This window comes from Orcinus orca, chromosome 15, assembly GCF_937001465.1.
Source record: "Orcinus orca chromosome 15, mOrcOrc1.1, whole genome shotgun sequence".
Taxonomy (NCBI): Eukaryota; Metazoa; Chordata; class Mammalia; order Artiodactyla; family Delphinidae; genus Orcinus; species Orcinus orca.
In genome coordinates this window covers 7,407,929-7,522,699 of record NC_064573.1, presented here as the reverse complement: position 1 = coordinate 7,522,699, position 114,771 = coordinate 7,407,929, and the positions used below count along the sequence as shown (strand labels likewise).

General features: G+C 40.3%; 1 protein-coding gene across 3 annotated transcripts; it reads right to left on the bottom strand.

Annotated features, from left to right (window-relative positions):
* Positions 1 to 491: 491 nt before the first annotated feature.
* On the bottom strand, positions 492 to 104,725 carry CD226 (CD226 molecule). Of its 3 annotated transcripts, none has more exons than XM_033406086.2 (7): positions 104,286 to 104,725; positions 90,582 to 90,746; positions 89,950 to 90,288; positions 28,638 to 28,985; positions 12,863 to 12,965; positions 8,184 to 8,241; positions 492 to 5,387 (listed from the first exon to the last, which is right to left on the bottom strand). In XM_033406086.2, the coding sequence occupies exons 2-7, from the start codon at positions 90,625 to 90,627 to the stop codon at positions 5,274 to 5,276; spliced, it is 1,008 nt and encodes a 335-aa protein (XP_033261977.1). In that variant the 5' UTR covers positions 90,628 to 90,746; positions 104,286 to 104,725; the 3' UTR covers positions 492 to 5,273. The 3 variants fall into 3 exon arrangements, with proteins under 3 accessions (XP_033261977.1, XP_004280048.1, XP_033261976.1); XM_004280000.3 differs by lacking the exon at positions 104,286 to 104,725 and adding an exon at positions 98,523 to 98,892; XM_033406085.2 differs by lacking the exon at positions 104,286 to 104,725 and adding an exon at positions 94,927 to 95,649.
* Between the last annotated feature and the right edge of the window lie 10,046 nt (positions 104,726 to 114,771).

Here is a 114,771-nt window from a genome sequence, read left to right as displayed (position 1 = left end):
AACTAAGAAGAGTATTGGCAAGATCATTAAAAATAAATACCAAATATTGAAATAATCAAAATTTTAATATAAATATTTTGGAAGGATGGGTACATGGGAAAGGTATACATGTGTGGTGAGTTCGTGGAGAGCAAGACAACTAAATCAATAAAGAATGTCTAAAATTTTAAAAAATCTAGTAATGATATATGTATACTATTCAGAAAAGTAGAAAAAATAATCAGAAGTGAAATTTGTTGTCTCAATGGAGGGAAAATGCGAAGGACAGGGTATTATTTTTTTGCAAAAAAGAAACAAACAAAAAACCCTTGAACAGCACACTTTGACTCTTTGAACTACATGCACTTATAAAATGAACTGAATGTTGCATTGAGATAGAAGCTACAAAGTATCACTGGTTTGATTTTTTCTGCATTTAACTCTTCGTGTTAATATTATTCTGTAGGAATTTTCCCCTAATATTCTTTGATAACAAGTGAAACTAACAATCGTGGAGCTCTACATTTTATTCATTCAAACAACAGAATACAGTATATCAAGGTAAACATTTGCATGCCTTACAAAACCCAAGTCTGAAATTACATATAAAGCCGGAAATAAATGTTCTAAAGAGGGTGACTATGTTACTTATCATTCCAACAGGGACAATAGGCAATAAATGGGGATTATTCCAGACATTTATCACCCATACCCCCAAATTAGATCTTTTCTTACAACACCTTACAACATAGTGCTTTAAATCTCGAAAAACATAATATGTAATCCAACCTTAAAGACTTGTAAAATTTTTTAAGAAAGCATTGCAGTTAATTCTAGAAGCCATAGTTCTACCTATCGGATCACTAGCAATAGAAAAGTTTAAAAAAATGCTTATTTTTACTTCATAAATGTATAAGAGCCTAGAGACTTGACTTAGAATAATCCAATGAACAGACCAGAGGAAAAGTGTATTAATTTATGCAAAAACCTGCACGTGAAGGTCAATACTTTCTAGACACTACCTTCTAATAGTGGCCTAACTAATGATGAGAATAAAATAATGATATTACATGTTCCTATTGTTTTATATTTTTCAAAGATATTTTCTTAACTCTACTGTGGAAAGAAGCTAAACTTTGTACTCACTGTTTAGCACCTTCATTCTCACTATATAAGCATCTGTATTCTACATTATCTTCAATCTTGTTGACATTCACACCAGCAGTACAAAATACAGCATGTTATTAAAAATCAAGGAGAAGAAAAAAAAATCAAGGAGAAGCATTTTGATTACAGTGATTTCTAATTACGATGTGGACTCTACCAATTTGGAAAATTACTGTAATGTAGCTGTAGTTATTTTTTAACATAGTTCTATACAAACAAACATAACTTGTATGTTTACAATAAAAGTAAACCTATTTAAATTATTTTTATTTTACTTTATCTTGTAAATTGATAATCAAAGTATTTTAAATTTATATGTACAATATTTTAGTAATAAACTGTGAATAAATGTGAATATTTACTAACTGAAAACGCTAACCTCATCCACCTGCCTCCCACCCATATAAGCATGATTACAAGCTAATGAAATTCCTATGCGATTTTCTCAGCATGCATAAAGGCTTTTAAATAATGTTCCAAGGTCTCTCTGATGATAATATAATCAATACCCTAATCATTGTAGGTTAATAAGATGTATTCTTTCCCTGACAAAACTGTGGGCTCTATAATGACATTCAACAAACTTACCTACCTTGTCATCACACAGCAATTCCTTGTAACTGGTTACTTTAATGTAAATACTAAAATAAGGGCATTCAAAGGAAACACAGATTATTATTTAATGTATTATGTATCAGTATAAATTATATATGTAAAAAAGAATCTTAGGAAGCATCTTGTTTCCTAAATAACACCTTGCAAAAAAGATTTAAAACATAATTTAATTCAAGTCTGACCTTTCATTCCGTGGATCTGTTTTGATCTGTTTCCTTAGTAACAACTGGAATAGTAGGTACAACAGATTAGGGAAAAAATATATACATGTGTGTTTGTAGGTACATATATATATACACATATACTATATATATACCATATACCTACTATAGATACCATACATAGTGTGTGTGTATATATATATATATATATATATATATATATATATATATACACATAGAGAGAGAGAGAGAGAGAGAGAGAGAGAGAGCAAGCATAGTCTTTTATATATATTAGGTAGAGTTCATAACTCCAGCAAGTTAGGTATAATATTAAAGAGACTACAATGAAAGTGATTTGTTAAGTAGACTATCCAAAGAAAGAAAATGAATGAATGGAATTTCATCAGCATAACAGCTGACAGTGTAGCAGGATCAGTAGAGGAGATCAGAGAAATTTCAGCAGGACTTAGGAAGGTTCCAAATCCCTGAAAAAATTCTGAGCCCTGCAGAGGAAGAATTTATAGAAAAGAAGGGACAGAGTAAATAGTTCTCATAAGTATTTTGAGTGAGAGATTTTTATAAAAGGTTAAAACACCCATGGAAAAAGAGATGAGTTTCAAGTGTTCTGGAGGCTTTCTTTGCAACACGTAAGGAGTTTGCCACAAAAATCTTCCCTGAAACCATATTGTAATGGTAGAAATGTTTTACTTCTCACCTACATTAGTCATTGAGGATTTGGTTATCAGAATCTTCCAGAAAGTAATATTTTTATTAACTTTCAGGGAAAAGAAGTCATTTATCTTTTAAAGGATGTTAAGTTTGCTTCACCATGCAAATTGATAGATTCAGCCATGGAAACTTTCATTGATCTGATATAGTCAACAAAACAGTAGATGGTTTTCTTGTAAAACTGCCTTCCAACTTTGTTACAAATATATTTGTGGAAACACTTCTTGAATCCAGATGTAAAGGTCTATAAGCAAACAAAATAAAAATGAGAGCTAACTCTCATTGCATGTACGTAAGTACAACTGGGAGTGGTCGGTTTTACATTTTCCCTTCTGAAATAGGTAGGGGCATTCACAATTTCTGTAATTCACAGATAACTTCACTATGTGGCGTGCATGTATTTAAAGATAAAACCATAAAATATCCACAGGCCTGCTAAAACTGTCAATTACAGCTTAAGAATCTGTCTAGACAGTATGAGAATTTGGTTTGGGATTGCTTTAGATTATCATGAAAAGTCTGCAACTTTGAAACCTAAATGCAGCTATTGTGATGAACCTTTTAGAAATGAGGATCTTTTTTTTCTTTCTTTTTTTTTTTTTCGGCTGTGCCACACAGCTTGCAGGTTCTCAGTTCCCCAAGTAGGGGTTGAACCTGTGCTATGGCAGTGAAAGCCCAGAATCCTAACCACTAGGCCACCAGGGAACTGCCTAGAAATAAGAATCTTTTAAAGATGAGTATTAGAGACACGAACGATCATTATATTTGGTCATTACCAAACCATTGTGGTTTCAAGGTGACCATGACCGTTATTGAGTTTCACAAATACTTTTCATTGTTGCCTGCATCTAGAATTTGGACAATGGCAGGCATGGTCTCTAATTGCCCTGTTAGTCATAACATTAGGCCAAACTGTGTCTTTGGCCAAACTTCGAAGCAACAGAAGTTTCTTTGTACCTTCCTATTCTTTGATCCCTTTTCCTCCTTCCCTAACCCTCCCTCCCAGTGCTTTGCCCCCTCTTTTTTCTACCCTACCATCCTATACCACCACTTCCAACTATCATTTTTTTCCTCGTATTTAAATTTCACATAATTATTTTTTAAAAAACTAATACTGTCTAGGTACCTGACTCTTTTGAGAGAAATTATATATTAAAAATACTTCTCGGGCTTCCCTAGTGGCGCAGTGGTTGAGAGTCCGCCTGCTGATGCAGGGGACGTGGGTTCGTGCCCCGGTCCGGGAAGGTCCCACATGCCGCGGAGCGGCTGGGCCCGTGAGCCATGGCTGCTGAGCCTGTGCGTCCGGAGCCTGTGCTCCACAACGGGAAAGGCCACAACAGTGACAGGCCCGCGTACCGCAAAAAAATAAAAAAAATAAAATAATAATAATAATTCTCAAAAGTATAACAACTTCAATATAAAAAAATTAAGTTATTGTTGGATCATCTACTACTCTTGCTCATAAGGCTAAACCAGGGATAGTGAAATTCTATATGAATTCAGAAATGAATTTATTTGAGAGTAGCAAAGGAAGAGATTTCCCTGCCACATTTATCTTCCTCTTGACCATTTAGTCATTCTACTGCCAAGTACTCTTCTGGACCAAGCTGGCAGAGTAGGTTCTAGAAGTGGGAAGAGGGAGAGAGCTAATCTAGACCTGCCCTCCTACTCTTTTTAGCTGGCTAACAGAAGATGTCTTGGAAGGTCATTAGAGTCCGCATTTGTTGGCAACCAGCCCAGCTTCCAGGCTCCCCTTCACTTCTTCTAATAAAACTCTGAATTTCCCAGTAGTGTGCTTTGGTCCCCCTCCTACCTAGCTCTAGAGGTGAGCCCTTAACTGACTTAAGCCATTTCATCCTTTCTGGTCATAATGACCGTTTTATGATGGACAAGTAACCAAATGTGTTTGCTCTATCAGAGCAAACTCTTTACCAGACAGAAACAAGGATTATGAATTGCCAGGGGGCTTCCCTGGTGGCGCAGTGGTTGAGAATCCACCTGCCAATGCAGGGGACACGGGCTCGATCCCTGGTCCGGGAAGATCCCACATGCCACGGAGCAACTAAGCCTGTGCGCCACAACTACTGAGCCCGCGCACCTAGAGGCCGTGCACCGCAGCAAGAGAAGCCACTGCAATGAGAAGCCCGCATGCAGCAACGAAGACCCAACACAGCCAAAAATAAATAAATAAAATGAATTGCCAGGAGTTGTTGGCAGTCATCTTGGAAACACAAGGGAAAAGCCTGAATGAGAGTTAGGCTAACACCAAGGAAGTGGATCCAGCACTGTGAAAGGGCATGCAGAAACTGTCTCATATCCATACTTAATTCTAGACATAACATTTAAGCCCTGGTAAATAACCCTTGCCTGAAGCTTGATCTCCCCTTCATTGTTCCATTACAGGATTCAATAAGTTTCCTCTTATGTGTAAGCTAATTAGAGTCAGGTTTTCTAAAACATTTCTGTTAAGAATGCTCTCTAGTTAAGGCAGTATTTTTCCTGTCAAATGAAATAAATTTGGTCAACTAGTATCCAAGGTAGACACTAAATAGTGGGAAGAAATGGTATAAAGATCCATGTGCATAACAGTCATCATTAATATGTTCAGATTAAGGGAAAAGCTTAGACTCTAGTCTTTGGTCTACGAGAGAAGGTTGGGTAGTTGACATAAATATCCTCTCCTGCACCATCTGAAGGTTGATTGGCAGGGACAGGACTTCTGTAGTTGTTGGTTGCCTAGAAAGACAAACACAAAGGATGTTAATAATTCACTGCATTTCAGCACTTAATAAAGACACTCAAAACATAAATCTCTCCTTAGTTCAACCATGATATGGGTCGAATTTCTATTACAGTTAATTTCATAAAACATTCTCTTCACTGTATTGAACTGTGAGAAATCACATTCTTGATTTGTAGGGTGGTGAGCGAGATACAACAGAGACCTAGCCTTGATTATCACTTGATATATTGTGATATAAATTACCTGTTTAAATGTAAAACTCCCTCTCCTGATGTTAGGCTATTTCGAAGAGAACCGTTATTTGTATTTTTTATATGGAAAATCTAGTACAGTATTTTCCCATAGTGGATAATCATTAATTTCTGTTGAATGGAAAAATAAATATTTTTAAAGTACACAGTGTGCTGGCTTAAAAATAAGCAACTGAACACAATTAAAAAATTACAGGGACTCCCCTGGTGGCACAGTGGTTAAGAATCTACCTGCCAATGGAGGGGAAACGGGTTTGAGCCCTGGCCCGGGAAGATCCCACATGCCACGGAGCAACTAAGCCCATGAGCCACAACTACTGAGCCTGCGCTCTACAGCCCGTGAGCCACAACTAATGAGCCCGCATACCACAACTACTGAAGCCCACACGCCTAGAGCCCGTGCTCTGCAACAAGAGAAGCCACCGCAATGAGAAGCCCGTGCACAACAACAAAGAATCGCCCCCGCTCGCCGCAACTAGAGAAAGCCCACAATGAAGACCCAACACAGCCAAAAATAAATAATAAAATAAAATAAATAAATTTTTTTAAAATTACAAAAATAAATGCACATTCACTTTCAAGATGATGTTATACAATCATTAATCTTCTCTACCTTAATTGGGTCACTTTGACCACCTGTATGTATGTGTGTGACAGAAAATACGTAAGCATAAGTGACAGAGGAGGAGAGAGAGCGGGGGCGGGGCAGAATTGAAGGGAGGAGAAGAGAAGGAGAGAGAGGGGTCTTTCGGTGAGTAGTCTGAAAATTTAGTGTGGTTTCAGTGTTTGCGAGGAGAAAGTAAAAGGAAAATTCAAGTGCTATTGTTTTCTACGTAGTTTGTCTAAAAACATACCCCGCAGAATCAAGTAGGTCTAACTTCACAGACCAGCTTACTGTCTAACTTTCTAATCACCATTCAAATTATCATTATTCTGCAAAAGCCTGGAAGAGTTGAATACCTAGTGAGGAAGTTGCAAAGCGCCTTTCCTCCTCTGAAATTCACAGCAATAAATGTGGCTTTGGATTGGCTTGAATGGACAACAGCTAAGGACAGAGAAGGGATCCGGAAATTGCATGTGACAGAACATGGTTTCCTCGCGTGCAGGCATGGCAGGTCAGACAAGGCCAGACTTCTCCAGCCTTCGCACTTGGTGCCCAAAAGCAAACCATGAGATATTCAGAAAAAAAATTTTTTTTGTTTTGCAAAAAAGTAACTACCTAACAGAAAGAAGAAAGTTAGACTGATAGATTATTAAGAAGTTTGAAGCACACACATTGGATTGTCGGAAACTTTTTAGTACTTGAGGTTTGGGCCATGTAGCATTCAATGGCAAATAATTAAATTGAAGAGATATGGATGTAATTTTAGATAACACTCAGGGAAAGGTTTTATTGTAAAATTTTGTAAACACAATAGTATGTGTTAAAGAGACTATCTGACCTATAGTGGAGACAATGAGCACGAAAATAAGTGTCCCTCTTATCTTCACACCCAGAAGGGAATTTCTCCTCTGTCAATTAAACATTAAGGGGCAGGGGCACGTAGAATAAGGAGGACAATGTCAAGTTCACTCGATTCCTGCAGCCCAACAAAAAGGTCTTTAGCTTTATAATCTGAACGTCCGTTAATTAATAAATTAATCCAAACATCGTAACAATAACGAATATCCTGCATTGCATCTTTCTACGTGCTTGCTATGCTTTTAGTTACATTTAATTTAATCCTCACAATAACCTCACGACATAAAAATATTATCATGCCCTGTACTGGGTCAGATATCATCCCCCCTAAATTTTTGTCCTTCCCAGACCTTCATTAATGTGACCTTATTTGGAAATAGGGTTGCTGCAGATGTAATTAGTTAAAATGAGGTCATACTGAAGTAAGGTAGGCTCTTAGCCCAATATGACTGGTTCCCTTATAAAAGGAGAAGAGATACAGACACACACACACACACAGACACACAGACACACAGACACACACACACACACACACACACACACACAGAAGGACGCCATGTGAAGACAGAGGAACAGACTGGAGTGATGTGTCTACAAGCCAAGGAATGCCAACAACCACCGGAAGCCAGGAGAGAAGCACAGAACAGAGTCTCGTCCCAAGAGGGAACTGATCCTGCTGAGACCTTGATTTTGGACTCTAACCCTCCAGAACTGTGAGAGACTAGATTTCTGTTGTTTCTAGTCACCCTCTTTGTGGTAATTTTGTTGCTGCAGCCCTAGGAAACTAATACAGATTTTGGTAATGTGCAATGTTGATTATTATTATCTAGTGTAATTGCTCCTTTATTTATGTGAATGTAAAACAAACAGTTTCAAAAGGTATTAATAATAGGAGACTAGTTCAGAAAATAACCATTTCATCAAATAGCTGATACTGGAAAAACAGGCAACTGCACTGGTTAGGTTATTGAAAGGAGAATAAAAAAGAAGATTGCTAACTGCAAATGGACTGACTTTACATTTATGATGCACAAAACGGGGCGGGGGCGGGGAATGACAATTCTGAGAAAACTTACCCTATTCTGTGTGTCCCAGTACTCTTTAAATAGGCCTCTTTTCTGTCTCCTTCTCCTTCTGGGAAAACATGTACAAGAGAGGTAATAAGAATGACACTCCAGCACCAGCATTATTTCAGACGCTCTATAATACCTCACCTGTACCCGCAGCCCACATGCCCTTAGTGATTATGTTAAAGCAGCTGTCCACAGCGGTTTTATACATACTCACCCAAAATTCCACTGTCCTAAATTTTTTCATTTTTCGTACCTTCTCCAGTGTGCTCACAGATGGTGAAGGCAACTAAACGGATATGCAGCCAGTTACTTAGTAATTAATCTCAGTGAGTTTACTAAAGAATGGTGCAGAGTGGGTTATTATTGATACATAAATGACTTAGAGATTTCCCACAATTAAAACTTCCTTTTAAATGCTAACAGTGCAACTTCTTGGATGACAATGACAATATAACTAAGCTTTATGGAATCTTCCGGGTGTTTTACTAAACGACCTGTATGGATTACTTTATTCAGATTTCATCAAAAACTCTCTATTTAACGAACTGGGGAACTGAGGCACTGTGAGGAAGAGTAATTTCAAATCGGGATTTGAATTCACAGCCCTCCTTCCTGACTACCAGGCTCACTGCTTCTACAGTCACATTGCTGCAGCTGAAAACGGGCCATCCGAAACCATATATTCAATAAACTCTCCACAGTTTCAACAAAACTTATAAAAGCCTAACTTCAGGAGGAATCTTTGAAAAGAAAATACAAGAGAAGAGAGTAATGTAATTGAATGCAAAGATGAAATAACTATATCCAAGTGTATGGAAATTGTTATCATGGGGAGATGGTGACTATTTCTTTTCATCCCCCTACAGAAAAGATTCTTATTGAACCACAGAGGGGACGGGTCAAATACAAAAATGTAGAGTTTTTTTTTAAAGATGAGGTTATAATTACTTCACAGAAATTTTGAAAACCTGGCAAGATAGTCTCTCTCCAGGGAAAGGTTGTTCAGATAATCAATGTTGACTCTGATGGTCTCTTCTAGTTGCTATGAAATCCTCCTACCATGTCAACAGAATCACAGACTATGTGCATTTATGTATTTACTTATTAAGTAGTATTTAAACAAATTATTTACTTACTTTATGTGTAAATTTACTATGTGCAAGTCATATTTCTAAGATCTTTTATATAAATTATTTATTCCTCATAAGAAATCTATGATACAGACACTATTATTATCCTCTTTTCGCAAGTGAGGAAACAGACACAGATTTATGACTTTTGATCCTTTGTTAAATTATCCTTCACAATCATAATATAGAGTTAACTTTCCCAAGTAGGTCCAAATATATATATATATATACATGTGTGTTATATATATAAACAAATATATTTTTTAACATCTTTATTCGAGTATAATTGCTTTACAATGGTGTGTTAGTTTCTGCTTTATAACAAAGTGAATCAGCTATATGTATACATATAATCCCCATATCTCCTCCCTCTTGCGTCTCCCTCCCACCCTCCCTATCCCACCCCAACAAATATACTTTTAACATAAGCTTAGCATATACAATGTGATGAGGAAAAGAGAAGATGATTTTTTTCTCCAGTTTTATTGAGATACAATTGACACAATACAGCACTGTGTAAGTTTAAGGTGTACAGCATAATAATCTGACTTACATATATGATGAAACAATTTCCACAGTAAGTTTGGTGAACATCCACCATGTCATATAGACACAAAAGTAAAGAAATAGAAAAAACATTTTCCTTGTGACGAGAACCCTTAGAATTTGCTCTCTTAACAACAGGCATACATAATGTAGAGCCGTGTTAATGATATTTACCACGTCGTAGATTGCATCACTAGCACTTATTTATCATATAACGAGAACACGAAGTTTAGAGTGGGATGATCTGCGTCTAACTTGTGCTCTGCAATTGACTAGTGATTTGCATCTCTAAAGGTCAGTCCTCTCACCTGTAGAATAAAGACAGTAAACATATTCCCATTCTGGCTTGCTTGATTCTAAGGAGTTTCCCTGGGATGAGGAACGATCAGCGCGGAAACTGGGAAAGTCCCAGGCAAACCAAGACATCCCATTTGCTGTGAACCTCGAAGCTGACAACAGAGGTAAAAGTGCCTAACATTTGCTCGCTAAACATTAAATTTCTTCCTACAGACTCAGGTGTCAATCCCTAGACTGTATCTCGGCTCCTGTCACGCTTACTGGTGCTATGCCTTCCCCTAGCCATGCTCACTGAATATGGTCACTATTCTGGTCTCTAACTGGAAATGACACCAACTGTGCTCTAAAGGCCTCGTGCTCACAGGCTGCCCGGTGCTGGGCGTGAAGGAAGAATTCAGTCTCCTTCAGGCACCCTGTGATGTATTTTGGCTTCTCTCTAGGTCAGCACATCTGAAGCTGAAGCGGCAGGATTATTTTAAACAGTTGCTAAGACAGAGTTCAGAAGGTCATTGTTTAGTCCCTTGGGTCATTTTTCAAGACGTTTCCATTCTAAGTAACGACCACAAATCAATACCAATGACAAGGTAGAAAGAACAAGTGCTTTTTGCTGTGTGGTGTTTGGCCATGGTTATGCATTCAAGTCCACTGATCTTCTTTTTATCACATTTAACCAAGTGGGACAAGATATTCTACAGTTCAATTTAGCTATTCATGTAAAATTGATGCATTTTCATGAAGCTAAATCCTTTCTGTCCAATATCTGTGACCCTCTCGAGGTCTGACCTGTCACTCACTCTCTCCTAGCCATATTCCTTGTGTTCCCATGCGCTCCTGCTGTCGTATCTGCCCTCGGTGCATTTTTTAATCAACCAAGGTGAAGCAGTAGAGAGATCCTCAGTGTCACTAACATCCTTACCTCAATTTGCTAATTTCTGACCAGGGAAAGACTGGAGGGCAGCCCATGATGGACAGAAAGGAACGACGACAGTTTCATGTTTCAATTTAATTAGACAAATGCTTATGGACCATCCTTATTTGGAAAGATTAGCGCTAAACGCTATCAAACACTAAAAAATGAGTAAAACATAATCTCTGCCATTATGAATAAAGGGAAGCCAAGCATGGAAGTGATTAAACTACAAAGCAGGCTGCGAGGTGTGGTGGTTAGGAAGTGCAACACGATTCTGGATGGTGACATCATGTCTACTTGTAGGGAGGGAGAAGCAGGACAGCCCTCCCAGAGGGGACACGCACCCCACACCTTGAATGGTCTGCAGGACCAGATCATTCTAAGGCCAAATATGGGGGAAATCAGCATTTTGGTGTCATAACAAATGGGAAGAGTCAGGCGTGTTCACAGAATAAAAGCTGTAGTTTTAATACATTTTGTCAATATCAGGGGAGTAAGTAAAGTAGAAAATATGAATGAATATTGGGTTGGGGTCAGATTAATTGGGCTGGGGTCAGAACAAAGGGCACCTGTGCCACAAGGTTAATGAGCTTAGCGTTATCCTGGTGCCAGTGGAAAGACAATAAACAGGTCTTAAACAGGGAGACGACGTGGCCAGTCTAGCTTTTAGAAGGGGAACCAGGAAAATAACAGATGGGTTAGAAAGGGGGAGTACCGCTGAAGTCAGGCGAGCAGTGAGGGGAGCCTTCGAAGAGGATATGGCGACGAGATGGGGAAACCGATGGGAAACCCCGTCAATAAGCACGCAGGACTGTGTGTGTGTGTGTGTGCGTGTGTGTGCGTGTGTGTGTGTGTGCGCGCGCGCATGCGTCAGTGGTAACATTACTGGGGGAGAAGAGTGGAGATGGATGTATTCCTTCACTCAACAAACATACAGTAAGTGCCTACCATGTGTCGGACATTCAAAACGTAGACATCAAAAGTTTGGTTCCTTCTTTCCTTAAGAATTTAATACTTTAGTTGGATCACAAGTATAAGGAATGATTCCAACCCAATATGACTACAGCTAAGATTGCAACAAATACCTAGACTGGTGAGTTGATGAACATGGGGCAGCTAAGAAGGGAAGAGTTAACCAAGAACAGCCTAGAAAATTGCCAAGTATGCCACAGGTGGTAAAAGGTAGGAAACTTTAGAAGAGGCCAATGGCCACCTGCTCTCTCTAGGGCAGCCCCTCCCAACTCCTTTCTTCTCAATGGTTTGTAATAAAGGCACCTACACTGATTGTTTCAGAGAATATAGAACCATTTAAAATCACGTTGCTTGCTTATTAGAATATGCATGCCACTATATCTCAGTCACCACTGCCACAATAAATATTTAATGAATGAATGAATGAAGGCATTATTACTGTTCAACCCTGATCTTCTCTCAGAATCCATCTCTCTCTCTCTCTCTCTCTCTGTTACACACACATACCTCCCCCTCACCTGACAGCCGTTTTCCTTTGCAGGAGGAGAGGAGAGACGGGGTAGCAGACAGAGCAGAGGCACCAGGCGGCTGGCTTTGTTAGTGCAGGGGTGCACTGCCCACTCCTACTAATTCCGAAATGAGTCATTCTAGCCTCCTCCTCCAACTTTAACTCCTTCTCTGCTACGTACAAGAGCAGCGCTCAAAGTACATGGACTCAGTACCTGAGTCGTAAGACAGCTTGACCAACTACTGGGTTATTAATGGAGAAACTCCAGCATCAGAATTACTCAGGGAAAACTAGATCCAGGAGGAGCTGCGATACTCACCTCTTATAAGGAATGGCAATGACGGTGGTAATTAGGATAATCAACAGCAACAACAAAGCTGTCCCTGTGGCCATGAAGAGGATGGATTGGTTATTGGTTTTACCTAGGAGGAAACAAAGTTATAGGAGGAATTAGGAATTCAGCTAAAGCCAGAAAAGAAAGGGAAGTGGGAAAATTAGGAAAGGGTATATTAATCATCACAGGGTAACAATGTAAAACAAAGATTCCAATAAAAAATAGGCTGAGATAGGGGAAAAAGATTTTTCTTTCAGTCTCCTAAATACTTCTGACTCCTCACAGATTTTCACTAGTTCCTGGATCTAATGGTGGGTTTGACACCTTATTGAGACCAAGAATAGAAAGCATTCAAGACAGATATCACTTCATTCTAATGAGCTCCTGATCACATACACGAAATCTTTTGTAGGAAAAAAACACATCAAAATAGTATATAAATGAAGATTACTTCTTAGTTCTATTGCATTGAGTACATCCAAGACACAACAGTATGTAACTCTGATGTTTATAAGTGGAATTTTGTTCAAGAAATATTGTCTACTCAATTACGGTTAATGATAAAAATAATCAGGAAAAGCATGTTACTTTTCCAACTCAGCGATTAACTGGAAAGGGCTATGGCCAGGGAATCTGAAATTCTCATCCTGGTTCTTTCACTGTTTAGCTGTTTGACCTCCAGCAAATTCCTAACCTTCTCTGCCAGCCTTCCTTCAACTGTCAAGTGATGACAACACTTCTAATTACATCACAGAGCTGTGATAAGAGGCTAATAAGGCAATATTCAAATATTTGCTCACCTCTGGAGCCAGATCCCATGAGGCCAGAGACCATTTCCTCTTTCAAATGTCCTCCTGCCCACTGCACACCTCACCCACCGCCACCCACAGAGCTCCTTACAAGAAGAAGAAACTCATCAGTATGTGTTGTTGATGGAAACAGGATTGAATTGAAACCGAGGCGCCCTCTTTTTTTCTTCTTCTTCTTTTGCGGTACACGGGCCTCTCAGTGTTGCGGCCTCTCCCGTTGCGGAGCACAGGCTCCGGACGCGCAGGCTCAGCGGCCATGGCTCACGGGCCCAGCTGCTCCGCGGCATGTGGGATCTTCCCGTCCCGGGGCACGAACGCGTGTCCCCTGCATCGGCAGGCGGACTCTCAACCACTGCGCCACGAGGGAAGCCCCGAGGCGCCATCTTTATGGCCATCTCTATATCTTTAGGCAGCAAATTTCCCAGGAAATTTGTAGGAAAGGGGCAGCTATGGCAGAGAACAGCACAGCTTCCCTCTCTCTTGAAATAAAAGCTCGAACGCTTGTACCCCGACTCCCAGGCTACCTGGAATCCCACAGCAACCTGTAAACCATACTTTTCACAGCATTCTTCCCAATCCTTCACTCAGATGATTTCTTCCTTCCTGACCCACTATAGCTGAGATTTTTTTCATGACAAGAGCTCAAAGTCTATTCCACTCATTCTTTTGCAAGCTTTACTGCAAAAAGAAACTAAGTCAAAAAATAAACATTATTTTTATGTTTTAAATTTGTTAACCTGTAAGGTGAATAAAGATAGAAAAAATATATGAACACTTTTAAAGACCTTGTATGTAGTGTCTAAGATAGGGTTTTGTCCAAATACGATGGGGAGAAGGAAAGCGAAACTTATTCAGAAAAAAAAATACATTGAACAACAACAAAAAAATACATTGAACCACCACTGCAAATGGAACAAGGATATTTTTTCCCCGTCAAATATGAAATTAATGTTTTTAAGCTCTTGGCACATTATTAAAAGCAAACAAAATACCTGAAAGTATTTGCATTATAACACAGGCCTATAAAAGGACCGCAGTTGCTATGCTGACATAATTTGAATACAGTAGATGCTAAGGTTAAATTAAATAGGCATGGTGGAAAAAAATGAAAGTTATGATCAAAAAATTCATTGACAGTATTTTGGGAAAATTATTTACCTGTTTTTTGAAATTTAGATCTTAATTACAGTAAAAAATTACAGTAAAAAAAAGCCAATCTGGGTGGACTACAGAGATCTAAATGTTTAAATGTAAACATGAGAAGAAACTATAAGTGAGTATTATTTAATCTCTGTAATGAGAAACGACTTTCCAATTTATATAAATAAGCAAACACATAGGATTGACTGGGTCAAAATGAAAAATATCTGTAGGTCAAAAATCATCACAGGTAAAGGCAAAAAATTAGTATCTTTAACATACCTTTGCTGTCAAGAAAAACCTATGTTAAGACAATAAGTAAGATAAAAAACAACTTATTAACCAAAAGTGCTTAAAGACAAGTTTGCATGAAAGGAAGAAGGTGGCAAGATGGACAGCCTCGGGCTCCACTTGGGGAGAGAAATCTGCCGCAACCTGCCTCTGGGAAGAAATCACTCTCTGTGCGTCAGACCTTTTCACGAGCTTCTTGCACATTTGATTAATTACTTTTTTCCTAAAGAAATGCTCAGAAATGTGAACAAAGGGTTTTGTGGAACATTTATAAGAGCAAAAAGAAAATCCTTCTTTCCCAGCAGCACTCTAAAGTAAGACGACACAGCTGAGGGTCTCAAATGTAATTAGAATCACAGGGCAGGGGGATGGGGGGAGGCTCGTTAAACCACAGATGGCTGAGCTCCCCCCTCAGAATTTCTGACTCAGGAGGTTTGTGTGGGTCCCAGAATTTGCAGCTCCTGTGTGATGCTGGTCTGGGGCCACCTCCTAGAGAATCACAGCTATAGACATTAGGATCATGGGTGTAAAGAATCCCAATGAAATGGAAAACTGCTGACTCTAGATAGAAAGTTAAGTAAAATTTCAAAGCCAGAATTCACAGTTGTGCATGCTATGATATCTCAATCAAGTATAGAACTTAGGAGGAAAAAGCCTGCCAGGCAGCAACATGCCAAAATTTTAAAGTGATGATCTTCAGGGAATAGAATTAAAAGCAATTGTTTCTTTAAGCTTTTTGCTATTTTCCAGATGTACTAAATGATGTATTGTTTTAATAATCAGAAAAAAATAGTACAAAAATTTAAAGGTCTGCATGCTTAAAGCAGAATACTCTGCCAGTTTTTCGTGGTTATATTTAAAGTGCAGGATGTAGAGAGCATCTTTGCAGAAGTGTACTCAGAATCCTTAAGAATTAAGATGGCATTCTTTGCTAAGCTCTCAGTTATATGAATTAAGTAGAAACCACTGAAAAGTATCTTCATTTGTTTCACACTGCTCACTTATAAAATCTAAATTTCAGATGCATTCCTTAATGTGACATATGTTGCCTCTTTTTAACCTCTTCTAGCAATGGGTGACCTGCTGGACTCAGATCCATCTTCTTCACTCATCTTTTAACACATAGTGTTGAGGCAGACTGTGTACCTGGCATTAGAGATGAAATGGTGGGCACCGAAAAAAAGCATGGGAGTCTGGTAGAGATTCACTTACAATCCAGAGTATCCCAGCCTATAGCCAATCCTACTTGTTACCTCCTTCTCAGCTTCCCACCCCTCTGCTGCGTTATTGTGAACCAGCAGTACTTGGACCAGGCTGGTGTAAGCACCCAACTTGCTGGGCCCTGTACGGCTAAAACCAAAAAAAATGGAAAAGCAAATGGGTGTGGGTGCTTTAGGGAGTTAATCAATAGTTCCTAACCTTCACTTTTTCCTAAATTCTTTTAACAGATCTTAGCTTGAGTGACGTCAGCCCTCAAGCCCCTTTCTTAAAGAAAGAATTACTGTCTCTTCTCGGCAGCCATTTTTTTGCCGATTTTTTTTTTCAACCTTCATCCCAATGCGGTGTTGGTTCATAGGAGGACAAAAGTGTCGTGAACCATAAAGCCATTATTTTCCCTCCCATCAAGAAAGATAAATAGGACTCCCCTGGTGGCACAGTGGTTAAGAATCCACCTGCCAATGCAGGGGACATGGGTTCGAGTCCTGGTCCGGGAAGATCCCACATGCCATGAAGCAACAAAGCCCGTGCACAACTACTGAGCCCGTGCTCTAGAGCCTGCGAGCCACAACTACTGAGCCCACGTGCCACAACTCCTGGAGCCCGTGCGCCTAGAGCCCGTGCTCCGCAACAAGAGAAGCCACCGCAATAAGAAGCCCGCGCACCGCAAGGAAGAGTAGCCCCCGCTCGCTGCAACTAGAGAAAGCCTGTGTGCAGCAACGAAGACCAAATGCAGCCAAAAATAAATACATAAAATAAATAAATTTATTTTAAAAAAGGAAAGAAAGGTAAATACAGTTAAAACAATTTAAAGCACATCAATGAGATATATAAATGAGTAACTTACTCGAGGACTGCAAACCTCCAGGCTACGTTTCTGCCAATGACAAGTATTTACAGCTGAGTTATAAACGCTTAGAAAGGCTTGGGATATAAATGCTTCCAGGTCCTTGCCTCAGAGCCAGGCGGGTAAGAGCAGGCATTGATGTTTACTATTTATCTTTTATTAGAGTCTGGGGTGGGGTTAGGGACTGGGGAAACCAAGCAACTTAGAACCTACATATCTGGACCAAAAAACATGCTGAGAAAAACTCAGAGATCCTGACCCTCTACCCAGCCCTGGGCAGTCATGGTAGATACCAGTAAAAGTTATTCTTGCTGTCTTACCTCATTAAAAAGAAGAGAAATATTTGATTTCGCTCTATGTACAGATGGGATACACACTGTGTATGTTCCCACAGGATAGATGTGTGTTAGGTGACAGACTCAGCACTATCAGGTTGATTCCAATTTTTGACTCACTGTATAATGCAAATATCCAATCTTCGTCCCACATTAGACACTGATTTGCTGAAAAAAATAGATGGAGGAGGGAAGCCTTCAGTTCTAAGTCCTATCTTCTAATTCTTTTCCCTGGAAGACCCCGGCGTAAGATCACTTGATCTTCTGGACACTTTTTTGGCAACTGCAAAATGATATGCAATCAATCTAAGGGTGGCCATGGGAGTGGCTCTAGACAAAACATGTAGGGGGGCTTTATTTACATATTTAAGCACCACATAATGTAAGCTGTTAAGAGTGAACTTAGGTTTTGTCCGCACACATTCAAAATTAGAGTTAAATAACTAATTTCTATTCTTTTCACGTTGACATTCCACGTTGCACTAGTCATGTATAACAGAGGATGCTTGTTCCTGTAACTAGATTCACCTTTCTGGGGAAAGGTGGAAGTGCTGTTGATAAACATGTATAAAATGGTTGTAGCTTTGGAGGACCACTGGAAGAAATGGTAGTCTGAAGTCTGTTGAACGTTCCTGTATGCCTGAAATACAGGCATGGTAATATGATCCCAAGTTTTCAAAGGTCGACTTTCTTTGTGCAGACCGATTTTATATCCTTTGTAGTTCAGAAACCTTTCCCTGTTTTATAGCAAGAAGGTCCTAGGGAATAAATCATTTTCAGAGAATTAAAGGGCCATGACATCAACCTCTAATTTTTCTTCTGAGTGAATAGTAACTATTCCTACTCAAAATGAAAGTATTATCGTATATGTGGAGTCTAAAATATGACACAAATGAACTTATCTATGAAACAGAAACAGATTCACAGATATAGAGAACAGACTTCTGGTTGCCAAGGGGGAGGGGGGTGGGGGAGGTGTGGGTTGGGAGTTTGAGGTCAGCAGATGCAAGCTATTATGTACAGAATTGATAAACAACAAGGTCCTACTGTCTAGCACAGGGAACTCTATTCAATATTCTGTAATAAACCATAATGAAAGGAATATAAAAAAGTATATATATACATGTATAACTGAATCACTTTGCTGTACAGCAGAAACTAACACAATATTGTAAATCAACTATACTTCAATAAAATTAAAAAAATAAAAGTATTATTAGATTTTAACTGAGAAACATAAGGTGCAGAGAATCTAAATAATTGTCCTGTAATTACAGAGCAAGCCAATGAGGAAGCGAGTTTCTAATCTTATGTACACATTTTGCTGCAATGGTTTTGCCTCTCTTGATGGAAAATAGTTTCCCAAGTGACTTAAACACTTTAAAACTTTACATCAGTTGAGAAACACATAGTCTAAGATAGGCTGTAAAGTCTACTACTCAATAGGCTGACCGCAGTAGCTACATTTTCTGGTGTCACTATGTGCACTGGCTGTACTCTGGGCCATAGTGCTCTACAGCGACTGAAGTACGGTAAGGGTACCCATGTCAGCATATGTGGCACAAGGATGGTGAACGTTCTGATTTGGTAATTTGTTGAGAAAATTTTCAAGGCTGACTCCATCATATTAGATGTCTCACCTTTCTACCCAAGTATTCCTTAGTCTTACGTTCTGTTTCTTAAAATATTTCTCCATTTTCATAAAGAGATATTATTTATTAAAGGAGATTGTAATTTATGCATCACAAGTCAGAATGTCAAGGTCTGCACACTTCCTACTCACTTCTGTGGTGAATCAGTGTGCAGAAAAGAGTTAATGTAGCAGCCCGAAGACTGCTGGCCTTAGAAAGGCCTGCTTACAAGGTTGGCTCCTGGCTAGTGTGTGGGAACTTGGATTTGGAGAGTGTTCTCACCATTTCTTAACTGTTAGGGTGGTTTATTGAGTCTAAACTGTTGATACAAACAATGTGGTTTATGCTAAACACCTGCTTTCCTTCTGGGAATTAGTCCTTCTGACTTTGCCGCATGCATCTTTTCCCTTTGCTGATTTTGCTTTGTATCCTTTTGCTGTAATAAATCAAAGCCATATCTTTGGAATGTAATCATCAAAGAAGAGAGAGCCCGTGTCTTCCAATTCTGTGGGAAGGTAGAAGCCTAACTTCCAAAGGCACCTTGCTCCGAGGTGCAAAACTACCTCCTGGCGTAAAGATGTAAGAAGCTCATTTTTCCTTTGGATGAAGCCAATTAGCTAACATAGATGGTCATACCAGGTGAATTTAGGATGAGCTGTGTGTGACAAATGATGCTATCAAGTCCTCCTACTTGAGGACTAGTTACTGTTTACCTTGAGAACATGCATATAATGGGTTGTATCTGCCAGGCTTTACAAAAGGTTAAGATTTCCTTCTGTCTTTGCAGTGTCTTAGTGGACTGCCTGTGATGCGTATCACAATTCTGGTTTCATGCTTATTCAACAATAAAATTGTTTTCTTTCCCTTCTTCCTTGGTGGAGCAGTTTTCTGGGTAGGGAGGAGATTTTGTTTCCCATTCTAATTCCCCAACACATTGTTGTTATTACTGTTGTTTAACCAAGTGTAACTCTACATTACAGTGTCACTATCATGCTTATCCATGAGGATATAATGGGAAATTTTTCAAATGTTCCACTAAAATCAAGATGAACATTTTACCCATGCAATAAAACATAAGTAGGCCTAACATACCATTTAAATTATTTATTTATTTAGCTGTTCAAGATAAAGGTCCATAAATGGGAGAGAATATAACTCTTCAGGATATTTAATATAGAAAATAGACTTCTGTTTTTTCGTGGTAGATTGTGAAGGCCAAGTCCTTGCTGTCCTTACTCTGATGGCTAATAACTGCAGCTCTGTGTCCAATGGTCATTAGTCAACTACGAGAACTGGAGGCAGAGCCGGATTCGAGAGGAAGGAGGAGGGACTTAAGGCGGAAGGAGGGCGTGTTCGGGAACTCTGAGCCGGTTTCAGGGCAGTTGCTCAAGGGAGCAAGCTTACCCACAGGGAGATTCTGCTGGGCGGGTCTGGTGAAGACCTTGGGGGCAGGTGTTGGCAAAGCCAATGAGTCACGTGAGAGCTGAGCTCTCACCGGTTCTCTCCAGCAAGGACCTTAATTCGCCTTTGCCTGGAGGCTACTCCTAAGGTTGCCCTAGCCTGTGCCTGGTGTGGACATGACTTACCAGCAACCAGCACTCCCCTCCAGACCCTAACACCTACTACCTGATTTTGCTTGTGCCTCATGTGACTGTGTGAACATCCTCCTTCACGTGACTTCAGGATACCTGCAAACCCCAGAAAAGGGGACGAGTCAGTGGGGAACCCACAGACACAGCACCTGGGGCGACCTCAGCAGGTGGAGCTGGAAGAAACTAGCGGGTGATCAAACTCCCGCTCCTTTGCCTACAGATGCTCTGTGTGCTGGTTCGGTAGGTAACCCATTGCACCTATGAACCTCCTAAAAGGATGGACGCAAGGCTGTGGAACTCCACAGTAGCCAGCTTCCCTTGTGATGTTGCTGTTGACGGCAGTAATGATATTTTCCTTCCACTTGGAGAAGCAATATAGTGCCACAGTTAAGAAAAAGAACCCTGAAGCCAGTCTGCATGGCTTTGAATCCCAGCCCCTCTCCCTACTAGCTGTGAAGCCTTGGATAAGTCTTCATGCCTCACTTAACCTCTCCATGCCTCACTTTCCTCATCCATAAAATGTAGATAATAATAGAGCTGTTGTGACAACTGAGTAATTACCAGTAGATTCTTAGAGTGACTGGCACAAACATAAGCATAGTGTGTGAGTTTGTCATATAGTGGCCAAGACAAAGCCCTGTGACACTTAGTTCTTATAACTGCTATCTATAACTTTTCCCTTGGGTCCTTAGAAAACTTTAGACTGCAAACTATATGGCATTTATAAAGGCCTATATATAAATGTGCTATAAATGTCATACAGATATTTTCAGAATACGAAACAGACAGCAAGCTTTGGGCTGAATATTTACCTCCAAATAGTCTATCCAACTTAAGACATTTTAATTAAAAAAGTGTTTACTAAGTGCTCTACAAAACATGTGAAACCTAATGCCATGCCTGGCTATAAGAAATAAGCGCTCTGGTAATAATTGCAAAACCTGCAGCTTTATGCTCTAGAGTTTAATTATCCATCTGATCTCTCCACTTTTAAAATAGCCAGTGATTACAAAAAAGGAATTGCACGATTGGATTTCAAAGCTGATATCTTCACTTATTAGACCAGGAAGAGGAGACGGTAGCCAGCATAAAAGCAAAGCAACCTGTTTTGATTAAAGTGGGATTTGCGTGTTTCTTGTGAGTGTAAAATTGCCCACAAGCACATGTATTTACTGAATGTTTACCATATGGCAGATTGTCCCACCTAACAATATTCACAGTAATCTTAATTCACAAAATTTGTGTATATACACATACAAATTAAAAGAGTGAAGAATTTATCTCAGTGCTCTACCTATATAAAACATGAAAAAATCAGAATAATGGTTATACTTTGCAAGCCTGTATTTTTTTATATTTGTAAAGTCACCTCTTATGTGGCCCCAATTTGGGGGTCATTTGCACATCCATCATGTCCTTGAGCTTCTTTGATTTGAAGCCACAGAAAATATCCCATCCTTTGTTAACGTAGTTTCTCATCTCAATATTTACTCTTTACTTGCCCGTGTCTATCACTGTGTTGATAAGGATTTTTCATTTCACTCACTGTTCACCTTAGCTAAAGCCGTTTCTCCTCACCAGTACAGTGGAGAGCTTTAAACAGTTCAACCTTACATCCATGACAGGAAGAATCTCTTCCTGTGGGTTAATTAAATAAAACACTACTCTTATACTTAAAAGATTATGAACATCATAGTTATTTTTGAGTTTTAGGCAAAGTGAAATACATCAAATTAACTCTGGAAATGAAGTTTAGAGTGACCAATGAGAATTACAAAATATTTATTTTATTAAATTATCCAAGCATACTCCTCTGTTAAATAAATAATTCTTAAAAACCCCTGAATCATTTCAGTGTAAATAACTTTAAGATACAAATGGGGGTTCAAAGATGTATCTCTACAAATGACAGATCCGTGTTTATTCTTCATTTCTTGTTCTTTTAAATAACATAGCCCTCTGCAAACCTACTAGGTCACCTTTGAATATTTGTCAAGGGTCAGGTCAGTACCTGTTTGAAATACCTCAGTTGAAGTTGGAAGTAGTTGTCTGACTAATTGAATTGCAATACTTAAAGCTAGAATTGCTATTAAGAATGAAATGCCATTAATCTTATATGAAGAACTAATTTTTTTTTAAATTTTAAGTAATTTTCTACTTGCCTTTGGGGAAAACTTCACACAGTCATCTACGTTCAGTTTCTAATAAGGCTCTCAGAGACAAGTACAAGCTGTTAACAATTCCCAGATGCTTTAAAATAAAAAAGCACACACACGACAAAGGAGTCCAAAGGGCTATTTTGCCTTTGGAGTCATTAGGCAGGTCTCTCACACAAGTGTGGTCATGGATTTTAAGTGGGAAGAAAATCAGTACATTTTTCTGAATTTGAATTCCTACCTGTACTCTAAGTTCCTAAGGAGAGGAAAGTGTCATGAAAATTACTTGAAATTCGGGCTGAGGAGAAAGATCTACTTGAAGAAAAGTAGTTCCTTGGATTAGCTGCTTTCTAATACCACTAACGTACTTTGTTTATAGTAGTGATAGCAATACACATTCATCAATGTTCCTTATGTAAGAGCACCATCAAATCCACTTAACATTAGATTTTCAACATTTCCTTCTCTCTGTTAATAACTTGTCAATCCAATACCTTGTTTATCTACACAAATATGGTAACGTATAAACAATGACTGCAGGCAAACATTCCAGGATTGTGTGCCTTAGGAAAGATGAATAAATCAACATGTGGGCTCACAAAACAAACGGAATGACTGACTGCTTGCTTTTTTTTTTTTAATTAGATGTCTCATAAAAGAACTGATGTGGGCAGAGGCAACCGTAAAACTACAACGACATAATAGGCCCTGATTGAGCAATCAACTCACTTGTGATGTTGGAAACAGTATGTTTCATCTGGATACCCAGTTATCATCCAGAATTTTAATAACATAACTAAATTGGGCTAAAAATTGTACTTGATCCGTATCGGTAGAGGCTATTTGAGCCTCCAGGCAGTGACACCAGTGCTCTGGGATTCCGGTCCTACGGTTCTATCATATAAATTAACTGTCATGGACATTATTTTCTATGTAGGAAGAGATGATAAAAGGCTGAGGTTCATCACACCGGGTCATGGAAATGTACGTATCTGGCAGCCCAGCACATACCAGCTCAGAAAACTGCCATGCCTACAATAGTTGCATCTATTATAAATTCAGAGGAGTGGGACAGAAGGTTCTGGATTAATAAATCCCTAAAAATATACATTTTGTCAACAACTTCAAACTGTTTAGGAATCCAAATCACCTGGGAGAAAAATGAGTGAATTTTAGCAGAAACTAAGGCCAAAGAAAGAAATGAAGTTTATTTCTCCTCCATAATATTCTCATGGTCTAACTCAGGAGCACAGAGTCCAGAGGCAGTAATCTCTACCAAGCCAGCACAGGCAAGATTTAGAACCTATAGCATCTATTCCTCAATGTTACCCCTTGGTCGACCCCATACCTGACAGAAGAAAGATATGGGAAGATTCTCTTGGTTGTGGCCCCATGATTTCCTAGTGAAAACTTCTGCAATCTCCATTTATAATTTCCATCCTCCACGTCTACTGACTAGCAATTATACACCATTTATATAGAATATGCAAAACAAGAGAACTAAAAAAAGGAAATCACCTTTTCGAAAGATACATATGTGAACAAAGTTCATGAAAATTTTCTCCCCAAACACTGCGGTGGATTTTCTGAGAGTTCAGGTTTCTTTGATCAGCAATCACTAAACCTCAAATGTTGTGTTGATGAAGAAAATCTAGAAATAATCCAGCTAGAAAACTGGGAAATAAAATGGACACAGTCCCTACTAGAACATACAGAAATATGAACATACACAGAATCGGTCAAGAACACTTACTAAGCACATTCTGGAAAGATATATTGACAGCTCTAAGCAGAGATGTCATAATCCTTAATCTCAAGTAATTTCTAATATAAGAGTCAGGACCATTGCAAATAGGCGCAGTTATTAAATGACTCAAGGGTATCAGTTTCCTAGTTATAAAAATTTGAGAAATTCAAGATGCTTGATGGTTCGATGTCAGGGAAGCAGTTTGAGCTAATGTGAAAAGATCAGACTGAAACCCTAAAGGAAAGGAGGTAACTGTGGTGAAAATTAGTAAGTTGGTTGGGAATAGGAGAAAGTAGGAACGTGGCATTGGTGACAAGCACAAGCTGACATTCCAATCTGACCAACGACACCTACCCCTTCTCCAGGCCACCTGTGTGCCCAGCCAAGTGGGTAGGGGACCTGTGGCCCATCACAAGCCTGTGCATCCGCTTGGGTCTGCATCAGTGTGGAGGAAGGGGCACCTTTTTTCTAATTTATCTGCCACTTGTCATTTGTCTACCTGAAGTGGGCTCCTTTTTTGTGGCCCAAAGACCCAGTATGTGACAGTGGTAGCCTAGTTTGAGAGCTCAGTCATTCATGTACTGATTATTGCAACTGACTCTTAGCTAATTTCCTCTGCCTCAAATTTCTTTTTCTACTATTTGACTTACTTCCTTAAATACTACTTTGTGCCATCTTTGATCAAGAACTGATAGTGGCTTTCATTGCTCTTACATGAGATCTAGTATTTCACCAAGTTATCACTTAATTGAGCCTACCTCCTTCTATATTAATCCATAACTCAGAATCTCTGTACCAACCTAGTCATTTGAGTGCAATCACCCATGCACAACTCCCCTGCCCCACCCCGTGCTTACTGTTTACATCCCCGGACTCTGTTTTTTCCCTTTGCTCTGCTCTGATCATCAAAGCTGTATTTGAAACTTGATGGTTCAGATGAGTGGCCTCGTTGGTGGAAGATGATTGGGGAAAGACATGAGTAACTATACTTCTTTTTTTTTTTTTTTGCGGTACGCGGGCCTCTCACTGTTGTGGCCTCTCCCGTTGCGGAGCACAGGCTCTGGACGCGCAGGCTCAGCGGCCATGGCTCATGGGCCCAGCCGCTCCGCAGTATGTGGAATCTTCCCAGACTGGGGCATGAACCTGTGTCCCCTGCATCAGCAGGCGGACTCTCAACCACTGCGCCACCAGGGAAGCCCTATACTTCTTAATATAGTTAAAAACTAGTCTTCTCCAGAAACTTTCTGAGGGACTGATTTCATTTCTCTGATCCTCATTATTTTTATAATTAATAAACTCAGTTGAACAATTGTAGTTTGCACATCATTAAATTAATATTAAAAGACTTCACAAATTATTTTGGTAGAACTTAAAATACTTTTCTCATAAGTAATGAAAATCCAGAGGATATTAAGGGCCAAAAATAATTTTGGTCACTGTCAGTATGCATGCATTTTTTTCCCCTGTTCCTGGCCCCTGCGGTCTAGACAACCTTCAAATTCAGAAAACTCAGTCTGGAACCATTTTACACTACTTCCCAGGTCTTGAGTGCAAACAGGGGGAGTCAAGTATTTCTTTTCATTCAGCAAAGAAAGTCAATAGTAAATTTGTGTTCAACTCATGCTTCTGCCACTTTCTCCCTCTGTTCAAAATAAGTCAAGGCCTGGATATACGATGTATTGGTTGACATCGTATCATCTTTTCAGTGGCCTCTCAGTACCTGGTACTTGTCTGAAGATGAACACAGGCAGGCAAAATCAGGGGAAGAATGTGTGTGTGTGTGTGTGTGTGTGTGTGCGCACACGTGCGTGTGTGTAGAATACGATAGTCCTGAAAATCTTGCTTTTGGATCCCGTAAAAGAAGTTGATGGGAGCTAACAAAAGGATGCACAGCGGTTTATAAAATCTGTGTCACAATCACCTTTCCCTTGATAGTTGAAATAAATTAAATCAGCTCTACATCTTACACCTGTCTCTCTGCTTTAATCCCTACATTGATTTTTGACCAAACAGCTTCAGGACTTGAAATAATCGAATCACATCAGGGAAACACAAGTGATCTATTTTTGCTTTCCATCTGATTTTTTATCTTCAATCTTTACTTATAATTATTTTAAAAAAGAATTAAACCAAAACATACAGTAAACAGCTGTCATCTTCTATCAAATATAACTTTTTACTAATGGGCCGAGTTGATATTCTTTCAACCTGTCAGTTGAATGTCAAAAAGCCATTTTTCAAGAATTCAAAACACTTGAACACTAAGAATGCTGACCATTACACTGTCACCTTCATTTTGGATACTGTTTATAGCTTATGTACAAGGAAGAGAAACAGCTTTGCAAGGAACTTAGCCATGTTTGGGTAACTGAAAGACATTTTTATTAATTAGTAAGAGCTAAATAATTATACTTCCAAGAATCCATTTTCTCTATGATTTAAGGTGTTTTTAATAACTTTTTCAACATATAATGGACGGTTCTTTATGACATTTTCTGAATAGAACTTTTTCTTGCCTTGGTCTCTGAGAGAAGATTAGCGACTACCTTTATTCTCTCTTTTTTTCCTGCCAGGTTTTAAAAACACTTCTATAATGCAAGAGTATTTTTTTTTAAAGGTGAGAAATATTTTCTCGATGTGTCTGAAGGAATGGAGTCAACATGAAGAACCTCTTAATATTTCTCCCCCAATATTCCATCAACCCTCTTTTTCATCAAGTTCTAAGCTCCCTCTGTCATCAAGAGGAGTAGAGAAAGCTTTGATGCTGTGAGAGGTGACTATGTACAAAAGCTGCTAACCTCTGGCAAAGGGCCTCCTTAGCACACACAGCTGCTACAGTGGCAGCAGTGGAGGCTGCTCTGCATACAAAACCTCCTCTTCTTCCTTCCTGATGCAGGAGGGAATCTCAGCCTGCGGTATAAGCAGAGTCTATGAACGGGCAGCCACATCCTAGGAAGCCTTGGCTCTAAAAGTCTACACACAGGCCAAGGCACATGAGTTGGCTAGAAGCATATAGAAGAAAGGCAGAAGGAAAGATGGATGGATGGGTAGATGGATAGACGGAAGGATGGAAGGAAGGGAGGAAGGAAAAGAGGGAGGGAAGAAGAGGGTGAGAGTAAAGTGAAATAAAATTTCTGTCATCAGTAAATATAGATTATTTTCTCTGACAGGTCCCTCTGCAGTGAGAAAACTTGCCTGGAAGCAGAGCTAGCAGTCTGAGACAGGCTTCCTCCCACTCAGCTGGAATGCGGGTCTACACAGGCCTCTCTGTATCTGCCCATCAGTCGCTGAAATACCACTTTTCCTTACACTCACACAGGTTTTGTGGAGCCTGAAGCTTACACAATTTAGGGCTTCATCATGACACGGGAGACAAATAACTAATACAAAGTAAGAACCGGGCCTTGGAAGGAGCCAGCTCAGGTGAGAGGCCCTGAAGGTCAGTTTCAAAGCTTCAAGGCCCGTCTGTTCCTGCTCCCAGCTCTGGAGAAAACTGAGGGAACCAAAGCTCTGATCTGACAAAGTAGCAACCACACTATTAAACATTTATTACCCTTCACTCAACACTGATTCAGCAAATACCAATCTAACACCTTATTATTACTGAGGATACACGAGGATTATAAAACCTAGTTACCACCATCAAAAAGTTTTAAAGTAATTGGAAAACTAAAAATTATACAGCTGAAAAAAAAGAAATTATACAGCTGAAACTTATAGGCTGTTGATACCATGTAGTTTTCAGACTGACTGAATCTTTCTTTTTAATTTTAGGAAAGTGGCAGATCAAAAAAATGGGAAACATCTGTTATTGTTAAATCTGTGATTGATGGATTAGCAAGATAAACACTAATATTCGTTAACTGACAACTTACAAAATTCAATCATTAAAGATATTTTGAATAATAAAGTCATGAAAAGGACAAAATAAACCAATCCACAGTGGCTGGCTTTTTCCATTTTTGACACATTAAGGCATCTGTCACCTACTCACCATCAGTTACGATCAGTTTCGTCATGAAGGTTTCAGTTTCTCCTGTGCTGGCTTTGAAGCCACAGCGGTAGAGTCCTGAGTCAGAGGTCCTAATGTGGGGCATGGTGATGAAGGCCCTCCTCATTCCCTGGGTGCAGTTGCTCAGTATCTGTCTTGGGTACTTTGAAGTGTAACTTCTTCCTTGGGACAAGTTGCAGCTAGTTAAGAGGTCAATCTGATGGGGCTGGATCTTCTCCCATGTAACTTCTTGTAACAGCCATTTCGCTCGAGGCTGGCAGGTGAGTGTGACGTTTTTTCCAGGTTCTGAGACTGTCTGGCTATTTGATGGCACAGCTGTCTCAAAACCGTCTGAAAAGAAGAAGCAAATGATTATACTTCGGTCCTCGAATTCTTGGATGCTAAGGCGGAAGCCACCCAGAAAGTTCTATCAAAATGGTTGGTGATGGAGAGGAGACCTTCAAGATGGAGAAAGAGTAAGACGTGGAGATCACCTTCCTCCCAACAAATACATCAGAAATACGTCTACACGTGGAACAGCTCCTACAGAACACCTACTGAACGCTGGCAGAAGACCTCAGACCTCCCAAAAGGCAAGAAACTCCCTACGTACCTGGGTAGGGCAAAATAAGAAAGAAACAACAGAGACAAGAGAATAGGGACAGGACCTGCACCAGTGGGAGGGAGCCGTGAAGGAGGAAAGGAGGAAACGTTTCCACACACCAGAAGCCCCTTTGCCGGTGGAGACTGTGGGTGGCAGAGGGGGAAAGCTTCGGAGCCACAGAGGAGAGCACAGCCACAGGGGTGCAGAGGGCACAGCGGAGAGATTCCCGCACAGAGGATCAGTGCCGACCAGCACTCACCAGCCCGAGAGGCTTGTCTGCTCACCCGCCGGGGCGGGCGGGGTTGGGAGCTGAGGCTCGGGCTTCGGTTGGATCCCAGGGAGAGGACTGGGGTTGGCGGCGTGAACACAGCCTGAAGGGGGCTAGTGCACCATGGCTAGCCGGGAGAGAGTCCGGGAAAAGGTCTGGACCTGCCTAAGAGGTAGGAGACCATTGTTTCAGGGTGCGTGAGGAGACGGGATTCAGAGCACCGCCTAAATGAGCTCCAGAGACAGGCGCAAGCCACGGCTATCAGCGTGGACCCCAGAAACGGGCATGAGACGCTAAGGCTGCTGCTGCTGCCACCAAGAAGCCTGTGTGCCAGCCCAGGTCACTATCTATATCTCCCCTCCCGGAAGCCTGTGCAGCCCACCACCACCAGGGTCCCGTGATCCAGGGACAACTTCACCAGGAGAACACGCAGCGAGCCTCAGGCTGGTGCAACGTTACCTGGTCTGCATTCCATACCCCTCCCTCCCTCTGACCTGAGTGAGCCACAGCCCCCTAATCAGCTGCTACTTTAACCCCGTCCTGTCTGAGCAAAGAACAGATGCCCTCAGGTGACCTACATGCAGAGGCAGGGCCAAATCCAAAGCTGAACCCCAGGAGCTGTGAGAACAAAGAAGAGAAAGGGAAATATCTCCCAGCAGCCTCAGGAGCAGCAGATTAAATCTCCACAATCAACTTGATGTACCTGCATCTGTGGAATACCTGAATAGATAACGAATCATCCCAAAATTGAGGTGGTGGACTTTGGGAGCAACTGCAGACTTGGGGTTTTCTTTCTGCATCTAATTTGTTTCTGGTTTTATGTCTATGTTAGTTTAGTACTTAGAGCATATTATCATTGGTAGATTTGTTTATTGATTTGGTTGCTCTCTTCCTCCTTTTTTTTAATATATAGATATAATATTTATTTTCCTTCTCTTTTTGTGAGTGTGTATATGTATGCTTCTTTGTGCTTTTGTCGGTATAGCTTTGATTTTACCATTTGTCCTAGGATTCTGTCTGTCTATTTTTTGTTTGTTTGTTTGTTTAGTATAGTTTTTAGCACTTGTATCATTGGTGGATTTCATTTTTGGTTTCATTGCTCTCTTTTTACTTTCTTTTATTAATTACTTTTTAATAATGATTTTTTATTTTAATAACTTCATTTTATTTTATTTATTTATTTTCTTTCTTTCTTTCTTTTTTGCTCCCTTTTCTCTGAGTCCGGTGGCTGACAGGGTCTTGGTGCTCTGCCCAGGTGTCAGGCCTGTGCCTCTGAGGTGGGAGAACCGAGTTCAGGACATTGGTCCACCAGAAACCTCCTGACTCCATGTAACATCAAACAGCGAAAGCTCTCCCAGAGATCTCCGTCTCAATGCTAAGACCCAGCTCCACTCAACAACCAGCAAGCTACAGTGCTGGACACCCTAACCAAACAACCAGTAAGATAGGAACACAACCCCACCCATTAGCAGAGAGACTGCCTAAAATCATAACAAGGTCACAGACACTCCAAAACACACCACCAGACGTGGTCCTGCCCACCAGAAAGACAAGATCCAGCCTCATCCACCAGAACATAGGCACTAGTCCCCTCCACCAGGAAGCCTACACAACCCAAAGAACCAACCTTAGCCACTGGGGGAAGACACCAAAAACAATGGGAACTATGAACCTCCAGCCTGTGAAAAGGAGACCCCAAACACAGTAAGTTAAGCAAAATGAGAAGACAGAGAAACACACAGCAGCTGAAGAAGCAAGGTAAAAACCCACCAGAGCAAACAAATGAAGAGAAAATAGGCAGTCTGCCTGAGAAAGAATTCAGAGTAATGATAGTAAAGATGATCCAAAATCTTGGAAATAGAATGGAGAAAATACAAGAAAAGTTTAACAAGGACCTAGAAGAACTAAAGAGCAAACAGTGATGAACAACACAATAAATGAAATTAAAAATTCTCTAGAAGGGATCAATAGCAGAATAACTGACAGAGAAGAACAGATAAGTGACCTGGAAGATAAAATAGTGAAAATAACTACTGCAGAGCAGAATAAAGGAAAAAAAAATGAAAGAATTGAGGACAGTCTCAGAGACCTCAGGGACAACATTAAACCCATGAACATTCAATTTAAAGGGGTCGCAGAAGAAGAAGAGAAAAAGAAAGGGACTGAGAAAATATTTGAAGAGATTACAGTTGAAAACTTCCCTAATACGGGAAAGGAAATAGTTAATCAAGTCCAGGAAGCACAGGGAGTCCCAACAGGATAAATCCAAGGAGAAACATGCAAGACACATATTAACAAAACTGTCAAAAATTAAATACAAAGAAAAAATATTAAAAGCAGCAAGGGAAAAGCAACAAATAACATACAAGGGAATCCCCATAAGGTTAACAGCTGATCTTTCAGCAGAAACTCTACAGGCCAGAAGGGAGGGGCAGGACATATTTAAAGTGAAGAAGGGGAAAAAACTACAACCAAGATTACTCTACCCAGCAAGGATCTCATTCAGATATGACGGAAAAATTAAAACATTTACAGACAGGCAAAAATTAAGAGCATTCAGCACCACCAAACCAGCTTTACAACAAATACTAAAGGAACTTCTGAAGGTAGGAAACACAAGAGAAGGAAAAGATCTACAAAGATCTACAACAACAAACCCCAAACCACTAAGAAAATGGTAATAGGAACATACATATCGATAATTACCTTAAATGTAAATGGATTAAATGCTCCAACCAAAAGACACAGACTGGCTGAATGACCCATATATATGCTGTCTACAAGAGACCCACTTCAGACCTAGGGACACACACAGACTGAAAGTGATGGGATGGAAGAAGATATTCTACACAAATGGAAATCAAAAGAAAGCTGGAGTAGCAATACTCATATCAGATAAAATAGACTTTAAAATAAAGAATGTTACAAGAGACAAGGAAGGACACTATGTAATGATCAAGGGATCAATCCAAGAAGAAGATATAACAATTATAAATATACATGCATCCAACATCGGAGCACCTCAATACATAAGGCAACTGCTAACAGCTATACAAGAGGAAATCGACAGTAACACAATAATAGTGGGGGACTTTAACAATTCACTTACACCAATGGAGAGATCATCCAGACAGAAAATTAATAAGGAAATACAAGCTTTAAATGACACAATAGACCAGATATATTTAATTGATATTTATATGACATTTGATCCAAAAACAGCAGATTACACTTTCTTCTCAAGTGCGCATGGAACATTCTACAGGATTGATCACATCTTGGGTCACAAATCAAGCCTCAGTAAATTTAAGAAAAATGAAATCATATCAAGCATCTTTTCTAACCACAACGCTATGAGATTAGGAATCAATTACAGGGAAAAAAACGTAAAACACAGAAACACATGGAGGCCAAACAATACGTTACTAAATAACCAAGAGATCACTGAAGAAATCAAAGAGGAAGTCAAAAAACACCTAGAGAAAAATGACAATGAAAACACAATGATCCAAAACTTTTGAGATGCAACAAAAGCAGTTCTAAGAGAGAAGTTTATGGCTATACAAGCCTACCTCAAGAAAAAAGAAAAATCTCAAATAAACAATCTAAGGTTACATCTAAAGGAACTAGAGAAAGAAGAACAAACAAAACCCAAAGATAGCAGAAGGAAAGAAATCATAAAGATCAGAGCAGAAATAAATGAAATAGAAACAAAGAAAACAACAGCAAAGATCAATAAAACTTAAAGCTGGTTGTTTGAGAACATAAAAAATGTTGATAAACCATTAGCCAGACTCATCAAGAAAAAGAGGGACAGGACTCAAATCAATAAAATTACAAATTAAAAAGGAGAAGTTACAACAGACACCGCAGAAATACAAAGCATCTTAAGAGACTACTACAAGCAAGTCTATGGCAATAAAATGGACAACCTGGAAGAAATGGACAAGTTCTTAGAAAGGTATAACCCTCCAAGACTAAACCAGGAAGAAAGAGAAAATACGAACAGACCAATCACAAGTAATGAAATTGAAAATGTGATTAAAAATCGTCCAAGGAACAAAATCCAGGACCCAATGGTTTCACAGGTGAATTCTATCAAACATTTAGAGAAGAGTTAACACCCATCATTCCCAAACTCTTCCGAAACATTGCAGAGGAAGGAAAACTCCCAATTTCATTCTATGAGGCCCCCATCACCCTGATACCAAAACCAGACAAAGATACTACAAAAAAAAGAAAGTTACAGACCAATATCACTGATGAATATAGGTGCAAAATTCCTCAACAAAATAGTAGCAAACAGAATCCAACAACATATTAAACGGATCATACACCATGATCAAGTGGGATTTATCCCAGAGATGTAAGGTTTCTTCAATATATGCAAATCAATCAGTGTGATACACCATATTAACAAATTGAAAAATAAAAACCATACGATCATCTCAGTAGATGCAGAAAAAGCTTTTGACAAAATTCAACACCCATTTATGATAAAAACTCTCCAGAAAGTGGGCATAGAGGGAACCTATTTCAACATCATAAAGGCCATATACGACAAACCCACAGCAAACATCATTCTCAATGGTAAAAAACTTAAAGCATTGTTCTAAGTTCAGGAACAAGACAAGGATGTCCACTCTCACCACTCTTATTCAACATAGTTTTGAAAGTCCTAAGCATGGAAATCAGAGAAGAAAAAGAAATAAAAGGAATCCAAATAGGAAAAGAAGAAGTTAAGCTGTTGCTGTTTACAGATGACATGATGCTATATATAGAGAATCCTAAAGATGCTACCAGAAAACTATTAGAAGTAATCAATGAATTTGGCAAAGTAGCAGGATGCAAAATTAAGGCACAGAAGTCTCTTGCATTCCTATACACTAATGATGAAAAATCTGAAAGATAAGTTAAGGAAACACTCACATTTACCACTGCAACAAGGAGAATAAAATACCTAGGAATAAACCTACCTAAGGAGACAAAAGACCTGTATGCAGAAAACTATAAGACACTGATGAAAGAAAGTAAAGATGATACAGATGGAGAGATATACCATGTTCTTGGATTGGAAGAATCAACATTGTGAAAATGACTATACTACCATAAGCAATCTACAGATTCAATTCAATCCCTATCAAACTACCAATGGCTTTTTTCACAGAACTGGAACAAAAAATTTCACAATTTGTATGGAAACACAAAAGACCCCAAATAGTCAAAGCAATCTGGAGAAAGAAAAATGGAGCTGGAGGAATCAGGCTCCTGGACTTCACACTATACAACAAAGTTACAGTAATCAAGACAGTATGGTACTGGCACAAAAACAGAAATATAGATCAGTGGAACAGGATAGAAATCCCAGAGATAAACCAAACACATATGGTCACCTTATTTTTGATAAAGTAGGCAAGAATATACAATGGAGAAAAACAGCCTCTTCAATAAGTGGTGCTGGAAAACCTGGACAGCTACATGTAAAAGAATGAAATTAGAACACTCCCTAACACCATAGACAAAAATAAACTCAAAATGGATTAAAGACCTAAATGTAAGGCCAGACACTAGAAAAGTCTTAGCGGTAAACATAGGCAGAACACTCTATGACATAAATCACAGCAAGATCCTTTTTGACCCATCTCCTACAGAAATGGAAATAAAAACAAAAATAAACAAATGGGACCTAATGAAACTTAAAAGCTTTCACACAGCAAAGGAAAACATAAACAAGATGAAAAGACAACTTTCAGAATGGGAGAAAATATCTGCAAATGAAGCAACTGACAAAGGATTAATCTCCAAAATTTACAAGCAGCTCATACAGCTCAATATCAATAAAACAAACAACCCTATCCAAAAATGAGCAGAAGACCTAAATAGCCATTTCTCCAAAGAAGATATACAGATTGCCAACAACCACATGAAAGGATTCTGAACATCACTAATCATTAGAGAAATGCAAATCAAAACTACAATGAGGTATCACCTCACACCAGTCAGAATGGCCATCATCAAAAAATCTACAAACAATAAATGCTGGAGAGGGTGTGGAGAAAAGGGAACCCTCTTGCACTGTTGGTGGGAGTGTAAATTGATACAGCCACTATGGAGAACAGTATGGAGGTTCCTTAACAAACTAAAAATAGAACTACCCTACAACCCAGGAATACCACTCCTGGACATATACCCTGAGAAAACCATAATTTAAAAGAGTCATGTACCATAATGTACAATGCAGCTCTATTTACAATAGCCAGGACATGGAAGCAACCTAAGTGTCCATCGACAGATGAATGGATAAAGAAGATGTGGCACATATATATAATGGAATATTACTTAGCCATAAAAAGAAACGAAATTGAGTTATTTGTAGTGAAGTGGATGGACCTAGAGTCTGTCATACAGAGTGAAGTAAGTCAGAAAGACAAAAACAAATACCATATGCTAACACATATATATGGAATCTAAATACAAAAAACAAACCAAAAACAATGTTCTGAAGAACCTAGGGCAGGACAGGAATAAAGATGCAGACACAGAGAATGGACTTGAGGACACAGGGAGGGGGAAGGGTTAGCTGGGGCAAAGTGAGATAGTGGCAGGGACTTATATATACTACCAAATGCAAAATAGATAGCTAGTGGGAGGTAGCCGCATAGCACAGGGAGATCAACTCGGTGCTTTGTGACCACCTAGAGGGGTGGGATAGGGAGAGTGGGAGGGAGATGCAAGAGGGTGGAGATATGGGGATATATGTATATGTATAGCTGATTCACTTTGTTATAAAGCAGAAACTAACACACCATTGTAAAGCAATTATACTCCAATAAAGATGTTAAAAAAATTAATTAATTTAAAAAAATGATTGGTGATGTTATTTCACATAGTTTCACTAATTGTAAATATCTTTATATCACATTTTATGTAAGAAAAAGGCTTTTGAAAGAGGCTGGAACATAAATAGAGAAGAGGATATGACTGTTCACACATATTCCTTCAATTTTTACTCTGTTAACTGTATAATAAGAAACATAATTGAACCCCCTGGAGCTTTTCTTGGTAGTGATCAAATCAAGAGGCTGAATTTCACAGTACTGTTCTGTGGTAATGCTGGGCTGGTGACTCAAACACTGAGTGTTTAAGTATCAAATATCCAGCTTTTTATCATACCGGCTAAGATTTCAATGGTCGTAAAAGAGAGAGAAAATCATTTTCATTGAATATATACATAAACTTATTTTTCAGATATATGAGTTGTCTTATGCAGAGATAGGGTAGGGACCCACATGTGATATGAATTCCTGGATACTAAGAAGGTCATCCAGTATTTTCCTACCTTCCTACCACCACAGCTAGAATACCCAGCACAGAGCACTCAGTAAATATTCACTAGCTAAGTAAGTCAGTAGTTCATATAGTGTGGTCTGAAGACCCCAGGGAGTTTCTGTATCTCCCTCTGAGACCTGCAAAATCAAACTTACTTTAATAGTTATATTAAGATTTAATTTACCTTTTTAACTCTTATCATACAAGAATATATATATATATATTCTTAGAAATTCACTCATATAAGAAGATACTGATGTTTTCAGAGGCTCTGATGGCTAATGGGTATGTGCTTATAAATTCTAGTCTTTTCAGTTTTACTTAATTTTAATTTCTAATACAGTAAATATTGATAGTTATAACACACATAAACAAAAAACTCTTTGGGGTCCTCAATAACTTTAAGAGAGTAAAGGGAAAAAATAATTATAAAATTCATATGGAACCACAAAAGACCACAAATAGCCAAAACAATCTCAGAAAAGAACAAAGCTGGAGGCATCACACTTCATGATCTCAAACTATATTACAAAGCTCCAATAATTAAAACAGTGTGGTACTGGCATAAAGACATAAATACAGACCAATGAAAGAGACTAGAAAGCCCATAAGTAAATCCACACATGCATGGTCAACTGATCTTCAACAAGAGTATCAAGAATACACAATGGGAAAAGGATTGTCTCTTCAACAAATGTAGTTGGAAAAACTGGATATACACTTTGTGAAAGACTGAAATTGGACCATTATCTTACACCATACACAAAAATCAACTCAAAATGGATTAAAGACTTAAACGTAGTATCTGATACTCCAAAACTCCTGAAGAAAACATATTATGACTTAGGCCTTGGCAATGATCTCCTGGATATGACACCAAAAGCACAGGCAATAGAGCAAAAATAGGCCAGTGGGACTACATCAAACTAAAAGGCTTCTGAACTGCAAAGGAAAAAATCAACACAGAGAAAAAAAACACCTAAAGAACAAGAGAAATATTTGTAAACCTTATATCTGATAAGGGTTAATTTCCAAAATATATAAGGAATTCCTATAGCTCAACAGCAAAATAAACTAATTGCCCAATTTAAAAAATGGACTAAAGACTTGATTTACATAATAAGACATATAAATGGTCAACAGATACATGAAAAGATGCTCAATGTCACTAATCACTGGGGAAAGGCAAACCAAAACCACAATGAGATATCACCTTACATCTGTTAGGATGACTAATATAAAAGGAAGGAAGGAAGGAAGGAATGGAGGGAGAGAGGGGAGGGAGAGGAAGGAAGAAAGAAATTAGTTGTTGGTGAAGATGTGGAGAAATTGGAAATTTTGTATATTGTTTGTAGGAAGGTAAAATGGTACAGCCTCTATGGAAAACATTATGGAGGTTACTTTAAAAAATTAAAAATAGGACTACCATATGATTCAGCAATACCACTTATGGGTATTCATCCAGAAGCAGCACTCCTATATTTATTGCAGCACTATTCAAACAGCCAAGACATGGAAGCAACCTAAATGTCCATCGATGGATAAGTGGATAAAGAAAATGTGGAATATACATACAATGAGATATTATTCAGCCTTAAAGAGAAGAAAACTGTGCAATTTGAGACAACAGGGATGAACCTGGAGGACTCTATGCTAAGTGAAATAAGCCCATCACAGAAGGACAAATACTGCATGATTTCACTTATATGAAGTATCTAAAATAGTCAAGTCATAGAAGCAAAGAATAGAACAGTGGTTTCCAGGGTCTGGGAGAAGGAAGAAATGAGGAGTTGCTAATCAATGGGTATTAAATTTCAGTTATGCAAGATAAATAAGCTCTCAAGATGTGCTGTACAACATAGTGCATGTAGGTAACAATACTGCTTGTATACTAAAAAAACCTGTTAAGAATTTAGATCACATATTAAATGGTCTTACCACAATAAAAAAAATGTTAAGAGTATAAAGGGATCCTGAGAGCAAGCAGTTTAAGAACTTGATCTAGAGAATAAACTTCAGGAATTATTTTTCAAAATTACAATAGCCCAGAATGGTAACATGTCTATCTATATAGTAGTTATTAACACCTTTTTAATTTGATAGCTTCACAGTTGCCAACAAGGAATTCTGACCTACTGTCTAAGTAAAAAGAACAGTAACGGTGTCATAAAGCACAGAGACTCCAGATAAGAAATGCAGGAAGGTGAGAGCTTCTGTCACAGCCTCTACCTGTGTCACAAATTTCTTCAGGGCTTGTCTGGGAGCCACTTTCTTGTCTTCCAATTAAAAAAGCAAAGAAGGGCAACAAAAGCAAATATAAACAATGGGACCATATTAAACTAAAAAGCTTTTGCACAGCAAAGGGAGCCATCAACAAAACAAAAAGGCAACCACTGAATGGGAGAAGATATTTGCAAGTGACGTATCTGATAAGGGGTTGATATCCAAAATATTTAAAGAACTCACACAACTCAATTTCACAAAAGCAAATAACTCAATTTAAAAATGGGCAGAGGGCTTCCCTGGTGGTGCAGTGGTTGAGAGTCCGCCTGCCGATGCAGGGGACACGGGTTCGTGCCCCGGTCCGGGAAGATCCCACGTGCCGCGGAGCGGCTGGGCCCGTGAGCCATGGCCGCTAAGCCTGCACGTCCGGAGCCTGTGCTCCGCAACGGGAGAGGCCACAGCAGTGAGAGGCGTGTGTACCACAAAAAAAATAAATAAAAATGGGCAGAGGACCTGAATAGACATTTTTCTAAAGAAGACATATACAGATGGCCAACAGACACATGAAAAGATGCTCAACATCACTAATCATCAGGGAAATGCAAATCAAAACCACAATAAGATACCACCTCACACTTGTCAAAACGGCTATTATCAAAAAGACAAGACATAACAAGTACTGGCGAGGATGAGGAAAGAAGGGAACCCTTGTGCATTATTGGTGGGAACATAATAAATTGGTACAGCCACTGTGGAAAACAGTATGGATGTTCCTCAAAAAATTAAAAATGTAACTACAGTATGATCCAGCAATTTCACTTTTGGGTATTTATCCAAAGAAAATGAAAACACTAATTTGAAAAGATACATGCACCCCTATATTCACTGCAGCATTATTTACAATGGCCAAGGTATGGAAGCAACCTAAGTGTCCATCAACAGATGAATGGATAAAGAAGATGTGGTACATATATACACAATGGACTATTACTCAGCCATTAAAAGATAATGAAATCTTGCTCTTTGAAACATCATGGATGGACCTAGAGGGTATTTTGCTAAGTGAAATAAGTCATATAGAGAAAGAAATACCATATGATTTCATTTGTATGAGTAATCTAAAAAAAATAAAACAAATGAACAAACAAAACAGAACAGAAGCAGACTTATAGATACAGAGAACAAGCTGGCGGTTGCCAGTGGGGAAGGGAATGGGAGGTTAGGTGAAACAGGTGAAAGGGATTAAGAAATACAAATTTCCAGTTATAAAATAAATATCGGGGATGTAATGTACAGCATGGGGACTATAGTTAATAATACTGTACTGGGAATTCCCTGGTGGTCCAGGGGTTAGGACACAGCGCTTTCACTGCCGTGGGTCCAGGTTTAATCCCTGGTCGGGAACTAAGATCCCTGCAAGCCACGTGGTGCAGTCAAAAAAATAATAATAATATTGTATTAATTTTGTATGGTGACAGATGAACTAGACTCATCGTGGTGATCAATTCGTAATGAATATAAATGTGGAACAACTGTGTCGTACACCTGAAACTAATATAATGTTGCTTGTAAACTATACTTCAAAAAAAGAAAAAAAAAGAGTAGAGAAGAGAGGACAGGAGAGGAGAAGAGAAGGGAAACCATCCTTGAAAAAAATTTATTTTAAAATATGATAAGATGTGCTATCTGTGTTAAACTACAATATTGTGTCTATGAGTCTCATATCTACCAAAAACTAGCTTCCTTTCTTCAGCAAGTGGTTCCATGTGACAAAATGCTGGAAAGAGAAACCACAGCCCTCCAGTTTACAACCCGAAACCTTACAGCTATTTACCAAAGTTAACACTTCACCCACATAACAAGCACACAGAAAACATTTCATCTCTAAGTAAGGTGAGACAAGACCAGGGCAAAAGAAGAAGAAAAGGGAGAACACTCATAAGAAATGGAAAAAGTAAGAAAATAAAAGCTTAAAGGAAACGAATGAGAAATTAAAATTCATACAGGGAAAGGAAGGTATGAGAAAAGAGAAGGAAACTGTGGGACAATATAAATAAAAGGCGAAATCAGATATGGGACACTGTGTTGGGAAAATGAAAGAACATAAACAGAATTTTAACAAGAAGGAGAAACAAAATTTTCTGTGAGCCATGCTGGACCCTGGAAAATAAGAGGCAGGCTTGCCCTTGCCCCAGTTTTGCTGTCTGTCTTCAGGGCCAACGCACCTGTTTCGTTTTGTTTGGTTTGGTTTTCCTCTGTGGGTCTTGCTCGGGGGTCTCAGGTGGAGCTGTCCCTTGGGGAGCAGGTACGGGGAGGCTTTCACAGCACAGGCTCTGTGTAAGGACCCGAGCCACCTGTCAACAGACGAAGACTGGACCTGAAGGCCGCAGGCCCTGCCCCAGGAGCAGGTGGCTGAGAAGCACAGAGTAACCCCACTTAACCTCTCCTGATGAACAGAATAGCTGACTGGTGTCAGAGGAAAATCCAGACCCAGCTGAGGTCTGCAGTACCTGCCTCGCCTTGCATGCTCGTTGATGCTCAGGCCACCTGATCCCCCTGCTGGGCACGTGTAAAGTGACATGAAATGACCCCAAAAACAACAACCAGAGAGACCGCATGTCACAAGAAGACCCGGCATCTGGAGGTGCTTGGAATTGGAAAGGGAATCTACTTAAAATAGGGATCAAAATGTCATCGTTAATAGGGAAGGAAAAGTTTGATTAGGATTTAATTGTAAAAACAGAAACAAAAATAATAAAAAGCAGTTAATTTTATATTTCTATTTAGTTATATATTAATTCACAGCACACACATAGAATAGTCTGTGCTGTGTTTTGTTTGAAAGACTATTTTTTAGAACAGTTTCGGGTTTACAACAAAGCTGAGAGGAAGGTACAGAAATTTACTTAATACCTCCCTGCCCTTGCGCACACACACACGCACACATGCACGCACACACACACAGCCTCCCCCATTATCAACATCATACGCCAGAATGATACATTTTTTACCAAGGGTGAACTAACACATCATAACCACACAAAATTCATAATTTACCTTAGGGATTACTCTTGGTGTTGTACATTCTATGCGTTTGGACAGATGTACAATGACATGTATCCATCACTACAATGTCATACAGAGGAGTTTCCCTACCCTAAAATCCTCTGGGCCCTGCCTAATCATCCCTCCCTCCGCTCAATCCCTGGCAACCATTGATTTTTTTATTGCCTCCATAGTTTTACCTTTTCCAGAGTGTCATATAGTTGGAATCATACAGTACGTAGCCTTTTCATATTGTCTTCTTTCACTTAGTAATATAGATTTAAGATTCCCCTGTGTTTGCATGTTTGATAGCTTGTTTCTTTTTAGCATTAAATAATATTTCATCATCTGATGTAACACAGTACCATTCACCTACTGAAGGACATCTTAGTTGCTTCCAAGTTTGGGAACTTACGAATAAAGCTGCTATAAACACCCATGTGCAGGTTTTCGTGTATAAGTGTTCAATTCCTTTGGGCAAATGCCAAGAAGCATGATTGTTGGATTGAATGGCAAGAGGTTGTTTAGTTGTGTAAGGAACTGACAAACTGTCTTCCAAAGTGGCTGCACCACTTTGCATTCCCAGCAGCAATGAATGAGGGTTCCTGTCGCTCCCCTTTCTCACCAGCATTGGGTGTTGTCAGTGTTCTGGATTCTGGCCATTCTAATAGGTTTGTCTGTGTGTTGTCTTCACATGATATCTTGTTGTAGAATAACATGATGAAATCCTCTGTACTTTGAATGTGATTTTTCTGGCAAGATAATAGATCATTTTTGAAAATTATTTCAGTGCTTCATCACCTTTTCCAAGCACCATTCAGTCCCTGGTTACTACAAACATTCCTGGGTACCCTGTGCATCACGCCACTGCCCCAGCCCACCGTCACATCCCAGCTGCTCACACTTCCTCCTTCACAGTCCTCACTAGTCATTGGCTCTGCATGCAGTTTGAGCAGCTCTGCAACAAAAGTCATCAAATTCACAAAACCCTGAGATTTTTTTTACTATAAACTTCATAAACCCAGACCTTGGTATAGATGTTTATATATCATTCTATCCTTAGGACTTAGAACAGTGCTTGACATATAGTAAAACATCAATCACTATTTTTCTAATAAAAAATTAATTTGCAGTTTCACTTGGCAGACAATATGCAATGTGTATCCATTGATAATATTAAGAAATGTGTTTAGAATCACATTTGTAATGCCTAAACGAATTAATGTTTCCGGGCAACAATCATCAATGCCAGCAAATTCACAAAAAAAGGCACTCATGTCTCCACAGCACCACATTGGAAGTAGTAGCCTTGCCCAAATTATCAAACCTGACTCGGATCAAGCCTCAAAATCTAATGACCAATTTGCAGAAGTACCAAGAGCAGAGAAATATGTCAGATGACACCCTGGCAAGCAGTCCCTGGGGATATGGAAGACTCAAAACACCTCAGCACTGAATAGGATCTCTCCCAGGCCTGAAAACCAACTTCAGGCACTGACTCTCTCTCTTCTTCCCCATCCGTTCATAATTCTGCAGGGAACCCATTGCTCCCCTGAACGTGCCTAATCAATTCTTACGTGAGCTTCAGTGCAATGAGCACCATTTCCGCCAAATCCAGCACTGCAAACGTCACCAACGTTCTTGACATTCAGAACTGGATCTTGCCCTCCTGGAAACGCCTTGGCTTCTGTGACACTGCACTTTCCTGCTTGTCCAACGTCCTTCCTGACCTGCCCCGGTCTCCTTTAGGGGTCCCTCTTTCTTTGCTGGTCTTTTAAAATGCCGTCGTTCCGCCAGGACTCCACTGCTCCCCCCCACTCCACTCCCCATCCCTGGTCATCCCACCTGCTCTCCAGAGGAAGGCCAAGTCAACAGCCCCTGCTCAGTGCGACCTCTCCCCAGGGTAAAGCCTGAGACAACACCTTCTTCTTCTGATGTTTAAAACAGGCTAAAAATTAAGCAGCCAGAGTTACCTGAAGCTTTCTGCAGGAGCACTGCTTTTACACCAGCTAATGAGAAGTGATCGGAGCAGTAGCTTTGCACACTCCCAGCTGTGCCTAGACTATGTATGTGCTCAGGTGAGAACTTTTCTAGAAACTCGTTAATATAAGGTGTTCCCTACAAATGCAAAATAAAATGTTGGCTGCATGGGACTGTGGAAGTATTCTAAAGTGACCTGAGATGAAGCTCTCAAAAATAGCAAGCACTTGCTAAGAGAGTACATCTTAAAATTTCTCAGCACAAGAAAATTTAAAATTCTCTATCTATATACATAGGGTGACGGAGGTGAACTAGATTTACTGTGGTGACCATTTTGCAATGTATACAAATATCAAATCATTATGCTGTACACCTGAAGTTAACAATGTTATATGTCAATTATACCTCAATACTAAATCAATTCATTAAAGGGGAAAAAGGCAAGCAAAAGAAACAGAAACACAAATTCCTGATCACAAGCAGGCAGCTAGGTTCAGAAAGAAGAGCAGTGGCCCTTGTGGGCCTCAAAGGGCACAGGCAGCGTGGGGAGGAAGCTGCGGGTGGAAGGAGGAACACAGACTCGAAGGCCGAATTGCCGCGTATGACTTTGCCTCCCCCCAGCTCCGCCTGCGACAGGCACAGAGTGACACAGAACTGAGGTGTCGAGCAGCTTCAAGCAGAACAGAAATAGAGCACCCACAGTGAGCTGTATGGACTACACACTCCGACCACCCCACAGACTCCTGTGAAGTCACCATTTCAAATGTAGAAAGCAATGAAAGTAGTGACGGCATTTCTCCAAAAAGCTGGAATCCTCCCAGGTGATGTTTGCAGGTGGTGTGGGCTGAACTGTATCCCCCAAGATTCCTAAGTTGAAGCCCTAAGCTCCAGCACCTCAGAATGTGACCTTATTGGAAACGGGTTGTTGAAGATGTAATTAGTTAAGATGAGGTCATGCTGAAGTAGGATGGGCCCTGATCCAACAGGACTGGTATCCTTATAAAAGATGGAAATTGAGACACAGACTTGCACACAGGGAGCATGTTGTGTGAAGATGAAGGCAGAGATCAGGGTGACGTGTCCACAAGCCAAGGAATGCCAAGGATTGCCAGAAACCACCAGAAGCTGGGAGAGAGGATGAAACAGATTCTCCCTCCCGGCCTCAGGAGGGACCAATCCTGCAACACCTTCATCTCAGGCATCCAACCTCCAGAGCTGCAAGGTAATACACTGCTGTTGTCTAAGCCACCCAGCCAGTTATCTCGTTCTAGCAGCCCTAGCAGACTAATGCTGGCGGTGAGGACTTCATTGGCTGAATTTCCAGTACAATCTGGATCTTGCCAGAACTCATCAGAAGCAGCAAGGCCATCAGGTTAGGGACATGGGCAGTCTTCACAACTCCTCTCCCCATGTGTTTTGTGTCTTTCATTTAAAGTGCAGATAAGAGGTAAAGGAGCCAAACAAGATAAAAATAAGCTAATAGATTGCTTGATGGAAATGCACAGATAAAGTGGGAAGAATGAGAGCTGCGTCAAGAGATAAAAACACAGGCCAACAAAGTCATCACGGAGGCAGGCCCAGCGAGGCCATTTGTTTAAACAAAAGAAGTAACTAGAATCAGGCAGGTGTGTCCTGGATGGCAAGTCAGAGATTCGGCCCAAAAAATACACAGTAAGACAAGGTTTGCATCATGTCCAAAATGCAATGACCCACTCTGGGCATCGAAGAGTAAAAGGCTTGCAACTCAGCCTGGAAGGACTTGTGATTAAAATTCCCTGTGATTCAAAGCAGCTGCTTTGGCTGTAGCACCCAGTCCAGAGCCCAGCTGCCCCCAGAAGTCTCATGGAGCTCCTAGATGCTCCAGGAGGTCTGTGGGAAGGGTGACCATGCCTTCTCACACTGTAAATTTTCCTCATGGTTTTTTTTTTTTTTAATTGGAGTATAGTTGACTTGCAATGTTGTGTTGTTTCAGGTATATAGCAAAGTGAATCAGTTATACATATACATATGTCCACTCTTTATTTTTTTTAGAGTCTTTTCCCACAGAGGCCATTACAGAGTACTTAGTAGAATTCCCTGTGATATACAGCAGGTTCTTAGTTACCTAGTTTATATATAATAGTGTGTATATGTCAATCCCAACCTCCCAATTAACCCTCATGGGTTTTAATTGTTGAAAGAACAACATTGCAATCTCTCTGTCATGGTACAATGAGAATGATGCTTTTTATTTAAGTCAGTAGCACAAGGTTTGTTGAAAAAGTTTAAAATTTGGGCAACTCTGCAATTTCTACCGACTAGAAAAAGAAATGACTCATGGGATATAACAATTTTAAACAGTCTAGTTCTAAGGTCTTATAAAACCAATAGATGGCAATACTTCCCAGGAGTATTGGCTTGTTTTCTGCTAAAATGTTAGCAATTGACCTCCCAGATTTGGAAATTTAATGTAGAGTTTCTGCATGGCAGAGTTTCACGGAAAAAGAATCAGAGATTAACACTAACCCTAATCATCCCCTACTAGAGAACATGTCACGTTAGTGAATTGTCTAGACTACATTAAAGCATTTGGTCTCAGATACTTTAAACATTTTTAACAAATTTTAAAAGCAAAATACTAAACCTTGAATGAGTCCTTATTATGTGCCACACTAAATGCATGACATGTGCTAACACATTTAATCCTCAGACCAGCCATCAGAGGTGAGTCTCCCAGCTGGCTGACAGCGCAGAAGGGAGTCCCCCCCGACCCCCGGGCAGGGGTTTATGGAGCCGCCCTGGCCCTCATCTCTGGGAAGGGTCTACGTGTGATACTCAAGAGTTTTCCTCTCCACCCTGCAACTGGGCTAGATTGCACAGACGCAAAATAGGCTCCCAGGAAGCCCTTCTTTCTAAATATCTTATTTTATGATGCCTTAAACCCTACAATTAGAAATCAGTTTCTTTACTTGTCCTTGTTAAAATGCACATAACAACCTCAGCTCTTGGCAGGCGCCAACACACGGTGTGAAATCGTCCATTAGATTGCTTTCTAAGTGGAAGGAAAGCAGGTGAGTGGCCTGGAACAGACAGGCTGTAGCAAAGGACACTGAGAAGAGGTAGGAGCCAGCCTGGCACAGGCCATGATGCTCCCGGGGGGGCAAAGGGCAGCGGAGAGGGTGCACCTGTGAGTGCAGGGAAGGGGTGGGTGGAGACATAAGCAGGGAGACAGATTACAAATGGGAGGCAATGGGCTTCCCTGGTGGCACAGTGGTTGAGAGTCCGCCTGCCGATGCAGGGGACACGGGTTCATGCCCCAGTCCGGGAAGATCCCACATGCCGCGGAGCAGCTGGGCCTGTGAGCCATGGCTGCTGAGCCTGCGCATCCGGAGCCTGTGCTCCGCAACGGGAGAGGCCACGACAGTGAGAGGCCCGCATACCGCAAAAAACAAACAAAAAAAGCAAATGGGAGGCAATGGTATTTTACCTATTTTGTTATTCATTCATTCAACAAAGATTACTGACTATTCACATAAAGATAAATAAGCCACACATAAATCGATGATGTTAGAATGTTCCCTCACACCATGCACAAAAATAAACTGAAAATGGCTTAAAGACTTAAACATAAGACACGACACTGTAAAACTCCTAGAAGAGAATATAGGCAAAACATTCTCCGATATAAATCATACCAGTGTTTTCTTAGGTCAGTCTCACAAGGCAAAAGAAATAAAAGCAAAAATAAACAAATGGGACCTAATCAAACTTATAAGCTTTTGTGCAGCAAAGGAAACCATAAACAAAATGAAAAGACAACCTGTGGAATGGGAGAAAATATTTGCAAATGATGCGACCAACAAGGGCTTAATTTCCAAAATATACAAAGAGCTCATACAACTCCATATCAAAAAAACAACCCAGTCGAAAAATGCGCAGAAGATCTAAATAGACATTTCTCCAAGGAAGACATACAGATGGCCAACAGGCACATGAAAAGATACTCAGCATCACTAATCATTAGAGAAATGCAAATCAAAACTACAATGAGGTATCACCTCACACCAGTCAGAATGGCCATCATCAGAAAGTCTACAAATAATAAATGCTGGAAAGGGTGTGGAGAAAAGGGAACCCTCCTACAATGTTGATGGGAATGTAAATTGGTTCAGTCACTGTGGAGAACAGTATGGAGGTTCCTTAAAAATCTATAAATAGAGTTACCATATGATCCAGCAATCCCACTCCTGGGAAAATATCTGGAAAAGATGAAAACTCTAATTCAAATAGATACATGCACCCCCAATGTTTATAGCAGCACTATTTACAATAGCCAAGACATGGAAGCAACCTAAGTGTCCATCGACAGATGAATAGATAAAGAAGATGTGGTATAGGTATGTATGTGTATATATACACACATATATATAGCTCAGCCATAAAAAAGAATGAAATATTATCATTTGCAGCAACATGGATGGATCTAGAGATTATCATACTAAGTGACATACATAAGTAAGTCAGACAGAGAAAGACAAATATCACATGAAATCACTTATATGTAGAATCTAAAAAAATGATACAAATGAACTTATTTTACAAAACAGAAACAGATCACAGACATAGAAAACAAACTTATGGTTACCAAAAGGGAAAAGGAAAGGGGGAGGGATAAATTAGAAGTTTGGGATTAACAGATACACACTATGCATAAAATAAATAAACAACAAGGACTTACTGTACAGCACAGGAAATTATATTCAATATCCTGTAATAACCTATAATGGAAAAAATCTGAAAAATAATATATATCGATATATATGTATAACTGAATCACTTTACTGTACACCTGAAACTAACACAACATTATAAGTCAACTATACTTCGATTAAAAAAAAAGACAAATAAGGTACAGTTCTGAGTGGCTGGAGAAACACATAACCAGGTCACTGCACAAGCAGAGCCTCTGGAAATTGCCCGTTGAAGCTCTGTGTCTGAAGAAACCCTGGGATGGAAAGGTGTGATTTTGGTTCCCAGCCAACTAAAAGCCATTCTGTAGGCTGACTCTGGACTCACCAAGATGTGTCAAAGTTTCTTTGACCAAATGCAAAGTTATTTGCCCTAAGAAAATCTGCTGAGGACGTGAAAGGGAAGATGCCTGATTAACTAAGCTTCATGCATTTAGAGCATCTACCCCAGGTTTAATTTCCTTCCTCATTGCACATTTTCTGGCACATCACTATTTACGGTATTTATTTTAGTATCTACTTCATTACATTTCTTTAATATTTCCAGTTGTTTTTGTGGAGAACAAATAAAAAGGATTTCTGATGAATGACATATGAAAAATGGCTAAGGAGCGATTGATATAATGTTAAAAGGGGGGAAAGAAGAAATGACACACGCACATCCCCACAATCCATCACACACACATCACATAAACATGTGTTTGAGGGCTCACCTACTTCAACTGCCACAGAAAGAAAAGATGTAATAAAATTAACTGAATTGCACAACTAAGTTTTAAAACACAATGCTCAGAAAATTGGGAGTTCACAGTTTTTGCCAACGTGATTCCTATCCAATTAGAATTTCTCTGAGAAAGTGGAAGCAATTTCTGCAAAATTCCACAGCCAGAAGACTTGATCTATGAGAAGACATTTTAAATAAGGAAAGGGGAACTTGCTGCCCTTTCGTCTCCCTCGGCATTGCAAAAATCTCCAGTTAATAATAGCAACAGCATTTGAAGAAAAGCAAGCTGAAAGTTCACTCTTACAGCTCTCTTTTGAAAATCTGAATATAAGTCTATTTTACTTAGGAAAACTATCGTATGCTGTATCTGGCCATCACTGAGAAAGGCTAGGGTTTCTGGGGGAGCTTAGACTTTCAGACGTTTGTGTCCTCCATAAGGGATAAAGGCAACTGATGAAGGGGGAGAATTGAAAGATCTGGTATCTTGCTTGGGTCTCTCCAAGCAATGAGTTCCGAACAGCCCCTGCAATGCAGGGAGCTCTATAAACTTGAGAAGGGGCGGTGGTTGACATGGACACTGGCACATGATTTCAGCACTCCATGCAGATCCCCTGGGACCCCTCTGCCCTTTGAGGGCACACCAACCCCTGGGTGTTCTCCCTGGGAACACTTCCTAACAGGTCTCTTTCACACTCACTGTCCTCCTCAGGGGTTGCACTGAGGCCCGCACGGTTTCAGAACTTTACAAAATTTTACTTGGAGCCTAGAATTTGAGCTTATACCAGTGTGAGGGGAGGAGGCCACCGAAAAGACTTCTTCGGGAACGTGGCTGGAGCTGATGAAAACTGTTTCACTGTTTGATTCCATCACCCCTTCACGGCCCTGCTCGTCTTATTCCTTTCAAAGGGCCTGCTCACCGCTCCCCACAGCAACCTCTCCACCACGGAGTCCAATGGCTTCCACTCTCACTCCACACATCTATTTAACTAGTAACAAATTACTACACGTGCAAAATAGAAACTGCTGTGCTTCCTGTTTTTGTGGCTATACCTTGCTTTTCTTGGTTAGGCTGAGTTCCTTGGAAGCAAAAATCATCTTTCGAATATTTGTTTGTTGCTTGTTTCTCCACCAGGTTCCAAGAGTTTTCAACATAATTGCACCATGAATTGTACTTATTTTAATCTCTGGAAACACCTCACATAATATCTTACATATATATGATGATCAATAAACACTTGCTAATTCATTTACTTCATCAGTAGCAGTTAAGCACGTTCTTGGAGAAATCTGTGCAATAGCTAAAAATGTAAATTATGCCACATCTCTGCTTTGAAAGGTTCAGATGTTTCCTGTTGCTACTATAGGACAAAAACATATTCTCTAGCAAAATCCTTTATGATTTTCCCTCTGCCCTTATCTCCAGTCTCATCTCCTGCTAGAATCTGTCAAACTCTCTAGTTTCCCCCAAGAACAGCATTCACTTTAATGATCTTGCACCAGCTACCCCGTCTCCTGAAATGGCTTAATACACTCCTTCCACCCATTCGAGGAAAATCGCTATTTACCCTGAAAAACTCAACAGTGACACGAGCTTCTTGGAGGATCATCATAAGATAGACAAAGCACACCCTCCTCTGTTTTACTTCTCTACCTGCTATTGTGCCGTCTTTTATTTGTTGTTCTTTCGCCCTGCCCTATGAAACCATCAAGGCCTTAGACAGCGTGTCTTCAACACACCCACTCAGCACAATGCCAGGCATGTGAATTTGCTCAATAAATGCTGTGGAATAAACGGGTGTGAAACCATCTCTGAGGATGGCAACACATTATAAATTTAGCAGAAGATCCCAGGAACCTAAGGTAATATCTTCCAGTCCAGGTCCTCCATGAGTTTGGCTCTTCATTCCCAGATTTGCCAAGTGGAAGAACACACAGGAGCCGTGCCTCCTGGCACATCACTGAGACCAAGGAGCACCACAGTATTTACAGCTTTATTACCTTCTCTCCAAAGGGCTGCAGGTGCTTTTCCAACCACAGCAAGAGCAACAGTATTCCTCACAACCCGTTAAGGTAGGAGAGGCTGAAATTATGTCATTCAAGCCACAATTAAAGACTTAACAATATTGAAAAGACAGTGTGAGTGTGGCTATAGTCACCAGATCTGTCCAGAAAAGCAAGAAGCCAGGAAAGAGACAGAGAGAACTGGAGCACGAGGGAAACAAGGAGTTCCCATGCCATTTATTTGGGATTTAAAAGGGAATTTGGGATGTATATAAAAGATAAGTTTAGTAGTAAAAGGAGATAATGATATATGTATTCAGCATTCAATTTCTGTTCTTTCTAAGTCAGAGAAAATGTATACAAATCAATCCTAGGAAACAGTAATCTTTTAAAAGAAGTATATGTATGAAGATGGCTATCAAGCATTAGTTAAAATACTGGGGTCCTCCTAAAGCTCTGAAGGGCTGCTGCTGTGCTTCTGTGCTCTCCCTGTTTCGTTATCTTGGTCTCCCAAGGCTTACAGAGGAATCGGATGCCATGTCATAAGGACATTCAAGCAGCCTTAGGAGAGGCTTATATGTACATGAACTGAGGATTCCAACCAACAACCAGCACCAAATTACTAGCCAGCTGGTGCTTTTGGTGTCCTATTCAAAAAAGCATTGCCCCACCAGACACAGCCCTGCCCAGCAGAAAAACAAGACGCAGCCCCACCTACCAGAACACAGACACCTGTCCCCTCCACCAGGAAGCCTACACAACCAACTGAATCAACCTGACACACTGGGGGCAGACACCAAAAACAACAGGAACTACGAACCTGCAGCCTGCGAAAAGGAGACCCCAAACACAGTAAGTTAAGCAAAATGAGAAGACAGAGAAACACACAGCAGATGAAGGAGCAAGGTAAAAACCCACCAGAGCAAACAAATGAAGAGGAAATAGGCAGTCTACCTGAAAAAGAATTCAGAGTAATGATAGTAAAGATGATCCAAAATCGTGGAAATAGAATGGAGAAAATACAAGAAAAGTTTAACAAGGACCTAGAAGAACTAAAGAGCAAACAAACGATGATGAACAACACAATAAATGAAATTAAAAATTCTCTAGAAGGAATCAATAGTAGATAACTGACGGAGAAAAACAGATAAGTGACCTGGAAGATAAAAGAGTGGAAATAGCTACCACAGAGCAGAATAAAGAGAAAAGAAGGAAAAGAATTGAGGACAGTCTCAGAGACCTCTGGGACAACATTAAACACACCAACATTCAAATTATAGGGGTCCCAGAAGAAGAAGAGAGAAAGAAAGGGACTGAGAAAATATTTGAAGACATTATAGCTGAAAACTTCCTTAATATGGGAAAGGAAATAGTCAATCGAGTCGAGGAAGCACAGAGAGTCCCATACAGGATCAGTCCAAGGAGAAACATGCCATGACACATATTAATCAAACAATCAAAAATTAAATACAAAGAAAAAGTATTAAAAGCAGCAAGGGAAAAACAACAAATAACACACAAGGGAATGCCCATAAGGTTAACAGCTGATCTTTCAGCAGAAACTCTGCAAGCCAGAAGGGAGTGGCACGACATATTTAAAGTGATGAAAGGGAAAAACCTACAACCAATATTACTCTACCCAGCAAGGACCTCATTCAGATTTGATAGAGAAATTAAAACCTTTACAGAAAAGCAAAAGCTAAGAGAATTCAGCACCACCAAACCAGCTTTACAACAAATGCTAAAGGAACTTTTCTAGATGGGAAACACAAGAGAAGGAAAAGACCTACAATAAAAAACCCAAAACAATTAAGAAAATGATAATAGGAACATACATATCAATAACTACCTTAAATGTAAATGGATTGAATGCTCCAACCAAAAGTCACAGACTGGCTGAATGGATACAAAAACAAGACCCATATATATGCTGCCTATAAGAGACCCACTTCAGACCTAGGGACACATACAGACTGAAAGTGAGGGAATGGAAAAAGATATTCCATGCATATGGAAATCAAAAGAAAGTTGGAGTAGCAATTCTCATATCAGACAAAAAAGACTTTAAAATAAAGACTATCACAAGAGACAAAGAAGGCCACTACATAATGACCAAGGGATCAATACAAGAAGAAGATATAACAATTGTAAATATTTATGCACCGAACACAGGAGCACCTCAATACATAAGGTAAATGCTAACAGCCATAAAAGGGGAAATCGACAGTAACACAATCATACTAGGGGACTTTAACACCCCACTTTCACCAATGGACAGATCATCCAAAATGAAAATAAATAAGGAGACACAAGCTTTAAATGACACATTAAACAAGATGGACTTAATTGATATTTATAGGACATTCCATCCAAAAGCAAGAGAATACACTTTCTTCTCAAGTGCTCATGGAACATTCTCCAGGATAGATCATATCTTGGGTCACAAATCAAGCCTTGGTAAATTTAAGAAAATTGAAATCATATCAAGTATCTTTTATGACCACATAACTATGAGACTAGATATCAATTACAGGAAAAAATCTGTAAAAAATACAAACACATGGAGGCTAAACAATACACTACTTAATAACCAAGAGATCATGGAAGAAATCAAAGAGGAAATCAAAAAATACCTAGAAACAAATGACAATGAAAACACGACTACCCAAAACCTATGGTTTCAGTGCAACCTATGGGATGCTGCAAAAGCAGTTCTACGAGGGAAGTTTATAGCAATACAATCCTACCTCAAGAAACAAGAAACATCTCAAATAAAGAACATAACCTTACACCTAAAGCAGAAGGAAAGAAATCATAAAGACCAAATTTAGCAGAAGGAAAGAAATCATAAAGACCAGATCAGAACTAAATGAAAAAGAAATGAAGGAAACAATAGCAGAGGTCAATAAAACTAAAAGCTGGTTCATTGAGACGATAAACAAAATTGATAAATCATTAGCCAGAGTCATCAAGAAGAAAAGAGAGAAGACTCAAATCAATAGGATTAGAAATGAAAAAGGAGAAGTAACAACTGACACTGCAGAAATACAAAGGACCATGAGAGATTACTACAAGCAACTCTATGCCAATAAAATGGACAACCTGGAAGAAATGGACAAAGCACAACCTTCTGAGACTGAACCAGGAAGAAATAGAAAATATAAACAGACCAATCACAAGCACAGAAATTGAGAATGTGATTAAAAAACTTCCAAAAAACAAAAGCCCAGGACCAGATGGCTTCACAGGCAAATTCTATCAAACAATTAGAGAAGAGCTAAAACCTATCCTTCTCAAATTCTTTCAAAATATAGCACAGGGAGGAACACTCCTAAACTCATTCTACAAGGCCACCATCACCCTGATACCAAAACCAAAGATATCATAAAGAAAGAATACTAGAGGCCAATACCACTGATGAACATAGATGCAAAAATCCTGAACAAAATACTAGCAAACAGAATCCAACAGAACAGTAAAAGGATCATACACCATGATCAAGTGGGGTTGATTCCAGGAATGCAAGAATTCTTCAACATACGCAAATCAATCAATGTGATACACCATAGTAACAAACTGAAGGAGAAAAACCATATGATCATCTCAATAGATGTAGAAAAAGATTTTGACAAAATTCAACACCCATTTATGATAAAAACCCTCCAGAAACTAGGCACAGAGGGAACTTACCTCAACATAATAAAGGCCATATATGACAAACCCACAGCCAACATCGTTCTCAATGGTGAAAAAATGAAACCATTTCCTCTAAGATCAGGAACAAGACAAGGCTGATCACTCTCACCACTATTTTTCAATATAGTTTTGGAAGTTTTAGCCACGGCAATCAGAGAAGAAAAAGAAATAAAAGGAATCCAAATTGGAAAAGAAGTAAAGCTGTCACTGTTTGCACATGACATGATTCTATACATATAGAATCCTAAAGATGTTACCAGAAAACTACTAGAGCTAATCAATGAATTTGGTAAAGTGGCAGGATACAAAATTAAGGCACAGAAATCTCTTGCATTCCTATACACTAATGATAAAAAATATGAAAGAGAAATTAAGGAAACACTCCCATTTACCATTGCAACAAAAAGAATAAATACCTAGGAATAAACCTACCTAGGGAGACAAAAGACATGTATGCAGAAAACTATAAGACACTGATGAAAGAAATTAAAGATGATACAAACAGATGGAGAGATATACCATTTCCTTGGACTGGAAGAATCAGCATGGTGAAAATGACTATACTACCCTAAGCAATCTAGAGATTCAATGCAATCCATAACAAACTACCAATGGCATTTTTCACAGAACTAGAACAAAAAATTTCACAATTTGTATGGAAACACAAGAGACCCCGAATAGCCAAAGCAATCTTGAGTAAGAAAAATGGAGCTGGAGGAATCAGGCTCCCTGACATCAGACTGTGCTAAATCTACAGCAATCAAGACAGTATGGTACTGGCACAAAAACAGAAATATAGATAAATGGTACGGGATAGAAAGCCCAGAGATAAACCCACGCATATATGGTCACCTTATTTTTGATAAAGGAGGCAAGAATATACATGGAGAAAAGACAGCCTCTTCAATAAGTGGTGCTGGGAAAACTGGAAAGCTATATGTAAAAGAATGAAATTAGAACACTTCCTAACACCATACACAAAAATAAACTCAAAATGGATTAAAGACCTAAATGTAAGCCCAGACACTAGAAAACTCTTAGAGGAAAACATAGGAAGAACACACTTTGACGTAAATCACAGCAAGATTCTTTTTGACCCACCCCCTAGAGAAATGGAAATAAAAACAAAAATAAACAAATGGGACCTAATGAAACTTAAAAGCTTTTGCACAGCAAAGGAGACCATAAACAAGATGAAAAGACAACACTCAGAATGGGAGAAAATATTTGCAAACGAAGCACCTGACAAAGGATTAATCTCCAAAATATATAAGCAGCTCATGCAGCTCAATATCAAAAAAACAAACAACGCAATCCAAAAATGGGCAGAAGATCTAAACAGACATTTATCCAAAGATACACAGATTGCCAACAAACACATGAAAGGATGCTCAATACCACTAATCATTAGAGAAATGCAAATCAAAACTACAATGACGTATCACCTCACACCAGTCAGAATGGCCATCTTCAAAAAATCTACAAACAATAAATGCTGGAGAGGGTATGGAGAAAAGGGAAACCCTCTTGCACTGTTGGTGTGAATGTAAATTGATACAGCCACTATGGAGAACAGTATGGAAGTTCCTTAAAAAACTAAATATGACCCAGCAATCCCACTACTGGGCATATACTCTGAGAAAACCATAATTCAAAAAGACTCATGTACCACAATGCTCATTGCAGTTCTATTTACAATAGCCAGGACCCGGAAGCAACCTAAGTGTCCAGCGACAGATGAATGGACAAAGAAGATGTGGCACATATATACAATGGAATATTACTCAGCCATAAAAAGAAACAAAATTGAGTTATTTGTTGTGAGGTGGATGGACCTAGAGTCTGTCATACATAGTGAAGTAAGTCAGAAAGAGAAAAACAAATACCGTATGCTAACATATATATATGGAATCTAAAAAAAAAAAAATCGTTCTGATGAACCTAGAGGCACGACAGAAATAAAGACGCAGACATAGAGAATGGACTTGAGGACACGGGGAGGGGGAAGGAGAATCTGGGACGAAGTGAGGGAGTGGCATGGACATATATACACTACCAAATGTAAAATAGATAGCTAGTGGGAAACAGCTGCATCACATGGCGAGATCAGCTCGGTGCTTTATGACCACCTAGAGGCGGCGGATAGGGAGAGTGGGAGGGAGATGCAAGAGGGAGGAGATATGGGGATATATGTATACGTATAGCTGATTCACTTTGTTATTCAGCAGAAATTAACACAACATTGTAAGGCAATTACACTCCAATAAAGATGTTTAAAAAAATAGTGGGTATTGGAAATAGTCTAAATATCCAGCAACATAATAAGGTTAAGTGGGTTATAAAAATAAAGATGTCAGTGCATCCATGTTGGAATGTTTATGATATAATGTAAAGAGAAAAAATGTATTAATGCCATCTGCACTTTGCTGAAAATTATAAAATATGTGTGCCAATGAATAAGAATTGAACAGGAAATGGAAAGATGAAACAGGAGAATGGGATCTTGAGCTCTCTTATTTATTTATTTTTCATGCTCTAAAACCTCTGTAAATATTGTTTTGATCATTTTGGTGAGTTGTGTAAGGAATTATTTTCAAAGGAAGGGGAGCCCTTTTGAAGGTGGGCTAAACTTGGTGACTCATGTCCAAAGACTAGAACATAGAAAGGGAGAAGGTTAACTTTTTGGTGGAGAAATGTGGCAAACACACCTTAACCAAGGGATGGGGGTAACATTCCCAGTGGTGTGTGGATATCATATACCCCTGATATGATCTGATGCGAAGGGCACCTCACCTCTTTGTATTCTTTCCAAAATCCGAAAATCCCAGGAAAATTATGAGAAAAACATCAAAGCCCAAATGGGGGACACTCTGCAGGATACGTGGCTAGTACTCCTCAAGACTGTCAAGGTCATGAAAACCAAGGAGAGACAGAAATTGCCACAGAGCAGAGTAGGCTGGGGAGACGTGACGGCTAAATGCAGTATGGTGCCCTGGATTGGACCCTGGAACAGAAGGAGGACTTTGATGTAAAAGTGAGGAAACCCCAGTAAAATCTGGAGCGTTGCTAAGAGTAATAAACTAATTTCATTTTCTTTATCTTAACAAATATATCACGGTAATGTGAGATGCTAGCAAGGAGAAACTGGGTAAGGAGCACATGGGAACACTCTGGACTATCTCTGCAACTTTCCTGTAAACCCCAAAATACTCCAAAATCAAAGTTTATTAGAAAGAGAGGGGTGGGATTTGGGAACCTAGAAGAGGAAAGGGAGACAAGACTGATGGTGGAGCAGAGGAACATTTTTCCAATATCATCTAGAGTGAGACACGGAAAACTGAGTAAATACAGTGGGAGCACTGGGGCTGCACTTCAGGGGGTTCAGAAAGAGGGATGATGACGAGATACGGGTGGACCCACAGACAGAAGTAAACTGGGTGTTGGTGAAGTGAGTCAGCACAACAAGCTGGTATACACAAAGCAACGTTATATTAAAAGGACCTACTGTAGGGGCTTCCCTGGTGGCGCAGTGGTTGAGAGTCCGCCTGCCGATGCAGGGGACACGGGTTCATGCCCCGGTCCGGGAAGATCCCACATGCCGCGGAGCGGCTGGGCCCATGAGCCATGGCTGCTGAGCCTGCGCGTCCAGAGCCTGTGCTCCGCAACGGGAGAGGCCACAACAGTGAGAGGCCCGCGTACCACAAAAACAAAAACAAACAAACAAAAAAAGGACCAACTGTATAGCACAGGGGACTCTACTCAATATTCTGTAATAACCTAAATGGGGAAAGAATCTGAAAAAGAATGGATATATATATATGGATATATATGAATCACTTTGCTGTACACCTGAACATAACACAACATTGTAAATCAACTATACCCCGATAAAAAATAAAAATTAAAAAAAAGAAAACTGCCCAACATTTTGTTAACTAAGAATACAAGTTTCTCTGTTTCTTCTGAGACATGACCACATTGAGGATGGGCTAGTCCTAATTTTTAAAGTAAGTAATAAATGTCAAAATTCAGAGAGAGCTTCAGTGAGATAGGTTTGGGCTCTGCAGGACAGAGCAGATTAGTGAAATCAGCTGAGCTCCAGTATCTTTCGCCCAAATACTGACATTTATCCAACTAAAATAATGAGTTATTAGAAGCCAATTAGCTCACCACGTGCTAGAGCCTGCCCTTTTTGGAAGTGGGGACCAAAACAAATTGGAAATAACCCCTAAATAAGTGTCTCTCCCAACCCAGTGCCAGGACAGCCTTAAAATCAGTGCTTGTAGAGAGAGGCGGAGCTGTCAGCCCACCAGTCATGATCGCACCTATTCCTTCAAGTCACTGTGTCTCCAACATCATAGATGAGGACCTCCACCCAGGTTTGGGAAATCACCTGCTGCCACTCGAAGTGCAGCCACGAGCCTCAGATCCATCTCCTCCTGGGCATCTGCTCTTCACGCCTTCCTCACCTACTCCTCATACTGCTCAGTCTGGTTTTTCATTTATTTCCAAATCACTATATCAAGATAAAGAGGTAACTACTTTGGCATACATTTTAAAAATTCTGTGTCTTTTATTCTTTTCTCAAAATAAAATAGAAATTATTCAGGAATATACTGAACAAATAATTTTTGCCCGGTATATTAATTAGGATATCTCTTAATCATATTTCTTAGCTGTGAACTTCTTAAGTTTTTGTTCAGTTGAATGCAGTAAATTCTTCATTTCCTTATGCTTATTCAAAGTGTTTTTGGAGCTTCTTCATTTCAACATAAAATGGCCAAGCCCTGTTATGGGAAGGATATTGTGCAAACCCAGCAGACCCCCAAAAATCAGAGGTGTTACCATGACGTGACAGACATAACTGCCTACTTTTAAAACGGTGCCCATTCTATACTTTTTCTTTGTTTCTGCCCACATGTCTCTTTCTTTCTTAGTCTGGAGAAAGGGTAAATAAAACTCTATAAATTTTGAAACTGAGATACCTAGTGTATAAAATTGTTTAAAATTTGGGATAAAAAATCCTCCCCACTGGAGCTACAATTGTCACCCTGATTTGCTGAGCATTTCGGCTATGTTTCCTGATCCCTGTCAAGGAGGTTGATAATAATGTAATCTCTGGATCTGAGCTAATAATAATAATAATAGCCATACTTTCTAGAGTACTTCTTATTGGCTTGTCACTATGCTAAATGCTTTTCATATAGTATTTCATTTTAGTGTTTACAATAATCCAATAAGGTATATACATACCTTATTATTAGCATCATCTTATAGATGATGAAACTAAGGCCAGAAAAGTAAGGGAAAGAGGCAGGATTTGAACTTACCACTCGTAATAAATGCAATATATTCCCAAGTCACCACATACAGCACAAGAAGAGGCTAGGAGATGGAGAGCATCTCAGAAACCAATCTCAACAAAGAGTCACATTCACTGGCTTCTTATAACTAGAATAAGGTACTCCCAGGCTTCAGTGACACTCTGCTTCTTAAGAGGAGAAGCAGTAGAAAAGATCACATCTGATGGGCAAAGGTCCCCCACACAGCAGGTGGTACATGCTGCCTCTGCAGACGTGCCTTTAAGGTTGGCCCAGCTTCACCACTAACATCTTACCTGGACCCATAGAGTCATCTTCCCAGCGTCCACCTCATGACCTTTTCAAAAGCAGTGGAGAAATGAGAGAGAGAGAGAGATCTGGAGAATATCAAGGATATCACAGAAAGAAAAAGGAACATAAGGACGTTTTAGAAAGTAGAGTGGCAGAGTTTTGACCACAAAACAAGGCCTTAATTGAGATGAAGATGTGTAAAGGATTTGATATTGTCATAGATCACAGATCAGATTATTTTGCCATTTAAGTTTCTCATTTCTCAAAGTGGCAGAAGGACTAGCTTGGCCACAACCGGAAAACAAACAAAAAATTTTTTTATTTTCTAAAATGGAAAACTTCCAGAAGCAAATTCAGAATTTCATTAATCTATGCTTGTGCATTAAAGTGTAAATATTCAACAAAAAAGATCACCTTAGAGCTAAACTGGTAAACCTCTACCTGTCTTGCTCTATGGTTATGGTCCCTTTGCCAGCTCAGGTCTCAGAGGCAGAAGGAGGCACTGTGGATAGAGAATCCTTCTCCCATGGCTCAGGTGTCCTAGTCAAATGCTTGTCATTAAACAAAGAACTGGTCCCAGGGACACAGGAGAAACCTCAGACAGGCTAAGAGAACTGAGGGTTATAGACCACCCGTAGGAAGGAGAGGGAAGGAAAGAAGATGCTCCTTATCAAAGTGTGCGAGGAAAAAACTGGCATCCCATGCCTTCTCTATAATCCCTAGTGTTCCTAATGAAGCTTCCGAAAACAAAGTAAATTGGAGAAAATACATCACTGTTATTAGAGACAGTTCCAAAATTTGGAAAGCTGTCTTATGGTGATCGTATTTTCTTAGCATTATTTCAGAGCAATGATCGAAAGTGTCTATTATTTATAATACTGTCCAAGAGTTGGGTTTGTAAATATATCAGGAAGTAGAATTTTTCTGGCTCTGAAATCCTACCTTTCCACAAAAATATTCCATACAACACATTTCAAACAGCTCCGTGGCCCTTAGTGTGTTAGGTGAGCACGTGCTAAGAAGTCTTGAGAGCAACTGCATTGCTGAGCCTTCCGAGGAGTTTGATGAGATCTTCCTGAACTGTTTCTGACCACCTCATATTAGTGCCATTGGCAATGAGAGGAAGAACCAGTGGAGCTTAGTTCCAATTCATTACCACTACAAGAAATGAAACTCACAGTGTACATCCTACATCAATATATTCATCGTGTCCATGGACCCAGGGCAAAATATTTCTTTTCCAATTTTGATTTGAACCTGTAATTGGCAATTCCTTGCAATGGCTCTTTCAGTCTCCAATTTTCTCACTGAAGAGCTGTACAGTTCAATATTTGTGCCAGGTCCTATACATCACTCCTTTAGAAAAATATTTCTACCCAAAGAAATTGGAAAAAAGAAGGAAGGGCAAGACAGAACAGACTTCTGGCCCTTCTTCTAATTGAGAATGACAACCAAAACCATTTCAGTTGCATTCAGCTGTCATTGTTACTCCCAATAAAATAGGAATGTTCACACTCTAAAGTAACTAACACACAAATAACCATCAATTGAGGACTTACTATACTTAATACGATGTTTTTTGAGTTCTGAGGCAAAACCTAACAACCTTCAAAGGAATTACAATTAATAATGCAAGAGGTCCTGACTCATCTGAAAGTAATTTGGTACAAGAAAAAGCCCACAAAATATTTCTGAACTCTTTTAGCATATCCTGGCTTGTTTTAGGAATTCTATTCCTGGTCAGTTTAAATGGGGGAGGATTTCACCTTGAGATATCAAAACTTCACCAGGAGTTGTTCATTTTGAAAACAGCATCATTGGTGACAATACCACTCAGGGTAATTGCATCTTCAATGGCACGTGTTGTCATGGTTCACAGTGATTCTAGATGGAGTGGACACATTTGACCACTTTTTGTCTTTTCACATAATAAAGCCTGAACACTTACATGTTTAAATGTAGACTTATAATAAATTAATTTCTTGTTACTTCTCCTTGAAATTATACTTAAAGCATTATGTTTATTCTTTTGAAATTGTATGTGTAGGTAGGTTTTATTATCTGTGAATATGATTTCAAAATAGTTAAAGGGATTTATAAAGTATTGATTATGAAAGAGAAGATTGGCTCTAATAGGGTTTAGAATCACTGCTACTTGCTTTAATTTATTAGTAGAATATGTGAAAATATATAGACACATATAGGCATGTTAGTAAGTGACCAAAGAGTCTGTGTGATGTATTTTTCAGTCTAATAAGTGAATCCACTGTTAATGTCACTAACCAAAGACCCTGGGTGCCTTCTGTTGTGCCGTGACTCTCCACTTACTAGAATTCATCTAAAAGCTACATTAAACTTGTAAACACTGGAAGCAAAGATGAACTAGAAAAAAAAACCCAGAATTCTTTTTCAGATTACCATTAGTTCTCAAACACACTGTTTGAAACAAGGTCATAAAGAGCTCATATAAATACACCTCTTATGAATGTGTATGTCCTATTGCTACGTGTCACTTTTTAAAAGCAGAAACTAATTGAAATGGTTATATCTGAACCCTGTGTTTGCCATCTCCCTGGCTTTTCTGTCTTGCTGTAAACTCTTCTTCTAAGTTAGGGGTGACTTCCCTTTTCCCCGCACAGTACACATTTCCCTCCAAAGTCTGCAATTTAATTTCTACTTCTGTAACTTTAAATCTTTTAAAGTCATCATTTTACACTTCCCATTTTCCTCTAAAATTGCCTTCAGTGATGCCTTCCTAACTCCATTATCTTGGAATCACATTTATCACATTTACGGGTTTGCCTTTTAAAAACAAAACAAAAAGCTGTAAACTTGGGGGATCTGAGTCTAATCACAGGATGTGTCAGAGCCAGTGGTGGTGATTACTAATATACCCTAATGTGTTGCGATCAAGGTGAGGTTTATCACAGTCATGTTATTTCATTTCACAGGTATACCGTGTAGAGTAACAGATAGGAGAATAAAGCATCTTTTCTTGCCTGTCAATAGATTCAGTAGTATTCAGCTGCAAAAATAATTTACTCATGGGCTTAAATTAGGCATCTAAGTGATGCACATAAATAAATTGCTGGTGGCTTAAGCAACTAGAAATAACCACCAAGACGATGATTTGTGAGCTATTTGCGATACACCACAAATAAAACCAAAAACTTCACTGCGGATTTCAGGAAAAGATTGATTTAGTGCATAGTTACTTATAAAATCATATATGATCAGTAAACCAAAACCAATTTTAAATAATAGAATTTAAGAATATGCTAGCCCTAGGGAATAATTTAGTATGGCATTGACCATCTCCACTTGCCCTCTCCCCAAATATTATTTCAACTCTGAAAATGAAATATATCTTCTGAAAAAATTAAAAATAGAAGGTAAAAAATTAGGTTGTCAGACTAATCTGTATGAAATAAAATGTTTTCCAGAAAGCTATGACTTGAAGCATTTATCATCTCAACCAGAAACAGTCATCATATGTTTGATTCATTGCATAATACAAAAAGTATATTTTCTTGATTTTTTAGACAAAAGTCAAACCACAAAATAATATTTTGTAATGAGTCATTTCTGGGGAACTAGAGATCTAGCTTCGTCTTCTGGAATGAATAAATGGTTCATCAACTGAAGTATAAACCTCCTAAGGGCATGAACCATGTGTATGCCATCTGTGTATAAGAGAACACCAGGGAAGATTTTTATACTCAATATGTGTCCCTAACGACCATTCATTATAGTCTCAGTTTTGCTTTAAGAGATGTTAAAAGAGCAGTCCTACTTCCTGCATGTAACTTCTGAACCTTTGTGACATGGTATCCTCCTGATGGTCTCTGTCTTGATACATGCATCACCACATGCCATGTTACCTGAGTAGAAGCCAGCCTTAATATCCCCCTGCCTACTCCTCTCATCTAACTCACCTCCAAGTTCAGTCACTCATGCTCCCTAAAAGCCTTCAGTCTGCCCCTTCCCTGCATCCCACTCTTACATGTTCTTATCGTCCCCACTGCCCTGGGTTGTAGCAATAGCCTGATACTGACTCTCCCTATTCATGCCCACTTCTATCCATCCATCCCTTATCATAGAGTCAGAGCAATCTTGGTAAAACACAAAGTTGGCCCTGTAGATCTCAGTTTAAAAGTCTTGAATGCATCCCCAAAGTCTTTATGGGCCTGGTTTTGCCAACCATCAACTTTGGTCCATTGCCCACCTGTCCCTGAGCTCGCTCTGGGTCCTCCCATCCCCCGCACACACGAGGTCAGCCCCTCCCTCAGCTCCATCCTTCCTTCCCCTCCTGCCCTGCCTGTGCCTCCACCTTGGGAGTCAGGTGTGGAGCCTTCCGTTAAGCTTTTCTGTATCACTCCTCTCGCTAGATTAGACCACCCTCCCTCAGTTTATGCCCATATTTTAACCTACATTTATCTCTCTATTCACAGTGCTGCTTCTCAGATATGCTTCTGCTATAGCTGTTGGCTTTTAAAAATAAAACAGAAGGACTTACATGTTTTCTTACCCAATTTTGTCTTGATAGTTTGAGTACACTTTCCCAAATTGTTGCTTTTACCTCTCTATCATCATTCAGAACATCAGGTAAGCCCTGAGTTTTGCGTATAAACATATCTTTGATTCCTTATACAACTTGTTGGCAAAAAAAAAAAATGTCACTGAAAATTATCCAAGACTGAGGCTCCAGTGTAATAATTCATCCACTGCTCACTATGCTTTGAGATCACAGGCAAAAGGTTTAGTGAAAGAAAAAAAAAATGAGTAGTTTGGATTCACTCTGAAAAAGAGCAAAAGAGCTCGATAATTGCCGGGAGGCCCTGGATTCAAACCTTGAAAATGGCCTGGGATGTTGGATATGTGCTTACGCTGAATTTTGTAGATAGCATGTTTGGGGCAAAGTAGTGATACTGCAGGAGAGTGAGTTGGATGCCGTTCTCTGGACGCAGGAAGCCATCAGAGGAGGCAGGAGGTGGTGGAGAGCCTGTCCAGGGCCTAGAAATTGAAAGATGAAGGAGGACTTGGTAATCATGTAGCTTCAGGAAGATCTGGCAACCAAAATGAGAGAAAAGAGCAACGGGGAGAGAAATGTCAAACACACAAAAAGGCTGAAACTTTACATAGTAAATGTTTTGATGGGAGAGGCTGCGACCACTGCACGGAATGAGTACTGGATATTATCTCAGCCAATCTGCCGCTTCATTTCTCAAGGGCTGACCCAACACTGGCTGTGGCCTCTCTGCTTCCATCATGCTCAAGGTGAGAAAGAATACTGGAGAAACTTGAGTAATTCAAACATTCCAGAAAAGCTGCTGGGGAAAGTTTTTCAGACACAGAAGAAAAAAACTTGACCTTTTATATGACTAAAGTAGAATATCTAAAATATTTCAAAAGAAGCCATGAACCAGGAAATTTTATCACATAGGAAAAAACATTTCATTTTCACCACAATAATTGAAAGGGCCATTTGGAAGGTAGATAAAACCCTTCAACCAATGTCTGGTAGCAAAAGAAAAGTCATGACTCTACTTTTTGAAAGAACTGAAGGCAAGAAGGTTAAACTTTAGGAATAAACAGATGGTGAAGAAACAAAGCATATTATCTCTGTGTGAAGTAAATGGCATTCTGCAAAGCATATTTTTATCTTATTTTGCTGAACAATGCAAGGCAGGACCATCAAGTCTAACAACAAAGAACTGTTTTATCATGACTGATAGGTAAGTACTAGTAACAAGATGTGTAATTTGCAGAGTAGTAGCAGACACTGCATGAGGATTTTAAAAATGAAGTTCTTTCAGAAAAGATCCAACTCGTTATCTTGAGAACCATGAACTATCCCCTTACCTTCAGCTGCTCTTTTCTCACTCTTTCCTCATAGACTCTAACCCCAAACTGGCAAACATGGAATATGATCTTAACTGTCTCCCTTACCTTAGGAAAGATACAGCAAATGAACTTATTTCTCTCCCTCCACTGGTTCTGATTAAAGGTGGCCTAGTCTCTTTGTCCTTCATATTTATGAACCTTCACTTCCTGTGTTTTGAAACACAGGAATTTCCCACAGGAAACACACCCCTGTTACTTTCAAATGTCAATTCAGATAGGAGATAAAAGAACGCCCCCTGCAGCATGTACTATATCAGCCCTTATTGTCCTACGAATGCATCCCTTTTTTTATTATATTATTTGAAAAATCTTGACCCTTCTCTCTTTTACTTTCATGAACATATGTTCTCTGTATCTCTCACTCTGCACAGCACTACCCATAACTCTTCTTCAAAAGAAAACAACTTTGGTGCATTCTTTTTGATGTGGTAAATTTGGCCAATTAATGATAATAATATTTGACATGTACTCAGTACTTACAATTTGACCTGAGACGTGACACTTTCTGCGGAGCGTTTCATTGAATCTCAAAGCCACCATACATGTTAAAGGTACTATTATTATCCTTCTCATTTGAAAGGTGTGGTAACAAAGTCGCGGCTACTGAATCTACAGTCAGTATTTGAATCTGAAACGTGATTCAATTTCTTAACAGAAAGAACCAAAGGCTCATTATGGACCAGAATAGTAGGTGTGTATCTTACAGCACATCATAGCTCCTACTTTTTTTTTTTTTTTGGCCAGGCTGTGCGGCCTCTGGGATTTTTATTCCTCCACCGGGAATCGAACCCGTGCCCCCTGCAGTGGAAGCACTGAGTCCTAATCACTGGACCGCCAGGGGAGTCCCGTAGCTCCTCCTTTGACCTATACAAACTACTGATTCTGGAGCTCTTTTAAATAAAAACGTCAGCCCCCGTGCACAGTGTAAATCAGCTGTACGTGCCCTCCTCCTATCTTCAGTCACCGTCGTCTTCAGATGCGTTTGCTTTTCACGCGGAGGCTATGGAGACGTACATGCATCTTTCTCCCGAGAGCGCAGTCTTTCCCAATTGTCAGTCTGATCGCGACCATCTCTGCCACACGAACCCACAGTTTCAGCGCCCCCAGGGCCAGCAGAGTCTGCCGTCCCTCTTCTGCCCTCAGCGCCTCGTCACCAAGTCCACCCGCGGCTGTAATCTCCGTCCTCACCACGCCACTCGAGGCCTCCGTGCCCACGCTCTCAGCCACTCCCCCGCGACCTCGTGCAGGCTGCTCTGTCCGCTGGAACCCTCCTGAATACCTCTTCCACGGTGATCTTCTGTAAAGCCTTCTCCGCCTTCACTGCACAGGTAGTTTTCACCTTGGTATCTCACCCGTCTAGACATTGCTGTCAGAAATTAACACACCTTCTTGTGCACTACACTGTGAGCACCTCCAGGGCAGGAGTGGCCTCAGCCACTCCGGTCCAGTGAGACCAGAGGGCACCAGCCTTTTCACCGACCCACCCAATCTCCTTAATATGCCAGCGACCCCACCCTCCAGGCTGAGCCCCTGTGAAAACGTCAAGTTCAACGTGTGCCTGGTGGGGAGACTCATGAGGTCTTCCTCGCTTTACCTTATCTTTGAGTATGACCTCACATGACCTGTCTGCTCATTAGTCAATGTAACTGTACATCAAAGTGAAGGACACAAACATTAGATGTCCTGCACACTCTGAATTGTACCCAGTGCCGTTTGGAATAATTTGTCTCCATGATGTTCTTTATTCTTATTACCGTAGAGACTTCTTTTCTTCAGGTTTTTGGTTTTGGTTTGGTTTGGGTGGTGTGTGTGTGTGTGTGTGTGTGTGTGTGTGTGTGTGTGTGTGTGTGTAAATTAAAAACAAGATCCTATTTCCATCTTTGGATGACTACACTTAAGAGAGTACTAAGAATCCTTACTGTTTTTATTACCCATCATTACCAGGTCCATCAAACAAAAGAAATTCCCCATGAAAAATAACAAGTTATCATTTACTACATGAAGCACTAAGGTGTATACAAAGCTGGAAAAGTAAACATTCAGAAGGTTTTTAATAACAACATTGGAGATGCGGCAAATATATTGCAAAATTTAACATTTGTTCTAACTAAAATGGATAGTCTTTTTCAAATATTAATAGAGGCCTAATAAGGATCATTTCATTGAGAAATCATTTCATTGTCAAGATGAAAGGCCTTGCGTGTTTGCTGAGTGTCTATCATGTTTTTACACTAAACATAGACTAGGGTCAAAGGAACAATTGGTGTCGAAGAGCCCAAGACCCAACGTAGAAACGTTAGACTTCAACAGAACCTCACACTCTTCTCTGCACTAATCTCATGAAGTCAGAAAACTCAGACCTAGGCCAAACTGAGGACACGCAGTGCTGAAAACCAAAGCCTGGGAAGGGAGCCCCTCTCGGCCCCGTCCCCAGCTCCACCTCCACCTCCAAGCAGTTTTAAGTTAGAGGCATTGAGAGTAGTTTTGAAACAGAAATATGGTAACAAAATGGCAAAATACAGCATAATGCTGGAGAAGCTGGGTCAAGTTGCAGGAAGACAAGATTGGAGGATGAGGGGCTGGTAGATGCAGGAGGACCTCAGCTTTGACTGACTCAAACCCCACCAAACACTTGATTTTTCAAGTCTCTTAGCAACTGCCAACATGTTCTCCTTTATCCCTGCCTTGCCCCATCAGCTCTGGCCTTTCTTAAAATGTGCTGTTCCCTAGTGAAATCTCTATCCCCCTTATCTGGGAACTGACCAATAGGAATCCATCACTTTATCTCCGTGTAACCTGGAGGCCTAAAACAATTAAGTGGGTTAATGGGAAACTTTCAAGAAAGTGACAAGCTTGATATAAGTGACACATCTGATTCAGGGTGGAAATAGGTTAATCAATAAAAAATCAATGGAGTCTTGTGCCTTTGGACAAAAGAAAATGTTTCTAGAAGATAGATACAGAATCATGTATAAAAGGACAGCATACACAGAAACTGTCTAAATAGACAAGTGCTACAGAAACTTAAAATTTTACAAAGTGGGCACCAGCTTGGGTTGTTCTTTAGACCTGCTAGCCAATATTATAAAACTCTGAGGAAAATATTATGCAAAATGGAGCAGACTGAACAATTAAACTGGTGAACTCAACTTTATCTACACTGTGTCTTGAATTCCCCCTCTGAAAACACTATTGACCCCCCTGCACTTTGGTTGTACATGTAACTGTTCCGTGAGTCCACAGGAAATAAAGATACATTGAAATTTATATCACATTGTGAAATGGAATAGATACATGTTATGTGCTTTGAAGCACCTGTCATGATCAAAATGACTAAAGGCAATTCTAACTAGAAAGCAAAGTAAAAAAATAAAATTGGAAATTTTGTATAATGACATGTAGAAAGGATAATAAAATGCACGTTTTCTGGTTAAAAAAATAAAAGATATAGTTGAAAGAGTAAAAATCCCAGAAGAAACCCCAAAACTACTGAAAAACACCTTTTTGAAAGTCCAGGGAAAGTTAAGTGCTGCAGATCTAAACGTCTGGGTGTTTAAAACAAAACCACTCATGGTTAGACTGGCAAAGTGAAAGCACCATTGTAGGATGAAGGTCTCACCAAAAAACAAAAGATCATTCAACTGAGAGAGTGCTGAAGCCCAGAGGCACAAATGAGGCCAAAAGAGTATTTGAAAACCATCTTGCAAAAGACCACAAAATAAATGCCAAAAAGTTTTTAAATACATCAGAGAGAAAATGAGTGAGAGAAACTTGATAGCATTTGAAAATAGCGCCCCCAACAAGTTTTTCAGAGAACAAAAAGAGAATGAGAATAAGGACACTTAAGGAATGATCTGATTCCATCTTTATGGAAGCTATTAGGGAATTTCCAAATTTTCCCATTAGAACAGAGAGGTAACATGTTACTCGAAAGAAATGATGAGCACTTGACCAAACTCAGGAACTGGAGAAAAATGACCTCCCCAGGAATAGGGAAACTCCACTCAAGTTTCTCTGCAGATGCTCGATGAAGGCTTGTTTGACAAAACGTGCATCTTATATTTACGAATGGCGGCCATGCTTCAGAACAAGTACATTTCCAGTGGGCACCATCCAACAGGGGGGCTCTAGATAGGTCACAAAATTAACTACACTGAGGCTCACTCTTGTCCAGAAAACTGGGAGGATATGCTGGAACAGCACTTAGTTCCTAACCAGCTATAAACGAGAAAGGACACTACATCATGATATCTGCAAAGAGAAACAACACCTAACTCACCTCCTAGAATTTCTTAAGTAGACAGTGATGTGGAAAAGGAGAGCCAATGGATACACTTATTTAGATTTCCAGAACTTCTTTCTCCACTTTCTATTCACAGATATTGCAAAGCCACGTTCCCCTTTCCAAGAAGGCTCCATCCCACTCTCCCCACTGTTCAGAGCCCCGGTGTCATGCTGAATTTCTCTTCCCTTATACGCTCACGCAATCAGTGGCTAGATCCTGTCAGTTGTACCTTCTAAATATCTGTCAAACATGTCTCCTGCTCTCCATCCCCATTGCTCTGTTCTAGTCCAGTCACACCCCCTCCAGCCTGTGTTCCTGAAATAGCCTCCGGCCCAAGCTCCCTCCAGTCTTGGTCCCACGCAAACTACTCTCCACGACACAGTCAGTCTACTCTCTCTCCTCTGGCCAAACCCTTCAATCACCTCCCCGTCCCTGGCATGGCACACAGAACCACTTAGTGCACGGCCCCTGCTTGCCTCTCCCTTTTACCTGTCCCCATCCCTACCTCATGTTTTACCTTCCAGGTTCATGGGCTCCCAGCTCAAGCACCTCACACTCTCTTTGTTCTCTGGACCTCTGCACGTGCTGGTCCTACTGTGGAGGATACATCTGCTCGGCTCCTTCTTTGGCCAACTCTTAGCCCTCCTTTAGTTGTCAGACACTCTGCCCACAACTTGCACAATAAGGAAAGACAAGGGTCACCCTAAGGGCTCTGATGGCCCCCTTTGGCATTTATCCCCATCAGAGCACCTATCATACTGTGATATAGTACCATCTATTTCTCTCCCCTACTAGTATATAACAGGGATGAGGGCAGGAGCTCTATCTTCTCACTCATCATAATATCTCAGGTTCCTGATGGACTGCCTGGCAACTAGTAACTGCTTACTTGGTGTTTGTGGAAATACTCTCGACACAGAACAAGAAGATCCAATTTTTTAGGGAGCATGGAAAGGGAATCCAATGCAGCTACCATGTACCCAGCACCTGCTATGACCTCATAGGGTCTTGAATACATTATCTCATTAATCCTCAAGCCTGCCCATAAGGTGTGTATTATTATTCCCATTCTATAGATGAGTAAACTGAAGCTCGATAAAAATGAAGGAACTTTCCAAATGTCACAAGACTATTAGGAAGAAGGGCAGAACCAGAACCCAAAGTTCTCTGCCAACAAATCCATTTTTGTTCTCAGTGTCATGAAGACAAAAAGCAACACAATAGATAGCAAGAACTTCTCTGAAAAGAAAATTGTTAACAGTGTAAATCTCCCATGAATTAATCCTGTAACTAAGCTCACTATTATATATTTAATATATATTTTTTCTATATTTATATTTAATTGTGGAAAAATTTATTTAACATACAATTGACCACCTTCACCATTTTTAAATGGTACAGTTCTGTAGTGTTAGTACAGCCACATCATTGTGCAACCAATCCTCAAAACTTTTCATCTTGCAAAATTGAAACTCTATACTATACCCATTAAACATCCCCCCATCCCCTGGCCTCACCCCAAGACAACCAACATTCTACTTTCTGTTTCTACGAATCTGACTGCTCTAGGGACCTCATATAAGAGGAATCGTGCAGTATTTGTCTTTTTGTGACTGGCTCATTTCACTTAGAATCATGTCCTCAAGGTTCATCCATATAATATCACGTGTAAGAATTTCCTTCCTTTTTTAAGGCTGAATAGTATTTATTGTGTCTTTACCACATTTTGTTTATCCATGCATCCCTCAGTGGAGACCTGCATTGCTTCCATCTTTTTGGCTGTTATGAATAATGATTCTGTGAACTTGGTGTACTAAGCTCACAATATATTCACGAATAATGTGCTAATAGACTCCATAGCAAAACCTTGCAAATGACACTAAACCACTCTGTGTGGTGAAATAACAAACCAGGGGGGTGAATTACCAAGGTATCTCAGCAACCTGTGAAATATGCAGAAAAGTGGTTAGGTACATTTTAATAAATGCCCAATGGAAGGAATACATTTAGGGGATAAAAAAAATCTCCTCTACTTATCTTTTAGAATGAAGTTAGGTATAAATAATTAAATTATTTAGGGGAAAAAACTACACCAAAAAATACTTCAAACTGTATTTTATATATAATGTGCTATAAATCTCTGTTTACCACCCAGGAAAGTACTTTACACTTCCTAGAAGGTATCAGAAGAGGTTGTTCTGTTCCACTTAATTGTGTTTGGAATAAACACCTTTCCTATGTACCGATCAGGGGTTGATGCTGACGATTTTCTATGGAAGATTCACTCCCTTCCCTTCACCCCCACCTTTTTTGCTGTTTTATTGAGTCATGACTCCTAAGTGCAAAGCACAGTGTCCAAGTGTGCTGGGATCGTGGGGAGGGGGATGGGGGATGGTCCTCAATGGAGGGATCTGAGGGTTTTGATGGGGGAGGCAGTGAAGAAACTGGCATGGTACCCACTAGGTGGAATACAAAGAAAATGACATAGAGTCAATTTTTTTTAAGTTTCTTTTCGTTTTTAAAAAAATTTATTTTTATTTTTGGCTGCGTTGGGTCTTTGTTGCTGCACACAGGCTTTCTCTAGTTGCGGCGAGCGGGGGCTACTCTTCAGTTGCGGTGTGCGGGCTTCTCATTGCAGTGGCTTCTCCTGTTGCAGAGCATGGGCTCTAGGGTGCGCGGGCTTCAGTAATTGGGGCACGTGGAACCAGTAGTTGTGGCTCGCGCGCTCTAGAGCACAGGCTCAGTAGTTGTGGCGCATGGGCTTGGCTGCTCCATGGCATGTGGGATCTTCCCGGACCGGGGCTCGAACCCGTGTCCCCTGCAATGGCAGGCAGATTCTTAACCACTGCACCACCAGGGAAGTCCCAGCCTATAGTCAATTTAAAAGTAGTCACAAACAACATCTGGGGAGTGGAGAAGGAGACACTGTTTTCCATTTTAGAGACGGGCCAACGTTTCCTTAGACGTGCCCTGAAGGATGAGTAGTGTATGGAGTGAAAGAATATTTAAGGGAAAGAAAAGGCACAAAGACATGAAATTCAGAAATACAGAGGATGTTTAGGGAATTAAAACTTAACCTGCTTTGGCTGAAAGAAGGATGCACAAAGGGACGAGCTTGGAATGTACACAAGGACCAAATCTTAGAAGGCCTGGAAAAGCACTTTTCAAGATTTAGGCTTAATTGAGTAGATAAGGATTGAAAATGTCAGATTCCCAGAGGTTCCAGGAAGATAACAGAAATTACAGAAGCCAGAAGGTGGAACGAGAGGGAATAGTGGGAACTGTGGAGAACTTATGAATGTATCATTCACGGAAAAGCAGCAGCTACTCAGCCTAGGAAAGGCTGCCAAACAGAAAGGTCAGGTCCATGTCGACAGTCCTTCCAGATGTCTGTGAGTGTCTCCAATGTTCTGAAAATGCGCTGCTCAAATGGAGTGGTCCTTAGGGGCCAGAACTGGCCTGCCAATGCTGGTTTAGGTAGTGAGGCTTCTCCTGGTCCAATAGCATCTCTTTCATCTTAGTTTTTTCATGCCCACTAAACACTGTTTTATCAAGTCACCCTTATGTGCTAAGTTCTTTTTCTCCCTCCACTCTCATGGTTTGTCCTTCACTTTCTGTTTGAATGCATTTTCGAAATTCTGTTTTAATAAGACCACTTCATATGGGTATTGCGAGGAATAAATAAAAGAATCCATGTAAAGCCTTTAAGATCCTGCCCAGAGGCTGCCACATAATAAACGTTCAATAAACCATAGTTATTGATGCAAAAGATCACCAGCCAGGGCTTCCCTGGTGGTGCAGTGGTTGAGAGTCCGCCTGCCGATGCAGGGGACGCGGGTTCGTGCCCTGGTCCGGGAAGATCCCACATGCCGCGGAGCGGCTGGGCCCGTGAGCCATGGCCACTGAGCCTGCGCGTCCGGAGCCTGTGCTCCGCAGCGGGAGAGGCCACAACAGTGAGAGGCCCGCGTACCGCCAAAAAAAAAAAGACCACCAGCCAAAGCTCTGAGTGCACACTCACGACTGCACGTTTACACTCCACCCCAATTTCTCTCTTGGGCTCAGACTCAAAAATCCTCCTGCCTATGAGAGAGCTCCATGTGGATGTCCAGAACTAAACCACTCAGCCCCACCCTAGACCTTCCTCTCACCTCATACACCCCAGTTCAGGAAATGATAGCACCATCTGCCCGGGATCCCAGGTAAAAACCTGATACCACTCTTGAATCCTCCTTCTACTTCACACCCAACACCCAATACAAAATGAAATCTTCTCTCTCAACTCTCCTGCTGTATAATCACTGTTGGAGCCCATTCCCAGAAATGTGGAAGCTGAGCAACTGCCTGCCTTATCAGGGGATGATCAACAATGAAGGAAATCAGGCACGCCTTATCGGCACATAGAACACAGACAACTAGAAACATAGTCCTACCAGGTCCAGAGTCCAAAAACTGGGGCAACAGATGTTGTCTTTCTGGGTGGTCGATGGGCTATGTTACTGAGATCAAACTTTCACGTAAAAGCATCTAGATTATGAATAAACTTTTTAAAAAAATACATAGAGGTAAGAAACAATAGTGCTTTGCAATATAGGCTGAGATAACATGGATGAGATATTTATTTTGGAAGTCTAGCCACTTAAATGGGAAGAATGAGAGAAAATAAGGTATAAAGAATGACTTCTATGGTTTTGAGAAGCAGGGATATTGACTCAAATGAGAGAGACTGGGCGCAAAACAGATTGTGTGGGGGGTGGATTTATTGTTTAGAAATGTAGATATTTGCATTTCTAGTAAAATACCATGCTCCGTTATTAGCACTAAACCTCCTATTAAAAACTAAATATGCTGGGATGAAGTGAGAGAGTGGCATGGCCACATATACTACCAAACGTAAAATAGATAGCTAGTGGGAAGCAGCCGCATAGCACAGGGAGATCAGCTCGGTGCTTTGCGACCATCTAGAGGGGTGGGATAGGGAGGGTGTGAGGGAGACGCAAGAGGGTGGGGATATGGGGTTATATGTATATATATGGCTTATTCACTTTGTTGTACAGCAGAAACTAACACACCATTGTAAAGCAATTATACTCCAATAAAGATGTTTAAAAAAAAACAACTAAATATGTATGTTAAACAATTTAAAATATCTTAAAAGCAATTTAAAAGCATCAAATTTCAGACAACATAGGAGTCACCAGGAGAAATCTAAGAGAAAGTGACAAACTAGGGAGGTGAGAACATGGAAGGAAGCCACTTTTGCCCTGAGCACACCTGGCCAATCTCAGCAAACTTGAACTCTGATTCTGAGCCTCACACAGCACAAGTGATATGGGTGCCAAGGCCCAGGGCCTCCCTGCGATAGGTAATGGAGGAGAAGACCCTCTTCCTGTTGAGACATCTGGGGGTGCACCTTCAGGGTAAGGATGAAATGGAAGTAAACCTGCCCTCATTCACATCCCTAGGAGACCATGGAAAGAAAGAAAATCCTTGAGTAGCTGTAAGAACAAGTCAGTTCTCACGTGAATTTACAGTCTAAATTCCCAGAGCAGGGGTGCTCCATAAAGCCTAAGTTTAAAGTAATCCAAGACAACGCCTCTGTGAATGAAGGTCCATTTATTCTGGGCCTCAAAGAACAACCAGAAATGCTTTATGAAGAGGGATGTGCAGCACACAGTCAAAAATAGCCAAGAACGTGGGGCTTCCCTGGTGGCGCAGTGGTTGGGCATCCGCCTGCCGATGCGGGGGATGCGGGTTCGTGCCCCGGTCTGGGGGGATCCCACGTGCCGTGGAGCGGCTGGGCCCGTGGGCCATGGCCATTGGGCCTGCGCGTCTGGAGCCTGTGCTCTGCGGCGGGGGAGGCCACGGTGGTGAGAGGCCCGCGTACTGCAAAAAAAAAAAAAAAAAAAAAAGCCAAGAACATAAGGAAATAAAGCAGTAAGAGGAAGAATCAGCAGCAGGAAAACAGATATTAGAAATGAGCCTTTTGATATTAGAATGTCAGACATAGATTATAAAACAACTATGTGTACCTAGTCTGGGGAGAGGACAGGGTGTGCATTGAAAAGAATAAATTAGGATAGAGAGACAATGAGAGCCAGGAGTGGCTGTGAACAAAGTCCCAACAAAGCAGGAAAGCAGGGGGAGCCATGCTCCAGCAATTTCTGAGCCAAAGTGCTGGCAGCTGTACTGGTATTTTATATAATTTCTGAATCTGTGGGGTGGGGAGGAAATCAAAATAATGAAAAGTACGCTAGAAAGAGATTCTATCTTGAATATACCCCCTCTCTACTTTATCCCCACTGTGCTGCCTCAGTTTAATTCTTTTGCCTGTCTTGTCTGACCTACTACTATAGCCTTTGTATTACTTTGCTAGGGCTGGCATAGCAAAGTACCATAGGCTGAGTGGCTTAAACAATAGAAATTTATTTTCTCACAATTCCAGAGGCAGAAAGTCAGGGTACCAGCAGGGTTGATTCCTTCTGAGGCCGCTCTCCTTGGCTTCTGGATGGCCACCTCTTCCTTGTGTCTTCACATGGTCTTATCTTTGTATACGTCTGTGTCCTTATGTCCTCTTCTCATAAGGACACCAGTCATATTGGATTAAGGTCCACTCTAATGACCTCTTCTTAACTCAGTTATATCTTTAAAGACTCTATTTCCAAATACAGTCACATTCTGAGGTACTGGGGTCTAGGACTTCAACATATGAATTTTGGGAGGACACAACTCATCCCATAACAGCCTCTGGACTTCCCTCACTTGTCCCTCACCTCTAATCCCCTTGTAGACTCTTGTCTGACTGCTCTTTCTAAATTGCAAACCATTCACCTAATCCAAATCCTTAATGGCTCCCCATTGCCTAAAATAAAGTAAAATCACCTCAGAATGGTGTACGGTTGTGACACAAAATGGAACTAGAGGGGACATTAGCTCCCACCCCACTGCAAAGAAAATGCGATCTAAGTCAGAATAAGGCCTTGCTACGCAAACACAATTCCAAGTCGAGTATTCCGAAAACTGACCCCACCCCTCCCCAGCAAAAATCTGGAGCCCCTGTAGAAAGCATAACGAAGTTCTTTTCTGCTCTCCACCCTCCAGATTCGCCACCTGGCACCACTAGCCACTTAAACTAATTTACATTCGGGCTTTACCCAGCAGGCTAGCTCCTAAGCACACCAGACTCACTTTGCTTCTGTAGCATTAGCATGAGTTCCCTCTAGCAGGCATGCGATGCCACCAACAGCATGATCATCCTTCAACCCAGGAGGTTTGGCATCTCCCTCTATGAGTAAGCTCAAGCATCTTTTATTCTCTGAAGCTTCCGTAATGACCTCCCTCCCGCTCCAAACATTCTTCCAACACACACATATAGGCGCGCGCGCACATGCACTGCCGCCACCACCATCCTATCGCAACCAGCACCTGTCCCATGCATCAAATGGCATTATAAATGAGTCCTCAGCTTGAGATCAGAGACTGGGACGTGTCTATGTACCCGCAACCTCACACAGCCGCCTGGCACACAGCCAGCATTCATTAACTGTTTATTGAATGAAAGCTAGGAGTGGATGGGAAGGAAGCCCTTGAGGAGGGGGAAGCTTCATTTGGCTGTGATTTAGCAAGATAAGCAGAGACTTTGTGAAGATTGCATTGGTGGGCCATGCCCTGGAGGCAGTGCCCCGGCTGCATTTCAGGGCTGCAGGCTCCCTCTTCCTTGTTTCCTAGTCTCCCATCTTTCTTTTTCCCCACCTCTAAATCATCCCACACGCAGCTGCTAGAGTAATGGCTCCAAATAATGGCTGCAAACATGACCCATGTGACTTCTGCTATTTGAAAACTTTACTAACCACCAAGGAAGTTCAAAACTAGACCTTCCACCACTGCCCTTCCTCTAAGCTTGTGACCAAATGTATTTTTCATTTGCCCTAAATGCAAAGAGCATGTCCCTTTCATGGGAGTTTTTTCATGAAGCATTTTTTTTCTGGAATCATACCTAGATTTCCAGCCTGGTGCAGGCACCTTTCAACGTCCCCCAAACCGGAAGTAACCTCTGCCACTCTCAACTCCCCAGACATTGTTCTATGCTACTTATCAAGTTCCACTGTACATCACGGTTACTCAGTCCTCATGTTCACATAATGTATAGTACGTACCTCCCCTCTTAGATTATAAACGTCTCAAAAACAGTGACCTTCTTACTCATTTCTTCTCCTCATAGCAAACTGTAAATGCCTATTCAATGTATTTAGAAAGGGCTTACAATTCTTTAGATTACTGTTATCAACATTCATCCAATAAAAGACTAGAACATCTCAAAGTGTCATTTGAACAATAAGGTATAATAATTTGCTCTTTGGTTCAGTTCTGCTATTGTCACTGAAAACATAATAGTCAGACTGTGTTAAGAATAAAAGTTCAAACACTGTCAGCTCAAAGAAACACAATACCAGTAATTGGAAATGTTTCCATCTTATTAAATGTTCATTCTTTTAGGAACCATTTGTAGGATTTAAGGAAAATAAGAGGAAGAAGTAACAAGTCCTATGCTTAATAAATATTCTTTATTTATATTTACTGACTTATTTAAATGAGCAACTATGCTTTTTAAAAGATAACAGGGACATAATTTGAGAATTGTGGTGCCACAAGCTAATGGGACACAAAATGGTCTCATTTGGGGACATACACTAATGTTACTGAGCTCTGCCTCAGAGACAAGTATTGAATTCCCTGGCTGTTTCTCAAATGAAGAATGGTATACACACTTTCAGTTGTAGCACCCAGTTTGTAAAGAGAAATAAATGTCCTCTCTCCATTAGTAGAATGAATTAGGTGGATGACCTAAGATTTTCTGAAGTTTTGGGTTCTTTATATGTCAACAAGGAAATTATCCTAAACATATGCATACACCTTCAGTAAGCTCTTCTAGAAACGTCAGTGTTGGTAGCATATAGGATTTCATGTAGCCTGCCAAGAAATGGAACAAATACGTTCTTAAGGGGTAATTTGCTGAAATGAGAATATTAAGTTTCTTAAGTATTCTGCTAGTTAAATGCACATAAATGTGCATTAATAAATGCACATAAATGCTCACAGAATGCATGCCCAGACATCATCCTTATTGGCCCTACTAAACCCAGCAGGTATGACGTGTATAGCTATTTACAGTGCTATTAAATGTGAATATTGCATCTCACATCTCCATCCTTAGAAAGCTTTCTATATCAATCTTCTACAGAACATAGGTCTTTCTCTCTGGGCAGATTATGCGGAAGACTTTTTTTTTTTTTAATGTAGGTTGGTTAAATAGCTTAAGTCAGGGAAAATTTTCTCACATTGAGATTTATCGGATTGTGAGTAATCTCTCAAGGGAAGTGCCAGAAGCCCCATCAGCTGAGTTATTTAATTAAAACTATTGTGGAGTAAGTAGGAGAGATGGTGTGCAGGGGAATGATTTCTCATTGATCCCTGAAGGATGGGCTTGATAGTCTTAAAATTCTTAACGGTTTCAAAAGCTTAAATGTCTTCAGAAATGTTCTCGAAGGAACAGAAAAGCTATCCTGTTTGCAACCTCTACTCCCTATAAAAACCAAAGAAAAACAAAAACCAGCAACCAAGAGCAGAGCTTAGAGACAAGTCTTCTTTCTATAAACGCTAAACCAGCTGCCCCTGGACAGCATTGGCTCAAAGAGAAAGCGGGCTGCACAGTCCTAAGCTTCTGGTCCTGAGAGCTTGACCTTTTTCCTTCTTTCTTCAGTTATTTATTTTCCTTTCGCTTCTTCGTTTTTAAATTTCCCAAATCCAGCATTTTTAACTCACAAAATTTTTTTATCATTTTACCCTCCATCAGGACTGTGATCTGTCAGGATGCACATCCCCGTAAGGTCTCTTTGAAGGTCCCTGACGCCTCCCCCTAATCCTACGAGAAGTTTCTGAGAGAAGATGTGGTGAACACAGCTCCATCGGGGCTGTTCTCAACCTTTGATGAGAGGAATTTTTTTTAAAAGAATCTAGAAGCGGAGACGGTCCAGGGGAGGGTCTCAGTGTGCGTGGGCCCAGCAGGTTCCGATTACCCGGAGGGGCTCTTACTCACAAAGCCACGATCCCCACCCTGCACTCACACCACAGGCCAGCAGCACCCACTCTGCAGAGGAAGCATGTTCCAGAGCCCGCGGTTGGCAGCCGCCCGAGTGCTGGGGAGAGGGGGGTTGTGGTCACCAGTGATAGAACACTTGTGGTCACAAGTGTTGTCTTGATCGCTGAGGGCTGGAGGAGGAAAACCCAAGAACTGTGTGTCTCCGCTGCACGTAGACCATCTCCGAGGGCCACAGGGGAGCCGGGGCTCCTGCTTCAGCTGTAGTTCATCCTCGAGCCAAAGCCACCCTTACGCTATGGTCATCTTGGAAATAACAATAGCTGCTCAAGGAAGGGTAGGGCTTGTGGAAGTAAACAAAACCACCACAGGCAAAGATCACAGCCAGGTGCCTCCCCTGCTCTGGACCGCCTGAGTGGATTTCCCAACAGGTCTAGGGAAAATGTCCTCTTCTGGATGTTGACCCGGCTGAGAAGTGGGAAAGCCTGGGCGGCCTCGCAGGGCATGGAGGTAGCACAGCGGACACAGGCCTGTGCCCTCAGGTGGACAAGCAGAAAAAACTATTCTCACCAAACCCAAATGGGTATTTGTTCCTGTACGTTAAACTTTACCTGCCATTCAATTGTTGAATCTAATTTTGTATATCAATCCAGTATTGCCTTGTTTCAGAGCTGTTTTTTATGTCTCCCTTTCTGATCTTTGATTACAGAGCTTTACCCCAAAGCCTGAGCACTGAATCTCGTGGTGATATGTGCTCTCATGCATCTCCTCCCTGGCTTAGCAAACGGAAAGCAAGTCAATAAAAACAACCTTGGCCCGGGTTCTGGTAACTAGTCCACTTTCAGATTCCCATAAACTTCACCCTTAAGAAGTGCAGCGACCATAACCTTGCTTTCCACGAGTCTTAAAATGCTCTTTATCATTTGCCTTCTCTATGTACTATTTTATTTAATTAAGGAGTGAGACTTCTCAGCCTTTAAAATGTTTTTGGGGCTTCCCTGGTGGCGCAGTGGTTGAGAGTCTGCCTGCCAATGCAGGGGACACGCGTTCGTGCCCCGGTCCGGGAAGATCCCACATGCCGCAGAGCGGCTGGGCCCATGAGCCATGGCCGCTGAGCCTGCGCGTCCGGAGCCTGTGCTCCGCAACGGGAGAGGCCACAACAGTGAGAGGCCCGCGTACCGCAAAAAAAAAAAAAAAAAAAATTGTTTTTGTTTTCATCAGTTGGCTATTTCTTATTGATACTACTTAATATCTTTTCTCTTCCTTAAATGAAAAACTGCTGAAATGTAACATTTCACAGAACCCTTTTTTATTCTCATATATGTATGTGTATAACACAGTTATACAGATGGGGAAACTTTCATGACTTATTTCTAAGCTTGTAAGAATGGACCTTAAGAGAGTTTATTATTTATTAACATTACCTATTGTTATCTATTAATAATTATTTATTAATTCTTCAAACAGTAGATATGAAAGAATTTTTTTCTTATTCTTCTACCTCACTTAAAAACAAACAAACAGGGCTTCCCTGGTGGCGCAGTGGTTGAGAGTCCGCCTGCCGACGCAGGGGACACGGGTTCCTGCCCCGGTCCGGGAAGATCCCACGTGCCGCGGAGCGGCTGGGCCCGTGAGCCATGGCCGCTGAGCCTGCGCGTCCGGAGCCTGTGCTCCGCAACGGGAGAGGCCACAACAGTGAGAGGCCCACGTGCCGCAAAAAAAACCACAAAAAAACCAAAAAACAAACCCAACCTCAAAGCAAAAGAGAAGCATCTGACGGGCAAAGCTGAAAGAATCCAGCAGGGACGAAACCTGCTGGTATGTATTGGTGACCCTTTAGGGAGAGGAGAGTAGGAAAGACTCTTTTTCCACGGCCTCTTAGCCCTGTTTGGAATTTCCACGGACAGGCAAAGAAGGCTTTTAGACAAAGGCTTCCCCTCCGTCTTTTTGCACCTTTCACTAATATATAAGGTAGTGCAGTTTTCTTCTTTCCTTCTGAATTTGGGATAGATAACACACAAGCTGAAATGAGAGTATGAAAATATTCTCAAGATACGTTGCAGAATATAATTGCATAACCCATCTGGATTCCTATGCCTTTTGAAGCATTAAGTCAACATGTTGAAATAAACCAAGCCATGAATTTTAAACCCGAATAAACTGCATTCATTGCTGATCAATCCTATGTGTTGGCTTGCACAGTACGTTAAAGCAGAGCCAAAGTTATCTATTTCTTAGATAATATTTAAAGCAAGTCTCCTGAATGCTACTCCGCCCAACTCCAGGTCCAAATATTCTGACTTACCTCCTTCAAGGTAAACTTCAAATTCCCCCCTTTCAGGGAATCTATCCTGAGTTCCCGGTTGAAAGTAAATTCTATCCTCTGAACTACAATAGCACTTACTCTTTGCTTTACATTATAATTTGTGATATACAACTTTTATCTCCCCTAAAGCTCTGCATTCTGTTTAGAGCTAAGATCATGTCTTTCTAGCTTCCCCACCACAGACATTATCTTGAATATAGTAGGTTCTCAATAAGACTGGATGAGTGAATTAATGGATAAGTGAATTCGGTCCCACAAATCAGCACACCCATTTCTACAGCCAGATCTGGGCCACTCCCCCATTTCCAGATTTAAATAAAATTTAAATCCTGAGATCACCCCAACATTAGAAAAAAAAAAAAGTAACTGGCAAGAGAAAAGCAAATACTGACGTTGACGGGAATAGAGATAAGACCCATCTAAGACCGAGCATGGATGACACACAGGGAGCCCCATCCCATCCAGGAAAGAATGAAACCTTAAAAAGGAGACAGTGAGGAACATCCCGTGTCAAAGTTGAGATGAGGGGGTTGGAGTGTGGAAGATCACAGAGTGAGAAATCTATGTGATACAGCAACACAGAGCACCAGAATGTGTGGAGGGGACCATCTAACCCTCTCCTGTACACATGAGCTAGGAGGAAACCCATCTGGCTCCTACACCAGTTACGCATCCGTCCTGCATCTCGAGTCTCCCCCGCTTCTTCCCTCCCTCCCCTCGCTATGCCCTCTCCAGTCTTTAACACGAATGCTCCCCCCACTTCGATGTGACCATCCTTCAATGCCACGGCCTCAGCTTCTGTCCCATGTACAAGTACTTTCTTAGTTAACCATCTTCTTCACGTGTGCTGGGTGATCATCCAGATGACTCCAGAATTGCTATTTTCAGTCCTGAACTTCATTATGGTTTGTCATTCCATAATTTCAGCCGTGAGCTGGTCAAAGGCTACCTTCCAACTCAATGCATCTGAAACTGAACTTATTTACTCTCTTCCAAGCCAAACCGGTCTCTTAATTTCCCATCTTTTTAAGTGAAACCGTCATTTTTCAGTCCCTGAATCATAAAAATTTGGAATCCTTGTTTTCCCTCCTCCAGACCTCCAAGCCAAATCAGAATGAAGATCTTACCCTTAACTTAGATAATTACCTGTGAAGTGCTCAAAATTGCAACTGTATCCTTCTTCACTGTTTTTATTAGAAATTTAACAGACTTGAGAGAAGTTTCATAAAACATTTTTAAGACAGATGGGAAATAAAACACCTGTATAAGAAAAACACCTGATTGTGAACTTGGAAGACCCTTGTATTCCTTCCTGGTTCTATCTCCTTCCTGCCTGTGCTTCGGAGATCTGCTTTCCTTAGCTTTACCACACGTTTGTATCTATAAATAGCATATTGTTTAGTTGCATGTCTCTAAACTTTAAAGGAAAGGAATCGTCCCCTATGTGTTGTTTTGAAACTTGCTTTTTTCTTTCACACAATGTTCCCCAAATTCATCCCTGTTGATGAGCCCCGCGAGCAGTCATTCATTTGTTGGCTGTCACGGTGATCTGCTGCCTTAAACATTCTCAGGCATTTCTCCTACATGTGGGCAATCCCCAGAATATACAATAGAGAGAATGATTAGGTCTTAGGAATGGGGTTCTTTAGCTAGCTAATGCAGTATCATTTTCCAAAATAGATGTGATGGTTAATTTTAGGTATTAATTTGGAGGGTGGTTTGGGATAAGATTAACATTTAAAATGGTGAATTTTGAGTAAGCAGACTGGCCTACATAAGGTGGGTGGGCCTCATCCAATCAGCTGAAGGTCTGAATACAACAAAAAGACTGGCCTCCCCGGCCTCCTTTCCGCCTGCATCTACACCATCACTGGTTTTCCTGGGTCTGCAGCCTGCTGGCCCACACTGCAGTCTCCATGATCACATAAGCCAATTCCTCATGATAGATGTCTTTCTATACACAGACACATCCTATTGGTTCTGTTTCTCTGGAGAACTCTGAATATTACCAATACCAATAATACAGTAGACCCACCAACGTACACTCCTACTAGCAGTGGATACGTGTTCCAATCCATAAAATAATCGTTGTTCACCCTGCCCCTTAAACTCTTCCCCTTCTGTAAGGATGCAACTAGTTTAATCTTCTAGGTGGTGAAAAAAAGTGGTCATTATGTATCTCCATCTGAAAACATTCAGAGACTTCCCATAGTCTACACTGCAGGGTCAAGTTCCAACCCCATTGGGCTCAGCAACATTGGGCCGTCCCATCTTTCCAAGTTCTTCTCCGACATTCTCTTGCCCCATGGGCTTCGGCTTCTTTTTTAAACATAGGATCTACTGTATAAAACCTTACTTGGGGCCCCAGAGCACCTCTGCTATAAGAGCGGAGAGAGGGTCCCACTGTCACAGTTTCTTCCTCACCCTCAAGGCTGCCTCTCAGGCGGTGAGGGGCCCAGGAGCCCGGGTGAGACCTACCCCTCCTGGAGCTCCGTGCTCCAGGCACACCATCCAGTCTCTGTCCCCTGCGTGAACCAACTTCCTCACGCCTTCTCCACACCACCAGTACCCCTGGAGATGCCCTTTTCTCTTCTTCCCTCACACCCGTCTCTCGATGCTAAAAAATTCCTGGTACAAACTATTATGTATTAAATAAGCTACAAGGATATATTGTACAACACGGGGAATATAGCCAATATTCAATAATGACCATAAATGGAGTATAAGCTTTAAAAATTGTGAATCGCCACATTGTACACCCGTAACTTATATAATACTGCACAGCAACTCTACTTCATTTTTTTTTTTTTAATTGTTCACGTTCACCCTGCTGGTGTCAAGCTCCCCTCCCTCTCATTTCTGGCTCTTTGGAAACACCAGCTGGTGTCATCCTGGTGCCGTGGCTCAGCAGCTCAGCAACCTTCAGTTGATTAATGACCCTGAACTTCACTTTCCTCAGCTATATAATGTGAACACGCTCATCTCCTGCCTGGTGTTTCACAAGCATTAAACGAGAGGACAGGCATTTACTTCACACACAGTAGGCACCTAATCAGAGTTAGCTAGCAGAGTCTTGGGGGTGCATCATACATTTGGGGGGACATTTCCATAAATATAACTACATTTGCCATAAGTGACTAGTAAAGCCAGAGACACATGGGTTACGGTAATTTTCTCCACAACCCCACTTCCACCGCAAACTCTGCCATGAAAGGGCTGCCTTTGAAATGTCACCTCTCGAGTCGCCTCAGCTATTTTTCCATGAGGCAATGAAATAAATGCAGCCATTCTTGCCATTAAATGCTCTAAATCAGTTACTGATTAAGAAATGCCTGTTCTGAAGGTAACTCATGTTTTAACATAATTTTGCATTAACAATATCATTTATCCAGAATAAGACATCCAATTTGCTCATCAACTCTGGGCTGAAAGCTCAAGGGGGAGGGAGGCCAAAAGGACAAGCAATGATGGATGTCTCCTCATTCAAGGCCCCCGCCGGCTCCTATGCCCCCCAAGCCGGCACTTTCCATCCTGTAATTGCAGCTCTATCCAGTGGACACAAACGAAGTCTGAGAACTTGAGCAGATTACTGGACCTTACTTCCCTTCAGTGTTCTCACTCGAAAATCAAGGTTACGTCCACAGTCAAGTGTGCAGGGGGCGTTAAACGAGAAGACCTGGGTAAGGTACTGATCAAGTTCCTCACACATCATCAGCTTTCAGTGAACAGGAGAAATCAGTATAATTAGAGAGCATGTGGCTCAATTCCTTCACCTTTTTGAAGATCTTAACGATCTATTATACAGATTAAGATTTCCGGATTCCAAGTCCAATCTTTCACTGTTAGATAGATCATCAACTCCCCCTTTATGTTATACAAGCATGTGATATTTGTGGATCCTAATATGTTGTTAATAAAGCACACATGGAAGAAGTTAAGTATATTTAAGGTTAATTTAGTATATTTAAGGTTAAGTATATTTAATGTAAATACAGCTACTATATTTTATAAATTCACTATCATTCTTAGTTTTAAAAAAATATGAAGCTCTCCAAATCTCAAAAGTGAATGAAATACTCTCACTGGCTGGTTAATGCAATCTATTCTTTAAAAATATAAATGATCAAAAACAACAGCAAAATATGTTGAATACCATCAGATTCTAATCTGAACTAGATGGAGAGTTGGCCGCCCCTTTCTTGGTGACTGACTGAAAATCTCACCACTGTTTTTGAAAAAGCCCCATGAGGCAGAGCTCTCCCTTTTCCTGTCCTCAAAATAATAACAGGAGAAATAAATCTGGATGATAAAATTAAGAAAATATTGCCAAAATCATTCATACATGATGCTAAAAATCCTACTTTGGTGTGGCAACCATAATTTAGTTCTCAATAATTTAGTGCTACCCTCTATCCTAAACCTTCACAAGAGGTCAAGCTACCTGTTTTTGTTTTGTTTTGCTTTTAATAAAAATTGCGTATGTTTAGGGCATATACAACAAAATGATATGTGGAATGATTACTATAGTCAAGCTAATTTACACATCTTCTCCCCATATAGTTACCATTTTTTGGTGATAAGAGCACCTGAAATCTACTCTCTTAGCAAATTTCCAGTGTTCAAGACAATGATATTAACTATCATTAATGTCTTCATGTACGTTGGGTCTCTAGACTTGTCCATCCCGCAGAACTTCAACTGTGTACTCTGACCAACATCTATCTCCCCCGTTCCCCACCTCCCCACCCTGGTAACCACCATTCTACCTGTTTTCTTTTTTTTCTTCTTTTTTTTTAATTGGGGTATAGTTGTTTTACAATGTTTTGTTAGATTCTACTGTACAGTGCAGTTCCTTATGCTATGCAGCAGGTTCTTATTAGTTATCTATCTTATACATATTAGTGTATATATGTATATATGTACAATATCTTCTTTAGCCATTCCTCTGTTGATGGACATTTTTGTTTTTTTAATATTTTAATTTTATTGGAGTATAGTTGATTTACAATGTTGTGTTAGTTTCAGGTGTACCTGTTTTCAATTGGTTGTTCTTTACAGAAATTGGAATAACCTGATTTGGGACCCAAACTATAAAAGCTCACCACACGAGGCAGGGCGGGGAAGGGCATGTATTTCTGGCCATGGTGGCTCAGGCCATGTGTCAAACAGCTCACCCCTAAGACCCTTCCTATCCTCTCTGTCACTTGCATGGCTAATCAGAGTGGACTATACACTGAAGACTTGCAAACAGCATTTAACAGGTGGCTGCACACAACAGCAAATGAGATCTTGCGTGGCAAAATGGAGTCTGTAATAAGTAAGTATTTAACTAAAGAGATTTTGCTAATTGACACTCTGTAAGCCTCACCCATATACACAGAATTATTATTGAGCTTAGCTACACCTAAACAGAAAGGGAAAACCAACACATGGGAATTTTTCTTACTTCCTGACCATTAGATATTCCTTATATAGTACTTTAAATTGTTCTTTTATAATACGGATTTCTTAAAAAGAAAGCACTATATCAGGTGGTATATGATGTGCTCTGCTGGATGTCTATTTGGGATATAATTTGAGGGACATCAGACAAGAAACACACAGTCCCAAATTATTTCCTTCCCTAGATTATCTCTGACAACTAAAAATTTCATCACTAGTCATTTTGTATCAAAAGCCTAGGAAATAATAACAGTGACAGTAATAATAATACCTACCATTCCCCGACTACCATGGGCCAAGTTCCTTACATATATGATCCCTAAACCATTCAACAAAGAGAATGGTATTATTAACTCAATTTACTATTCAGGAACCTGAGATTAAGAGGGACTGAGCAGCTAATATAAGGTTATAAAGGAAGTAAAGGCTATAAAACCCAAGTTTTTCCAACATACCACACCCAATCCATGTGGCTATTACTTGTAGGACTAACTAAGCTTCAAACTACAATCACTGGTAGACACGGCAGGAAATACTTCAAGAGATCATTCGATTCTTTCTGAGATGACAGCTTGCAATTTCTGAAGCATCTTCTCTAGTGAAACTTGGATGAAGCTAAAAACAGAGTCAGTGCTTGAACTCTGCCTAGGATTCACTAATAAGCCCAGATTTGGCGTTACAGAAAGGACTCTGAACAAGCAGGGTTGGAAGCAAAAGGAAATGAGACTACGTCACAGGAGGTGTCTGACCTCTGAACCCAAACATTGCCAACATCAGCTTAATCTAGGTTCAAGTTCTCATTAAGACAAGATAAAACCTGTGCTTTCTCCCATGACATTCGAATTCATGAGATGCTTCTTCTACTCAGAAATGATGCCACATTAAGAAAAATGGAACTGATTCACAGTATTATTTCTTTGAAACAATAATATAGAATCTAGAAATGGAATTGGAAAATGGCACAAAAATATGATAAAGCATTTCACAGTTTCTACTTGGTCTTTACAGAAACAAATATTGTAGATGGGTAAAAAGGTAAATAAAAATTTCACTTACCTGATGGAACCACCTGTATCACCTTTTCCCAGGTTCCATGTGGGAAAGTATGAAGAAAGCAGGAATAGAAGCCAACGTCCACCTCAGAGGCATTATGGAAGGACAAGGTCATATCGTTAGAGGCCGTGGTTGAATTTGAAAAGTAAACCCTATCAACGTACGGCTCTCTTATGATCACACGGTAAGTAGGGTTGAAAATGGCTATGGACTCTCTCTCCAGTGTCTTGATCTTGAACCACTCCATCTGGGTTAAAGTGTCCTTTGATGGATACACACATTCTAGGGCCATATTCTTAGCAAGTTTAACAGTTGTGTCCCAAAATATCTGTTCACATCCAGCTGAAAGACACACCATAATGTGATCATGTGAATTCAATTAGACCTGATGATTGAAACACCAAACAGACATCTGAAGCTTACTCTAGACCTAGCAAGATAGTAAAATTGAGGCTAACAGTTTCTACCTTAGTCTAAAAAGGTTTCCACTGCTGATAATTGGTATTTACAACTTGTAGCTTTTCTGAACAAGTGAGAAATTATCTAAGCCAACTAAGGGCATTATAAATTCTGAACATGTCACACTATAAGACTAAAAAAGGAGTAAATTCTTTAAATGAAGACATTATCTTTACCTTTGTATACATAAAGAATAGCCAAGAGGAAAGTAAGGTAATCCATCTCTGGAACCTGTTTGGGAGGCCAGTCTACAGAAAGACAATTTATAATGTCACATTGAGAGCCCCAGCACGATGCACTGTTTCCTTCCTCTCAGATCCTATCAGCAGTGTCTTCTTTATCTGAAGTATGAACACAGGAAAAAGGTCTTAGCTTCAAAGTCAGGTTTGCTCTCGTACGAAGATGGGCAGATTTGAGTTACTTCTCTCTCGGGGAAATAGCTTATTTTCAAGCTTTCATTTTCTACAAAGATTCATTCATTCGAACAAACATTCTCTGAGTGCCTGCTCTGGGCCCAACTCTGCTCTAGGTGATGAGGATACAGCAATTAATTAAAAAAATATATCCTTGCCATAATGGAACTTACATTCTAGTGGGAGGAGGCAGAAAATAAAATAGAGAAGGACAAAATAGAGTTAGGTGGTAAGTGCATGAAGAAAAACAAAGCAGGACCGGGATGGCGTGGTAGTGTTCCCCCATGGATAGGAGGGCTGGGAAGTCTGCACTGAGAATGTGAGATTGGGGCAGAGTCTACAGGGCACAGGAAGGGGCCTGCAGCTCCACCAGCATGGACGGCCCATGGGGCATGGCCTTCCTGTCCCCTCTGCCTCTTCGCTGACCTCAGGCATTTGCTTAGGGAGTGATGAAGGGACCGCTGAAGGCCCTCCAGATTCCAAAGTATCGTGGCTCAGGGAATATACAAATCCACAATTATCGTTGATTTTTTAAAACTTTTTATTTTGAAATAATTGTACAGTCACAGGAATTTGCAGAAATACTGCAGAGAGGATCTGTGTACCCTTCACCTAATTTCCCCCATGGTTCTGTCTTATATAATCTTAGTAGGTACGTCATTGCTCCCTTCCCTCTCTTATAAAATAACAGTTCAGTTGCCTAAGAACTTGCTGGGAACGTATAACCACGTCAGCATAAAAATATATTATTGCCTCTGTAACAAGAGGCAACAATGTAAGAATGCATCTGACCCCTGATGAGAGGTTCAAAATAAAAGAGGGTAAAAATTGAGAAAAGCGGGGGCAGGCACCACTAAAGACAACTTTGCCTGATGCTGACTCTGAGCCTATGTGATTCCATCCCAAAGTTCACCAGCAGGTGTCTTCTCCTTAACATCAGTATCTAATGTGGGAACTTTCTCAGGAAACATGAAATCAAATATGAAATAAAAAATGTAATGATAATCAGAACAAAATTATAATGTGTCCATATAATAACATATAGTGCTGCCTTATGGTTACAGAACATTCTATTTTCCAAAACCTTTCACATCTATATTATCTGTGCCTATAACAGCTCTGTGATATAGTCAGATGAAGTAACTCTCATCTCTGTCTTGTAAGTAATTTAATGAAGCAATTTGATGAAAATTTTACTGAGCTCTACCAGGTACCCTGCTTAGGTCCTGGAGACACAAGCATGAGAAAGACACAGTCTCTGCCCTCTAGTCATGCATAACGTATTGGGTCAGATAGATTAAAGGAGCAATTCATTATAATAAAACTAGATCATTTCTTTGATCAAGTTTTACAACATCCCAGAGAGGAACAATTCATTCTAACAGATTTGGGGAACATTTTGTAAAAAAAAAAAAAAAAAAGGCAAGTGTACCACATCCTGGGCCTTCCAACCTGAATGAGACATTCCAAGTAGACAAATAAGAAGAGGAGATAAAGGTGCAAAACACGGGGCATTTTCAGGAAATGATGTGATTACCATCTAGTGGGTGGGAGGGGACAAAAATGAAATTGGGTCTTGTTTGAAATTGTCTTGAATGACATCCATAAGGGAGTTGAAACTTGACATCTTTTTTTTTTTTTTTTTTTTTTTTTTGCGGTACGCGGGCCTCTCACTGCTCTGGCCTCTCCCGTTGCGGAGCACAGGCTCCGGACGCGCAGGCTCAGCGGCCATGGCTCACAGGCCCAGCCGCGCCGCGGCATGTGGGATCTTCCCGGACCGGGGCATGAACCCGTGTCCCCTGCATCGGCAGGCAGACTCTCAACCACTGCACCACCAGGGAAGCCCCGAAACTTGACATCTTGCTTACATCTGTCACTCCAGCACCAAGCACGATTCCTGGGACATGTGTCTATGGCATAAACAATAACAGCTCTAGGAGGAACTTGTTTTTAAAAATCATTGTAGCTGGAGCCATTGAGAGGAGATGGGGACAGACAATGACAAGAGATTAGACTGTGTAGATAGATAGGATGAAGATTTTCTGATACAATTCTAAGAGCAAGTGGAAGCTGTTGGCGGCTTTTAGGCACCAGAATTACATGACCTGATTTAAATTCTTAGAAAGAGAGCTGAGCATCACCCATTTCCCTCTCCTCACTCCTAACAAAAACCTGTTTTGGTTTGGGCATCCATTTCTCCCACACCACCGGGATATTATGACAAATCTGAGCTATTCCACTGACAACTATGACTAATTCGGGGGCTGGAGGTGGAGAAGCCAAGCGTGGACTGAGTAGATCGAATCAGAGTCAAGGAAATTATATTTCACGTCAGAAAGACAGAAAGACCCTCAGTGAATGCCTGCCCCCCGCACTGGGAGTAAGGACTCAGGAATGTGGGAGGATTACTGGAAAACAGGTGCTCATTGATAATAACTAGTAGTAACCCCTTCATTCGCAAGGCACCGAAGTCAGCGTAGCTAAAGGATGAAGAAAGCAGAAGGGCACTTGCATTCTGATATGTCTAAACTCAAAGGACCTAGAGGTCTCGGATGTGAACGAAAGGTGCAGAAAGACACTGGACTGAAGATAAAGTTCAGCTGTTACAACTTTGCTAAGGATGAGCCCTATTTATCAACGTCTAACCAAAGGCAAACAGAAACTGGCCCGGAGCTATTTTTGTTGTGTAGGCAGACATTTTTTGCATGATTTATGAAGGGATTTTGGCTCAAGGTTTTTCTTCTATTAGAGCTGTCTGTATAAAAGAGCTTCATCCTCAAGGATGACATTAATCAAGATATTCCTGGATTTCTCTACTGTTAATACGTCTCAGCAAACCTCAGAAGTGACTTTGCTCACAAGTTCATCTGGGTTGGGTGCCCCTAGGTGGCCTGGGCTGGGTGCCCCTCTTCAGACCTGTTGCTTCCTCTGCTGGCTGTCCTTGCAGACCTTCCCCACCTCCTCAGACGCACTGCTCTGCCCTCTGTGAGATGTTCTGCTTTCCCGGATGCCGGGGCCCTTTCTGAAACTCGGAGGATCCTAGTCTCCACTCGGTTCCCCAAGCCAGCATTCCCCAGCCCGCGCTGAGACTCCTGCTGTGTCTGGGAGCCCATTCCTGCTCCCACATCTTTCCTCCCTAGCTTGGACAACTGTCCACATGCTGGGGAGCCGAGGCCTGTGAAAGAGAAAATCTGGGCTAAGCCCTGAGAACAAGCCGCTGGGCTGGAAGGGTCACAGCTGTGTGGTCCTTAGTCCCCTCCCTTGTTTTTAGAGGCAGACCTGATGGTGCCCGTGGCTGGGAGGTCTGGGCTGCTCAGAGGCTCCTGCTTCCAGGGGGTGCAGGTGGTCCAGGTTTCCACTCCCTGCCTCACAGCATCTTCTTAAGAGAATCTTTCCAACCAGGGCCTGTGGCGAGTCACAGACCTGCCCCCAGGACAGGTTCCACTGCCGCTGAGGGGCCATAAAAACTTACTTCCATTCAAAGCAGAGATTTTAGTTCAGCCTCAGGGGGATCCTCCAGAAAAAGCCAGCCCACTGTCCCATTGCTGGAAATAGTTTGGCTGGAACTCAGACATGCCCGTCTGTCTACGTGTCTACGTAGACAGTGGCTGTTTCCGTGCCACTATGAGTAGCTGCAGCAGGGACCGCGTGGCCTGCAGAGCCACAAGTATTAACTTTCTGGCCCTTTGCAGAAAAGTTCACCAGCCCTTGCTTAGGGTTATTTATACCTGGAGAGCGAACCTTTATTATTGAAGTTCATCCCTGCTCAGGCTTACTTGAAGGAAGGTAGTTTAAGCCTGATAGCCCGACACTGGTAAAAGAGCTAAATTTTCTTATTCTCAAGACCCAAACTACCAGATTTTCCCAGGAACAGACTGAGAAAAAGGACTTTATGCAACACCCTTTTACTATACTATGCCCATCAGTAAACGTACAGGTTCACAGAAATCAACCATTCTGCGAATTAATTAAAGCTATTCCCCGCAGCTCTCCTCCTGCGTTCCCTACTGGTCATCCTCCTGTATCCACAGCCCGACTCCCTGCCCACTAATAATTTTAAAAGTGTGAACGTGGTCACACCCAGTCTTTTTTCTAGAAGGTTACTGACCTTGAGATGTGAGCGCCCTGCTCGCTCTGACTCTTCTTTCCCGGTATGTGTCTTGGTTAAGGGCTTCCTGTTTACCATGGCCTCTTGGCCTCACCCCCTTTTGGTCAAGGCCATCTCCCCGGCTGTGCTCATCCCCTAGTTTGCATCTTGGGAGCAGCTGGGGGCGTTCGTCCTATGCCCTCTCCACCAGAGCTCCCTCAGGTTGGAGCTGAAGTAAATCACTAATATTTCACTAAGGAGGATTAAAACCAGTCAAGAAGTGTCCCTGCTTCTGGAAGCATCTTTACCGTTTTAGCTTCTCAGACTCATTCCCAACTCAGATATACTTCTGTCCTTCTCTTTGCCCCACCTAAGCTTCTACAGTCTGAAAGGATATACTTTCACTGTGAATGTTCTAACTCTGAACTGAAACTACACACAAAAAACTTGAAATTGGTTACTTTGCCTTTTCTTCCCCATCTGCTTTCCTGCCAATCAAAGCACTTCAGAGTCAGAAGTCTCTGAAGTGCAGGAAGCTTATCTCTGCCCATATCTCAGGGCATTTGAATCCTACCTCCTAGATACGGTGTTGTTTTCTGACTCTCTGATTCTCTGACACAAAAAGCACACAAAGTTGGTGGTTTCGTAAGAACTGTCCCCGCAAGTCTATCAGCTTCTTTGTCCCAGACATGAAATAGTTTCTAGGTTGTTCCAGAGGACAGCAGATTTAGTTTTACTCATCCTTTTGATGTACTAGGGAATGGAGGTTAAACCACCATGAAGGGCTGTGGCTGAAGTTGAGTTCATGCAATTCGTGGAAATACTGGGGAGAAAAGATGGCATCTGACAGAAGAGAAGCCACTTGCTGGGGGCTAACCTGCCCCAAACACTGAACGACAGGTCACACACTCGGGCTGGCCTCTTCTGCACACTGTGTATGCCTGAAAGCATCAAAAGACCTTGAAGTGCTGCCTTGCACCACACAAATATCTTTTGAGCACTTAATTGTGGGACAGAGGAAGCTTCCTACAACACCTGCTTGACTTGTGTCACTCTCTTTAAGGCCTCACCATCCTCAAAAGAATATCCAACTTCTTACCGACTTACGAGGCCAGATACACTTGAACTCTGCTGTTTTTTCCTGCCTTACATCTTACATCTTTGCTCACTCCCTTCCTTCACTCCAGACCCACCTAATAGTTTGGGCTTAAAGGTGCTGCTTACCTAAAAAATGAAGGTGGTTTACTGATCTCATGCAGCCCAGAGAGCAGCTCTGAATGGAAACCAGGATCCCTTCAAAGATTTCAAAACAAATGCACCTCTGCTGGGACCAGAGGGGGATCTGCTCCGTTCCTTCGTAACAGCAAGACTATCTGCACAGGCATTGCCATTCTGATACAATCAGGCTTGAAATAATAATAAGCAACAAACCATGCAGGAAACCAATACAGAACTTTTTCATCAGAGTTCCCTCTGGCTAAAGAGTGAGTTAGTGAAAGAAGTAACCAGATCTGTGGCGGAAGCTCGGCTCATGCAAGAAGTCAGTCAACCTCACTGAGGAATAATATCAAGAATATGGCTGAGCAAAGGGAAGAGGCCTCCTGGAGGAGAAGAAGATGCTCTGAGCAACTGTGAGACATGAAATACTCTCTTACTTCACTAAAAGGGCTTTCTTTGTCTTATGGGAATGGTTTACCATCTTTTCAACACTAACATCTAAACTCCTGTGTCACCCAATGCTCTAGTCGGTCAGGATTGGGCAGATGTTTCACATACGTGTAAAATGTTTTCCCGTAATTAAATTGCATCAAATAAAGTGTAATTAGGTCTCATGGAAAACGTTTTTTCAGAAATGAGTAGACAGTGAATGGTGGCTCTGCAAGTCAGGTTGTCAGCCTCTTTTTAATAAACCCAGAATTAATTTGGGTTTAAAAAACAGAATTACCGATGTTCAGCATATGACAACAGTGACACTTCAGCACAGCAGGGAAAGAACTCGTTGTCTACTGTAGGGTGTTAGCGAAAGTGACTGCCTATTGGGAAAAGCTGCAGTCGGCATCCACCCCCTGGGCAGCAGGACCTCCTCACGCCCACCAGAGGGCCCGCACAGCTAGTGCCTGGGTGGGGGACCTAGACTCTTGCCAACACATTTATTCCATCGGAATCCAAATCCAAAGCTTGAGGATTCAAAGTAGGGGATCAGCAGGGCCCCAGGGCCCATTCTGGCCAGACGGCAGCAGGGCTGCGGCCCTACCAATGCCCAAGACAGCAGCACACAGGCTCTGCCAGCAGCAGGGGAGCTGGGTGTCCCCGTGGAGTGGCGGCAGGGCCTGTGCCGGCTGCAGGGGTGTCTTCGCAGGCCTGCGGGGGTGGCCCTGGGGGAACTGTGGCCGGCCTAGTGGCACGGAGCCGGTGCCCCCCAACTCACACCCATTCGTTCTGTGACCTGCTCCGCGTCCCCTGTCCCTTCAAGTTGCTTCCTTCTCACCTTAGACAGAAGTACTTTGGAAAGGTACAACTAAGGACCCTGATCACTACACTCAACTGTCACAGCAGCACACATTTCAAAGGTATTAATAATTTGAAAAAGAAAAATATTCTAAACAAGGGGAGAATATATTTTATAAGCTTGAGGGTAGAGATGGATTTTTGGTTTTGAGATTAAATACACACAGAATATGTATATATATAAATATATTAAGGTACACATTTTAAGATGTGCATATATATATGTGTGTGTGTGTGTATATATATATATATATATATACATATAAAATGCCAAAGCCAGGGAAAATGTGACAGCTTTTCCTACATAAAAACTTAAAACTCTGGCGTGACAAATATCACACACTAACAAAGCAAAAGGCAGGACAGTCGGGAGAGGGATGACATAGAAGTACAGTATTTTCTAAGTGCAAAGTACTTAAATATCAATGACAGAAAGAAATCCCACAAACGTCCCAATAGAAAACAGGCAATGGATGCTAAACATCAATTCACATAAGAAGCACTACAGATAGAAAAATGTAAAAAGCTATTTGATCTCACCAGTTGTAATAAATGAAATGAATGAATAAATAAAAATGAAAACAATGACAAATTAATTTTTGCATGTCAAATATGTAAATATACAAATGAAAAGAATGATAGTGACCACTGTTAACAAGAGCAGATGGAAACACAAATGCCATATGCTGTGAGTGCAAATGCACACAGGTACACATTTTCTATGCAGAAGAGTTGAGATATGACTTATTGTATCCTCTGACCCAGCACGGTCACCACAAGATAGTTATCTTAAAGAATAATAAATTGAGCAAAGATCTGTGTTTAAAAATGAAAATGTTTATTACAGCATTATTTCTATTAATGAAAACAGGAAACAATCTGCATGCCTTTCTCTAGTGGACTGGCTCAATTAATTGTGCTAAGTCCATAGGCTGGGATGCTCTGCGGCTCTTTAATGGTTATGCAGATCTATATTTAGACGTGCAAAATGTCTGTAATATACCAAGTGAAGAACTTTTTTCAACACACGTCCACTCATAAAAATAAGACAGCAAATGAGCCATTCTGAAAAGTTCTACCCAGACTGGGAGCCCTCACTCTCTCCTCACCTGGTGTGGCATTGCTGGGCCCAGCAGGCAGCACCCAGGACTCCACTGGCCACTGTCTTCTTCTTCCTCCTCTGTTTATCAACCTTCCCTCTCCTGATGGTCTCAAGGTTTCAAGGAAATAAATACTTGCACACACATTTTCAGGACTCCTGCCCTGAGTATCAGGCCCGGGTAAGTACTAAGTTCTTCTTTGGGAATTGGTTCTAAAGACCCCAGGAAGCAGCAGACAGCCACTGTCCATGGACGGATGGGGATTGGCAGATATTCACTATCTCTTCTCTGCAGCCATCCCCTGACAGAGCTCATTCCTTTCTCCTCTGCATCCCACATTACTCTGTGCTGCTGCTATGTGATAACACTCCCCCTGCATTATGGTTAGTCAGTGAGAGAGAGTGAGAGTTACTCCCCTATAAACAAGAGTATGGGCTTTGCAAAGAGACTTATGTTCAAATCCTGATCCATCTTGGACTAGCCGTGGGGCCTCCAGCTCCCAGGACTTTGATGACAGCAAAGACCCTGCCAGCCCCAGTGGAGCACCCAGGCTGGCAAACCCCACCCTCATGTTATCCCAGCCAAGTGCCCTCCACCCAGATGGGGAATTTCAGACACAAAGCTCTGAATATTTTATTCGGCCTCTTATACTCTCAATACTGCTGCATCCCAGGTACTTTAAAGAAATTTTTTACTTTCCAAAACAGCACAAAACATACATGTGCTAGGATACAAAATTAATATACAGAAATATGTTGCATTTCTATACACTAATAATGAACTATCAGAAAGAGAAATTAAGAAAACAAACCCATTTACAATCGCATAGAAAAGAATAAGGTACCTAGGAATAAACCTACCTAAGGAGGTAAAATATCTGTACTCAGAAAATGATAAGACCCTGATGAAAGAAATTGAAGATGTCACAAACAGATAGAAAGATATACTGTGTTTGTGGATTGGAATAATAATATTGTTAAAATGACCATACTATTCAAGGAAATCTACAGATTCAATCTAATCCATATCAAAATACCAAGCATAGGGCTTCCCTGGTGGCGCAGCGGTTGAGAGTCCGCCTGCCGATGCAGGGGACATGGGTTCGTGTCCCGGTCCAGGAAGATCCCACATGCCGCAGAGCAGCTGGGCCCATGAGCCATGGCCGCTGAGCCTGCGCGTCCGGAGCCTGTGCTCTGCAACGGGAGAGGCCACAACAGTGAGAGGCGCATGTACCGCCAAAAAAAATAAATTAAAAAAAAATAACAAGTGTATTTTTCTCAGAACAAGAAGAAATAATCCTACAATTTGTATAGAAACAGAAAAGACCCCAAATAGCCAAAACAATCTTGAGAAAGAAGAATAGAGCTGGAGGTATTACACTCCCTGACTTCAGACTATACTACAGTATACTACTAAAGCTACAGTAATCAAAACAGTATGATACTGGCACAGAAACAGACATATAGCTCAATGGAACAGAATAGAGAGCCCAGAAATAAACCCATGCACTTATGGTCATTTAATCTACAACAAGGAGACAAGAATATTCAATGGAGAAGAGACAGTCTCTTCAATAAGTGGTGCTGGGAAATCTGGATAGCTACATGTAAAAGAATGAAATTAGAACACCATACACAAAAATAAACTAAAAAAGGATTAAAGACCTAAATATATGAGGAAAACATATGCAGAACACTCTTTGATATAAATTGTAGCAATATTTTGGGGGATCTGTCTCTTAAAGCAAAGGAAATAAAAGCAAAAATAAACAAATGGGACCTAATTAGACTTAAAAGCTTTTGTACAGCAAAGGAAACCATCCACAAAAAGAAAAGACAATCTACAGACTAGGAGAAAATATTTGCTAATGATATGACCAATAAGGGATTAATATCCAGCATATATAAACAGTTTATATAACTCAAGAAAACAAACAACCTGAATTTTAAAAAATGGGCAGAAGACTTGAATAGATGTTTCTCCAAAGAATACAATGCTCAACATTGCTAATCATCAGGGAAATGCAAATCAAAACCACAATGAGATGTTACCTCACACCTGTCAGAATGGCCATCATCAAAAGAACATAAATAACAAAGGTTGGCAAGGATGTGGAAAAAAGGGAACCCTTGCACACCGTTGGTGGGAATGTAGATTGGTGCAGCCACTGTAGAAAACAGTATGGAGGTTTCTCAAAAAACTAAAAATAGAATTGCTATATGACCCAGCAATTCCACTCCTTGGTATTCAAAAACAAACCCCCAAAACCTTCATTCAAAAAGATACATGCACCCCAGTGTTCGTGGCAGCATTATTTACAATTGCTAACATATGGAAGCAACCTAAGTGTCCATCAAAAGATGAATGGATAAAGAAGATGTAGTATAAATAAATACACTATAATACTACTCAGCCATAAAAAGGAATGAAATATTTCCATTTGCAACAACATGGATGGACTTGGAGGATACTATGTTAAGTGAAATAAGAGAAAGACAAATACTGTATGATTATCACTTATATGTGGAATGTAAAAAATAAAACAAACTAGTGAATGTAACAAAAAAGAAACAGAAAACAAACTAATGACTACCAGTGGGGAGAGGAAAGGAGGAAAGGGCAAGATAGGGGTAGGGGATTAAGAGTTACAAACTAGTATGTATAAAATAAATAAGCTACAACGATATATTGTACAACATGGGTAATATAGCCAATATTTTATAATAACTGTAAATGGAATATAGTCTTTAAAAATTGTGGATTACTACCTTGTACACCTGAAACTTATGTAATATTGTACATCACCTACACCTCAATTTAAAAAACCATATACATACTTAAATTAGGTCCTTGATAGATATTGTTATCGCAAATTTCTGAACTTTTATTTTTGTTGTCATAGTTGTTCCTCTGCTTTGCTGGTGCCCTGAGGACAGTTTTGTCTGCAGTCGAGTAATGGAGCTTATATTTGAGCTGTTTGGTTAACAATTACACCAAGGTCATTGTCCCCATAGCCTGTCACCATGGCAGGGTAACTAGATAAGGGAAGGTTTGCTGCCTCAGCTACACAAGGCCCCACATCTTCCTGTAATTTGAATCCAGAATAAATGTAGTCTAATGTAGATAGGGTCCCATCTCTCTCTGGAGCTCCCCAGAATGGCTCCAACATACACCTGGTTGAACTGGTGTGTTTATTAACAGCCTCCCATTTCATTCTCAAAAGTGTCTTGGTTTGGATAATAGGTCATCTTAAAAGCCACCTCAGTTAGCTGTGGGTTTGAAGTCCCATGAGCAAGGAAACCCTTCAGTCCTGGACAAATCAGGATAGTTGGTCTCCACTTATACAGCGGTAACAAAGACCACCTGGGTCCTGGTGCTGGGTCCAGCCCATCTTCATTCCTGGTCAGCTCCTGGTCACCTTGGGAGGCTATGATGTCTTTTCTACCCAGCCCTCAATCAGGATTACCCTTATCCATCATAAAGCTTCTAACACTGCTGGCTCTCAAGGAGGCAGGGCCAGAGTCTCCATCCTCCTCTCCCCAGTGCATGTGGCCTCTTTGAAAAGTTTCCACCAGGTCCTGTGAAGGGCAAGCTGGGTCAGACAGAAAAACAGTCCTTCTATTCCCTTCCCTCAGGGCAATGGGAGCCTACCCACTTCATGTGTATCCACTCTGAGGGGGTAAGCAGTGATCCTTCTGAAAGTTAAATTATGACCTGCGGTGACCCTCTCTTTCCCACACTAGATATAGAAGGAGCCAGCTCCTTTTTCAAAATGAATAGATGAACCAATATATAAATAGTTTACATTCCTTCTAACCTGATGCTGCACTATATATAAAACTGTGCCTTTTGTCTTATTTTTATCTGCTTTGCGTCTGTCTCTGGATCCCCCAACTTGAATGTGAGTTCCTTGAGTGCAAAGACTGCCTTGTTCACTGCTGTGCTGAGTGTGACCCACTGTCCTGGTTTGCCTGAGGCCAAGCAGTTTCCCAGGACATGGGATTTCAGTGCTAAAACCAGGACAGTTCCAGGTAGACCTCGGCAGTTGTAACTAACTGTATCGCCAATCCAAAAGCGATGGCCAGTATGTAGCAGGTGTTCAATAAACAATAACTATGATCTAACTTTATCTTATATATTTGGCTTATTTTCAGTCATTTTACCACGTTTCCCATTTATTTCAATCTTCTCTGCTATTCTGAGCACCAGCATGCCTTTCTCTCTCTTAATTTCCTCTGAGGAACCATTCTGCCACTTCAGTGCTCTAAATAAAAAGCTGAGATGTCCTCAAAGTTCAAAGTTGCATCACGGGCATAATTTTCCTTGTAGTATAGCTATGTAATCAAATTGTTCCTTTACCAACATGGATCAGATTTCATAGTTTAGCATAACAGGCTGAAACTCTTTAGTTTCCTGCATTTATTAAAACCAGAAATTAAAATATCTATTATTTTTTAATGAGAATGCTAAAATTATCTGGCTGACATGTTAATACCCGGGACACGCTTCATTCATGGGGGGTACAATATCCATTTCCCTAATGCCGAGGCTGAAAACTGGTGTCACCTTTGGGTCATCTTTTTCAACCCCTCATATTCAATCACCAAATGCTACAGAGTTAAAGAAAGTATTTAAAAAAGCAATCTCTACATCTGTGCTCTCACCGGCCTAGTCCTCAAAGCATCCAACATGGGAGCATAGATTCACTTGCTTCTAACTCATCCTAAAACTGCCCTTGGATCTACTTTCCTAATAACTACTTTCTGAGTAATAAAATTGATAGGTATTTTGCTGATCATCTCACTTAATCCTTCAACTATAAACAGCACAGGTAATGACTATTAAATGGTTACCAGTTGCCTGACACTTCTCTAAGGCTTTACATGTTTTATTCATTAAACCTTTTAAAAATCTTAGAAAGTAGGAATTGTTACTATTCTTACATTACATGTGAGGAAACAGGCACAGAGTGATTAAGTAACTTTCCCAATGTTCCCCACACCTTTTAGGTAGCAAAACCAGGATTTGGACTCAGATGTTTGACTGTAGAGCACACACTCTTTACCTCAACATCCTACTGCCCCCCCATGGAGTCATGTTTTTTCCCCACTCAACAGATAATGAAGTGGGCTTTCAGCAGGTAGGAAACCTTCCTGAAGTTCCATGTGTGAGCCACTGCAGCACACTGCCTTTCTTCTATGGTACTCCCCAGGTCAGAAATTTTCATTAGAAAAAATTATTTCGTATGGCAATGTTTCCCAAAGTGCATCTTCCAATTATCACAGACATTATGGAAAATGTGTATTTTGTGGATAAACTGGATTTGGAAACTTTACACTCTTTAATCCCCTTTTGGAAATACAGATATCATTCAATGCAGCATATTAAAGGTTCTGAGAAAATCAGGAACGAAGAAGCTTACTGAATTTAGTTTAAACCACTGTTTCTCAAGCTAGTTTGACTGTGAAATTACATCTTCATGTATCCTCTATTAGCATACGTATCAGAACATACTGTGGAAAATGGTGTGCAACAGATTCACATCTAAACACCTTGGCTTCATTTTCAAAGTCTTACATAGTGTACTCCCTTCTTCACCTGTCCAAAGTCACTTCTCATTTAAGAATCAAAAATAAATGTAATTCAATATATCAACAAGTTAAAGAAGAAAAATTATGTGATCATATTGATGGACACAGAAAAATCATTTGATAAAAAAATGTAACACCCACTCACAATAAAAGCCATGAGTTAGAAATGGAGGGGAATTACCTCAACTTGATCAAGATCATCTGCAAAGAACCCATAGCCAGGACTGAATGCTCTCCTCTTAAGACTGGGGAAAAAGTAAGGAGGTCTGCTTGAACCATTGCTGTACAACATAGTACTAGATGTTCCAGCCACTGTAATAAAGCAAGAAAAAGAAATAAAAGGCACACAGATAGGGAAGGAAGACATAAAACTAGGCCAAACTGCAGAGGACATGATTGTTTATTTAGCAAACTCAAGAAATCTACAAAATCTTCTAGAACTAATAAATGAGTTCAGTAAGTTTGCAGTATACAAGATCAACACCCCAAAATCAACTGTATTTCTATATACTAATAATAATCATAGGGAAACTAAAATTCAAAACATAATACCATTTATAATCACTCCAAATAAAATAAAAGACTTAGGTGTCTGGTATACTTCTACCATGGGATACTACTCAACAATAAAAAAGATCAAACTATTGATACATGCAGAAACTTGGATAAATCTGCAGGGAATCATGCTGAGTAAAAAAAAAAAAAAAAAAAGCCAGTCTCAAAGGTTTCATAGTGAATGTATTCCATTTATACAACATTCTTGAAATGACAAATTTTTTTAAATTTAGAAATTTTAGAAAAGATTAGAAGTTGCCAGGGGTTAAAAATGGGGAGTGATGTGGGAAAGAAATATTTGTCATAACAGGCAACACAGAGGATCCTCATGATGTTGGAACTGTTTTGTATCTTGACTGTGGTGGGAGATATGCAGATTTACACAGGGGACAACACTGTAGAGATCTTAATATAATTAATGCAATTATTCTTGTATTAACATGATATACTTATGCATCTTATACAGCTTAATACAATAGAACTTAAAACACACATGCACCCACACACAAATGAGTACAAGTAAAACTGAGGAAAGCTGAATACTGTAGGTGGATTGCACCAATGTCAATGTCCTGGCTGTGATATTGTACTCTATTTTGTAAGATGCTACCATTGGGGGAAACTGGGTAAAAATATATGGAGTCTCTCTGTATTATTTCTTACAATTGCATGTGAATCTACAATTATCTCAATGAAATTTCAATGAAAATAAAGAGAGAAGGCAATAACATAACATTTATGGTTCTTTGGTGCCCCACTGCCAGGAATCTTCTGTGAAGAGTCAGAACTGGGGACTCATTCACCTTTTAGGTGCCATCAAGAAGTGTATTTAGATTGGTTCAAGATGGCAGAGTAGAAGGACGTGCTCTCACTCCCTCTTGCGAAAGCAGCGGAATCAAAACTAACTGCTGAACAATCATAGACAGGAAGACACTGGAACTCACCAAAGAAGATACACCACATCCAAAGACAAAGGAGAATCACAGTGAGATGGTAGGAGGGGCACAATCACAATAAAATCAAATCCCATAACTGCTGAGTGGGTGACTCACAAACTGGAGAAAACTTATACCACAGAAGTCCACCCACTGGAGTGAAGGTTCTGAGCCCCACTTCAGGCTTCCCAACCTGGGGGTCTGGCAAAAGGGAGGAGGAATTCCTAGAAAATAAGACTTTGAAGGCTAGCTGGATTTGATTGCAGGACTTCGACAGGACTGGGGGAAACAGAGACTCCATTCTTGGAGGGCACACACAAAGTAGTGTGTGCATCAGGACCCGGGGGAAGGAGCAGTGACCCCCATAGGAGACAGAACCAGACTTACCTGCTAGTGTTGGAGGGTCTCCAGCAGAGGCAGGGGTTGGCTGTGTCTCACCGTGAGGACAACGACACTGGCAGCAGAAATTCTGGGAAGTACTCTGTGGCGTGAGTCCTCCCAGAGTCCACCATTAGCCCCCAAAACAGCCTGTAGGCTCCAGTGCTGGGTTGCCTCAGGTGAAACAACAAACAGGGAGGGAACCCAGTGCCATCAATCAGCACACAAGTGGATTAAAGTTTTACTGAGCTCTGCCCAGCAGAGAAACACCTAGCTCTATCGACAACAAATCCCTCCCATCAGGAAGCTTACCTCTTAGATAGCCTAATCCACCAGAGGGCAGACAGCAGAAGCAAGAAGAACAACAATCCTGCAGCCTGTGGAACAAAAACCACATTCATAGAAAGGTAGACAAGATGAAAAGGCAGAGGGCTATGTACCAGATGAAGGAACAAGATAAAACCCCAGAAAAACAACTAAATGAAGTGGAGATACGCAACTTTCCAGAAAGAGAATTCAGAATAATGATAGTGAAGATGATCCAGGACCTAGGAAATAGAATGGAGACAAAGATCGAGAAGATACAAGAAATGTTTAACAAAGACCTAGAAGAATTAAAGAACAAACAAACAGAGATGAACAATACAATGACTGAAATGAAAAATACACTAGAAGGAATCAATAGCAGAATAACTGAGGCAGAAGAACGGATAAGTGACCTGGAAGACAGAATGGTGGAATTCACTGCGGCGGAACAGACTAAAGAAAAAAGATTGAAAAGAAATGAAGACAGCCTAAGAGACCTCTGGGACAACATTAAATGCAACAACATTCACATTATAGGGGTCCCAGAAGGAGGAGAGAGAGAGAAAGATCAGAGAAAATATCTGAAGAGATTATAGTTGAAAACTTTCCTAACATGGGAAAGGAAATAGCCAGCCAAGTACAGGAAGCACAGAGAGTCCCATACAGGATAAACTCAAGAGGAAACATGCTAAGACACATACTAATCAAATTGGCAAAAATTAAAGACAAAGAAAAATTATTGAAAGCAGCAAGGGAAAAATGACAAATAACATACAAGGGAACTCCCATAAGGTTAACAGCTGATTTCTCAACAGAAACTCTACAAGCCAGAAGGGAGTGGCAGGACATATTTAAAGTGATGAAAGGGAATAACCTACAGCCAAGATTACTCTACCAAGCAAGGATTACTCTACCAATCTCATTCAGATTCAATGCAGAAATCAAAAGCATTACAGACAAGCAAAAGCTAAGAGAATTCAGCACCACCAAACCAGCTCTATAACAAATGCTAAAGGAACTTCTCTAAGTGGGAAACACAAGAGAAGAAAAGGACCTACAAAAACAAACCCAAAACAATTAAGAAAATGGTCATAGGAACATACATATCAATAATTACCTTAAATGTGAATGGATTAAATGCTCCAACCAAAAGACACAGGCTTGCTGAATGGATATAAAAACAAGACCCATATATAGGCTGTCTACAAGAGACCCACTTCAGACCTAGGGACACATACAGACTGAAAGTGAGGGGATGGAAAAAGATGTTCCATGCAAATGGAAATCAAAAGAAACCTGGAGTAGCAATACTCATATCAGATAAAATAGACTTTAAAATAAAGAACGTTACAAGAGACAAGGAAGGACACTGCATAATGATCAAGGGATCAATCCAAGAAGAAGATATAACAATTATAAATATATATGCACCCAACACAGGAGCACCTCAATACATAAGGCAACTGCTAACAGCTCTAAAAGAGGAAATCGACACAATAATATTGGGGGACTTTAACACCTCACTTACACTAATGGACAGATCATCCAAACAGAAAATTAATGAGGAAACACAAGCTTTAAATGACACAATAGACCAGATAGATTTAATTGATATTTATAGGACATTCGATCCAAAAACAGCAGTTTACATTTTCTTCTCAAGTGCGCATGGAACATTCTACAGGATAGATCACATCTTGGGTCACAAATCAAACCTCAGTAAATTTAAGAAAACTGAAATCATATCAAGCATCTTTTCTGACCAAAACGCTATGAGATTAGAAATCAATTACAGGGAAAAAAACGTAAAGAACACAAACACAGTGAGAAAAACAATACATTACTAAATAACCAAGAGATCACTGAAGAAATCAAAGAGGAAATAAAAAAATACCTAGAGACAAATGACAATGAAAACACGACAATCCAAAACCTATCAGATGCAGCAAAAGCAGCTCTAAGAGGGAAGTTTATAGCAATACAATCCTACCTCAAGAAACAACAAACATCTCAGATAAACAATCTAACCTTAAACCTAAAAGAAGTAGAGAAAGAAGAACAAACAAAACTCAAAGTTACTAAAAGGAGGGAAATCAGAAAGATCAAAGCAGAAATAAATGAAATAGAAACAAAGAAAACGATAGCAAAGATGAATAAAACTAAAAGCTGGTTCTTTGAGAAGATAAACAAAATTGATAAACCATTAGCCAGACTCATCATAAAAAACAAGGAGAGGACTCAAATCAATGAAATCAGAAATGAAAAAGAAGTTACAACAGACACCGCAGAAATAGGAAGCATCCTAACAGACTACTACAAGCAACTCTATGCCAATAAAATGGACAACGTGGAAGAAGTGGACAAATTCTTAGAAATGTATAGCCTTCCAAAGACTGAACCAGGCAGAAATAGAAAACATCAACAGACTAATCACAAGTAAGGAAATTGAAATTGTGATTAAAAATCGTCCAACAAAACAAATGTCCAGGACTAGATGCCTTCACAGGTGAATTCTATCAAACATTTAGAGAAGAGCTAAAACCCATCCTTCTCAAACTCTTACAAAAAATTGCAGAGGACGGAATAGTCCCAAACTCACTCCATGAGGCCACCATCACCCTGATACCAAAGCCAGACAAAGATACTACAAAAAAAGAAAATTACACACCAATATCACTGATGAATATAGGTGCAAAAATCCTCAACAAAATACTAGCAAACAGAATTCAACAACACATTAAAAGGATCATACACCATGATCAAGTGGGATTTATCTCAGGGAAGCAAGGATTCTTCAATATACACAAATCAATCAATGTGATACACCATATTAACAAATTGAAGAAGAAAAACCATATGATCATCTCAATAGTTGCAGAAAAAGCTTTTGACAGAATTCAACACCAATTTATGATAAAAGCTCTCCAGAAAGTGGGCATAGAGGGAACCTACCTCAACATAATAAAGGTCACATACGACAAAACCACAGCAAACATCATTCTCAATGGTGAAAAACTGAAAGCATTTCCTCTAAGATCAGGAGCAAGACAAGGATGTCCACTCTCACCACTATTATTCAACATAGTTTTGGAAGTCCTAGCCATGGCAATCAGACAAGAAAAAGAAAAAAAAGGAATAGAAATTGGAAGAGAAGAAGTAAAATTGTCACTGTTTGCAGAGGACATGATACTATGCATAGAGAATCCTAAAGATGCCACCAGAAAACTACTAGAGCTAATCTATGAATTTGGTAAAGTTGCAGGATAGAAAATTAATGCACAGAAATCTCTTGCATTCCTATACACTAACGATGAAAAATCTGAAAAAGAAATTAAGGAAATACTGCCATTTACCATTGCAACAAAAAGAATAAAATACCTAGGAATAAACCTACCTAGGGAGACAAAAGACCTGTAGGCAGAAAACTATAAGACACTGATGAAAGAAATTAAAGAAGATACAAACAGATGGAGAGATATACCATGTTCTTGGAGTGGAAGAATCAATATTATGAAAATGACTATACTACCCAAAGCGATCTACAGATTCAATGCAATCCCTATCAAATTACCAATGGCATTTTTTACAGAACTAGAACAAAAAAATCTTAAAATTTGTATGGAGACACAAAAGACCCTGAATAGCCAAAGCAGTCTTGAGGGAAAAAAAAGGAGCTGGAGGAATCAGACTCTCTGACTTCAGACTATACTACAAAGCTACAGTAATCAAGAGAATATGGTACTGGCACAAAAACAGAAATATAGATCAATGGCACAGGATAGAAAGCCCAGAGATAAACCCATGCACCTATGGTCAACTAATCTATGACAAAGGAGGCAAGGATATACAATGGAGAAAAGACAGTCTCTTCAATAAGTGGTGCTGGAAAAACTGGACAGCTACATGGAAAAGTATGATATTAGAACACTCCCTAACACCATACACAAAAATAACTCACAATGGATTAGAGACCTAAATGTAAGACTGGACACTATAAAACTCTTAGAGGAAAACATAGGAAGGACACTCTTTGACATAAATCACAGCAAGATCTTTTTTGATCCACCTCCTAGAGTAATCGAAATAAAAACAAAAATAAACAAATGGGACCTAATGAAACTTAAAAAGCTTTTGCACAGCAAAGGAAACCATAAACAAGATGAAAAGACAACCCTCAGAATGGGAGAAAGTATTTGGAAATGAATCAACGGACAAAGGATTAATCTCTGAAATATATACACAGCTCATGAAGTTCAATATTAAAAAAACAAACAACCCAATGCAAAAAGGGCAGAAGACCTAAATAGACATTTCTCCAAAGAAGACATACAGATGGCCAAGAAGCACATGAAAAACTGCTCAACATCACTAATTATTAGAGAAATACAAGTCAAAACTACAATGAGGTATCACCTCACACCAGTTAGAATGGGCATCATCACACAATCTACAAACAAGAAATGCTGGAGAGGGTGTGGAGAAAAGGGAACCCTCTTGCACTGTTGGTGGGAATGTAAATTGATACAACCACTATAGAGAACATATGGAGGTTCCTTAAAAAACTAAAAATAGAATTACCATATGACCCAGCAATCCCATTATTGGGCATTTACCCAGAGAAAACCATAATTCAAAAAAATACAAGCACCCCAATGTTCATTGCAGCACTATATACAATGGCCAGGTCATGGAAGCAACCTAAATGCCCATCGAAAGACGAATGGATAAAGAAGATGTGGTACATATATACAGTGGAATATTACTCAACCATAAAAAGGAACGAAATTGGGTCATTTGTAGAGACGTGGATGGATCTAGAGACTGTCATACAGAGTGAAGTAAGTCAGAAAAAGAAAAACAAATTTTGTATATTAAAGCATATATGTGGAATCTAGAAAAATAGTACAGATGAACTGGTTTGCAGGGCAGAAATTGAGACACAGATGCATAGAACAAACATATGGACACCAAGGGGGAAAAGCAGCGGGGTGGTGGTGGTGGTGTGATGAATTGGGCGATTGGGATTGACATGTATACACTGATGTGTATAAAACTGATGACTAATAAGAACCTGCTGTATAAAAAAACAAATAATATAAATTTTTTTTAAAAAAGGGTATTTAACTTGGGTTTTTGACAGTTACATTTCATGCACTGCCTGTGATTTTCCCACCTCTAACAGACTGTGATATAGATATAAAGTAGCATAGGAAATACTAAACATTGCAGTTCCCTCTTCCCCATAACTTTAAGGTAAGCAGGGGAATTATCTAGGCAGCATACAGGAGCTTAGGTAATACCAACAGGTGAAAGAAGACGCCACACCAGGTTGTAAAACAGTGGCAAGGGTCTTATTTTCTTCCTTTATGTTTAGAGAGAATAGAGTAGGAGGTAGAACAGGAGTGATATTTTGTTTTTTCTCTACAATATGAGCATGGCTTCATTTGATAAAGGAGGAATTATTTTTTTAATGAATGTGCCATTGTTCCTGTCACTAGGGAATTACTTTATTGGGGGATTAAATAAATGAAAATGATACCACAATGTAAATGGCAGTGGTTATGGGGGTTGATGCCTTAAAGGCAATCTTTATATTTTTATTCATGAACCTCTTTCTTTTACATATTTCATATGAAAACGTATTATTATTATTATCAGACAAGAACATTTTAAATGAAAAAGGCAATGAATGATTATTTATTGAATGGATTAATAAGTGCTGCAGTCAAATCTTGTATAAGCTACTACAGTAAAACAATCCACGAAAATATGGACAAACTCTTCAATAAGTATTGATTGACCTGAATATGTTCTGAATGAAAATAGGTGAGCACAAAAAGTATATGAATGTGCTTGATTCTTAGGAAGAGAAAGTCATTGCTAAAGTCAATTTGAGAGAGATAAAAATGCATTGAAAGCAGTTTATTTAGACCATGGGACTCTGAACACAGGTCCCACACAGAGCAGACACTCTCATTTGAGTCTGTGCTCTGCAAATGGCATACGGTGTCGTTCACAATTTTTCCACAATGGATCTTTATGAATTTCCAAATTACACACTCCAGTCACATTCATAGCAGTTAATTTCAAGCTGTTCTTCAAACAAAGCATTCTCTTTCAACCTCTGTACTTTTACATTGAAACGGGCCTCCCCTCTGGGTTTAGTGAACTGCTTCTCCCTCAGGATGAGGAGAGAGACACAGGTGCTGGAAGTGGGCAGCTGTCAGTGACCTGGAAACTGTCTATCGCAGCTGTAGGACTCAGGGGAGCTGGGGGAATGTGGGCCAGAAGTTAGGCATCTCCTACAGCAGCTCTGGGGAGAAAGGCCTCACATACACTCCTGGGACCGGTGGGGTGCGGCGGAGGACAAGGCGGTACCCCAACAAAGGAATTTAGAAGGAGCCAACAAACTGTGTCTGCATTTACGCTTTGATCTGGAAATTCTACTTCTAGGAGTTTGCTCTGAACAGACACCTCTACAAGTACAAAACAACACAGGAACAGGTTTTTAATAATTGTGGCATTATTTATAATAGCAAAACATCGGGAACAACTTGATACTCATTCATGGGAAACTGGTTGAATAAAGTATGGTACATCTATATACTGGAGTACCACGAATGAGGAAGAGCCCTCTGAACTCATGCAGAGTGACTTCCAGGATATATTTTAAATGAAAAAAAAGTACAAAAGAGTGTGTACAGCATGCTGTCCTTTCTGTAAGAAAGAAGGAATAATTATATATATATATATATATATATATATATATATACTGCAAAAAGAAATACAGAAGGGATAAGTTATAAACCAGGGATGATAGTTATATGTAGGGTTGGTGGGAAGCAGGTGGAGGCAAACGGATAGGAATGAGACCTCTCTGGCTATTCCTCTTTATATGATTTTGACTTTTGAGTTATGTATGTTTTACATATTCAAAAGAAAACAATTAAATGAAAGGATTAAAAAATCAAACTAAAATTGACTACAAAAAAATTAACCTAAGTGTACATCTAATATATAACCACACAGAAGAAGAAGAATTAATTACAGCCACTTTGGAACTCAGTTCTCTGACTATAAACTTTAATACTAAGGCTATATTCTAAACACAAAATAATTGCAGTTGCAAAAAAAAGCCAAAAATATTTGAACTTTACTTAGCAGTAAAGTAGGACCAACTTGTTGCTGGTGGTATCACTCATGTAGTGATTCTGAAACTATTTTGCTGGGGTTGGAGGATAGAGGAACTGAGTAGATATATTCATTCTGATGTTGTAGGGAACCAGGGCTCTCACTGTGAAAAAGAGATATACAAATATGGAATGGGAAAAGGAGAAGAACTCTGTGTTCCTAAGCTAATATTAAAGTTATCAGTGTAAACTCATGAAATTTAAAAATAAGTTTTCTGGCTCTGTCCACCGAAAGGGTCTAGAAGCAGTGACAGCTGAGTGGCCAAGCACAAGCCTATCTACCCCCGTCAGCTTGGTTTCTAGATCTCATTCCCTATAGTACTTTGGACAGCTATGAATATACTAGCAACATTATAGATCTGATGACACAATTGGGCACTAAGGCGCCTTTTATTTTAGCCACCAGCAGAATGAGGTCAGGTCAGTTTTCTGAATCTAATGATCTAAGGCCCTTGAAGAGGAAGTGGGAGTGGAAAGTAAAGAAGGGACCACTTCTGAGAGTGTTGTAGTTGGAGACATCACAAAGCACACTCAGTTATGCTGTAATTTTGACAAGGTCAGTGGATATGAAAGAGCAAAACTGTAGTCTGTTGAAAATTTGGAAACATTTTTAGAAGAGATAAACATGAGCTGCTAGTAGGATATTTTATTCTTTTTCAAAGCCAATCATTTATCTCTTTATTATTCCTTAATTACCATAATTATAAAATTTTTTGTATAAGAAGACCAAAAATTTCCCCATATTACATTTCACAATCCTCTGCAGTCTGCACATGTCCTGCCGAGACTGTCAATAACCTTGGTTGTGTGACTGCTGTCATGTCAGCTTGAACAAACTGCAGTTACAGTGACAAAGAGGAACTGTTAACCACTGGATGATTCCACAATGTAGTGCATGGAATGTGGAGGAAACTTTAATTCCTCTTGGACGGGCGGCCACTTAGATCTAAAAGGACCTGAGAAATCAGGCCGATAGGGAGGCATATGGATAGTGAGAAGGAACAGTAAGAATGAGACGAGGGTTTACAAGCAGAGCCAGGGTCTTCCCAGTAGAGGTAATAACTGAAGTTAGAGGGGTGATATGACATCTTGGGGAAAGTACACAGGAGAAAGAGCTGAAGAATGTTTATAGTAAAACTAAAGCAAAAATAACACCAGTCAAACCCTAAACCTTACATTTCTAAAGGGTCCTTGAAAGATCAGAAGACAGATCTTATTGTGGGTTCAAATTCTCAGAAGTGAGAACTAGCTCATCACTGAGTAGAGGTAAAAGTGAAACATAAGTCCTTGCCACAAGTGTTTT

Coding starts and splice junctions, on each gene's coding strand:
- CD226 (XM_033406086.2), bottom strand. CDS start 90,627: ATGGATTACCTTACTTTCCTCTTGGCTATTCTTTATGTATACAAAG. Junction 8,242..12,862: donor ATTGCCATTCCTTATAAGAG/GTGAGTATCGCA, acceptor ATGTTTTCCCAG/AAGGAGAAGGAGACAGAAAA. Junction 5,388..8,183: donor ACTGGGACACACAGAATAGG/GTAAGTTTTCTC, acceptor TTGTCTTTCTAG/GCAACCAACAACTACAGAAG.